At 40.3% G+C, this 144,179-nt stretch overlaps 1 protein-coding gene across 5 annotated transcripts; it reads right to left on the bottom strand.

Annotated features, from left to right (window-relative positions):
* Positions 1-64,861: 64,861 nt before the first annotated feature.
* EMCN (endomucin) lies at positions 64,862-112,549 on the bottom strand. 5 transcript variants are annotated; one of them, XM_070948354.1, is made up of 14 exons: positions 112,364-112,549; positions 96,236-96,268; positions 92,331-92,366; positions 89,548-89,589; positions 85,605-85,682; positions 83,317-83,391; positions 81,074-81,151; positions 79,592-79,642; positions 76,435-76,530; positions 75,004-75,028; positions 71,343-71,404; positions 68,423-68,501; positions 67,916-67,989; positions 64,862-66,705 (listed from the first exon to the last, which is right to left on the bottom strand). In XM_070948354.1, the coding sequence occupies exons 1-13, from the start codon at positions 112,428-112,430 to the stop codon at positions 67,962-67,964; spliced, it is 750 nt and encodes a 249-aa protein (XP_070804455.1). In that variant the 5' UTR covers positions 112,431-112,549; the 3' UTR covers positions 64,862-66,705; positions 67,916-67,961. The 5 variants fall into 5 exon arrangements, with proteins under 5 accessions (XP_070804455.1, XP_070804456.1, XP_070804458.1 ...); XM_070948355.1 differs by having other exon boundaries at positions 67,916-67,986; XM_070948357.1 differs by having other exon boundaries at positions 83,317-83,385.
* Between the last annotated feature and the right edge of the window lie 31,630 nt (positions 112,550-144,179).

The raw sequence follows: 144,179 nt of genomic DNA, 5'->3' as shown, positions 1-144,179 counted from the left end.
CCCATAACCACCCGTGCGGCCGCATTCTGGACCAGTTGGAGCCTCCGAGTGCTCTTCAAGGGGAGCCTCATGTAGAGAGCATTACAATAATCCAGCCGGGAGGTGACAAGGGCGTGAGTGACTGTGCGCAAGGCGTCCCGGTCCAGAAAGGGCTGCAACTGGCGAATCAGGCAAACCTGGTAAAAAGCCCCCCTGGCCACGGCCATCATATGCTCTTCTAAAGACAGCCGTGCATCTAGGAGGACACCCAGATTGCGAGCCCTCTCTGTGGGGGGCAGAGATTCACCCCCAATAGTCAGCGATGGCACCAGCTGACTATATCGGGATGCTGGAAGCCACAGCCACTCAGTCTTGGACGGGTTGAGTCTGAGCCTATTTCTCCCCATCCAGACACGCATGGCCTCCAGGCAGCGAGACATCACATCAACGGCATCGTTGGGGTGGTCTGGGGTGGAGATGTACAGCTGAGTGTCATCAGCGTAACCCAGCGGCTTCACATAAATGTTGAACAGAAGGGGCGAGAGAACCAACCCTTGCGGCACTCCCCATGCGAGGCGCCTCGAGATCGACCTCTGCCCCCCTGCCAACACAAACTGTGAACGGTCGGAGAGAAAAGACTACAATTATGCTCAAGAATGGGAAAATAAAGAGCTATGAAGGAATATTAAGAGACCTGGTATATTTTGAGAAGAAAAGACTGAGTGGGGGATATGACAGCACTATTCAGATGCCTGAGGGAGTTCTGGAAACAGAGGAGTAAAAACCCACTCTCTGTCATCCCACTGTGTAGGATCTGGAAAAATGGTTTTAAATGACGGGGAGGGATATTCTGGTTAAATTTAAAGAAAACCTCCGTACAATAAGACCAGTTTGACAGTGAAACCAGTAACCCAGATACAGGGTTGGCTCCTCTTCACCATCTGTTTTGAAGCAGAAGCTAGATAGTGAGCTATTTGTTAGAAAAGGTTTAATTTGGATCTGACATTAAGCAGAGCTTAAGATTCAATGACAACTCCCCCTTTCCAACATTAAACCAGCCTTTTCTGTGTGAAATGACAACTGTGAAGTATTAATACCACTTTATAATGGCTTGGTAAGGCCAAACTTTGAATCCAGTTTTGGTCACCACAATGTAAAAAAGATGTTGAGACTCTAGAAAGAATGCAGAGAAGAGCAATAAAGATGATTAGGGGACTGTAGGCTAAAACATGAAGAATGGTTGCTGGAATTCGGTGTGTCTACTTTCATGAAAAGAAGGTCTAGGGGTCCTTCTAATAGTGCTTCAATATCTTCAGGGATTGCGACAAAGAAGAGGGAGTCAAGCTATTTTCCAAGGCACCTGAGGGCAGGACAAGAAACAATGGATGGAAACTAATCAAGGAGAAAAGCAACTTAGAACTAAGGAGAAATTTCCTAACAGTTAGACCAATTAAGCATTGGAACAACTTGCCTCCAGAAGTTGTGAATGCTCCAACACTGGAAGTTTTAAAGAAGAGATTGGACAACCATTTGCCTGAAATGGTATAGGGTTTCCTGCCTGAGCAGGGGGTTGGACTAGAAGACCTCCAAGATCCCTTCCAACTCTTCTGTTCTATTCTGTTCTGTTCTGTTCTGTTCTGTTCTGTTCTGTTCTGTTCTGTTCTGTTCTGTTCTGTTCCGTTCCGTTCCGTTCCGTTCCGTTCCGTTCCGTTCCGTTCCACTCCACTCCACTCCACTCCACTCTCTTTGTGACAAGCTTACTTATGGTTAACAATTGTTACTGAATTAGGGCAATTGTTAGTTTCCCATGACACTGATGCATACAGTAATTACTAAGTTTGCACAAAACACTAAACTATGTTCAGCTAATTTAAGACTGGCCTTGTAATATGAACACAGCCATGACATTATGTTTCTAGTGCACCTTCACTTCCCAAATGTTAGATTAAATGAAAAGTCATGTAGATTGTGTCCTCCAAGGATTCATCTGATGATACTTACACAGTCCTCCAAATTCAGTGACCACCAATGCATTTTGTGAAGCAGATTCCATAGTTCAACCTTGCTTTATCAAGATTGCTGGAGTTTTTCTGCCTTGCACCTGTCATTACTCAGTTTCATCAAATGACCCCATCTTCCAACATTACAACTGAGGGGAAAGGTTTTCTATTACCTACATTTCATGTGCTCCTTGGCAACCCTGACATAGGGTGGTATTTTCTTTATTATGCCTGTGTTTTGCTGCTACATTTTAATCCCTTCAAGTGGTTAGAACCTTACATTGCTGAATTGAACTTGGGGAAAATAAAAAACAGGAGAGACAATGTCAGGTCCCATTGATCTCTATAGCGACCTTGCCATTGTGGTGGTGGTGGGAGGATTTGGGACTACTGCTTACATGGGGTTTTCTTTGTTCTTTTTCTTCACTTTGATGTACCTTTGGGATTACATTTTTAGATTAGGTTAACAGAAGGAACCTTATAGGTCATTTAGTTCAACCCCACCCCCTCAGGCAGGAGACCCTACACCATTTCTGACAAATGGCAGTCCAATCTTTTCTTGAACGTCTCAAGTGATGAAGCTCCCACAACTTCCAAAGACAAGCTGTTCCTTAGGTTGATTGTTGTCAATGTCAGAAAGTTCTTCGTCATTTCTAGATTGAATCTCTCCTTGGTCAGTTTCCATCCATTATTCCTTGTCTGGCCTTCAGGTGCTTTGGAAAATAGCTTGACTCCCTCCTCTCTGTGGCAGCCCCTCAAATATTGGAACACTGTTATCATGTCTCCCCTGGTCCTTCTCTTCACTAGACTAGTCATGCCCAGTTCCTATAACTGTTATTCATGTTTTAGTCTCCAGTCCCCTAATCATCCTGGTTGTTCTCCTCTGCACTCTTTCTAGAGTCTCAACATCTTTTTTATAGTGTAGTGACCAAAACTGGATGAATTACTCTAGGTGTGGTCTTACTAGGGCTTTATAGAGTGGTATTAGTACCTCATTTGATCTTGATTGTATCCCTCTCTTAATGCAATTTAGGATTGCATTGGCTTTTTTGGCTGCTGGCTCCTATTAAGCTGGTTGTCCACTAAGACTCCAAGATCCCTCTCACAGTCACTGCTATTAAGCCTGGTTTCACCCAGTTTATATGTGTACTTTTGGTTTTTCTTACCTAAGTGTAGGACTTTACTTTTCTTGACTTTGAATTTCATTTTGTTAGATAGGGCCCAGTGTTCAAGTCTATCAAGATCCATCTACATCTTGAGCCTATCTTCTAGGCTGTTAGCTATTCCTGCCATCTTAGTATCATCTGCAAATTTGGTAAGTTCCCTTTATATTCCCTCATCTAAGTAATTTATTAAGATATTGAAGAGTACTAGGCTTAAAACGGAACCTTGTGGCACCCCACTGCTTACTTCTCTCCATGTAGACTTAGACCCATTAAGGACTAAGTTAATTAAGTTAATTAAGAACTAAGTTAAGGGAAAGAATGTGCCTTGGGCCAACTGTTTTGTCTCACCACTGGAGGAGTGCGATCGTGGTGTCTGGGAACTGCCTATTATCACCTTCTCAACCTGAAGTTCTCACAACATCTTCACACCTTGGGATTGGCTCAAAGATGTACTAGACATGGGGAGGGGCCTCGAACAGAGCGGTTTAACCTAACACTCCAGCGCGCAACATTCAGATTCTGCCTACACTCTCTCTGCTATCACTGTCTTCCAATAAAAGTTCCTTTTGAAATGCTGTTCATTTCAAGAGTTCTTGAGAAGGCTGGTGAGGCAGGACCTTACAGACACTTGGTTAACATGGGAACAAAAGACCACGTGATCCTATATTAAGTAACAAAAAATGGTGGTTTTCTTTACCTAATTACACCAATTATCTGTATACTGTTATAGGCCTATCCCAACCCTATAAATGTTGTGGCCCGCCAGCAGCCTGCGTGGATCGTGGCTGATCCTGACGATGAGGAGGCTGGTGTGGTGTTGCACCAGCAGCCGGCACAGCCGGCGCTCACATCGGACAGCGAGGAGGCTGAAGAGGATGTGGTGCCAGAGGCAGAGACTCAGCCAGGGCCTTCAGAACCTCCAGAAGCTCCTTCAAGTGGAGAGAGCAAAGTGGAGGAGCCTCTTCTCAATGCTCGAGCACGCAGGGCTGCCAAAAGGCAGGAGTGGCTACTCAGGAGGAGGAGGTCTCCTTGAGAGTAAGGCTTGAGGATAATTGGCCACTCCCTTAGCCTATTTAAGTCACATGCCTTTAGTAAGTTTCTTGCTGGAAACAACTTGTAATTATCATCAGAGCATTTTTGGAAAAGTCTTATCATATCTTGTTTTCTGGGCTGGTTGCCAACCTTTGCCCGACTTTGGTTTATTCTTGCTACTTAATAAATTTGATAAGGACCATTGGTGTGTGTCAATATCCTCGGGAATCTGGAGCTGGGGCAGAACAATAAATTATTCTTAACCCTGTCTCCCTGAGAGTGGGGATCTCACCTTCCACCTGCACCTCTCAAGTCCTCTCCTGATTCAACTACCCAATCATTACAAGCTCAAGCCCAAAGTAATCATTTTATATAGTTTGGGTCCCTTCCAACTCTGTTATTTTGTTATTCCTCTTGAAGCTTAAAAAACATACCTTTCATCATGCAGATTTTGCAATTGCCCCTGGCCATCTCAATTGTATTTTTTTCATATCTTCCCTGTAATATCCTTTTTTTCACACGCAGAGAATAGAAAAATGCACACACATTTTTATAAATATATAATGATGTTTGTAGCTTTACATTAGATTCCTTTTCAACAGGGAATGCATCATTTTAATAGCAAGAATGCACTACATCAATGTTGGGGGGGTTGTTTTTATATAATTTTTATTAAGAATTTTAAAGAAAAAATAAATACAAGAAATGATATAAAGTAAAATGAAAAGAGAAAGAACAATGAAAAAGCCAAACGTGTAAAAAGAACTAATAGAAAGAAATAGAAGTTTCTGATTTCCTTTATGGCAAGTATAATTACAAATACAAAATTATCTCTTACTCTATGATTAGAAAAACAGTTTCTCTTTTTTCTAGGATCTATTTTTAATCATCAAAAGTAAGTCATAACTTCATATTTTTTCTGTTTCTCAGAAAAGGCTATTAGTAGCTTCCAGTCAGTAACAAACAGAGACAAGATCTCTTCTCTAATTAAGAAAATCAATTTAGATATCTTTGCAAATTCCATCAGCTTCACCAACTATTCCTTCTTTGCAGGTAATGTCAAATCTATCCACTATTGTGCATATAACAATCTTGCTACAGTTGAGATATTTAAAAATAAGGTTCCACGACTTTTTCCAGATATTTGCCCATTACTTCCAAAAGAAAACCCTCCAATTTCAATTGTATGTTAATCTTTCAAATCTTCTCAAGGAGTTTTTGTGTTTGTATGCAAAATTTCCTGGTGTTTTTTTTTTTTTTTTACATTTTTTGTTTTAAGCTATGCATCACAGCTACGCTTTTTTTGAGACTCACCCACAACTATTGTTTCAGGTTTTAAGCATCTTCTTAAAAATGTATTAGATGAAATATGAATTCAATGTTCTTTTGATTTATATTTTTTAATATTGCTATTATGTAGGAAACAAACACTAGAGGCTTTGTCTCAGATGCCATGATTGGCTTTGGATGCTGTATTAGCTGATATTAGGCCTGAAAACATGTTTATTCCCCCCCCCCCGGCCATATTTTGGTCTCATTGAAATTTCAAATTAAGAAACATTCAATTATTTCTTCTTGCCACTCTGGTTAGAAAATATATGTTTGATCACAACCTGAGCTGTGTTTTGATTCTGAACTTAGCACAGTGATTCTATACTGTGAAATATCAGCACCATCCTATGATGTGTGTTCCTATAGGAATTCATTTTGGAACATGTAACTACAAACACTTATAGCAATCTCAAAAACAAGCTGATTTATATATCATGGAGCAGCTGCCATACCTTGACCCTCACATGATCTTACTGGCAAATAACAACATTTCCAGTAAGAGCAGGTTAACCTGACATTGCAGCCATGTTTTTTTTTTTTTTCACGGATTAATGATAGAGCAAATTAAGGGCAAGCAGTTCGCTGGTAATTTCCCATGTTGATTAGCGTCCCAACTATTTGAAAAGTGATTGGCTGTCTAATGCTTCCTTTTTTCTAAAAATAACATAATATAAATGACATAACCCCTCACACCCTGGACATAAACTGTTTCAACTCCTATCCTCAAAGCGACGCTATAGAGCACTGCACACCAGAAAAACTAGACACAAGAACAGTTTTTTCCCGAACGCCATCACTCTGCTAAACAAATAATTCCCTCAACACTGTGAAACTAGTTACTAAGTCTGCTTTACTATTACTATTAATCTTCTCATCGTTCCTATCACCCATCTCCTTCCACTTATGACTGTATGACTGTAACCTTGTTGGTGGTATCCTTAAGATTTATATTGACTGTTTCCTAATAGGATTTGATTGCTTATTTGTTCCCTATGAGAAGTGTTGTGCCTTGTGATTCTTGACGAACATATCTTTTCTTTTATGTACACTGAGAGCATATGCACCAAGACAAATTCTTTGTGTATCCAATCATATTTGGCCAATAAAGAATTCTATTCTATTCTATTCTATTCTATTCTATTCTATTCTATTCTATTCTATTCTATTCTATTCTATTCTATTCTATATAAATGACATAAATCAAAATAACATAATTTAAAAGTCAAGAAAACAGTGGCTTGATCAGGGTTGGAGCTACCACACATGCAGTGGAAGCAGAGTAGACTCTCCCCCATCCATTTAGTGAACAGAATTGAATTGAAATATTTATTACAGTCAAAGATCAATACAATTAAAAATACTCAAAAAGTTAAAAGTTCTAGAATAAAATAATGACAGATAACAAATAAAATCTAGGTTAAAAATATAACTTGGCATTCTATCTATCAGTTGCATATAAACAAGAATGCAACCTAAGCGATAATAGTATTAGCCCTTAGCCATTAGGAAAATTTATATAAAATGTTTTATAGGTGGCATCTACCACCAGCAAGAATGGCAAAGATGTTTAAAAACATGTCTGCCAAATATTGGAAATGTAATCAGATAACGGGTTCGTATTATCATATGTGGCAGACATGTCCAAAGGCAAAAAACTATTGGACAAAAGTACATACATGGTTAGAAAAAATGATAAAGCAATATTGATTTAAAACCAGAAATATTCTTGTTGGGTATTTTACCAGAACAGTACAATAAAGGGAATGTATATTTAATTTTACATGTGTTAACAGCAGCAAGAATTGTTTTTGCACAACAATGGAAAAATGAAGAGATTCCTACAAGATGAAAGTGTAATAAAAAAAATTAGAATGCACAGAGATGGATAGATTAACATTTAAAATAAAGGAGAAGGAAGAAACAGAATACTTTTTAACATGGGATTCATTTTACCAATGGTTAGTTAACTGAAGATAACCATGTCCAAATGGCTAGAATCTGGAGCCAGAAACAATGCGGCCTCTCTAAATCCGCTTGTTCTTTATATCCTCTACCCTTTATCTCAGGGTTCATTTTGCCTGATTATAGTCCAACTTGAAAATTAAGGATGGAGAAAAGCCTAATTTAACCAGGTTGGACTCCACACATCCATTTAGTGTAGAACCACAGAAATCCAAATTGGCTATAGATGGCAGCAAAACTTCAGAAGTTTCTATTTCTCTTTGCTGCCATCAATCGGTCACTTGAACTTCTGCAGCTGAGAGATGCAGATTGCTCAAAGGTCAGTCAGTGAGTTTTTATGGCTGAAGGTAGATTTGAAGCTTGCTTATCCAGTGCTGGTCCAACACCTTAACCACTACACTGTACTGTGTACATTTTATCAAACTTGCTAGTTTCAGAAATATAAATTTCAATCCCAGAAAGCTTAGAGTGCCTATGCTTGATTGGAAATTTGGGGAATTGAAATTCATATATCTATAGAACACGAAAGTTGGAAAAATCTGCTCTGATTCCTTCATATTATATCTTGGATATAACTTTCACAATGCCCATTAATCTTTGGGGCATGTTTTCAACTTCACAATATATACAAAAAAGGAATTGGGCTCCATCACAGTAATGTGACACTGCTTTCATTAGTCTGATATGCACATTGCTGAATGCTAGATTATCTATTGCTACTCTTAAGAAGTTATATATATTATACAGAATGATTGTCTCTGTTTACCTTTAATTACAGAGTTGGCTGTTGATTGTTCTCAAAGATCTTAAAATAAAATATATTTTTTTCTTATGGGATATGAAACTTCAGCTCTGCAACCTGTAGAAACCTTTTGAACCCATAAATGTACATACTTGTATGCCCACTCCATTAATGGGTATTTCTATATTTAAAATATGGCACCGTGTACAAAAATATAACTACTGTATACAAAGAAGGTATTTAAGGCTGAAACACCCATGCTTTCATTGGATAAATCTGGCCATATGTGCTCGAATATAACTTTCCTAGCTCGTTTTTAACATATGTTTAAACCTTGACTAGGTTGCTTAATATGTTCCTGGAGAAGCTGAAAAAATAACTTCATTTTCCTCCAAATATAGTTCCTGCAATTATACACATCAAATTTAGACTGTGGTTCAATAATACAAAAACTTTATTTTTGAATTCTGGAATGGATAGCTTACTGTAGAACAGAACATTTGTTTGATTAATGGAATTCTCTGGAACAGTTCATTAATAAAAATACTTTAGTATGATAACTGAATATACGGAGTCTCTGACTTACAACAATTAATTTAGTGACTGTTCAAAGTTACAACGGCACTGAAAAAGTGACTTATGGATGTTTTTCACCCTTTCGACCATTGCAACTTTCCCCATGGTCATGTGAACAAAATTCAGATACTTGGCAACTGACTAATATTTATGACGGTTGCAATGTCCCAGGGTCATGTATCATCTTTTATGACCTTCCGACAAGCAAAGTCAATGAGGAAGACAGATTCACTTAACAACTGGGATACTAACTTAACAACTGCAGTGGTTCACTTAGCAGCTGTAGGGAAGAAAGGTCGTAAAATGGGGCTAAACTCAGTTAACAACTGCCTCACTTAGCAACAGAAATTTTGGGCTCAATTGTGGTCATAAGTTGAGGACTACCATATCAAGCCTAGAATATCAAAGTGGATAGCAGCAAACAATCAAATATCACTAGTACTGGATTCAAAATAAATGCTTCTAAGGTTGAGATACCAATGTTTTTTTTTCTAATCTTATCCAGGTGGAATATATCACTGTTTCTCTTTCCTATCTGAAGCTCTGAACAAGCTGGATCTCAGCAGAATGCTGAACTTTAATAAAATTCAGTATAAATGAAGTCAACTTTTCACTATAGACAAGAATGCATTATTGATTTCCTATCTCCTTCGCTGTAGCTCCACTTAAAAAGCCCAAACCAGTCTTTTTAACAAAATAGGGGGGAAATCAGTCATACAAATATTTCTCCTTATCTCTTTGCTTTTGAAACAAATATTTAAAGGATTTGAGAGAGAGGTGGAAAAGGAGAGAGATTACCTTAAAACTCAGAATCCATAAGAAAAATCAGTCCAACAATAAATGTAAATCCAGAATTTGCATTGACAATGTATTTAAAAGCCCATGCAAAATAAAAATATTTTTACATGAAATATAATGTTTATAACAATCATCCAAGCCAAAGGTGAAATCTAGCAGGTCTTGACAGGTTCTGGAGAACCGGTAGCGGATGTTTTGAGCAGTTCGGGGAACTGGTAGCAGAAATTTTGAGTAGTTCGGAGAACTGGCAAATACCACCTCTGACTGGCCCCAGAGTGGGGTGGGAATGAAAATTTTGCAGTATCCTTCCCCTGGAGTGGGGTGGGAATGGAGATTTTGCAGTATCCTTCCCCTGCCACACCCACCAAGCCACGCCCACCAAGCCACACCATGCCCATCAAATCACGCCCACAGAACCGGTAGTAAAAAAAATTGGATTTCACCACTGATCTAAGCCACATAAAAAACCGCAAAGAATAGAATAACACTAACTTGTTGTATGTGCTTGAGATATCACAGCGCAAATAGAAAAGGAGAAAAGCTTACAGTGTAATGACATGATGCTGTTTTCATCCTCACCCCTGCCCTACCTCAAAGCTTCTATGTAGGGTTATAGCCAAAAAGATTATTTCCTGGGTTTGGCATTTCAACTGCTTGGTATGTGAGTTGATTCTATGTGGACACTTGACACTTCAACATACTGCAGGATCCAGAACAGTGAGGATCAGGGGACACATGTGACCTATTAACCTTCCTCTCATGACTGCTAGACCCTGAAAATGGATAAAGCCAAAATTTGTTTTGAGGGTTTAGTTTTATGTTTTGCTCTTTGGGAGTGGTTAAACGAGAGTTTAAGGAGTAAATGGATGCAAATATATGAGACATCCATGGAACCCCTTTAAATGCTCCCCTGAAGAACTTTGGCTTAGCTTGGTGCAACCCCCTAAAGTCGATAGAATTTGCACTCTCCTGATTACAATATACAGAATAGATTACCTTAATGCTTGTGCACATTTGCACAGTGCTAGAAAACCTTGGTCCCAAACTGTAAGAAGATACAATTAAGCTCACAAAAAACAGTAACTTATGAGATAAAATAATTGCATTGGTTTTCCAACAAGCACAGCATCGCCTGATCTGTGCCCTGCACCCTTGTGGTTTTGTGCTCAAAGTCCTAGATGAATATGAACAGACAAGCGTGTTATGTTTCTTAGAGTTGAAACTGTGGTAGACCGTGCTGTTAATGCTAGTGTTAGTAATTCAGTATGTACTTTGTATCCTACATAGCAGCTGGCCATTGAAAAACCTGTGCCTATGTCTGGAAGGTCTGCACTTGACATAATTGTGCAACCTGGACTATTGACCTTATTCGTCTCTTTGAGTCAAAATTCTCAAGAATTTTGCCACCCACTATCTCTGTTATTAGAGCGCTTGGAAGGGAGGAGGTTTCTCAAATTGAAGACAGATCTTTCTTTATTGCTGCAGGAAACAAGGGAGAGATGCTGCAGCTTTTAAATGAGTAATAAATGGAACACCAGATTTACGCTGGATACAGGAAGACATGGGAGTCTGGGTAAACTAGTTCAAAACTATTTATATATTACAAGGTCTGTATCAACGCTGTTCAGTGCTTTTAATTGACTACTAATCTGTCTTTGTGCTTGTGGAGTTACTTTTCACCCCTACCGAGGACATTTTGTGATATTTTATATTGTTGCACACTATCATGGCAGAATGAGTTAGAAGCATGTACATTTTAATAATAATAATAATAATAATAATAATAATAATAATAATAATAGTTATCAAAAATGATATGGTGAAGATCTTGTGGGACTTTCGAATACAGACGGATCGTCATTTGGAACATAACACACCAGGTATCATGGTTGTCAAGGGCTGAAGCATACAGTTAATTGATATTGCTGTACCAGGAGATGCCAGATTTGTAGAAAAAGAACTGCAAAAAATCACAAAATATTGTGACCTGCCCATTGAAACTACACGGTTATGGATGAAACATGTAACAGTGATACCCATTGTCATTGGGGCACTTGGCACCATGTCCAAGAATTTTACAAAACACATCAATAAATTGCAGCTTCCCGCAATAACACCAGCGGAACTGCAAAAAACTGCTACTCAGAACATCATATATTTTAAGAAGATACTTGGTTGATACCTAGGACGCTGGCAGCAACCCGTATCAACCATTAGCACCAGTCAAACATATTTGTGACACAATATTAAATGTTCACTTGACCGAGTTTCATGTTTAATGAATAAAAGAGATAATAATAATAATAGCTTGGTCTTGAATCAGAAACTATGGCATATCTATAGTGTTGATAACGACTCTGTAATATTCACAATGCATAAATATGTTAATTAATGAATTAATATACATCAGTATATTAATGCCAGTTTATACTTGCTAGCACATAATTCCACTCATTATAAAATGCCCTGGTTACTGATAATTTATAGTTTTATTTGTGTTTATGACCATGTGTGAATTGACAAATCAAAGTAGACCAAAATCAGATAACTGAAATCAGAGCAAAAAGGGGAAGTTTTACTGAGAAAGAATTGAATTTACACACCATGTGAAGACTAGAATAACAAAGAATTCAAGGATGATCAACAAAAAACGTTCCCCAAACAACATCTGTTCAAACTGGATGAGACAATGGCACTCTAGTGAAAAGGTACCAACTAGGGAAGCTTTGCTGAAAGAATAAAACACACAACAGATTTTAAAATGACTTTTAGAAGTCCAGAGAGATTGAAAATTAGAGTTAAGATTTAAGGAAATATATTGTATAAAATAATTTGGCTTATTATTGCTAAAAGAAATGAATGATTGTAATGCTACATAATTAATTGATTTTTATTAAAATGTTGGATTGTAATATTTTGAATAGTTGACAATGAAAAATATTTGTGATAATAGTAAGGGAATATAAGGAAATATTAGGAATTATATTATGTTGTGAGATTTTAAATTTAAGGGGTTTAATTTAGAGATGAAAAGGGAAAGATTCAGGGGTGGGTTCTATTTACATTTACTATCGGTTCGCAGCAGAGCCACGCGCAGAAGTGTTTTGATGACATCGGGATCAGTGGGCGGAGCTTCCCGCCAGTTTTACTACCGGTTCTATAGAACCGGTGCGAACCGGGGGCAACCCACCACTGCAAAGATTGAATTTTATTAAGATCAGAGGTTAGAATGAAGGGTAATATTGGTCTACAAAAATTAGAGAGAATAAATACTATGGCAAAAAAGGGAATATATAAATATATATAAATTATATTGGAAAAGACTAAAAATTGTTTACATTTGTGAACTGGCCAATACTCTGTTCAGAAAAAAATACATTGTATGTTTGTTTGTGTAAAAAATAAAAAAAGGTTAAAAAAAAAAAAGTCCAGAGAGATTCAGCTTTCTCTACACTTTCCATTACATCCTAGCAAATCCTTCAGTGCCCTATGGATAGAAAAGCACACTGTAAATACAAATAAGAAATAACAATTTCAAAAAAATGATTTTGGCCACCAGAGACAAGGGCCCAATGGAATAGCGTTTATTCACAGACATCTGTAATGTTAAGGAATGACTAAGCAGAATAATCACGATAATTCATCTACTATGAAGGTCATCCATGTATCAATATGTTAAAGCCAATATGATATTTTTTCATCTGATAATAGTCATATGCTTAGTCATTCATCATAAACTATTATTGAATAACAACTGCTTCATAGTTAATTGTGCTTTCCAATATTTATTGGATCTTCTCATTATTATCTACATGCTGACATCATTTGATCAAATCACTTGCGTTAGCATTGCTATTCTTTCCAATTTACTCAGTGGTGGGATTCAAATCATTTAACAACTGGTTCTCTGCCCTAATGACTGTCTGGGTGGTCATGGCTGGGTGGTCATGTGACTGGGTGGGCATGGCCAACTTGACATCACTTATGTCGAGGAGTACCTCGCCTTGCCCTGCTTGCCTGGCCTCCTGAGCTCTTCTGATCTTTGTCTATTAATTTGTCTACTACTACAGTGTCTGGTTGATTATCTAATGCCTGCCTGTCCTTCTGGATCCGGAACTCCCAGAGATTCTTAGCTCTATTATTCTCCATGATCTTCTGTGGAAACTCCTTGATGGATGGCTAGGGAATTCTGGGAGTTAAAGTCCATACATCTTTCAGCTGAGAGTCACTGATTTACCCCTTGTGTTCTACCTAGTGTGATAAATCCCTGCTTCTATGGATCTGGTGGTTAGTGCCTGTTCATGTGCTGTTATAATCAGTGATCAATGCTGCCTTTTACACCCCTCCCTCAGAGCAGGGTTCTGTAACTAACTTTTTCGGAGATCCACTTGAGACAGGAATGACAGCTGGGAAATAAAAGCTTAATATTTCATCTTCCTAAAAATGATCTGCAGTCAGCCATGATGTCAAAGATCTGCTTATTTTTTATCTTATTGTATATATTTTTTTGATGTTACTCAAAAGACTCAGAACCACCTGACCTGTTTTTAAGGCAAAAAATTATCTATATATTGCCGAGGGAAAATCTTTGAAGATTCCAGAGTATTCTTTCAATAGTCATATGCAAAGCAATTGTAACTTTGTCTGGGTTTAGGGGAAACCTCTATTATGGTGAATGAATTTTATTATTATTTTTATTTTTGAATAACCTCAGCATTTGTTCAGTGGAATGCTCAGCACATTAAAAAAATGAACTTTTAATGTTGGGTTTTGCTGAATAAATATAGTTTGTTGACTAGTATTTTAATAAGGTAAAGTAAAAAAAACTTTGAGGCTGTAATTTCATTCTGTACTTTACTGCACTGAAAAATGTTGGAAGTCCATGCTTTTTTCTTCTTTTCCCCTTACCTTGACCTCTCTCTTTTCCTTTCTTGGGTGTCCTAATCCTAATCCTTTCCCATTTTCCGATCATCTTCATTTTATTTGTATTTTACATTATGATAATTTTAATAAAAAAATTAATTAACCTAGAAAAAGGACTTGCTCAGTGGATCATTGCATGCTTCTGCTTTTCTGCATATAACCCACTACTACAGTTAGTCCTTTGTCTGATCCTAGCTACTATGCTTGCCTAATCAGCATTTGCTTTAATCAGCTGTTCACCAGATTACATAGTCAGATTTGCACAACTTTTGATAACTGGAGGTCGATGGAGCTAAGGATACGGCTTCTTTAATCAACGGGGCACTCAAGACTGTTTGCACTTCAAACATAGCCCCATCTTTACATTCCAGTGTACATTTGTGTTGCAAGCATAGATTTTTACAAGCCAAGCAACTTCTGTGTCCTTGGGTTAAATGTACTGGATTTTCAATCCCTACTAGAGATAAAGTCTTCCATGAAGAGAAATGCATGCAGAGCTCTGGATTTTGTCTCTTGCTTCTACCTTTCTTGAACAATCAGAAGATATTACAAAGTAGATTGTGATGAGAACTGAGTGGAAAAAAAAACTTGCAGCAATCAATACTTAGTAGTCTGGAGGGTGGAAAAGTACGGCCTGTCTCCATTGGTCAATAGGCAGGTGAGAATTCAGCAAGATCTGAAAGAACACAGGCTACCTGTTTTTGCCTTACAACATAGCAATAGCACTCAGACTTATATACCACTTTACAGTGCTTTCAAAGCCCTCTCTAAGCAGTTTACAGAGTCAGCGTATTGCCCCTAACAATCTGGGTCCTCATATTGCCCACCTCGGAAGGATAGAAAGCTGAATGAGCCTTGAGCCTGGTGAGACTCGAACTACTGAACTGCAGGCAGCCGGCAGGCAGCAGAAGTAGCCTGCAGTACTGCATTCTGACCACTGCACCACTGTGGCTCCAAAAGCACAGGTTTTCATAGGCTTTTGGTCTATTGCCACTTTTAAAGGTACCTTTACTAAATATTAAGGAACCTTTTATTAAGGTAGGACAGTTTACTAGTAGTAATAGTGAGCTTCACACCAGTGGTGCAATGTAAAATTTCTTACTAGCGGTTCTGTGGGGTATGTGTAATGTGACTGGGTGGGTGTGGCCAACTTTTTTTTTTTTTACTTTTAAAAGCATTTTTTCTACAACCTTAAGAGGTTGGAGAAAAAAATGGTTTTAAAAGCCTCTGACGATCAGGCAACTCAGCTGGGATCATCAGAGGCTTGTAAAGGCATTTTTTTTCCTACAACCTCTTCGGCTGAAGAGGTTTTTCGGCTTTTTTTTTTTACTTTTAAAAGCATTTTTTCAGCCGAAGAGGTTGTAGAAAAAATGCTTTTAAAAGTTAAAAAAAAAAAAAAGCCTCTGATGATTGCGCAGCTCAGCTGGGCATGTGGGGGGGGGGGGCAGGGATTTTTGCTACTGGTTCTCTGAACCACCCACTGCCATCGCTACTGGATTGGGCGATCCGGTCCGAACTGAGAGCATTTCACCCCTGCTTCACACATTTGACATTGTGGGTTTATTTTAAAATTTTGTTAGTTGCTTTGAGCAATCATTTGAAATGAAAAGCAGGGTATCTGTTAGGTACAGTATAATAAATAATCATAGTAATAATACCCAATAATTATTTTAAGGGCTAGATGGATAGAGGAGCTCAAGCTAGAAAATTACAGTTTCATACAAGTGCCTCTTCCTGGTGAATCATTAAGTTATAAAATGGGAGCTCTTTTTCTCAAGCACTAATGTGACTACAATAATTCAGGATAACCGTTGGGTCTCTCAACAGCTAGCCAAGCGAGAGAAAAGCTTTCGTTTAGGTCAGGCCTTTTGTGTGATATTTTCTACTTTAGCTCTTTGCTTCCTCTAAGCCTCTTGCCTTCCTTTATAATATTTCTTAATTAGGCAGAGCCAAACAATCTATTTATTTGCCTCAATTACTCTAAGTTTTCAGCAGCTGTGCATATTGTAACTCCCTCGGCAAGGATTTCTATGAAACATCCAAATTAACTTCTTCCAGGAAAGAACCAGGCTGAAAAAGGCTGCGGGAGCCTATAGGATACAGAAAATATTGCCTACATGTTTGAAAGCAGAAAGTTTTCTTCGCAAGGAGCTCGGAAGTTTCCATTGGGTGTGATACTGCTGGCAGAGTACAAGGGTTCACTGCTTTGTTCTCTGCAGTGGTTAGCCAATTAATTTTCAGGGCCCATCCGGGGTTTAGGTTACTAATTATTTAATTAATCATGTTATGTTTTGTATTTCAGAAGAAAATCTAATTCACTGGGAGCAATTTCTCAGTCTCAATCAGGGGTGGTATTCACTTACCTTCTGTTGTGACCCAGGCCCAAGTAGGTAGTATTCGACGCAAACAGTTCCAAAACAAACAGACTTTATTATAACAGCTGAGAATTAACTCATTCTCAGCGTAGTCCAAACTAAGTCAAAACAAACTCTTCATAACACACATTCTTCAGTCTAATCACCAACCTTGGTATAATTAGGCAAACTGCCAAAGGCTTCTCTTGGCAAAAGTTCAGAAGCAGAAGACGCCGACCAGAGATAAGTCCAGCAAGACAAGAACAAGTCTATCAATGTTGTTTTCCGACAAAGAGCCCACGAGCCATTGCTGGTTTTTTAAGCCTTATAGGAGGGGCCATTAATCTCTTGGCCCTACTCCTGAGTCGTCCTCTTTGCTGTAGCTGCTCTTGCCTTCTGGAAGCTCTTCTCATATGTGCACTAGGAACAGGCTCCTCTGTTCCTCTGCCTCTCTACTGTCAGCCTCTGGAGGCTCCAGAGTCCACACATCACTCCCCGATGGCCCTGGCTCCATCTCTGCCTCTGATGCAGAGCCCTCATCAGGGCCTTCCCCAGCCTTCAGGACTGGCCCTTGTTTGTCCTCAGCCTCATTGCTGTCCGACTCCGCTGCCAGCTCCGCAGGCTGCTGGCGGACCACAACACCTTCACTACTGGTTCGCAAATGTGAGCGCGCACGCTCTCTCTCTGTCTTTGCTCGCATGCGCCACCTCCACGCATGCGCCACCTCCATGCATGCACCACCTCCATGCATTTGCCACCTCCACGCATGTGCAGAGCCTTCCGTGCATGCACAGAGTGTCAAAAATGGGACATGATGATGTTTGGGTGGGTGGGTGGAGCCTCCCGCAGCCGCTGCTACCAGTTGGCCCGAACCGGATAGAACCGACTGAATACCACCACTGGTCTCAATGTAAAAGAGACCGAAAACTCTCATGAATATTTTTGGGACTATAAGCATTTGCTGGAACCCTCAGACTTATATTTTTAGATGTTCTTTGCAAAGGGCGTTAGGTCCATCAACACCTTTATTATAGAAATACACAATAATAGTAGGAACCTATCAAATGATTAGACAGGTGGCCTCCCTTCCCTGCCCACAAGTGAAGGAGCAGGGTTTATGTAGCAATTTATGAATGGCTTTTGACTTTTGGATAATCCTACCCCCAAATGTAGGAAAACATTTCCAATGTCAGAAGAAAGTTTATTTACATAAGAAAAATATGATTAAAAGTTCATTTAGTATAAAGGAATTAATTTATTAGCCAGTTGTTCATTTCTAAAATGAGAGTCAAATTGGTACACCCATTGGTGCATACCTGTTCAAAAGTAAGACATAATGTCATGACCAAAACAAATTACTTTGCTTTCAAATAAAGACAAAATGGTGCTCTATCTTTATTTTTGCACATAGCAGCTAATTCAACTGGTAGCTAAATCTTCCCTCAGCCCAAGAGGTTGCACCTGGGCAGCGAAGGTCTTTTGGGCATCTTAAATGTAATGGGAATCATGTCACGAAACTGGTGAAATGTCCAATATTCAGATTAAAGCAATACTTTGATTAGGCTGACTAAGTGACTAAAGTGTGCAAACTTTTGAGTGCTGAAGAATGCTTCATGATGCAAAATGGTATTTTAAAAAAAGAAAAGGAAGAAGAAGGGATAGGCAGAAGAGATGAGGAGAAAAAGGGCCTGATATTCAATCTGTGCCTGCATTTACTGCAGTCTTTAATGGTGGGAGCGAATGAGTCATGCTAACCTACACAATTGATCCTGTCGCTTACAAAATAATGTCCAGCTGCACCTGGACTCTCCCAAGGTCTGCTACGATGAAGAAATAAGCAAACATTAACAGTCTTAAAAAGCAGCTGAGGATTGTTTTGGATGGGTGGGTGGGTGGGTGGCAACCTGGCTACCTTGCCTTTTGCCTTCAAAACACAGTTTTCACACTGGAAAAAAAAAGAAAAGAAAGATTAATGTCCATTGCTCAATATAGACAGAACTAACCTGTTGCCGGGCAACCTTGCATTAGAAGTAATGCATGCTGCTTTGTTTGTGACAGGCTAGAGAAAAAAAGGAGTGGGGCAAGGAGGAAATTTATTCTCCGTTTGTTTACCCTGTGGTGTCATTCATTCTGTACCACAATCCCCAAACAGAAGGATACCAGAATTCCTGGGGCCAAAATTGCATGTGAAATGAAGGGACTTAGCGCTTTTGCAGATGCTAAACCTATGCATAAGCCCCAAGAGGATTTTGCTGGCATAATTCAATCCTCCCACATTGTATTAAAATGTTTGTGTTCTTTCTGTAATACATTTTCCAGTATCTTGAGAAAGAAGGGAGCCCTGCAGCAGATGGTCTTGTTATGAAAAGTACTGAGAACAAGAGCTGACATGGAGAAAGCAGACAAATACTGTAGAGCAGGGGTGTCAAATTCACGGCGTCACATTGTTGTCACATGATGTATCGCGACTTTCCCCCTTCACTAAAACAGGGGTGGGTGTGGCCAGCATGTGACACATCTGGCCTGCGGGCCGTGAGTTTGACACCTCTGCTGTAACTAATAGAAGAGAATATTTGTAGCTCCATGTTGAATTGTGGAGTCCTTGGTGCTCTCTGAGCTTGGTTACTGCAGATGTTTAATTACCTAACTAGATACACTGCTGTTACCTAGTTAGGTAATTAAACATCTGTGACAACCAAGATCAGAGAGCACCAAGGACTTCATAATGCTCTATTTTGTGGTTGAATATCTATAGCTCCTAGTTGAACTGTGAAATCCTCTCTGAGCTTGGTTGTTTTCTTGCAGACATTTTATTACCTAATGATGATGATGTTACCTAGTTAGGTAATAAAATGCTGCAAGAAAACAACCAAGCTCAGAGAGGACTCCACAGTTCTATAGGATATCTATATCCAGGGGTGCTATTCAGCAGGTTCTGACAGGTTCTGGAGAACCAATAGTGGAAATTTTGAGTAGTTCAGAGAACTGGCAAAAACCACCTCTGGCTGGCTCCAGAGTGGGATGGGAATAGAGATTTTGCAATATCCTTCCCCCAGGAGTGGGGAGGGAATGGGGATTTTGCAGTACCCTTCCCCTGGAATGGGGTGGGAATGGAGATTTTGTAGTATCCTCCCCTGCCATGTCCACCAAGCCACGCCCACAGAACTGGTAGTAAAAAAAATTGAATTCCACCACTGTCTATATCTATATTTATAGCTCCTGTGGAGCTATAGATCAGTGGTGGGTTGCCCCCAGTTCGGACCGGTTCGCAAGAACCGGTAGTAAAACCGGCGGGTTAGGGTTAGAGACCCTGCCCACTGCTCTGGATGTCGTCAGAAGCAGAAACTTCACACGCGATTCTGTTGAGAATCCGTAGTATATGTAAGTAGAACACACCCCTGCTATAGATCCACAGGCTGTTGAAATGCAGATGACAATTAGATGGCGACAAAGAGGCACAGGAATCTCTATGTCTTTGCTGCCAACTAATGGCCATTTCTTCTAATCCAGATTGGAAACCTTGCACAAGACCCTAGACTAGAGCGAAGCTTCAGACGCAAGTATTCTATATGCAGATCTTAAGGCATTTGTGTTTGATTTGTTAAATTAAAAATAAACCAATCAGCAGAAAAGACATACAAACAGAAAGATATAGATGAGCAGAAGCAAAAGTCTTCAGATTGTAGACTGAAGTATATATTGCAAATTTTTACCTTTTTATATTATAAATCTTTATACTCTTCAAATAGCTGGTATTCAAACTAACTCTTCCTGACAATGTAGCCCAAGGCCTTTTGCCTTATAAATAATGTTTCTTCACTAGGGAATAAGCATGGAAGCAAGGAAAGGCTGTTTGGTGTGAATTTGCTCCATGGTTAAGGATTGTGGCCAAATACGGATTACAGCAGTGGTGGTATTCAACTGGTTCTATCCGGTTCGGGCAAACTGGTAGGGGCGACTGCGGGATGCCCTGCCCACCTGCCTGTATGTCATGATGTCCCATTTTTCCACATTTTCGAGGATCTGCGTATGCACAACACACACATTTGTAAACTGGTAGGGAAGATGAGTGAATAGCACCCCTGGATTACAGGATTTTTTTTCATCTGGCCTAACAGACTTCACCAAGCTTGGTCCGCTTCCTTTTGATCTCCATTTTTCCATGCTGAATAGTTGCAAAGGAAGACAAATCGGGCAAACCGAAGAGTACAGAGAAGGAAGGGCAGTTTAGCGTTTAGCAGAAACATGCCCGAATTATCTTGCATATTGTTCTACCAATTCTCATTCAATTTGACAAAAAAGAAATTGATGTTGAAGTAGCTTTCCAGGAAGACAAGAATTTTGGTAAATTTCTCCTGGGGACAATGAGATGTTTTTGCTCCAATTTAGTGATGAGATGGCCGAAGAGCAAATGAGGAAGTTCTATTTTCATTATGCAGTCATCTTTCCAGCTGTCAGGAACTTCAGGCTTTCTTTAATTCCCAAGTGAAGGCATCATGAAAGCATTCTTCCCATCAGCCTTTTTCAGACTGGGAAGTGTGGACAGCTGGGGACGCTTGAGGGTGATGGGAAAATGTACAACATAAAACAGTATCACCACCAGCAGCCTCATCTCCAACAGGAAAGTAAGCTTTGAAACAAAATCTACCCGAGAGAAATCCAAAATCAATTTCAAGCATCTTGTTAATAAGATAAAGGAATGGAAGCTTTTTAAACTGAGAAACAACGCTGAGAAATTGCAAAGTACTGTAAATTATTAAAGCTGGGCCTGCTTAAAAAGTGATTTGGTCTTTCAGACTTGGCATGAATATGACCTTTTTTAAAAAAAAAATTATTAAAAGACTGATTTTTTTTCAGGCTTCCATACAAATCCTTCTCCTCCCCCAAAAGATGCCATTGATTTAATCTACTTATTAAAGTGAATGGGACTCTTTAAACCAGGGTGTCAAACACAAGGTCTGGGGTCCGGATCCAGCCCATGGGGTACTTAGATCTGGCCCACAAGGCTGCCCTGGAAACAGCGAAGGACCAGCCTGTGATGCCTCTGCCAGCGAAAATGGAGCGCTGTGTTTTCACTGGCAAAGGGTTGTAGGAGGCCGTCTCAGCTGAAAATGGAGCTCGGGAGCCCGTTTTCGTTGGCAGAGTGCTTGAGCCACCACAGGTGCCCCAGACACAAGTGATGTCGAGCTGGCCACGCCCACCCTGGCCATGCCACCCCGGCCATGCGCCCCGGCCATGCACCCCGGCCACACCCCCAGCCATGCCCCTGACCATACACCCTGCCCCCCGAGGTCAAACACAACCCTGATGTGGCCCTCAATGAAATCAAGTTTGACACTCCTGCTTTAAACCATTTGCATCTTTCTTTCGGATTCATGAAAAGTGCTGCCTTGATGACTAGCGGAAAGATAGGACATTCCCTTCCCAAACCACTCCTGCCATATAATTTTTGATGGGTGTACATATCTCGTACATGTCAGATGCCTCAGAGTAATCTTAATGCCTCTTCCCTACAGTTCATTCATTTTCCAATATCTCAGGGGTTGCCACAAAGAAGAAGGAGTCAAACTATTCTCCAAAGCACCTGAGGGTAGAACAAGAAGCAATGGGTGGAAACTAACCAAGGAGAGAAGCAATTTAGAACTAAGGAGAAATTTCCTGACAGTTAGAACAATTAATAAGTGGAACAATTTGTCTCCAGAAGTTGTGAATGCCCCAACACTGGAAATTTTTAAGAAGATGTTGGATAACCATTTGTCTGAAGTGGTGTAGGGTTTCCTGCCTGGGCAGGGGATTGGACTAGAAGACCTCCAAGGTCCCTTCCAACTCTGTTATTCTATTCTATTCTATTCTATTCTATTCTATTCTATTCTATTCTATTCTATTCTATTCTATTCTATTCTATTCTATTCTCCCCAGTTGCTTACAGGTAATCCTTGATTTATGGCCAGCTGCTTAGTGACTGTTCAAAGTTATGATGGCCTTCTCTGTCTGAAGTTCTGAGAGTCATCCACTCCAATTCCATGACCCACATTTTAGATGCTTGGCAACTGGCCTGCCTTTCATGTGATGGCAGTTGATGATGTTTCTGCTGAAAATCAGCATTTCTTTCCAGTTTTAGCAAAACCAGCCCATAGTAAACAATGGATTTGTTCAGGGACCGTGGGCATTGGTTTTATGACTGTGGCATTTACTTAACAATTACTATAAAAAGGTTGTAAAATCAGACTGTTCAGGCAGGTGCTTTACGGCCGTCATAACTTATGACCATAATGGACAGGCTCTAAGTTGAGGAGTACCTGTGTTTGATGGGAGATTATAGTAAAAATGAGGGAAAAGCTGTCTCAAAGGTGCTTTTTCAAGAAGCAACTGGACTTTCTGGTTTTTCTTTGAAGACGTTTCATTTCTCAGCCAATAAGCTTCTTGAGCTCTGGATGAAGCTTCTTGGATGAGAAGTGAAATGTCTTCAAAGAAAAACCAGAAAGCCAATTACCTCTTGACACCTTTGGAACAACCATGACCTGGATGACTGAGAATCTCCATAGACAAAAAAAAGCTGTATTTGTGTGAGAATGTAGTGTCAAAACTAAGCAATCTCTTTCTCCTTGGACAGACTGTGCATACTTTTCCATTGTTTCCATTTGTAGGATTACTGCTACATCTTCTTTTGGGGATTTTGACTCTGCTAGTTCCCCATCCTTATCCTAGTTCCATGTAAAAAGAAAAAAAAAAAACCCAGTGAAATTGCCAAGTAAAATAATTTGGTTGAGATAATTCACTTTAAAATCAAGCATCCCATCCTCCATTTTTTTAAAAATAAAGACCTAGGGTATGTGCATGTGTGTAAGTTGTGAGAAAAATAGTGGGTGGGAATAGAGAGCTGCAATTATGAACTCCTGAATGAGAAGTGATTATAAATCAAATAAATAAATAAAAGCATTCATCCTAAACAAACATTAAAGAAATATATTTGTTTTCTAGACATTATGTTACACATCCTTGATATCAGTCATTCCATATTTCCCTCTTGTTGCAAAAAAAATAAATAAATCATAAAAGAGTTGTAATTTGTTTCAATTTTTCCCCAGGTTATCTTGTTTTTAGAATAACTGCAGAATTGGTTTAATGCAAGATTACCTCAGGATAGATAATCATATACAAGTGGGCCTCGCCTTATGGCCACAATTAAGTCCAAAACTTCTTCTGCTAAATGAGGCAGTTGTTAAATGAGTTTTGCCCCATTTTACAACCTTTCTTACTACAGTTGTTAAGTGAATCACTGCAGTTGTTAAGTTAGTAACACAGTTGTTAAGTTGTTAAGTGAGTCTGGCTTCTCCATTGATGTTTTTTGTCAGAAGATCGCAAAAGTTGATCATGTAAATAAATATGAGTCGGCTGCCAAGCATTTGAATTTTTGGTCGTGTGACCTTGTGGATGTTGCAAAGTTCTTAAATGTGGAAAAACAGATATAAATCACTTTTTTCAGTGCTGTTGTGATTTAGAACGGTCCCTAAACAAACTGTTGTAAGTTGAGGAGTACCTGTAATTATTCTGTTAATATTAATGCCATATATTATATAACTTAACTCAGGTTGTAATTCCCATTGAATTCCCATTAATTACCTTTCTAGATGTGTTGGGATTTCAATTCCCAGAGCTGAAGTGGAGGGCAACCAATTGCTAGAAAGCTGGCTTAACCTCAACAAAGCACCTTAAAGAATGACCCCCAAAGAGTTTATATTCCTGGCTATGAGTCTTGAAATTTGCAACACACCTGGAGATCTTCCAGCAACAGGTTCAGGTCTCTACAAAACCTGTCAGCTCCTCTGCACAGCTTGGATTGATTGGTATCAAATTCTTGTTATCATCTGTTACTGTAGGTTAAAAATATGCCTTGAAACACTGCCTAGCACAGCAAGCAGAAAAGATGTAACCAGATCTGTTTCATACTCTGTCTTCCAAATGCTCAGGAATACATACCTATCACTTATCAGATTCACACAGATGACTTTTTCTGCTGCTGCCACCCTTTCACAAACATGATATATTGAAGCTGCATGAGTTTTCTACCTTTGTTTTCCATTGCCCTTCTTGGATACAAGTGCCTATAAATAAATATAGGAATTCTATTCAAGAGGTGTCCAGTGAATGACATTTAACTTTCCTCCGTTCATTCCAAAATCCAATGCTAGGAAGAAGCTGAGGGAGAGAGAAAGTGAGGAGGAAGTTCTCCACTCTGTACAGAATGCATTTGGAAGTCAGAATGCATTTAACAGTTTCTTTCCATGCAACTTTTTTCCTGGAAATTCTGCAGTCTAAGACATTGCAAAAAAACATAGATAGTATACTTAGGATGGTTACAGTACACAAGAACTCTCTGCAGCTGGATAGAATTCTTTATTGGCCAAGTGTGATTGGACACACAAGGAATTTGTCTTGGTGCATAGGCTCTCGGTGTACATAAAAGATACATTCGTCAAGAATCATAAGGTACAACACTTAATGATAGTCATAGGGTACAAATAAGCAATTAAATCATATTAGCAAACAGTCAATATAAATCGTAAGGATACCAGCAAGAAGGTTACAGTCATACAGTCATAAGTGGGAGGAGATGGGTGATAGGAACGATGAGAAGATTAATAATAATGCAGACTTAGTAACTAGTTTGACAGTGTTGAGTGAATTATTTGTTTAGCAGAGTGATGGATCATGTGTTCTCAGAATATATTTCCATTTCTGAACACAAGAACAGGAGAGGGGAAAAATCTTCTGATTTAGCCAGAAGAGCAATCAAAAGGAAGCATTGGATTTGGCAACTCAGCCTCAGTTGTGCCTTTGTCAGCCCGAGTGGGTGATCAAGCTACAAATATTGGCAACTTTTCTCAAACTGCTTTCAAAAGTACAGATTAGGTCAGATTACTTTTAACATCTCTGGAGGGATGTTATCTTCTTAGTCCGGGGGTGTCAAACTCAAGACTCGTGGCCCGCATCTGGCCCGTGGGGTGCTTAGATCTGGCCCGTGGGGCAGGAAATAAGTGAAAGACTGGCCCGCAGTCAGAGGTGGGTTTCAGCAGGTTCTGACCAGTTCTGGAGAACCGGTAGCGGAAATTTTGAGTAGCTCGGTAGTAAAAATTCTGACTGGCCCCGCCCCCATCTATTCTCTGCCTCCCAAATCCCAGCTGATCGGGAGGAAATGGGGATTTTACAGTATCCTTCCCTTGGAATGGGGTGGGAATGGGGATTTTGCAGTAAGCTTCCCCTGGAGTGGAGTGTCAATGGAGATTTTACAGTATCCTTCCCCTGACACGCCCATCATGCCACACCCACAAACCATGTCATGCCATGCCCACCAAGCCACACCCACAGAACCGGTAGTAAAAAATTTTGAAACCCACCACTGTGTCAGACAGTAAACAAATCTCATTTTTTTAAAAACAAAACAAAACATTTTTTTGTTGGATTGCCAACTGTAAAGGATTGTGCATTGCGTAGACCGGCTTTAAGATATGAGCAGCGGTCTCCAACCTTGGCAACTTTAAGCCTGGCGGCTGGCTGAGGAATTCTGGGAGTTGAAGTCTGCCAGCCTTAAAGTTGCCAAGGTTGGAGACCGCTGGTTTAGACAACTGTGTAGACTCTTATTTGAAGTCTACAGAATGATACAGGTAACAGACACTGCCTGCTGTGCGCTCCCTCTATTTCACTCAAAGATGTGCATGCATTTTTCAGACTGGTTTTCTGTTCAGCCGACGCATTGCCTCTTGTTTCATCTCTGCAAAGTGTGGCAGGCATTAAGCAACTGGCAGCCACCCTGCAGACTCAGCTTTGGTAGGTGGAAGCTGGAAACCTCACAATCCCATCATGAATTTGTATAGGTGATTTTAAGTTGAGAAAAATAATATGCTTAATTGCCAATATTGGAAGTAAGCCAATGCCATTCGGAATCAGAGTTCTAGTTTAATGAACCTGGAAATCAGATCTTCATCTTTTGAGAGTGCAGATCACAATGGCCTTCAACAAGTCTCTTGTTGGCACCAGGCTGAAGAACAGTACATCGTGTTCCAAGCCCAATGGACTAATAAAATGAAACAGAACCTTGAAACAATCTGGATTTGAAGAGAGTGGGGGACTTCAACCCAATGAATTTCCAAGAAAACTCATAAGCTTTTCTACGCAAAAGCTTATGGGGCTGGAGGATATTCTATTCTTAGAAACAGATTATTTATTTTTTTGGATGAAATCCATTCTGGCTTCAGGCCTGGGTAAAGTGAACCAGATTGCTTTGGTTTGCTTTTGTGGGGAATCTGGGCTTGGAACAAGATAAGGGTTGGTATCCCAGATAGTTCTGATAGTTCTGCTGGATATCTCAGAGGCTTTCAATATTATTAGCCATAATTCCTTTTTGAACTACTAGTAAGGGAAGAACTTGAAGATACCATAGAAGCAGTGGTGGGATTCTGTCCGGTTCTGTCCAGATCGCGTGAACCGGGAACGGCGACTGTGGGAGGCTCCGCCCACCCGCCTGGACGTAATGCGCAACTACTGCACATGCGCAGAAGGCCGTATGCATGCGCAGAGGTGGTTCCGGTAGGGAAGGTAAGTGAAACCCCCCTTTGTATAGAAGGTATGACTTTTGCAGACTTTTGCACAATCCTAATGCAGTGCTGGCTAGAAATTCTGGGAACAAAGCTTTCTATTTCGGAGTTTTTTTTCACGATGGAAAGCTGGTCCACAGTATCTGGTCCACAGATACTTGCCCCATGCTGTACAAATATATGAAATTGCTGGGAGAGCTTCCTGGAATTTGAGTTCTGTGTCACTAATACACTGATGACATTCAAGTCTCTCTAATTTCCATCTGCATCCAAGGAAGGGGTTTAATCTAGTAATCATCCCCCGGTGTTGATGAATGGGATAAAGGCAAACATATTGAAACTGAACTCCAGTAACAAAGACATACTTATCAGTTGAAAGACAAGCCTGTGTTGCATGGAAAATGCTCTTTTGAAGGTTTGGGGATCACAGCTTGGATGCTCTCCTAAATTTAGTTATGAGTGTGCATACCAAGGTGGTAATGATGGTGTCAGCCAGAACTGCATCTGTGGAGCTGACATAAGTGTGCCAAGGTCACTAATCCTATAGCTACCAGATTTTGCCATGGGAGGATCTATTTTAGTTTATTAGGGTTTTGGGGGAGCTATGATGTTCATACAACATTGGGTTGCCTTTCAAAGTGTTCAGATCCAAGTTACATGGCGGAGGCCTTCTGACTTGTTTCTGGGTGCAATCCATCATGCTGAGTAAGCCATAAAAAGCTCTATAGAACTAAGGATCAAGGTATTTGAAAGCCATTTTATAATCTGTGGGACTATTTTAGTCCCAAGAATTTTGGATGAGAGCTATTCAAGTTCTTCAGTTGTCCTTTTGCCAGGTGATAGAGATGCTTTGATACTGAAACTTAAATTTGCAACTGAGTTCAGTTTTACTGTTACTGGATAACAGACTTCATATTGTTGTGCTTTAATTAGAAGTTGATTTTTTTAAAGCAATGTTTTGGCAGAAAGCAAGAATTAAATTTAATAAAAATAAATATTGTTGAGTATAAATAGATATTAAGAAGGAATTAAAACAGAAATAAACGAATATAGGGTCTGAAACAAAATGGCTGCTGCAACAACCGGTGCTATTTAAGATGTGAATTTGTTCTCCCATATAAGAGGCAGCGTTTGATTGATCTGAATATATTATCATCACATGGATGATCTTGTAATGCTCCTGAAAGTGAGGCGCAAAATTGTTCAGGCCAAGAGTCACAGGATAATGGTAAACATATTCCAAGAGTTCTTGAAGATAATTATGGGAAGACTGCCTTAGAGAAAGAAGAATCATGGTATATTTTACAGGCAAAACAAAGTGTTTTTCTTTTCTTTTTCTTTTTGAAAAAGTTTTGTATTTTTTCCCCTCATAAACATATCTTAAATGTACAGTTTCTTATCTAACATATATATTTTCTTTTAACTTTCATACTAATACAATCTTCATCCTAAACAATTTAAGTATATTCAGGGTTGCTCTTCTACCATTTCATTCTCCCTTGTTTTACAACAACCCTTCTTCTCCCTCTCTTCTCTTTCCTTTCCCTCCCTTCTTCTATCTACTCTTCTACTTTCTTCTTGCCTCCTCCCCTTCTCCTTCTTTCCTTCCCCCTCCTTTCCCCCACACCTTCCTTCTTCCTCCCTTCTAACCTTCTCTCCTACTCTTGTTTCCCCTCTCTTTCTTCCTCTTCTTTTCACTTTCTTCTTTCCCTCTCTCTCCTTCATCTCTTCTCTCCTCTATCCCTCTACATTCTCTCTCTATTGTTGTATTAATTTTCAATTTAGTATTTTCCAAAGTGGTCTTCGAGCAATCCTGATTTTTTACTTTCTTTTCAACAAAGTGTTTTTCTATTTGAACCAATTCTCCTCTGTAAATTTAGCTGCAAAAACAGAGGGCCCTCAGTTGTCGGGCAAAAGACAGCAGGATTCTAAAGTTACCGCCAGCTGTATATCTGCCACAGTGAATCACTTCAGAGTGGCAGGCAGCCGAGGTTACATTGCCAGTGGGTAAGAGAATCCCTTATCCTATAAAAAGTCAATACTGGCATTTTTAGATTGTGTGGAGCCTTCACTATCAATCTGAGCGCTGCAGCAAATCTTACATTTAAGTCAAACCAAAACTACTATTATAGTACAGGTAAAAGTCTAGAGATTCTCAGTCATGGTTGTCCCAAAGGTGTTTTTTCAGGAGGCAACTGATTTTCTTGTTTTTTCTTTGAAGACATTTTGCTTCTCATCCAAGAAGCTTCTTCAGCTCCGACAGGATAGTGGGGAATGGAAGGATTTATATTCCTTACAGACAGCTGGTCATTTGCATCCTTTTAGAGGATCCAAGTCGTTGAAGCACTTGGAGGCTTATCTGTTTCCTCAGGGTCACCTGAGTGATGCTCCTGGTTCCTGTAGTCTGAGCACTACTCAGGTGACTCTGGGGACACAGATAAAGCTCCAAGTGCTTCAATGACCCCCTAAAAGGATGCAAATGACCAGCTGTCTGTAAGGAATCCTTCCATTCCCCACTATCTTGTCAGAGCTGAAGAAGCTTCTTGGATGAGAAATGAAACGACTTCAAAGAAGAAACAAGAGAGTCCAGTTGCCTCCTGAAAAAGCACCTTTGGGACGATATAGTACAGGTAGTCCTCAACTTACAACAGTTCATTTAGTGACTGTTCAAAGCAAGGGTGAAATTCAACATTTTTCCCTACTGGTTCTGTGGGCATGGCTTGGTGGGCATGGCTTGGTGGGCGTGGCAGGGGAAGGATACTTCAAAATCCCGATTCCCTCTCCACTCCTGGGGGAAGGATATTGCAAAATCTCCATTCCCTCCCCACTCTGGGGCCAGCCAGAGGTGGTATTTGCCAATTCTCTGAACGACTCAAAATTTCCGCTACCGGTTCTGCAGAACCCGTCAGAACCTGCTGGATTTCACCCCTGGTTCAAAGTTACAACAGCACTGAAAAATGTGACTTGTGACTGTTTTTCATAGTTACAGCCTTTGCAGCATCCCCATGTTCATTTGACCAAAATTCAGATGCTTGGCAACTGGTTTATATTTATGACCTTTGCTATGTCGTGTGGTCATGGGATCACCTTTTGTGACCTTCTGACAAGCAAAGTCAATGGAAGAGCCAAACTCATTTAACAACCAGGTTACTAACTAATCAATTACAGTGGATTCATTTAACAACTGGGTAAGAAAATGGGGCAAAAAGTGAACTGTCTCACTTAACAACATACATTTTGCACTCAATTGTGGTCGCAAGTCGAGGACTACCTGTAATCATCCAAGAGATCAAAAGCGAGCATTGTCAAATCTAGAACACCTGAAATATTTTAGTTTTGAGGGATGCCCTGGAAACCCCTGTTTCCAGGGCATCCCTCAAAACTAAAATATTTCTCCATTAAGAATTCAAAGGAAGTAAGCTGATTCTGCCATAAAGTTCAAATAAAAAGCAACCATTGAGGTACTAATCTGGACAGTAAGAACAGTTCTCTAACATTTTCCATAACCAAAGTGATCTGCCACATAGACTAGAAGAGTGCTTTGTCATGAAAGTTCAGGTTTTCAAAACATTATTTCAGTGATGGCTAACCTTTTCCGGACCGAGTGCCCAAAGCGTGCCCGGACCCCCAAAATGTAATGCGTGTGCGGCCTCCTGCACACGGGCCTCCCTGTGCCCCCACCCCTCTGTGCGTGGCCCCCCGCATGTGCCCTGTCCTCTGCATGAGCCCCGTCCCCCGCACATGTGCGGCAGAAATCCAAAGACCAGCTGGTTGCCGGAGGCGTGCACATGCGCAGCAGAGCTTAACTCGGGCGACAGCTTGCGTGCCATCAGAGATGGTGCTGCATGCCATCTCTGACACGTGTGCCATAGGTTTGCCATCACAGCATTATGTTATGTTGTGTTCTTAAATCTTTTTTTTAATTTACATTATTGGGAAGCCTTGCAACCTCAATATTTTTATCCGTAGTCTTTGCAATCTGAATCAGCAGCAACAAGGGTGGGCAATTAGTCAATGCGATATTACAGCAAGAGATATTTTTGCAGCCATCAGAAAATTCTCCCTAATAAAAATTAACTCAAACCGTACTTACAATAAAGCTGTGGGAAAACATCTGGTGCCCCAAACATATCTAACTGAATTCCAATTAGTGACATAGCCTTCTGCATTTAAAATATGAATGCTTCAGTGCAAAAATAGACTCCTGTACCCATGTTGCTTTCTTGGCAGTTACATGGAAGAGGTCTGTCTTTAGGGTTGTGCACAGTTTGACAATGATTGGGAAGATATGCTTCCAAATGCATGAAAGCACAAATGGAGCACATATTTAAAGGAGTCATTTTTTCCCCAGCATTCCACATGACCTGGAAAAAAATGTAGTTGTAATGAGTCAACCCATTAAATGCAGATGCGCTGTCCTTTATGACATTGGCATCTTCTGGAAAGATTTTTCTAAAATGTAAACTTCTTTGGCACCTCCTGTTTGACCTCCATCTAAGAACTACCTCAGTCTAATTTTGCTTATGTAAAGATTAGCTCTGGTTGGGTAGGTGTTACCTGCTATGGACCTGTTATTTGATGTCCCATGGAATAATAATGAGTGTTGAATAGAATCAGGGGTTGGCTGCTGGGGGTTTGCAGGGGTTCGGGAGAATCTCTAGCTAAGATTCTATGCAGTTCGGAGAACCCCCAAATCCCACTCCTGGCTGGCTCCGCCCCACCACCCCACACTGCCGCTCCCAGGACTCCCCAAGCAGCCCATTTTGGATGCAGGTAAATGCAGGGCACGCGCGGAGGCTCGGGGTGGGAGAAAAATGGGCCTACCGGAAGTTCAGGAAGGCCAGAAAAGGCCTCCAGAGCCTGGGGAGGCAGTTTTCGCCCTCCTGGAGGTTCAAGAAAAGCCTCTGGAGCCTGGGGAGGGCAAAAACATCCCCCCTCCGCAGGAGGCCAACTAGGCCATGCCCACGATGGCCACGCCCACCCAACAACCAGGCAGAGAACCCCTTGCTAAAATTTTTGAAGCCCACCCCTGAATAGAATCCAATGCTCAGATTCTTCATAGCCTTTTATGTTTGTGTTTTAACATCATCAGGCCTCTCTTGTTTATTTATCAGTTTGTGTGTCACTTCTCTGTGGCTTATATAAAGGGGATAAAACGGCAAGTAAAAATGACAACAAGTATGAATTCAACCACAAAATTATTCTGTACTCTGTTCCTGGCAATCTAAAAGACCACTGGGGAGAAGATCACATATATCCTACCTCAGAGCCTGGTGAAAAAGCCAGGTTTTTATAGCTTATTGAAAACCCCTCTAGGATCCTTTTCACATTGATTGCATTGCTACTTTAGTGACAATGAAGAAGAGAAGAGGGCAGGAAAAAATAGTTTCCCTCACATTTCTGATGCTTTTTACAAAGGTTTGGAATAAATCATTATATTTTCCAAACCTGGAAGTAAACACTAAGTTTCAGAACTCAAGTTATGGAATATGTCTGACCTCCAACATTAATCTAATCTGAGCTCTCTCATAAACTTATCATGAAAAAATCAAGTATCATTATACTCCAGGGGACTTATTTTATTGCATTGGTATGCCATTTTTCTTCCACAATTCTTCATATTTTATTGTCACAACAGACCTTAGAAGATTGGTCAAACTTTCTGCGCATGCTCCAAGATGGCGGCGACCAAGTGAGCTCCGTTTCGGGGATGGGAAAGTTGCCGGTCGCCAGGGTCTTCAGGAGCCTTCCTGTCCATCTCCGGCTCCAGTCCCAGTGAGGGGAGCATCCGCCCTGCCTGTTGAGGGCTTTTTCGCCCTCCGGAACGTCAGGGCAGGGCTGGACGGCACCGCGGGAGATGGGGCGATGGGCCTGGCTGCGGCAGCTGTTTCCGGTGTCGGAGGGAAGCGGAGGCCAAGGCATCCGGCGGCGTGCGGCGTTTGTACGGCGGCGGCTTGGAAGTGGCCCCCCCTCGCTCCCTATAGCCCTCTGGATCCCTGGGGCGCCCTTTTCCGGCGTTTTCGGGGGCCCCGGTGCGCCTTGGGAGCTTGGGGTGCCTGGTTGCGAGCTGGCGACGACGGCGGCGACGGCGGCGGTGGCAGTGGCTGACATGGACCAGCCGGCCAGAGAAACAGCCTGGCAGCAGGTTGATGGAGGAGAAGCTGACAGCCTCACCCCTAAGACTACCATCTGTGATGACTGTGATTACTGTGATGGGGTGTTTTTAGAACAAAGCTGTGACTGGGGGGTTGTGGAAATTGGGCTGGAGAGACAGGAGGCTGACCATGGTTTGGTTGCTTGGTCGCCTCGGGTGGTCTCTCCTCCCCCCCCTTTCCCCCCAGGTAAGGGTGGGTGTTGACCTTAATGGCCAACCACCCCTAGATTGGGCTTTCCTGTCTCGCTACTCCTACTCTCACCTCAAGGAAGATCTTGTGCCCGTGGGTCTATTATCATCTTATTAATATCTTTATTATTACCATCGTTATTAACATCTACACTTTGGACACTTTGGACCTTTATTATGCTCCACTCATACCCTCGCTGGTTGGAGAGACTGTGCACCATTTGAGAGCTGAGGGATTTTCCACATCCCAACGGAGAGGATAGAACACTGCTCCCGTCAACTTTGTAACGGGACCGGCCATCGTGAGAGGATGGTTGGCCATTAGCCTCTGTTGGAGAAAAAGAACATTGGACCCTCTCCCTGTCGTGAGAGGACAGTGGAGTCCAGCCCTATAAATGGATATTTTGTGACCTTTATGCTCAGTTATCCCTTGGACTATGATAGATTCCCGGACTGGCTTTTCTTTTCCCATCTTTGGCTCGGTTGATGCTCCAAAAAACCGACCTTCTTGCGCTGCGAGACTCCCCCCTCTCACAGGCCTGGCCCTCCACGTTATCGAGGGCCTATCTTGATGACGGGCTTTGGGACCCCGAGAGATGGCATGCAGCAAAGAGGGGGCTGAGGGGTTTTTTAGCTAAATTTTTAAGGAAAATTTTAAGGGGACCCGGGAGGATGGGTGGGAGTTGTAAAAGTGGACCTGGGGGGGTCCAGATAGCGACTGTGCGGGATGAGGGGTTGGTTAGCTGCAGCAGAGGGGTCGTGACAGGAAATTTAACTGGGGGGCAGGGGGACGATAGAAAGGGCTGTGTAATTGAAATCATGAGTGGGAGGGGCAGGTACGACGGGTGCAGGGGGTCATATCAAGTGTCGGGGGTGCGCACGCGTTGTCTCCGAGCGATTGCGCACTCCGGCCCCCAATGCGTGACTCGTGTCCTGGGTTGTGTAGAGCCTCAGGCCCAGGGTCCGCGGCTGATGTTATGTAATGCCAGGTCGGTGGTTAATAAGGCCCCCCTCATCTGTGATCTTATTTCGGAGGGGGGTGCAGACCTGGCAGGTATTACGGAGACCTGGTTGGGCCAAGAGGGGGGGTCCCCCTCATAGAGATGTGCCCGCCAGGTTTCCATGCATTTCATCAGCCAAGGGCCCAGGGGAGGGGTGGGGGAGTGGCGGTGATCATTAGGGAGAGTCTTTGTCCGAGGGAGACCACTGTTCCTCAGATAGCCGGATGTGAGTCCCTTTGTGTGAAGTGGGGCCGTGCGGTGCAGATGGGTTTGCTGACTATGTACCTGGCTCCCTGCCACGTGGCAGCGACCCTGCCCGAGCTACTCGACGTCATTGCCGGGGTGGCGGTTGATACCCCCAGACTTATTGTCATGGGGGATTTCAACCTCCCATCCGCAGGTGAGGCGTCAGAGGTGGCTCGGGAGTTCATGGCTTCCATGACGGCCTTGGACCTGACCCAGTTAGTTCAAGGCCCCACTCACATAGGGGGACACACTCTGGACCTGATTTTTATCTCTGGTCAGTGGTTGAATAATCTTGGTAGAGGGGACCTAGATATTAAACCCTTGTCATGGACAGATCATTCACTCCTTCAACTAGACTTTCCTACCGCTTGCCCCCACCGCAGGGAGACGGAACCGACCAGATGGTTCCGTCCCAGGCGCCTGATGGATCCCGAAAGGTTCCTGACGGAGCTTGGGCCGTTTCCTGAGACTCTAACACATGACTCGACTGAAGAGCTGGTGGCCGCCTGGGAAAGGGCGGCCGCCGGAGCTTTGGATCGCGTCGTGCCTTTGCGGCCTCTGACCCGATGCCGATCTCAATTAGCTCCTTGGTTCTCTGAGGAGCTGAGAGAGATGAAGCGTCGGAAAAGACGCCTAGAGAGCATTTGGAGGACTAGTCAATCCGATTCCGACCGGACACAGGTGAGGTCCTATATCAAGACCTACCTAGTGGCGATAAAAGCGGCAAAATCTAACCATTTTTCCGCTCTTATCGCATCTGCAGAGAACCGCCCAGCCGCCCTGTTTAGGGTGACCCACTCCCTTCTTCGGGGGGGAGTGCGGGAAGATCCCTTGCAGGGTCGTGCTGAGGATTTTGTGCAATTCCTGCATGATAAAGTCGCTCGGATTCGGGATGGCTTGGACTCCGATTGGATGAGTCCACGGGAGGAGACCGGGGCAGGCCTTGAGAATGTTATCTGGGAGGAGTTTGATCCTGTGACTCCCGAGGATGTGGACAGGGTTCTGGGTAAGATTAGTGCCGCCACGTGTTTATTGGACCCGTGTCCCTCCTGGTTGGTACTGGCCTCCCGGGAGGTTACACGAGGCTGGCTCCAGGGGATTATAGGTGCTTCTTTGGGTGAGGGTGCCTTTCCTGCTGCCTTGAAAGAGGCGGTAGTGAGGCCCCTCCTCAAGAAGCCTTCCCTGGACCCGGCTGAATTAGCCAACTATCGTCCAGTCTCCAACCTTCGTTTTGTGGCGAAGGTTGTTGAGAGCGTGGTGGCACGACAACTTCCCCGGCACCTGGATGAAGCTATCTATCTAGACCCGTACCAGTCGGGCTTCAGGCAGGGGTACAGCACAGAAACGGCATTGGTCGCGTTGGTGGATGATCTCTGGAGGGCTCGGGACAGGGGTTGTTCCTCTGTCCTAGTCCTATTAGATCTCTCAGTGGCTTTTGATACCATCGACCATGGTATCATGCTGCAGCGGTTGAGGGGGTTAGGAATAGGGGGCACCGTTTTGCGGTGGTTCTCCTCCTTCCTCTCCGACCGCTCGCAGTTCGTGTTGGCAGGGGGGCAGAGGTCGACCTCAAGGCGTCTCGCATGGGGAGTGCCGCAGGGGTCGGTCCTCTCGCCCCTCCTGTTCAACATTTATGTGAAGCCGCTGGGTGAGATCATCCGTGGTTTTGGAGTGAAGTGTCATCTGTACGCTGACGATACTCAGCTGTACATCTCCACCCCAGACCACCCCAACGATGCCCTTGATGTGATGTCCCGCTGCCTGGAGGCCGTGCGGGCCTGGATGGGGAGGAACAGGCTCAGACTCAACCCCTCCAAGACCGAGTGGCTGTGGCTTCCGGCGCCCCGATATAGTCAGCAGGTGCCATCGCTGACTATTGGGGGTGAATCTTTGCCCCCCACGGAGAGGGCTCGCAATCTGGGTGTCCTCCTGGATGCGCGGCTGTCTTTAGAAGAGCATATGACGGCCGTGGCCAGGGGGGCCTTTTATCAGGTTCGCCTGATTCGCCAGTTGCAGCCCTTTCTGGATTGGGACGCCCTGCGCACGGTCACTCATGCCCTTGTTACTTCCCGGTTGGACTATTGTAATGCTCTCTACATGGGGCTCCCCTTGAAGAGCACTCGGAAGCTCCAACTGGTCCAGAATGCGGCCGCGCGGGTGGTTATGGGCGCAACCCGTTATGCCCATGTGACACCCCTCCTGCGCGAGCTGCACTGGCTCCCGGTGGTCTTCCGGGTGCGATTCAAGGTGTTGGTTACCACCTTTAAAGCGCTCCATGGCATAGGACCCGGGTACCTCCGAGACCGTCTTCTGCCACCAATAGCCTCCCACCGACCAGTTCGTTCCCACAGAGAGGGCCTCCTCAGGGTGCCGTCAGCCAAGTTATGTCGGCTGGCGACGCCCAGGGGGAGGGCCTTCTCTGTGGGAGCCCCAGCCCTGTGGAACGAACTGCCCCCGGAAATTCGTAAGATATCTGACCTCCGGGTGTTTCGCTGCGCATTGAAGACCCTGTTGTTCCGCCAGGCCGGACTATCAATACAATAGTTTTAAATTGGGGTATTTAAATTTATTGGGGTTTTAAATTTGAGCCATTTATTTAATTATTTTAAATTTTATATCATTGTTTTGTTTGTGTTTTTAAATAGGCTGTACACCGCCCTGAGTCCTTCGGGAGAAGGGCGGTATAGAAATAAAATTATTATTATTATTATTATTATTATTAAACTATGGTAGGATCGGTATTATCTGCCTGTATTCCAGGACCTTCTTCATTTTAGACCAGTGGTGGGTTGCTCCTGGTTCTGTCCGGTTCTTGCAAACTGGTAGTAAAAGTGACAGGAGGCTCCGCCCATCTGCCCGGAGGTCATAATGGACAATCTGCGCATGCGCAGAAGCGCGCTCCCGTTGCGAACCAGTAGTAAAGGTAAGTAGAACCCACCCCTGTCTTAGACCAAACGTTGAAATGACTGCTCCACATTTTCTCAGTCGTTTACAAATTACAGCAGAAGTGTGGAAGTTGCTATGCCACAGTTTTCTCTCCTGTTTAAAAAATAACAATAATAAAGATTTAATGGAACACTGTTTCCAGTTTCAAAGCCTCTCTGACACCAACTAGTCTGGGGACAGGATGTTATGCAAATGAATCCTTGCCTACTGTATGTTTCAATTAGCTTCACATTAAACATTAAACCAAATATGGTATATATAATGGTGCAATGAGAACAGGTGCAGTTAATTTTTTATGGGAAGCTGGACTTGTCAGCAATCAGATGCTGTTTGCAGAAGAATGCTATAGATGCTCAGATTGTTTAGTCCAGTGGTGGGATTCAAAATTTTTTTACTACTGGTTTTGTGGGCATGGCTTGGTGGGTGTGGCATGGCTTGGTGGGTGTGGCTTGGTGGGCGTGGCAGGGGAAGGATACTGTAAAATCTCCATTCCCTCCCCACTCCAGTGGAAGGTTACTGCAAAATCCCCATTTCATCCTGATCAACTGGGACTTGGGAGGCAGAGAATAGATGGGGGCGGGGTCAGTCAGAGGTGGTCTTTACCAGTTCTCTGAACTACTCAAAATTTTCACTACTGTGGTACACATACTAACGGCAGCGAGATTGATATTCGCACAAAATTGGAAATGCAGAGAGAACCCACAGGAGGTAGAAATAATTAACAAAATATTGACCTGTGCAGAAATGGACAGGTTAACAATGGAGCTCAAAGATAAAGATGAATCAGAATTCTATGTAACCTGGAATACATTTTATAAATGGCTAGAGAAAAGGAGGAATGTAGGGATAGAGCATCAGGAACAGAGTGAAGGAAAGGGGAGAAAAATAAATAAAATAAAACTAAGAAATATTAGATAGGAATAAATTGGATTTGAATAGATATGAAGGGAATATGTATGTAACTGAAGTGTGATTGAATGTACAAAAAGTATATATGGAACATGCATGATATTATATTGTAATATACATGAAAGAAAAAGTGCTAGAAAAGTATGTACCAGACAAGTTGCACCAAGTCTAATGTTTTTAAATTGTATATTTAATAAAATTAATTCCAAAAAAAATTCCACTACTGGTTCTCCAGAACTGGTCAGAACCTGCTGAATACCACCTCTGGTTTAGTCCAAAAAAATCTCTAACTAACTATATTGATCTTGTTCAATATAACTGTAAAGGGACTTATCTTTAATATAACTATCACAGGAGTGGGTTCTAATTATTTTTACTACCGGTTCTGTGGGCGTGGCTTATTTTGTGGGTGTGGCTTGGAGGTCATGTGTCTAGGTGGGCATGGCTAGCTGGTCAGAGTCATTTCTGGAAGGTCCTCGCACTTATGACCAGTCTTCGCACTTATGACCCGACTCATTTGTTTGCTTTTAACACTGATCATATGTAGGACGGCCCTTTGAAGCCCCGCGGCAAGAGTTTAAACAGGTTTTTTCCCTCTAGTCATCAGCTGGGACTCAGGAGGCAGCAATAGATTGGGGGTGGGACCAAATAAAAGGTAAGAATAACGTGGGTGGGTGGGAGGGCGGGGGGAGGGGGAAAACCGGTTCGGTGACGTCATATCGTCACCACTACCGGCTCGGCGGAACCGGACCAAACCGGGAGGAACCCACCACTGGACTATCAGAGTAATTTTATTTTCAAACCGCAGACTTGAGTTTTAGAATTCCTTAAATTTAATATGGACAGTATCTAAAGATTTTGTTTATCTGCATTCCCTGTCAAAATGTTTGAGCAGTGATGTTTTCTTTTTTTATTTCCATTGGACACTAACTGGTATAAAAATATTTCAAAACTTATATAATCACAAACAGTCCATTCTGAAAACTAGAAAATGAACTCTTAGAACTAACAGAATGTATCAAAATATAGCACTGGATATCTAGTCATTCTGAAACCACTGCAGCTAAAATTATGGGCCTGAATAATGGACATAGAAATTATGATGGATAAGCTAACACATGTTGGCTTATTGCCACATTAAAAATACTGTTAAGAATGGAAGTAATTTTATCAATAGGATTGGCCAGAGCTAGATTTATTTACTGATTTACAAACTTATCTGCTTATTTACACCTATATATGGACTAGTTATCCAAACATTTTGTAGCCCATTAGGCCACGTTTAACCACAAATGCATTGGCAGCTTTAGTATCCTAGACTAACCTAGAACTAAGGAGAAATTTCCTGAGAATGAGAACAACTAACCAGTGGAAAGGTTTGTATTCAGAAGTTGTGGGTGCTCCATCAGTGGAGATTTTCAAGAACAGATTGGGCAGCCATTTGTCTAAAATGGTAGAGTCTCCTGCTTGAGCAGGAAGTTGGACTAGAAGATTAGAAGTTCCTTCTAATTCTGTTATCCTGTTATTCAGAATCCAGTTCTAGAAAAACTGAGGTGTGAAATGTCTTCATCTTGTTTAAGGTTTGAGTCAGTTGTTCATGCTATCATTTTCCCCACCACCTCCTTGCTTCAGCCTGAAGTGTTCTTCTGGGAACTCATTTATAAACTTATCAACAAACTCCATGGAGTGCTTCCCTGCAGTTATCCAAAACTGACGGCTAGCTACCTTGAGCTTCATGGGTCATCCTAGGTCTCCTCTTTCATACCACTTCCTTTTGTACTCAAGGCTGTGATGAATGTATATTTCTTTTTGTTTACTCCAAAGAAATTGAAAAACTTTCCAATTCCAATAACAGTGGGGAACTTCAACAATTATTTTTCCCATCCTTCAGAAAGTTGACCAACTGCATGCCTAGAATAGTTCAGATATCTCAAGAACGGTGGCATAATAATAGATGCTCCTTACCAGTGAATAAGAGAAAGAAGAGCCAATCCTATATAGGACAAAAGGATTTAAAAACAAAAACAAAATAAGGAGCTGGCTGGGTTTGACCATTTGCTATTTGAATCCTTACTCTTCATAAACATGTTGTCTTTGCATTTAAAGATTTTCCAATTTCCTGGAAAAATAATAATACACCAACGGAAGAAAATTTGATTAGAAAAGTTTTGGAGTGCACAGAGATGGACAAGCTCACAAAAGAAATACAAGGAAAGGAGGAAACCATACTACATGGTATGGGAGAAATAGTATGGGAGAAATGCAGGGGTGGGTTCTAATTTTTTTTACTACCGGTTCTGTGGGCGTGGTTTATGTTGTGGGCATGGCTTGATGGTCATGTGACAATTCTTTAGGATTTAGCAGAGGTACTGGTCTACCAGGCTTTTAACTGCTTGCAGAGCTGTACCGGTCTACCCATTTATTTTTGCAGGCACTAGTCTACTCATTTATTTTTGCAGGCACTAGTCTACTCATGTATTTTTGCAGGCACTGGTCTACCCATTTATTTTTGCAGGCCCCGGTCTACTCTTGTATTTTTGCAGGCACTGGTCTACCCGTTTATTTTTGCAGGCACCGGTCTACTCATTTGTTTTTGGAGGCACCGGTCTACCACCAAACTGCCTTTTACTACTGATCAGCTGTAGGGTGGCCCTTTGAAGCCCCGTGGCAAGAGTTTAAACAGTTTTTTTCCTTATAGCCCATCAGCTGGGACTCAGGAGGCAGCAATAGATTGGGGGTGGGGCCAAATAAAAGGTAAGAATAATGCGGGTGGGGAGAAAAACCGGTTTGGTGACGTCATATCGTCACTGCTACCGACTCGGCAGAACTGGGCCAAACCGGGAGGAACCCACCACTGGAGAAATGGTACATGGTATGGGAGAAATGGTATAAATGGTTAGAGGAGAGGTATAAAGGGCAAGGAAAGAATAAATGAGGAAGATATAGGAGTTGAAATGTAGTAACAAACAAGTGGAAATGGAACAGGCGCAGAATGTATGATTGAAATTGAGTACATTGTTATCTTTATGTATATAAATCAATATTAGAATCATATGTCTAAATGGTAAATTGAAATAAGGGAGAAAAATGGATATGTAAGAAATGTTTACTGATGCGAAAATGTTGAAAAGAAGAAAATCGTAAAAATTTCTTTTTTTGTCTTAAAAAAATTGTTTAATAATTTTTTTTAAAAAAAAATTTTCCAATTTCCCATAACAGTGGAGAACATGAACATGTTTTTCTTCCAGCCTTCAGAAAGTTGACAAATTCCATGACTTATTTAATCTGATAGATATAAATAATAACAATAATAAAAACCCTGCAGCATAATACTTACACTGTGTTCCCTCTCATCAGGTCATTCAGGACACTGTCCTTGTGATTAAAGGAACTTGGAACACTCTTCCAAGTGATTGCTCCAACAGATTCTTTGGCATGGCCTCAACCTTTAAACAGGCATAAGACAAACACCGAATCATGAAGTAGTTTTGCCCTGAAGTAATTACAATAATAAAAATAAAATCGTTAGGATTTTGTGGCAGTTGTTGATGTTACTTAGGCATGGCAAAAGAATATCAGATGAAATGCAAATAGACACATATGCTTCAAACGTTTCGCTCCTGTGTTTCTACTATATTGTACTGCTTTTTGTTTTGTTTCTTCTGCATTCCAAAGTTATATAGTTCCCAGAGGTTTTGCTGCCATCAGATTCCAACAAAATATGGATAGAGTGCCCGTCATCACTGTATCATTTAGGAATAATTTAGTATGTTCACAAACTGAAGGGAGTCTCAAGGGAAATAACCGAGATAATAAATGGTTTGTGGAAGGAAAAGCTTATGAAGATTGGTAGAAGGTGATGGGCATGTTCAGCCTGAAGAAGAGAATACTGAAGAACGATAGCATCCTTCAACTGTCTGAAGGGTCATCCTACAGAAAATGGGGAAAAGTGTTCAGAGTTGTTCTAGATGATAGAACAAAACAACAACAACATTGAAATTACATCACAATGAAAAAGATTTTGGTTATACATCATTAAAAATAATAAAATCTCTTAAGTAATGATTTTGAAGGTGGTGGACTTTTCTTTTCTGGAGCCATTGAAACAGACATTGGATACTCTAGTGTGAAAGGTGTTATAATACAGGTAGTCTTTGACTTACAACCATTCATTTAGTGCAGGAGTGGGCAACTCTGGCCCTTTTACAACCTGTGGACTTCAACTCCCAGAATTCCTGAGCCAGCTTGGCTGAAGTTACAATGAAAAAAAAGTGACTTATGACCATTTTTCACATTTATGACCATTGCCACATCCCCATGGTCATGTGATCAAAAATTGGACACTTGGCAACTGGTTCATATTTATGATAGTTTCAGTCTTCTCGGGTCATGTGATCCTCTTTACGCCCTTTGGATAAGCAAAGCCAATGAGGAAGCCAGATTCATTTAACAACCGTGTTACTAACTTAACTGCAGTGATTCATTTAACAACTGTGGCAAGAACGGTTGTAAAATGGAGCAAAACTCACTTAACAACTGTCTCGCTTAACAACAGAAATTTTGGGCTCAATTATGTTCGTAAATTGAGGATTACCTGTAGTGGATTCCGGTACTGGGCAGACTCAATAATCTCCAATATATCTCCCAACTCTATTTCTAAGATTTAAGTATTTAATTGCAACATACCAGTGGTGGGTTGTTCTCGGTTCGGTCTGGTTCTATCGAACCGGTAGTAAAACTGGCGGGAGGCTCCGCCCACCCGCCACGACGTCATTATGGGTGATCTGCGCATGCGCGTGTGTTCCCGTTGCTAACTGGTAGTAACATACTTATTCATGCTTTGGGGGGGGGGAGGGAAGTGTAACTCTATTTACTATATGGCAGACATACACAATTCAATTAATACAGTCTATGGAAAGATATAAACAGAAATGCCTGCATTTATTTCCCAAGGAACTTATGTTCTCCAGAAAGGATTTAGGGTAGAGTGCAGGAGGCTGCAAAGGGAAGGATAACACAGGAAGAGCCTTGATAGTACAGGGGTTTAGTGCACCCTGTTATTAACACAGCTGCCTGCAATTTCTGCTGGTTCGAATCTCTCCAAGGCTCAAGGTTGACTCAGCCTTCCATCCTTTCTAAGGTAGGTGAAATGAGGACCCAGTTTGTGGGGGCAATAAGCTGACTTTGTATAAAATATACAAAAGAATGAAGGCTATTGCTTAAAGCATTGTAAGCCGCCCTGAGTCTCCGGAGAAGGGCGGCATATAAATCAAATTAAAAAAAAAAAAAAAACAGGAAATATCCATTCTGAAAATTATCAACTTTAATATATTTGTAGAAAGTTAGAATGCCAGCCGTACACTTTTGTTGCTACCCCATCCTAGTTTCTTGCCATGGAACAGCAATCTTTCCTTTCTCTTGCCAATTATATCAGGCTTCCAGCTGGCAAAAGAAAACCAGCTGTATCATCATAACAACAAACCATTACTTATAAATCAGCAGCCAAGGCCAGAACTCAAGAAATGCAATCAAAATTTTGCTTCACATGAACAATCAATAGTTCCCCATCACTGAAGTTACTGTGGAGATAAACCATCGTCTGCTCAGCTCCGTATTTTATAACAATCAAGGTACAATTAAGTCCTTTGTAATTAAGGTGTATAAACAATATCATTCCAGAGTTACATGGTTTACTGCTCAAAAGACATTTGGTATGACCAAAACAAAATCAAGATGCTACCACCATAATGCCATTGAAGCTGTATCTTGTTTTTTTTTTAAATGTACATCACATATTGACTTTCCTGACCATATCCTGTTGACACCCTTGTCATAAATTGAAAGAAAGATGCTTAAGAAATATGGAACTTGGTGTTTATGAAATTTGTAGATAATATCTGGCCTCCCACCGGCCAATACGATCCCACAGAGAGGGCCTCCTCAGGGTGCCGTCGGTCAGACAATGTCAGCTGGTGACCCCCCGAGGAAGAGCCTTCTCTGTGGGGGCAACCACCCTCTGGAATGAGCTACCCCCAGGGATACGACTGATCCCGGACCTCTGGACCTTCCGCTGGGCTCTGAAGACTTTTTTATTTCAGCAAGCCGGGCTGGGTTAAAATTTTTTTAATTGCTGAATTTTATGGGTAAGGGGGCTTACCCAAATTGGGGGAAGCCAATTTAAATTTAATTTTGTTTTTATAGTATTTGAATGTTTATATTGTATGTTTTTTTGATTTTGGCTGTTCACTGCCCCGAGTACTTCGGCAGACGGGGCGGTATAAAAATTTAAAAAATAAAATAAAATAAATAAATAAATAAAGTAGGAAATTTAAAATATGATACAGCCTGGAATTTGGGGGAAGGGCTGACATTTTGATTGGCAACTAAATTTATGAAAGGGGAAACTGACATTTTCTTACAGTTTGATCCATTAAATTTAAGATAGTTTTCGGTGTAGTGCTATTATAAAATTAAGAAGTGGGCTATTTCATGTTTCAATTTTTATTTTCATTTTTTTTAGAGTTTATGGGGTAACAACCCTCCTCTCAGGCTTTGCAATATTGCAGTTCCTTCTGATTATTAACAGTTGTGCAATTGTGAGTGAATAACGGCCCTCAGTCTCAACTACTGCTCAACATAAATCACCAAAATGTCACTTGAGAAGTTATAGTATTGGAACTTAGCTGGTCTGGACCATTCACTTTGCAGGTTATGGGAAGATTGTTAAGGATATTGTTGTTGTGTTACCAACCAGCAGAGTGTAGAGCACAGAGAAACATTGCTGAGAGCAATGAATAAGAGATGTGCAAACTGGTTTATCAAAAGTTTACTTTATAGTGAAAAAACAATCTCATAGTCTTTAAAATCAATCCAAGTCTTTGCCAGTTAAATCAGTCCAGTGATACAAAAATCTCTTCTTACCACACAAACAGTAGTTGGTTAGAATAACAAGCTCACTCTGGTTCACAAACCATGATGATAGCAGATCCATCCAACGATGATAGCACAATGATAGCAACTCCACACACTATTGTAGCTTATCATCAACTGAATACGTTAGAGTACCTTTCTTAAATACGTTTACAACTAGTGATTATCTAATTACAGCATAACTCAGCATTACAATGAATCAGTAGGAAAACTTTAAAGTCACACAATACATATTCATATTAAAGTCACAGAACACATATATTGCCTGGACAACTTGTTAGGCTCAAACCATATCCTAACATAGCTCATCTTCCGCTGTCTAAACTCTGAGCTCTCTAGCTGATTTCACAGGCAATTTCTTTGCTTTCCTTTTTCTGATCTGTTACAGAGTCCTTGTGAAAACTGACTAATTTGGCTTGTCTTTCTTATATCAGCAATATACATCAGAGTGTTGCCTTTCATAACCTCCCAGCCTCTGGGTTCAAGCAAGCAATATTCTCCATCCTAGTCGCTGTACTTCCCCCCTCAGTTTCAGCTATTGGGAAAATCGTGCTTGTAAAACTCCAATGTCATAATCACAAATTTCAATAGAAATTTATGCGCAGGGATATATGTAACAGAATAACAGAGTTGGAAGAACCTTGGAAGTCTTCTAGTCCAACCCCTGCTCAAGCAAGAGACCTTATACCATTTCAGACAAATGGCTGTCCAGTCTCTTCTTAAAATCCTCCAGTGATGGAGTACCCACAGCTTCTAGGGTACGGGTGTCAAACTTGCAGTGTCACGTTGCTGTCATGTGACGTATTGCAATGTTTCCCCCTTTGCAGAGCTAGGATGGGCGTGGCCTACACGTGACACATTCGGCCCACAGGCCACCAGTTTGACATCCCTGTTCTAGAGGAAAGCTATTCCAAATGATTAATTGTTCTAAATGTCAGGAAATTACTCCTTGATTGTAGGTTGATTCTCTCCTTGATAAGTTTCTACCCACTGCTTCTTGTCCTGCCTGCAGGTGCTTTATCTACCTAAGTAAAACTTCCTTGGAAATTTCTTCCCCCAAAAAGAAATTGATCCACAACATACTGGAATAATATCAATCAATACGAATAGAGCTGGAAGGGACCTTGGTCTTCTGGTCCGACCCTTTGCTCAAGCAGGAGACCCTATACAATTTAAGACCAGTGGCTGTCCAGTCTTTTCTTAAAAACCTCCAATGATGAAGCACCTACAGCTTCTGTGGGCAAGCTGTTCCACTTGTTAATTGTTCTCACTGTTAGGAAGTTTCTTCTTAATCCCAGGTTTCTTCTCTCCTTGATTAGTTTCCATCCATTGTTTTTTGTCCTGCCCTCTGGTGCTTTGGAAAATAAGTTGACCCCCGCTTCTTTGTGAAAGCCCCTCAAATACTAAAACACTTGTGACCTAGGCTGAGTCATTAAAACACATTAGTAGTCCCAAAAACTTCTTTTATTGCAACAGCTGTGAATTACGTTCATTCACAGCTGAGTCCCAATTAGTTACAAAAAGTCCTTCGGGAGAAGTCCTTCGGGAAAATCACCAACCTTTATATCCCTTGACACTCTGCCAAAGACCTGCTTGGCAAAGCCACATGGATTCCAGAATCAAACAGAATCAAACAGAGATGTCGACTGGGAACAGAATTTGCTTCCTGCAAAGTGCCCACTTGCCTTTGCTTCTCTTTTAAGCCTTATGGGAGGGGCCAATCATCTCCAGGCTTTACTCCCAAGTCGTCCCTTTTGTTTTAATTGTTCGTGTCTTCTGGGAGCTCTGAGCATGCGCGCACTAGGGTCAAGCTCCTCCTGTTCCTCTGCCTCTCAGCTGTCCGACTCTGGAGGCTCTGGAGTCTATGCATCACTCCCAGATGGCCCTGGCCCCATCTCTGTCTCTGACCCAGAGCCCTTGTCTGGGCCTTTTCCAGACGCCAGGACTGGCCCATGTTCCTTCCCAGCCTCCTCACTATTTGACTCCACTGCCAGCTTCTCAGGCTGCTGGCGGACAACAACAAGACTGCTATCATGTCACTCCAAGTCCATATTTTCCTTAGACTAGCCATGCCCAGTTACTGCAACCATTCTTCATATGTTTTAGTCTCCAGGCCTTTAATATAGATATGAGAATCAAGCTTTCTTCAGCCAGAATTCTTTAATCCTTCAAGGAAGGCAAAAGCACATTGCAGCATTGTGTCACAAGCTCCACTCTTTGCAACATGCACATGATGTTGGCAATTACTTGTTTATTAAATTTGTATAACACCCATCTCACTACCAAGCAACATATGCAGAAAATGGGTATGTCTATCCATATTGCATTGGTCACCTTTGATCTCCCTTTCTTGTCTCCTTATCCAATGCTGACAGCAGTGGAACTCTGATTCAGAGTTTTGTAGTCCTCTTTTTTTGAATGGTGGAAATATTGATTGACTCAAGTGGTTCTACCTTTTTCAAGGGTTAGGAAAACCCTGTCATATATATTAACACTATTGCAACTGTCACAATGTGTGGTGGAATTTAGCCTTGTCACATAAGACATTTTGCATTTTGTCACTACCCTGTTTCCCCGAAAATAAGACATCCCCTGATAATAAACCCAATTGGGCTTTTGAGCGCATGCACTAAAATAAGCCTCCCCCTGAAAATAAGCCCTCCCTGAAAATATTTAAACACAGAGCTGGAAATCAGGTAAGACAGCAAGAGGAGCCCCATCTTGCTCCACACGCCCCAAAATAATAAGACCTCCCCAAAAATAAGGCCAAGCGCTTATTTTGGGGTTCAAAAAAAATATAAGACAGGATCTTATTTTCGGGGAAACACGGTAACACTTCAGCTTCAGCTTCAACACATATTTCCCTAGCCCAAACTTGACCTAAATGCTAATGCAAATTGTGGCTTGTAATTGTGTATTACTTCTAAATTCATTATTGCCTAGAAAGAAAGTCTTTTTGGTTTATGTTGTGCGGATATTAAGCACTTAATTTCCAATTTGCTGGCTTTTTGAAGCATTAGCAGAAATTGGAATAAGCTTAATACCATCTTTAAAGAAGTGGGTTTTTTGTTTTTTGTTATGGAATCTGATTGCTTTTTTAAACAGAAGTATAAGACCCAAACAAAGGGACTCATACAAGATGCCCCTGAAGAACATTCTATCTAGCTTAAATGGAAAACAGCCTGTCTTACCTAATAAGATATTGTTCCTGGTTATTAACTATCCTGCTTCAGGGTAACTTGTTCTTTGTTAAACGAGGGAACGAAAGAAACAGTTAAGCAATTACAGGAAGCGGAGGAGAAGAAAGGCATTGTTAGCTTCGTTAGTTGGTGAGAAATAGCTCTGGGAGGACTGGATATTGTTACTTTGGGGGAATGTGGCTTAAAGGTTAGCAATCAACTTGTGAGGCTGTATTTCTCGGCTCAACTTATATCTTTAGTTGCTTTTGTCCACGAAGGACAATAAATGACATACAAGTATAAAAATAGATATACAGAAATATAACAGTATAACAAAACTTTCAATTTTAAAAAATACAAATAAGGAGAAAACGTTGATCTAACTGTTACAGGACATATCCAAAGAGTATGACTGTAGAATATCCATTAAAAAAGCAGCATGGTTAATAAATGCATGGATTAAAAGACATTTAAACAGGTGGATTTTCAAAACTCTATAACAGCTGCAGCTTTAGCAATCAGCCTCACTACTCCAAGGATAAAGTTTCCTTATTTTATACCAGGGGTGACAAATTCACGGCCCGCGGGCCTAATGCGCCACATGCTGGCCATGCCCGCCCCACTCCCATTTTAGTGAAGGGTAAAAAAGTTCCAGTACTTTACGTGACGACGTGTCATCACGAATTTGACACCCCTGTTTTATACAGATACTGAATAATGCCAGCACTAAATAACATCTAATCTAATCAAAGTTGCATACTGCATTATATTGGAAATAGTTTTTACACAGAAATTTTCCTAATAATATTAACATATTAGATAGATAGACAGATAGATAGATAGATAGATAGATAGATAGATAGATAGATAGATAGATAGATAGATATAGATGGTATTAACAATATTTTAAACAGTTTTTAATGTATTTGTTTACTTATCTGATTTATCTAGCCATCCATCTCAAAAGTAAGATGGAGCAACCCAAACAGCATTTCCTAAACTTGGCAAATCAGAACAAAATTACTGCATAGTTTTCACTTGCTTCCAAATTTCATAATGCAGTTCTCTAGAGGTGCATATATATATAAGCATAAATTAGTGGGGGGGGGGAGAGAAAACCTGTGCAGAAAATTGTGCAGATTAAACTATAGAGTATAGTAATATATGTACATTTTAAGTTGAAAAGAAAGTGGAACTTCTGAATTTATTTCTTGCATCTGTCTTTATGCAAAAGGAAAAAATAGCCCAACCTATCAAAAGCAGACAGAATAGGAATACAAGTCAAAATAGGTGAGAAAATGGTAAGAGAACATCTATTCACTCTAGACATGTTCAGATAGCCAGGATGAGATGTATTACATTCCAGGGTTCTGAAGGAACTAGCAGATGTGGTCTCGGAACCACTGAAAAAAAAAATCAACATTCCTGGAGCTATTAAGTAATAGTGCCACTTTATACTGATATATATACTGACTATATATACTGACTATACTATATAGTAAGACCACATTTGGAATACGGTGTCCAGTTCTGATCACCATATTATAAAAGAGATATTAAGGCTCTAGAAAGTGTGCAGAGAAAAGCAACAAAGATGATAAGGGGTCTGGTGTCTAAACTGTATGATGAATGGTTATGGGAAATAAGTATGTCTACTATAATGAAAAGAAGAACTAGGAATAACATGATAGCAGTCTTCTAATATTTGACAGGCTGTCAGAGAAAAAAGGGGTCAATCTATTTTTCTAAAGCACCTGTGGACAGAACAAGGCGTAATGGGTGCAAATTATTAAGGATTAATAATCAAGAATTAAGGAGAAGTTTATAGACAGAACAATTAATCAGGCTTGCGTTGTGGGTGCTCCCTAAACGGGAAGTATTCAAGAAAAGATGGACAATCATTTGTCTGAAATGTTATAGCAGAGGTCTTCAAACTTGGCAGCTTTAAGACTTGTGGACTTCAACTCCCAGAATTCTCCAGCCAGCTGGAGAATTCTGGGAGTTGAAGTCCACAAGTCTTAAAGCTGCCAAGTTTGAAGACCTCTGTGTTATAGGGTCTCCTGCTTGAGCAAGGGGTTGGACTAGATCTCCAAGATCCCTTCCAACCCTGTTATTCTATGTTCTATATTCTAATGCATACATTGAAAGGTATATTTTAGAGATAAATATATTTACTGTGAGAATCAAGCATATCTCAGGGGAAAAAGCAAGACAAAATGTATTACGAGAAGTGCATATGAATTCTGATGCAGATATTTTGCTGCAAAGATGGTGCAGAAAGTAGATGGAATGAATAACTGATTCAGAAGTGTAACAGCTGCAGAAATGGAAATAAATGGATCTGCTGCAATCTTGCCCAATGTTGACAATGCTGCTAGGAGAAATTGAGTATCCCAGGAGGATAAAAATATTAAGATATAATCCTAAACCCAACTCTCACTAAGGGTACAGGGTACCTAGCTTTCTTTGGATTTCACACAGTCAAAGAATCATAGAGTTGTATTGGAACTTGGAGGTCCCCTATTCTGGATAGGAAACCTCATACTATCCCTGACAAATTAGTGTTCCAGGGATGGAACACCCATGGCACCAGGAGGCAAGCTTAATAACTCTAAATGCTATTAGTTTAATTGTTTAAATTTTTACCATTGGTGCCATACATTTCCATTCTGGTGTAGTCATTCTTTGTGTATATAATATAATATCCCTTCCTGCTTGTTGGGTCTCTTTCCTGGGACAAATTATATTGTTCCAATATTATATTCAAATCCCAAGTCACCTCACCAGGTTTCAATAATACCAGCAATGTTATATTTGTTACCCGGTACTAGGGCTTCAAGTTCCCCCTATTTCTTCCCTATACTCTGTCTTTCAATATTACCTTTTTAAAGTTTGCATCTGTATTCCTGAAAACTCCTTTCTGCTTACCACTTCCTTTCTTCTTGTAAGATTTACTGCCTTTGGGCCAGTGGTGAAATTCAATTTTTTTTTACTACCCGTTTTGTGGGGATGGCTTGGTGGGCGTGGTGTGGCTTGGTGGGCATGGTGTGGCTTGTTGGGCGTGGCTTGGTGGGCGTGGCAGGGGAAGGATTTTGCAAAATCTCCATTCCCACCCCACTCTGGGACCAGCCAGAGGTGGTATTTGCAGGTTCTCCAAACTACTCAAAATTTCTGCTACTGGTTCTCCAGAACCTGTCAGAACCTGCTGAATGTCACCGCTGCTTTGGGCTTATAATTTGAATATGGTTCTAGGTATTAGACTCTTCCATCTCCATATTTTAAAGACCTGTATACACCTCTTAGTCTCTCTGTGAGATCCAGTCCATATTTCACCAGAAATTTTTCTAAAGGTGGTGCAGACCATGGTCTAAAGTCCATTTAAAAAAAAAAAACAACCCTTCACTAGTTAATGGTTAATAACTAGAATCCTCCACTCACTTCTTGGGGCATAATTTTTGGTTGGAAATATGAATAAAAATACCACTGGTGCTCTGAACCCTTTCTGCCTAGCTCTTTGTAATCTCTGTATTCTTTTGAGGCTCTTTCTGGCAATATCTTTTATTTCAGCATGAATAGTGATAAGTAAGTTTGATTAGTCCGATCAGCCTTTCTGTCACATCTTGGATCTTCACTTTTGGAAAACAACACAATTCCCTTGATATATCTGCTCTGCAAATTGCCAACTCCAGTCCTCTCGGCAGTGAGTCCCCCCCCAATCTCTCTCCCTTCCCGTCATCGTTATGCATCTCAGTTAGTTCACTGATGAAATCAGGTCACTGATGCAGTGACTTTTATCTGAAAATAATGAGACCACCTCTGTTACAGTTTAATTTATGCAAGCATATAAAAATGTCTCACCAAACAAGATTCTATCTATTTCATAACAAAGGTAGAGTTCTTTAATAACGACAAGACTCAAGGATAATGTCCAACTGAAGAGGAAGAATTAAATGTTTTTTGCAAAAGAAGTCAAAACCTGCCTACTGCACCATCTAGTGTTTAACAACTGCATCTTCAAGATGTATTGATGAAGTTTACAATCTTAATTCATCGGAAGATTTAACTGATAAGTCCTACGTTGTATTTATTTGAAAATACTGGGTTGAGCTAAATTTAGAAGCAAGAGAGGGAAAAATGTTTGGTGCAATTGCACATTATTTTACAAGGCAAGGATACAATGTACAATTCATCTATTATGAACATTAAAATAGATCAGTTGTCTGATGGGTCCAGATGCTTTTCTGAATGTGCCTGAGCAATTTCCTACATCATTTATCAACAGTGTTTGCCAATGCCTTGGCTGATCTGTGGAATATGGAAATGCTGGAATGGCTGACACTCCTCCTCCTAAGAACCCTTCTTATGGAATGGAATCATTATCGAACTATACTAGGATACGACAGTGATGAATCCGATGGGATGTTAACTGCAGCATAAGAGGATAAACTCTTGGAATAAATTAAATCCATGCAGAATAAAATTATTCTGAATCCTCATGTAAAGTCCTACTATTATAGAGTACAGTAGTGGATGTGGGTAGAGTACATGGTTTACTATTGCTTTCAAAATACCCATATAGACATTTCTTATTATACTTTGCACTGCTGGAAATGTTGGAGAGAGGGAACTAGGCCAATCAATGATGTAGTCTATAGTGCAGAGATGGCTAACCTTTTTGCCGTTGTGTGCCAAAAGTGGGGGCAAATGTGTGTAGGGGGGGTCGCACATGTGTGTGCCCGCACCCATAATTCAATGCGCCCCCCGCACATGCACATGCGACCCCCCCGTGCTCCCCCCGCTTTTGGCATGCGATGGCACGGTGAGCCCAGTAGGCCCGTTTTTCGCCCTCCCCAGGCTCCAGAGGCTTTCTTGGAGCCTGGGAAGGGTGAAAACAACCTTCCCCACCCCCCCGGAGGACCTCCGAAGGCCAGAAACAGCCTGTTTCCCAATTTCTGGTGGGCCCGGAAGGCCCAAAAATCAGTTGGCCGGCACGAACATGCGCACTGGAGCTGAGCTAGGGCAACACTCCGTGTGGCAGGCGTGTCATAGGTTCACCATCACAGCTATAGTGGATTACTCCTGGAAAGAATCTGGAAACTGGCACTGTTTCAAGACAAGACAGCTAAGTGTCAATTTGTACAAGGATCATATCATGCCTATACTTGAAGGGCTACACTGGGTTGCCAATTGCTTACAAGGCACAACTGAAATGTTGGAAATATTAAAGTAGATGAGACAATCTAGTTGATCTTGACTGAGCTCAGAAGCTAAGAAGGATTGGCCCTTCTGAGTACTTGGATGGGACGTTGCTTGGAATGTCACAGCTGTTGGCTAGATGGGGAGTTAAGTCCCAGACAAATTGCTTCCATAACGTTGCCAAGAAAACAGAATGGTTGCAATCATAAGGAGTCATGCTTATATTAGGGATGTTTTTTCACATTTATTCACCTTTAAAGCTCTATATGGCCTGGACCTATTTTCTAAGGGTCTGCTTTTCTCTCTCTGCAAACTTTTCTGATTGTTAAGTTCTACAGAAAAGGTTCTTTTGAAAGATGTCTAAGCTATCAGAGGCTTATTTCTCTGGCACATTGCTGAAAGCTTTCATTGCTCTAGATTATGTAGTACAGTTCCTCAGAAGATAGCAATAGCACTTAGACTTATATACCGCTTCACAGTGCTGTACAGCTCTCTCTAAGTGGTTTAAAGAGTCAGCATATTTTCCCTAACAATCTGGGTCCTCATTTTACCCACCTCGGAAGGAGGGTAAACTTACAACTATTCATTTAAGAACCATTTGAAGTTACGACACCAGTGAAAAAGTGACTTATGACCAGTCCTTGCATTTACAATCATCGCAGCACCCCCACACTCAGATGATCAAAATTTGGGCACTTGACAACCAGCAGGTGTTTACAATGGTTGTAGCATCCTGAGGTCATGTGATTGCCCCTTACAAACTTCCCAGTTGACTTTCGACAAACGAAGTCAATGGAGAATATTGGATTCACTATAACAATAATGTGATTCATTAGAACTGCAATGAATCATTTAACAAACATGGTAAAGAGGGTTTAAAAGTAGATGTGACTCACTTAACAACAGAAATTTTGGTTCCAGTTGTGATTGAAAATCAAGGACTACCTGTATTGTATATTATTTGTAATACTTGTTGTTGTTGTTACTTGCAAAGTCGTGTCCGACCCATTGCGACCCAATGGACAACTTTCCTCCAAGCCTTCCTGTCCTCTACCATCCTCTAGAGTCCATTTAAGCTCATACCTACTGCTTCAGTGACTCCATCCAGACACCTCATTCTCTGCCGTCCCATTCTTCTTTTGCCCTCAATTGTTCCCAGCATTAGGCTCTTCTCCAGGGAGTTCTTCCTTCTCATTAAGTGGCCAAAGTATTTCAGTTTCATCTTCAGGATCTGGCCTTCTAAAGAGCAATCAGGGTTGATCTCCTCTAGGACTGACCAGTTTGATCGCCTTGCAATCCAAGGGACTCGAAGGAGTCTTCTCCAGCACCATAGTTCAAAGGCCTCAATTCTTTGACGCTCAGCCTTTCTTATGGTCCAACTTTCACAACCATACATTGCAACTGGGAAAACCATAGCCTTGACTATATACACTTTTGTTGGCAGGGTGATGTGTCTGCTTTTTAGTATGCTGTCTAAATTTGCCATAGCTTTCCTGCCCAGGAGCAAGCGTCTTTTAATTTCTTGGCTCTGGTCCTCATGTGCGGTGATCTTGGAGCCCAGGAAAATAAAATCTGTCACTACCTCCATTTCTTTCCCATCTATTTGGCAGGAATTGAGATTCGTAATACTACTTGTGCCTTTTTCCAGTCTTAGTTGATTTTATTTTAATTTTATTGTTAATGTTAGGCTTATTTCTTCCCCCACTTCTCTCTCCCTCTCTTCCTTCTCTTTCTTCTCCCTAAGGTTTTGTATTATTTGTGAAGCGTCTGGTACCCTGTGACAAATATACTTTAAAGGGGGATGCAAAGTAAATTTATCTAAGCAAACATTTACAGTAACATGTTCTCATAATTTTTATACTTTTTTATTTTAACAGCAATAGTGTAGACTTTAAACAAGGTGACTTTTATCTCCATATCTTGCTCAGTGTGAAGGATTTGAAAACTGTACTCTCCAGTACATAACAATCCTTTTGAGAAAGGTGAATTAATATTTCTGCAGTTCAGGGAACAAGGTGAACAGATGGAAGCAACTGATATTAGGACAGTTAGGAAAAGTACTCAATATTTTTTGGAGGGAATGAAAGGACGTACTATATATGTGTGTGTATATGTGTGTGTGTGTGTATTTTTAAAAGTAGAGATGCCAGGAATTAATTTGAAATGAAGATTTTATTCTGATACTTCTTATTCACATTGCCCTGGAAAATCTGTAATAATGATTAAAACATTTCTGAGCATGTATAGAAGGATCAAAGACTCCTGGGACAATTGGTTTGAGATATTTGTGGATTCCAGAATAGAATTTCTCAAATAAACATGACATTAAATGTCATAGAAATTCTAGATTCCCCAGACTACTGTGAGCATTTATTTATTTGAATCATGCCTTATTATTTTTATAAATAAAAATAGTTATAAATAACTCAAGGCAGTGAGCATATCCAATTCCTTTCCTCTTATTTTTCCACATGACAATTTTGTGAACTGGGTTGGGCTAAGAGAGAGTGGCTGACCCAAAGTCACCCAGGTGGCTTTCCTTAGAATGAGAACTCACATTCTCCCACTTTCTAGCCTGGCTCTCTCAAACCAGCATAGAGACTATATGTGTTGAATGAATAGTAGGTTTCTTCCTTGGGTCTCATGCCATTTATCCATTCAGGAAATTAAAGGTTCAATACCAACATCTTTTCTTCTCTGTAAAAGAGTATTATCTACACTATTGTATTCTAACTAAAAGGAGAACAAAGAGGCTGGAAAGCAGTGGTGGGTTCCTCCCGGTTCGTCCTGGTTCGGCCGAGCCGGTAGCGGTGACGATATGATGTCACTGAACTGGTTCTCTTTGTTCGGGAGCTGGGCCCTCCCACCCTGCCTGCGTTATTCTTACTTTTTATTTGGCCCCGCCCCCAATCTATTCGCTGCCTCCCGAGTCCCAGCTGATGGCTAGAAGGAAAAAAACTGTTTAAACTCTTGCGGCGGGGCTTCAAAGGGCCGCCCTATAGCTGATCAGTGTTAAAAGGCAGTGTGGTGGTAGACCGGGATGCTCGAAAAACAAATGGGTAGACCAGGACATTCCAAGAACAAATGGGTAGACCGGGACGCTTGAAAAACAAATGGGTAGACCAGGATGCTCCAAGAACAAATGGGTAGACCGGTACAGCTCTGCAAGCAGTTAAAAGCCTGGTAGACCAGTACCTCTGCTAAATCCTAAAGAATTGTCACATGACCATCAAACCACGCCCACAAAATAAGCCACGCCCACAGAACCGGTAGTAAAAAATTTTAGAACCTACCCCTGCTGGAAAGAGTCTGAAGAGCTCCAGGATTTCTAAAGGTAAACATACCTTTAAACTCTAGTCTTCAACCAGAGGTGGTATTCAGCCGGTTCTGACGGGTTCTGGAGATCCGGTAGTGGAAATTTTGAGTAATTCGGAGAACCGGCAAATACTACCTCTGACTGGCCCCATCCCCATCTATTCGCTGCCTCCTGAGCCCCAGCTGATCGAGTCCCAGCTGATCAGCTGGGTCTTCTTTTGTTGCCCTGCACAGGAGAATGGAGCTGGAAAGCAGGTTAGTGGGGTGGAGTGGAAATGGAGATTTTACAGTATACTTCCCCTGGAGCAGGGTGGGAATGGAGATTTTGCAGTATCCTTCCCCTGCCATGTCCACCAAGCCACACCCACCAAGCCACGCCATATCCACCAAGCCACGCCCACAGAACCGGTAGTAAAAAAAAAATTGAATCCCACCACTGTCTTCAACCATAGTTCACCCCTGGCATCATCCAAAATTGACAGGAAACCCAGCCTGTGCTACAATTTGAGTTTTGGACTACAGTCATCTTCAGAGTTCCGTTTGGCCCAAGAGCACATTAGATAACTTTTACCAGCTACTCGGCCCTAAAAGGGTTGTTGCAAAGCCAAAATGGAGTGATAGCGATGACTATTCTGTATACGCCTTGTGCATAAGTGGAATATAAAAAGTAACAAATGAAACGAAATGAAACATTTTCCGCAGTTTCAATATTTCCTCAAAATAAAGGCCAGTTGGGAACAATCTCAAATGTCCAATGAAAAACTTAATCAATGCAGAAAAACAACTGCATCAGCATCTGGGGGAGGTGCTTGTATTTACCGGGAAAACAACTTTGTCTACCTCAAAAAGTAGATCTCTGAAAAGGGGACCGGGATCATGTTTCCAGGTTCAGTTCCTACTTCTCAAGGAAGCAATTGGGATCGCTGCATGAAACTAGTCACATTGTAGACAGTATTGAGCTGGATCACCCAATGATTTATGTGAGGCAAACCTTCTTTAATTACCCAATAATTTTCTTTCAAGGTGTATTCCCACCATAATTACTCAATGTGTGGGATGCAATCAACCTGAACCTTCCGCAGTTGTTTCTAAAAAGATGTCAAGAACCTGGAAAACTACAATCAAGGATTATTGTGTTCAATGTTCTTGGTCCACCCCCAAGAACAGATTTCTTTGCAGAAATGAGCAAATCACATTCTTTGCCTCGTAGGTGTTAGATAAAGGCTAGTAATAATAATGCCTTTTGCTGGGAAGGTCACTTTGTTTATGCACATGTACTAGTCACAACCAGATTTGTGTTTTGTGTCTGAACACTGCTGTTCTTACTAACTCAAAACTTTAGAATCTTCCATTGATAAATAGACTTGCTATTATTTGTACCCTACAAAGAACAACCTGACTTCTGCCTCAAAAGAAGGTACATATCTAAAACTTCATCCATTGATTAATTTAAGGGAAACATGTAAAGCAATTCAATTCAATGAAACAAATGACCAACTAGTGCACGGGTGTCAAACTCAATTTCATTGAGGGCCTCATCAGGGTTGTGTTTGACCCTCAGAAGGGCAGTGTGTGTGTGTGGCCAGGGTGGGCATGGCCAGCTCAACATTACTCATGTCGGCGGCACCTGTGGTGGCCAAGTGCTAAGGCAGGACTTCCCTCAGACCCTCCCTCACTGTCATTATAATCTTCTCCCTCCCTCCTTCCTTCCTTCCTTCCTTCCTTCCTTCCTTCCTTCCTTCCTTCCTTCCTTCCTTCTTCCCTCCCTCCTTCCTTCCTTTTCTTCTTTTTCCTTCCCTCTTCATTCTCCTTTCTTCTTCCTTCCCGTCTTTCTTTATTTTTCCTTCCTTGCTCTCTTCCCATCTTTTTCTTTGTCTTTCCTCTTTCCCTTTATCCTTTCCTGTCTCTTCTTGCATGCTCACATGCACAAGGGGAAACATTTCTCCTTTTGTTTTGTTTTTAGTTTGTTTTGCTAGCCCTCTGCCAGAGAAAATGGAGCTCGGGGGGGGGGGCATGTGCAGCCCCCCGGATCCTGTTTCTGCTGGCAGAGGGCTGCAGGACGCCATTGCAGCTGAAAATGGGCCCTGGTGGGGGAGTGCACAGCCCTTCCGAGCTCCATTTTTGCTGGCAGAGGCAGCAGACCAGATCTAAGCACCCATGGGCCTTGAGTTTGACACCCCTGAATTAGTGACTGCACATGTTACTTCTTATATCTGGTTCTAGACCATGAGTGTCCAACCTTGGCAAGTTTAAGATGTGTGGATTTCAACTACCAGAATTCGCCAGCCAGCCATGAAGTCCACAAGCCTTAAAGTTGCCAAGGTTGGACAACCCTGATCTACACTGTTAATAGCAATAGCACTTAGACTTATATACCGCTTCACAGAGCTTTACAGCCCTCTCTAAGCGGTTTACAGAGTCAGCATATGGGCCCAACAATCTGGGTCCTCATTTTACCGACCTTGGAAGGATGGAAGGCTGAGTCAACCTTCAGCCTGGTGAGATTCGAACTGCCAAATTGCAGTCAGCTGGCAGTCAGCAGAAGTAGCCTGCAGTACTGCACTCTAACCACTGCACCACCGTGGCTCATTAAGAGCATTAGTTACTTAGACCTCAGGGCGATTTGTGGCCCTGATGCCTTTTTGTGACCCCAAAATTTCTTTTGATATGATTGCTGAACATAGCTTACAGTTTCCCACATTTTAAGGCAGGAAAAAAAAAGTCCAAAATTAACTGGAAAAATATTACACCGAACTGAATTTATGTAGAATAATGACCTCCAGCCCCTCAATCCAGAAAAAAAAAATTACTCCTGCCAACATGCATACATCATTTCACTCTTTCTCCCCCTGAATTGCTCCACCCACCCCAGCCTGCTTATTTCAATAAAACTTAGGAATCTAAGAGAGCAAATAATCAAGTCAGGCTTGCTCAGGATGACAAGAATAGAGCTAGCATTTGGCTGAGTACGCTATATGGTGGGGCAGAAATCAGTGGTGGAATTCAAATTTTTTTACTACCAGTTCAGTGAGCATGTGCGCGCTGGCCAACTGATTTTCGGGCCTTCTGAGCCTATCAGAAGTAGGGAAACAGGCTGTTCTCTGCCTCCGGAGGACTGGGGGTGGGGGTGGGAGGCCTGTTTTTCTTTCTCACCTGGCTCCAGATCCTCTCTATGCATCTGGGGAGGGCGAAAACAGCCTTTCCCTCTCCCTTGGAGGCCCTCCGGAGGCCTGAAACGGCCCATTTCCCAACTCCCTGTGGGACAGGAAGTGATATTTTTTGCTGTCTCCAGCCTCCAGAGACTCCTAGAGAGTCTCCGGAGGGCCTCCAAGGAGGTGGGGAAGGCTGTTTTCACCCTCCCCAGATACATAGAGAGGATCTGGAGCTAGGTGAAAAAGAAAAACGGGCCTACCAGGCCATCACGTGCCAGGAATGGGGGGGGGGGGGGGTGTTGCACGTGCATGCACAGGGCAGGGTGCATAGAATTATGGGTGTGGGCACACGCACGCGTGAACCTCCCCCGTCCCCCCCCCTCCTGGCACGTGATGGCAAAAAGGTTAGCCATCACTGATCTATAGGATGCAATGACTTTGTGCAGCAACATTATTTATAAATATACATTAGGCCTCATGTTTTATGTCCTGAAAAATAGTAATGTTTAGGTTAACAGTAAAAGCAACATTTGTGTGCTTTTCTGCATAATGTTTTTAACATACAAGGAACTTGGCTGAAAGTTTGTAGATAAAACTATAGGGATAACTTCCAAATAAGTGCAAATGGCCACATTTGCAAATGGCCTTTAAGAACTATCTGTAAGGTACTTGGTAATTACTGAGCCAAAAAGTGATAGAAAGTAAGGAATTTCGAATACAATACATCTTTTTTAATTTAGAAGGCATTCTAAAATCAATAGGCTTAACCTTCTAATAGTGACAAGAGTGTTGAAAACTTAATCAGTGAAGATTTTGAATCCAGATCTATAATTCCACAGTTTGAAGAAGCTTAAAGAAGATAGATAGAAATTGCGATATCCAAAGGTATCTGGTTATTTGTTGATGCTTGATGCTGATTGGAGAATTAGTCTGGCACAACTTTCCCCAAGTGTACATTTGATATGTCTGGAAAAAAGCTAAGTACAATTATGCAATGAAAAGAATATTTTTTCATAGCGCTTGGGTTAGCTAATTTTTTTTTTTGCAGATGAATTAATTATAGCAAAAGAAGGTAAGGATATTTTAAGCATAATGGTTTTTTAATATAAAGAAAATTTTGCAAGAAAGCGATTTAATAACACCAGGATTCAAAGTATCGTATTTAACTAAACCTTTTAATACCTTACTTTGTGAAATACAGGGGAATCCAACACTCCTTGCTTTTAATAATCAAGTTTTTTTTTTAATTTGATTTATATGCCGCCCTTCTCCGGAGACTAAGGGCGGCTTACAACACACTAAGCAATAGCCTTCATTCTTTTGTATATTTATACAAAGTCAGCTTATTGCCCCCACAACTGGGTCCTCAATTTACCTACCTTAGAAAGGATGGAAGGCTGAGTCAACCTTGAGCCTTGGCGAGATTTGAACCTGCAGTAATTGCAGGCAGCTGTTCTTAATAACAGGGTGCTTTAGACCACTGTACTACCAAGTTAAACTAGTAGTGCTTCCATTAGCCTCTTGCCCACAGCTTTCTTTGGGTGATCAACAAAGTCAATTAGATGTTATTATTTTAATTTATTAGTGTTTATTGTATTACATGTCCAACTGCTATATGAGTACATAGTACAGCCCAGAATACATGTAAATTGGGCCAGTTATAAATATCAATAAATAAAATATACATAAATAGACAAATAATTGATGTTAGGCTATAAAGTAGTGATGTTATAAGAAATTATTCATATTGCTTGCTTTTTCCTTTTAATTGTTTCCCTCAATTTTCAGGGACCCATAGCAAACTCTAAAAAAATAGTCTTTCGTAATGGTTGAGCCATGAATATTTAAGTCAGGATTTCCAAGCATAATAAATCCAGATGTGTTGGATTGCAATTATTACAGGCATCATGGCCAAAGGTGTTAGTTGAAGAGTCATCATTTTTCCCAGTCACAAAATGCAGTCTGAAAAGGAAAGTGGAGAAAAAGAAAGAGCTACGATAAATTATATGAGAGAGAGAGAGAGAGGGGGGGGGGGAGGCTTTTTACTGCATTTCTGGCCTATCTCATAGTTTGGATGTACATTTTATTGGCATGATTTATTTCCATATATAGAAGTTTACATATGAACTTAGTTCAACTTTTCTTTTCTTTGTGTCTTCCAAATATGTTGGCTTTATTTGATATAATCCTCTGATGACCACTGTATACTTGCTGGAGATTAGGTTTTAAGTAGAAATCTAAACATCAGAGGATTCTGGGCTGGATAATACAGCTGTGGTATTTTTTAAAATCCCTCTTTTCTTGACAGTATGAAACAGAGACCCAGAGAAATACAGAAACTGTATGTTTAATTGCTGGCCTTGTAATACAGCAGTTAGGATAACAAAGAATGTCAGTATCAATTCAGTCTTTGCTGATAAATAATGTTTTTAAGACTGCAGGCTTTTCAAAGCTATGCTTACCACCTACAGCAATGATTAGTAATAAAGGCAGAAATCACAGAAGAAGCTGGAACAGGGAAAATATTTTTCTGAAATTATTTGAGGCATGAAGTCTAGTCTACTGGTAGCCAGTGGTGAAATCCAAATTTTTTTTACTACCGGTTCTGTGGGCATGGCTTGATGGGCGTGGTGTGGCTTGATGGGCGTGGCTTGGTGGGCATGGCAGGGGAAGGATACTGCAAAATCTCCATTCCCACCCCAGTCCTGAGGGAAGGATATTGCAAAATCTCCATTCCCACCCCATTCTGGGGTCAGCCAGAGGTGGTATTTGCTAGTTCTCCGAACTACTCAAAATTTCCGCTACCGGATCTCCAGAACCTGTCAGAACCAGCTGGATTTCACCCCTGCTGGTGGCCCTCAACTTACATCCATTTGTTTAGTGACCATTCAAACTTACAACTGAAAAAAAGTGATTTATGACCATTGTTCATACACACAATCATTGCAGGATCACCATGGTCACATGATCAAAATTCAGACGCTTGTCAACCGGCCTGTGTTTATGATGATTGTAGTGTTATAAGGTCATGTGATTTCCTTTTGCAGCTTTCTGACAAGCAAAGTCCATGGAGAAGTCAGGTTCACTTATAACTGTGTTACTAATTTAACAACAGAAGTGCTTCACTTAATGACTGTGGCATGAAAGGTTATAAAATTGAGGCAAAACTCATTTAACATTTAATGATCTTACATAGTAACATAAATTTTGGGCTTAAGTGTGTTATAAATTGAGGATTACCTGTTTTACTATAACAGCTGGATTTGGCACCAAGGAAATTCAAGCTCTCTAAATACTTAGGTAAATGTTTTATTCTATTTTGTTTTTATAGTCAATATTTATGTACTGACACCATTCACTCAAATTTTGCTGGCAAAAGTACACAGATTCCTACTCCAATTTCATTTACATTTTTGGAACAGTTTTTAACAATATGATATAATCTCCTCCCCACTCTTTAAATTGTCATCCAGTTTAAGGATGAAAGAATTCTCTCCTTTTGATTTATTCACTGATTCTCTGACTGGATTGTGATCTCAGGATTTCAAAAATTAACAGAAACTGGGAGACGTCCAGAGGAGGAAGATGGAAATTGTGAGAATTCTATAGAACATGAGGAAAAATGGAAGGACTTTGGCATTGACTTTGGTTTGCTCAGAAAAGAGGCAATTAAGAGTAAATATGATAGCTATCTTAACATATTTGAAAGTCTGTCAAGTGGATGTCTGAGGAAATACATTTTCTTTTGCTTCATTCTGAGGCCTGATACAACAGGTTCAAATTATACAAAAAGGGATTTTGGCTAAATATTAAAGCTCTCTGGCAGTACAAGCTGTTTAACTATACCAACTGAAATAGGGAGGATGTGTCCATTCTTCATTAGAGGTTTCAAAGAAAGACTGAACTGCAGTTTAATATCGAATTTCTAGCACCACTAGATTGAATGCAATGACCTTCCAATTATTTAAAACCTGCCACAGCTTTCAGCAACTTGCTTATTTGTGTCTTACCCCTGTTTTAATTAAGTGCAAATGACTCTCTGATAAAATATTGCAGAAAAACACATTTTTTCTTCCTGCCAAATTATAAAATAAAAGTACCCAGAAAAGGAATTTTGACACAATCATTTGTTTATTACATTTCTAGATTGCTACAGCAAACACAGCTTCTGACCATATGCAGGATTTGTTTCTCTTAAAAAGAGAAGACAATTTTCCAGGGAAAAATGCTTGATACAGACTGATGGGGAATGATCTTTAGATCCTTTCTGAACATTGTGCTTATGAAATGTAGTCATGGTAGCAGAAGGTGGTATCATGAATTTCGTTATTCTGAAATTATTATTCCCCCTTTTTGAATGTTTGGAATTTAGGAAAATTAGAAATTTGTAAAAAAAAAAAAAAGTCCCAGAGCTGCCATTTGAAGTAGAAATCCAGTAGATTGAGGAAATCCAGTGCAAAAGATTCCCATGTATTTTATTAAAGAGTGTTAATTATATACATACTATACATTCCTCCTCCTTTCCCTAGGTTCAGGCTGCATTGCAATGATTTTTGCCTTGTAAAAATGTTCTCCCCAACACTGCACAAAAAAGATTGCAGAGCTACATACAGTATAATAGTTTAAAAGACATAGTCATGTTGGCCTATCCGGGGGAAAAAAAACCAGGAATCTACATTATGGTAATAATACTTCTGATATTATCAAATGATGCAGAAGAAGTTGTAGAAATCTGCATCAAGGTAAGATGTTACAAGAAGTAAGAAAACCACCAAAACATATCCTACAATAGTAGCTGAAACTTGGAATATATTGCACCTGCCGCTCGCAAATAGGTTCTGTCGACGCCTCCAATCTTAAGTCCAAATCTGAATTGCAGACCTCATGGAGACAAATTCTGAGCTTTCGAGTGTCTTGCTTCTTCCTCTATTCCTTGGTTTTTGTCACTTTTTGCTTTAGAAAGACTTTTGGAAAACCTAAATGTGGTTGACGTTTTTGTACCAGTTTGGTTAGTCTTAATAAGGAGATTAGTCACTTATGAAATTGAAATAGAATAACAGAGTTGGAAGGGAACTTGGAGGTCTTTTAGTCCAACCCCCTGCTTAGGCAGGAAACCCTTCCTCACTTCAGACAAACGGTTATCCAATCTCTTGTTAAAAACTTCCAGTGTTGGAGCATTCACAACCTCTGGAGGCAAGTTGTTCCACTGATTAATTGTTCTGTCAGGAAATTTCTCCTTAGTTCTAAGTTGCTTCGCTCTTTGATTAGTTTCCACCCATTGCTTCTTGTCCTACCCTCAGGTGCTTTGGAGAATAGCTTGACCCCTTTCTTTGTGGCAGCCCCTGAGATATTGGAACACTGCTATTATGTCACCCCTAGTCCTTCTTTTCATCAGACTAGTCATACCCAGTTCCAGCAACTGTTCTTTATATGTTTTAGCTTCCAGTCCCCTAATCATCTTTGTTGCTCTTCTCTGCATTCTTTCTAGAGTCTCAACATCATGGATACTATAACTTGAATCTTTGCTTTGCATTGAAATGGGAGTGAAGGAATCTATGTATTTACAGAAGGAAAGACTCAAGTTAGTATCTTGTTCTTATTGTAAACAGATATGGCCACAACAAATAATATTTAATATTGTGGTAATTACTGAAAACACATAAAGAATTATATTTACAGGCAGAATATATATTTTATGTACAAAACTACAGAATCAGAATTGGCAAAGGTCCAGTGCATTTTTATATAGTTTTACAATATGCATTTTTTTTCTCTACCTTACTTACATGGAAAGCAATAAATAGTTCTTGTAGAGCAATGGACTGAAAGACAGAAAGAGAGAGAAAAACTACAAAATTCTTTTTAGAGATAAATAGCAGGCATATAGAAAAACAACATGACAACGTGGCAAAATTACAGAGAAATGAAACAAACAGGTTTTTTCAGTGATGCATAAATGCTCTTGATTCACATCAAGTAAATCCAACTTTGTTTGGTGGTTTCTAGAATGAAACAGGAATGCTTCACATCTGAAACGAAGGAAAATTTTGAGGTAGTTTGTAGTACAAGATGATTTTGGCTTTACTACTGTATATCAACTAGGCTGACTTTTAGGGTGCAAAAACTAAAATAATTTGCATTATTAGTCCATAATTTCAAATCTGTTTCAGAATCTTAATTAGCAGACAATTAATTGCTTGGAAAGGTGATACTGTTTCATTTGGGATGAAGGAACATTTAAGAAACCTTACATCTCTCAAATGACAGATTCCCTCAGGCTAATCTTGCAGAGGTCATACATCTACCAAAGGAAACCAAATGGAAGTTTCTAAAAGAAGGATGTAGAAATATCCCTTTTTCCTAATTGTTATTGCCCTCTGTTTGTCTATCCATCTGTGAATCTGTCTGCCTATCCGTCTATCCATCCATCGGTCTATCCATCCGTCCGTCCATCTGTCCATCTGTCTATCCATCTGTCCATCCATCCATCCACCCACCCACCCACCCACCCATCCATCCATCCACCCATCCACCCATCCATCCAGCCACCCACCCACCCACCCACCCACCCATTTCATATCTATATCTATATCTATATCTATATCTATATCTATATCTATATCTATATCTATATCTATATCTATATCTATATCTATATCTATATCTATCTATCTATCTATCTATCTATCTATCTATCTATCTATCTATCTATCTATCTAGATCTATCTATCTATCTATCTATCTATCTATCTATCTATCTATCTATCTATCATCTATCTATCTATCTATCATCTCCCATCCATCCACTCATCTCTTTATTGAGGTCTTTTGAAATGACCCCTCTCCCCAAGTAATCTTATGGAGTTAATGCGAAACTCTTTGTAGTTCACTGTTTTGCATCCTCCCCGCAGAGAACCTCATATTTTCATGTTATATTTCTTTTTCTAAATGACCTTTGCATAATTACAGTAGCCCATCTCCAAGGGTACCCAGATGCTATCCATGACTGACACTGAGAATCTGCTCTGTTTTGGATTTTCTGAACTGCAAGCAGAGTCCTCTAAGGTATTTATCCACTTGTCTTTGCTTTGGGGATGCATAACAATATTTGCTCCAAACCTTTAAGCTACCTACGGAAAAGGTTATCTGCCTATTTTCAACGAAAAGCTATTGACTGCCGCTGAAAAGGAGAAATATTCATTCAGTGTTTAGCAGATAGAAATAAAATCTTGAGCATACACATTTGTTGCCTTGGCATGAGGAGGAATCGTTATGTTGCCGAGTTTTATTCCTTCCCTGGGAAGTCTGCTCTGCTAAGAAAAATGAAAACATGCACAATTTCAGTAAAGGTCCAGAGACAGTCACACGGAAGTTTTCTGCCTTAGCCATAGGCCACTGCAGTCGGTGAAAAAGAACTCAATAAATTATTCTTATTTTTTTTAAAAGGATGGCCTACATATTAATCTAGCAGAGCCACAAGGCACATTAATAGACAACTGAGTAATAAGGACAGGTACTCATTTAAGATTGTAAAGAAAAAACCCTAATTTTTTTTGCTTAAATATAGAAATATTCCACATTGTTACTCAGGAAGAGGCTGGAATAGATCCCACCAGTTTGATGACTCCCAGCCCAGAAGCAACTTAATCCCAACTCTAAGGGAACCCATTGAAACCACTCTTCTAAGCCCATTGGGAAGTGCTGCAGTCTTTAGGCTGCTGTCTGATCACCAATGGGAGTACTCACATTGGTTTGAAGGATTCCAAAGGTAATGACATGCCTAAAGGCAAGTCATAGGAGGAAAGGGTCAAGAAACTGAACATGCCTAGCCCAGAAGGAAAATAAAGATTAATGGGGAACAGCAGTGGTTTAAAATATGCAGGAGATGAAAAACAGAATACAAACATCATGCTAAAATATACTGTATTTTTGGAGTATAAGATGCACCTAGCTTTTGGGGAGGAAAACAAGAAAAAAAAATCTGCCTCTGCCTCCCAGCAGTTTGCCTCCTTGCAGCAAACGGCAAACAGCCTGGTCAGCTTCAGTACAGCCTGATTTAGCATGAGCATCTGATTGGCAATTGATCAGCCTTCCGGAATGCCACCTATCAGATGTTCCAGGCTGCGGGGATCACCACTGCCCATCGCCACCTCCTTGTGCCCCATTTCGGCCTCTGGGCGTCCCATTTTCAGCCTCTGCACATCCCATTTTTGGTCCGTTCCAGGTGGGGGCTGAAAATGGGATGCACGAAGGCCGAAAATGGGGCACGTGGAGGCAGCAATAAGTGGCAGCGGCGATAGGCGGCAATGGTGGCGATGGGTGGTGGTGATCCCCGCAGCCTGGAACAGCTGATAGGCAGTGTTCCGGGAGGCAGTTCCAACCGCCAATCAGCTGCTCGTGCTAAATCAGGCTGTGCTGAAGCTGACCAAGCTGTTTGCTGTTTGCTGCAAGGAGGCAAATTGCTGGGAGGCAGATGCTGAAGGATGGGGGCTGGCGGGTGGACAGGGCTTCAGCAACATTCACTGTATAAGATGCACAGACATTTCCACTCACTTTTTTTTGTGGGGGGAAGTGCGTCTTATACACAGAAAAATATGGTAATTATGCAAAATTTCAAAAACTTTAAAAAACTACTAAGAATCATTGATCTATTGAATCATAATTAGAGAATACAGAATCTACAGTCCACAATAAACTGGATTATTAACAGGGAATGTGGAGGTGGGTTGCAGTTCTTTTTTCTCTTAATATGGGCTTCTAAGATCAACCAAGGGAAAATAGACTGGAAAATAGATTGTGGTTAAGCAACCACTGTATAGTTTAATATATACAGTAGCCTCCCCAGACTGAAGTCCCTCTGCCCCATATCCTGATTTTAACATTTGGACTTCAGAATAATGGTCATTCTACTTTTAAAATTCTGGGAACCAAAGTTAACACCTGAAGAGTTGCTCTTCATCCTGAAGATGACTTTGTCAATTAAATCCAAGTTCTTTTGGACCAAAGAGCAGCTATCTTAATCAATGCAGAAATAATCCTCAACTGTGGTGAAACAATCTTATTTTCCTGTTACATGTCACATCTAATCCCACCAGACTATAATTTTGTTGCCCATCTTTTTTGCATTTCTGTTTCATAAAACAGCTGTTCCCTGGGTACTCAGTTTTGACATCTGAAGGAGGGAGGCTCATTTCCTTCAGAAAAGTTGGATAAAGGTAAATGTGATTACATGTATGAGAGAAAAATCTCAGGGGAGATTTGGAGACTAGAGAATTTTTTTTTTTACTTTTTGAGCTTTTTAAAAACTGAATATTTCACAAGATCAGAAAGGGCAAAGTGGATTTCATGCTTATGGAAATGTGTGAACTGAAAGTGCATTAAAGTTTTGAAAAGCCAACTGCAAAAAGTGTATTAAATATGAATCAAATTAACTAGTGTGAGAGAGAAGAGAAAAAAAATAATGTTCCTAAAGTACCAATGGCTCAGATGTATTCCAAATATAGGATGCGTACAACACGGTTCAGTAGTGGGTTTATTGAGCATTTGCTCAGCAGAAGAAAACTTTATAGTCAGATTGGAAAATTTAGAAGCCTTCTGAGGCCCTGAAGCTCTCTTTTCCATTTATTACTTTTTTAAAAAAACTGCCAATTTTATCTATCTTTTATGCCAAGTTTGAAAACATTATGTCTAAAAACAGTTTGATAATTTCATACCTGTGGTTTTCAAACTGTTTTATCAAATCTAGGTGTTTTTTTTTTTTAAAAAAAAACAGAGTTTATTTATAAGTGAAAAATCTCTAATGACAATATGTGATATAAATGGTTTATAACAGGGGTGTCAAACTCAATTTCATTGAGGGCCACATCAGGGTTGTGTTTGACCTTGTGGGGGTGGGATGGGCATAGCCAGAGTAGGCATGGCCAGGTCAATATAATTCGTGTCAGGGGCACCTGTGGTAACCAAATGCTAAGGCAGGACTTTCCTCAGATCCTCCCTCACTCTCATTATAATCTCATTATAAACGGGGGTGGTCCTTTGCTTTTTCTAGGGTGGGCCTTACATAAGAGGCATAATCATATCCAAAGGGGGAAAAAACGCACAGCCCTAACAATCTGTTAAAATAAAAAGGTCAATCTCAACAATACTGAAGAAGGGTTCTCTAAATAAAAAATGCATGGACAAAATGATACCAAAAAAAGTTGCTTTGGCTGCTTGTTCAGTATTCAGTATTCAGAATACTTATTCAACTATTCTGAACAAGCAGCTAAAGCAACTTTTTTTGGTATCATTTTGTCCATGCATTTTTTATTTAGAGAAGCTTTCTTCAGTGTTGATGAGATTGATCTTATCTTAATAGATTGTTAGGGCTGTGCATTTTTTGAACTTGATTCAACGGATCAATGGATCCTTCTCATTTACATTAAGGATCTGGCTCCTCAAAGCAGTGGCATCTTTTATTCCACACTTGTGAAGAAGCCCAAAACTAATTGGGTTGATTTAATGAATAACAGACATATGCTAGTCTCATACAAGGTTCCAATCTTTTTCAAGCAAGCATAGCCTTTTTTGTAAATACCGGTCTAATAGTCTGTCAAACTCTGGCTGAATGCTTAAAAGCTTGGTCTTAAATTCTCAACCTGACCAGTAATGAATAAGCATGACTTACCTGAGTCTGAAGAAGTTGTCTTAACAGAAATGAGTTTCACATTCTCTTTATCCGATGGGGCTCTGTTGGGAGGTGTTGTATGATTGACAAATGTCTCATGATGGCAAAGGATGCATGATATGGAAGTGGATATAGGATGATACAGGACAGGAGAATTGATAGACTGTTGGCTGGATCTAACATGTAGCTTTTCCTGCCTGGCTCTGCTTCTTCTCTGACACCCTAGGTAGAGGCAGATGTAGGGTCTCCTGCTTGGGCAGGGGGTTGGACTAGATGACCTGCAAGGTCCCTTCCAACTCTGTTAATCTATTTTATCCTCACATTTTGTTTACTCTCATTCTTTTATAGGAGACTGAACTACCAAGGCTGATTTACTTCAACCTTGGTGATGGAATTCAGATAGTTTTCAACTTATGGCTATCCAATTTAATGACTATTCAAAATTATAGCAGTGCTGAAAAAGTTACAGGTCCTTGCACTTGTGACTGTTGTAGTGTCCCTGTCATCAAGATTCGTGTACTTGGCAACTGGCATGTATTCATGACAGTTGCAACGTCACGTAATTGCCATTTACAAACTTACCACGGAGCTTCCAAAAGGCTAAGTCAATGGGGAAAGCCAGATTCACATGAGTTGCTTAATGACCACGGAATAAAGGTCACAAAATCAGGTGTGACTTGCTTAATGTCTGCATCACTTAGCAGCAGAGGTTCCCATCCCAAGTACCCAATTGTGGTTGGGTACTTGGCAAGTAAGCTGAGGACTGTAGCATCCTTTATCATGTCTAACAGCAGTTGGCCAATTCAAAGGATCCAAGCGAGCCAGATGGACACTGAGCTGTGCAAATGGCTTGGCAATTCGGGAGGAACAACAAAGCCACTACCGCTGAGCGGCTGCAATTGCACACTATTGCCCATTGCCCCATTTTGTCTAGAATAAGAAATGCAAGTAAGCCACCATTGGAAAGGGCAATTCCATCAAGGCTTCTTTCAGATTCAAATTTTCACAGATATGATCGATTTGGTCCTTCTCAGCTTCAGTTCAAGTCCAATTCACTGAACACTGGAAATTCTTGTGTATTTTGATGCACATGTGTACTTTTCTTTAATACAAATAATTTTCACAGTGCAAGTCAGACTGTACACTGTTTTCATGAATATGTACATTTGATTGGAGCCTTTTTTCCAATATATTTTTTTAAATACCCTGTTTCCCCGAAAAAAAGACATTACCTGATAATAAGCCCAATCAGGCTTTTGAGCGTGTGCGCTAAAATAAGCCCCCCCTGAAAATAAGCCCTCCCCGAAAATATTTAAATGCATATGCAGCTGGTCCCCGCCATTTCCTCTAGTTAGGATTAGGGAAACAGAGCTGGAAATCAGGTAAGATGGCAAGAGGAGCCCCGTTTTGCTCCACACCCCAAAATAATAAGACCTCCCCAAAAATAAGGCCAAGCGCTTATTTCGGGATTCAAAAAAATATAAGACAGGGTCTTATTTTCGGGGAAACATGGTAATGAGAAATTGTATTAGAAAATTTGATTCTGCATATTGGTTAAAAAAAAGTAAAATTAGGTATGTTTTCATTCAAACATGTATTAAGTTAATTTCTCCCTTTTCCTGCTGGAAAATATAGCTACGTCTTGTTCTCTCTGTCACCTCGCTTGTCCTCCCTGGAGTGAATGTGTCAGGAAATTTGTTTTTTGTTTTTTCTTTGTGGACAACTGATTGGATTTCTGCGTTGGACTGGAAAAACAAAGAACACCTAGCAAAGAATCCTAAACCTGGCTCCTATCCCAGGAATATTTTTTTTTTTTTAGAAAAACCAAATTCCTATTTCCATGGCCAGCATAAAAAGACAGAGAATTACATCTTACTCCCAATGGGAAGTAGGAGAGGAACAGTGACCTGTTCCAACACAGATTTATTGAGAAGAATCGCTTAATTCAGAGAAATGTGACTGAATTTATTTGAAAAGCATTAGATTGCAATCTGAGGAGTTTGGGAAAGCCTTAGCAACTTGCACCTTACTTTCCCCAAATATAAATAATGGCAGTAACAGAACACGGTCGCAATTGCACACTTTCTTTGTCAATATTACATAAAACTGCAGCTCTATATTCTCTAAACTGGAGAGTGCTGGGGAATGGGGATGAAATCCAAACCTAGTTGAAAGCCAAGCCAAGCAAAATATATTCATTACCTCATTTGGAGAATACGGTTTTAAAAGATTGCCTTGAAGGTTTTCCAGAGGTAAATGAATGAGCTCAAAGAGGATTTCAAAAATGATATAATTGTTTTTACAGATGTCAGTTTGGTATGTGGGTCAACAGTAAAGACCCTGCTGAAACTTTCAAAAACAACTACCTGGATTAGTAAATCAACAGTTTAAATTAAAACAATTACACTTAGGTCTGTGCAAATTTGAATTTTTGGATCAGTATCCAAACAAAGAAAGAATAAGCCCAAGTCTGGACAAGATAAGTATTGCTACAGAAATGGAAATGATTTCTAGTGTTCTTAAAGTTCAGAGTGAAATGGTATAATAAATGAGTTCAGATGGTCAGTAAACAAGTTTACAAGCACTAAACATCTTTGGTGAATTACCAAAGAGCAATGCCCTGAGTGACAGGCTGTTTTTAAGACAATGAAAAAAATTGTCTCAACTTCTCTTATCCTGAAATTTTAGAGTCCAAATAATGGTATGGTGGTAACTATAGATAATACCTGTGCTGAGTGCTGAGTCAGTAATATAATTTAGGCAGTTTACTGCTATAACTAAAGTTGTGGAGAGGGATTCCTTGAAAATCTATTTATCTGTGGCTTGAGAAATGGGATAGTTTTTCTGAACTCTTTCAGTGACAAAGTGTGGAGACAAATTCTCCAGTATTTTCTCACAGATGGGGGTGAATACCAACAAAGGGGGCGATAAAATTGTCCCTTCTTATTTATTAAATTTATGTGTCACCCATCTCACTATCCAAAGCAAATCTGGACGACTTCTTTAGCTGCAAATAATAGTAATACTCTGCTCTTTGTATCCTGAAAATCGTAGTTGTCTTATTTACTTATTTACTTGTTTACTTATTTATTTATTTATTTATATCCCACCTTTATTATTTTTACAAATAACTCAAGGTGGTGAACATATCCAAAACTGCTTTCTCTTCCCATTTTCCCCACAACAAATCTGTGAGGTATTATATACACACACAGAATAAAACATTTGGATGAAATTTCACCAAGTTACATTTTCTGAGATGTGTGTGTGTGTGTGTGTGGTGGTGGTGGTGGTAGTTTTAAAAAAGTTTTTAAGGATTGCACCAAGTAGAATAATGACTATGAGTGCAGCTTGGTCACACACTGAGAATCAAAGAATCAAAGTACACATGAGAGAGATTGTAGCTGACTTGAAACTCCACAGAGTATCTGCATGCAAGTTATGTAACCTTAATTCCCACACTCTACCTTTTCATTCTCAAAATTACATTCATCTGGAAGAAATGGGACTTGACTGTTGAAAGATAAACGTCGAAGGCTAGAAGGTCAGGTGAACACAACTCTTTTCAAAACTGGGTTGTTAAAGAAACTGTAACCTAACATGTTTAACGTGTTTTAACATAAATGAGCAAAATGGATTGAAGAAAAGGGAAAAAACTTACTGTTCAGTTCCATTCTCTTGCCTCTCTGGAAGGAATTTAAATTCACATTATCTTTCTAGTCCACCATGATAAGTCACGTCATCTTTCTACATTTCTAGTTCAACATGATATGGCAGAGATCTTTTTTTTTTATGTATCAGGAGTTTTGCCCTTCTTATTATATAGAGACTCTTGAAATACAAAAATTGAGTGTGATCTAAAAACAGTAATAATTTTCAAAGGTTTTATAGATGACTATTCTGAAGCAATTTGAATCTAATTATAATTTATTCCAAGAAGATTTAGAACTGATTCCAATTGATACAGAATTGTTTAATTCTGTAATGCAAAACCAGATGCCCTCATCCTATGTTAATTTTTTTAACAGTTGTTCTTGTAAATGGTATCAGCAACCGAAATCTAATCTGTGAAACACGCAAGACACATAGCAGTCTTTAGTAACAGATGCTATGGTTCAATTTCTATATCTTTATAAGAAAGTTTTTCTAGTAGATTTCTTAAGAGTAGGTTGGATGGGCAATGAGGCTGTCCCCTTAAGAGTTTGTAGGCTAGCAATAGTAATAGTACTTAGACTTATAGACCGCTTTACAGTGCATATTGCCCCCAACAATCTGGCTCCTCATTTTACCCACCTCGGAAGGATGGAAGGCTGAGTCAACCTTGAGCCTAGTGAGATTTGAACTGCCAAATTGCAGGCAGCAGAAGTAGCCTGCAGTACTGCACTCTAACCACTGCATCATCAAGGCTCATGAACTTTAGCTTTAGGGTTCTAGATCTTCTTTCACCTAATCTCAGAAGCACTTTAAGAGAGAGATCAGGTTAGATTTCTAGCAAATAAAAGCTGAGACTACTAGACGTGAAAGGGCTTTTCACCTCATTGAATCCAACTTCCTCCTCTATGTAAGAGTTCAGAGTAAAGGTTCCCCAATAGATTGTTATTTAATATGTCATAAACACATTGTCCTATGTCTTATATTCTGCAACAATTAAGAACAGTTTTTATCTTCCATATTATAATCTCCCAGATATTTAAAGAGTGCTATAATGTAGTCCATTGATCTTCTTTCTCATGGCTAAATATTGTTAGCACCTATAGCTTTAAGCTTATGTTTCCTTGATCATTCTTCTTACCATCTCTGTCTGAACCTGTTCCATGAATGAATTGTATCTTAAAAGCAGTACATGCAGAACTGCCTGTCATACTTGTGATGGGACCCCACCAAAGTAGAACCAAGTAGAAAGAATTATATTTCACACAAAATATGGAAACTATTTTTTTAAAGCAGCCACCAAAGATTGTGGACTCATGTTCAGTTGACATCTAAAATACTTTCTCAAACACTGTAATGCAAAGCCAGATACCCTCATCCTATGTCTGCGTATTTCATTATGTCATATACATTTTAATTTTTTTACAGAATACATACACACCTGGCGTTGTCTTCAAGCACATTCGGTACAAAGCCATTAAAAGGAATACGATGACACTTATTACTATTAGGGCAATGACAACTGGCAAAATTATACCTGTATGTAATGAAAGTATTTATTTTATTTCATACGCTTTACGACACCTGCACATCTTAACAGTAGGTATAAAAATATGACCATCTTTCCCAAGCACCCTTGATACCTTTTCTTTGAGAATTCTTGAAAAACTTAGTTCTAGTACTACCATAAGCCTAGTAATTATGGTAGTACTATATACTACTAGATACTACTACGGTATGGTAGTTTATGGGCTTATGGTAGTTCTAGTACTACCATAAGCCCAAAGCCAGATGGATGACCTTGAGTTAGTCATTGTCTCTCAGCCTTAGGAAGGAAGCAATGCAAACCTGAACTTGTCAATCAGAAAGGTCGGCAGTTCCGCGGTTCGAATCCCTAGTACAGGTCTCCTGCGTGAGCAGGGGGCTGGACTAGATGACCTCCAAGTTCCCTTCTAACTCTGTTACTGTTACTTCTGAAATCTTGCTAAGGAAACTGGAGAGAATATCCAGCACTGACTTGAAGGCATCCTTAAAAATCAATTTGTTATGCTTTCCTTTCTATATTTCAGCATAACCACTAGGTGGCAGGCAAAGAGCTTTAATGAAAGGGAGGGGGGTGGGAAATCTGTTTTCTTGTCCTGCTCAAAAGTCTCTGCAGTAAATAGCAGTATCTTGACTTCCAGAATTTAAGCTCAAGATGGTGTCCGTCCCCCATTAATCAGAAGAATAAATTACAAATGGGAATGTATATCTCTTCCTCAGCATAATTCTAGTTTCTGCAAATAGGTTTAAGGTTCCCTCCCTCTCTCTCTCTCTCTCCCTAGACTTATGACCACAATTAAGCCCAACATTTCTGTTGTTAAGTGAGAAATTTGTTCAGTGAGTTTTGCCCCATTTTACGACCTTTCTTGCCACCGTTGTTAAGTGAACCCCTGCAGTTGATAAGTTCATAACCCGGTTGTTAAGTGAATATGGCCTTCCCATTAACTTTGCTTGTGAGAAGATGACTTTGGGACACAGCAATGATCATAAATAAATATGAACCAGTTGCCAAGCCTCTGAATTCTGATCCCCATGATCATGGGGAAGGCGCAAAAGGTCATAACTGTGAAAAATGGTCGCAAGTCACAGTGCTGACTTTGAATGGTCACTAAATGAACTGTTGTAAGTGGAGGACTACCTGTATGGATTTTAAGTGCCCCATTACTTTCTAGCAGCTGATGTTTTTACTACCAATATATACTAGGATAGAGTTATTGATGAGAACACTAGATCTTAGACAGTAACAGAGTTGGAAGGGATCTTGGAGGTTATCTAGTCCAACCCCCTGTTCACGCAGGAGACCTATACTACCTTGTTTTCCTTGAAACTCTACCCATCTCTCTGACTTTGCTCTTTACTGGCAAAGTTTGGGGGCAACTCTTTACATCCTCTTTTGCAAAGAATTTGTTTATTCAAGATGTTCATCTATCCCTTCATTATGCTGAGTTATATACTACCTGTTTATAAATTATAAGATATTTTATATATGTTTACCCATGTGATTCAGCATATGTACATTTTATATCAAGTAAGATCTCCTTTTCGTATGCTATTTTAGTCTTGCAAAACCTATTTTTCGGGTGATACCTTTCAGCTTAAGAAAAATTGCTGCAAAGTGCAAATCTATAATTCCTATTCGAGTGGTTTAATTGTTATGGAAGGTCTTGAATTTTTTGGGGGGGGGTTGTTTCCCTATGTCTTCCTTTTAAAGAAGAGAATTATAGTAATTCACGCTTTCTGAGTCAGTTTTCTTCATTCTGGTTGCTGCTCTTCAAAAAGGACATTGCAGAGCTAGAGAAGGTTCATAGAGAGCAACTACAATGATGAAAGGTTTCGAGCAGCTTCCTTCGGATAAAAATTGTGATATTTGTAGTTGGGATAAAAGGGACCACTCAGGAAGCTATTTCAATCTTCCCACAATACTGGAAGCAGAGTCACCAAAGGCTGGACCAGTTCATGGAAGTCATGGGGGATCAATGGCGATTAGCCTTGATGGCAGTGTGAATATCTCAAAGGCCATCTACTGGGAAAGTACAGGCTTCTCTGGGCAGTTAGTTGGCCACTGTGGGAACAAATTGCTGGACCAGATGGGCTAACTGAGTAGATGTTTTAATGAGGGTCTGATGCTACTGAAGTATGAAGATGAAAATTCTCAGTCATCCAGGTAAGGTTGTCTGAAGGTTGCGTCATGGCAACTGGATTCATTTTCCTTGTTAGTTTGAGACGTTTTGCTGCTCATCCAAGCAGCTTCATCAATCAAAGAAAGCTAGTTAGGCTGAGAGTTGTTGGAAGGTACCAACTACCCCAGTGGTGGTAGTTGCTCCTGGTTCTGTCTGGTTCTATAGAACCGGTAGTAAAACTGGCGGGAGGCTCATCATTGGTGATCTGCGCATGCGCAGAAGCTTCTGCGCACGTGGAGAAGAGTGCGTGAGAGCGCAAGCAAAGCAAGCGTGCACGCGCAATCCCGCTCGAACCGGTAGTAAAGGTAAGTGGAACCACCCCTGAACTACCCCCTCATTAAGCTCAGGGGATTTCCTCCCCAAAGTGCATTGCAATATCTTGATGAAGATACTGAAGTGAGTATCAAACACGACTACATAGCTGTCTATTTTCTTTTATAGATAATCCCCCCCCCAGATATATCTTATTAAGGAGTTGTGTTTATTATTAATCACATTGCATCACATACCTTTTAAATAAAATCTCAAGCAGATGCTTTACCCTGAATGATAATTTTATAGCTCTTGGGCAAACTTATTCTAATGCTTGCTCTCTTCAAAGATTGGGATGATCCAACTTTTCCTTTATCTGAAAGTATTCTAAAGGCAAAAGCTCAGAGGTGAACATTGTTAATTTTATGCTAATTGCATTCTATTTCTCTTTTGGAGAGTCTAAAGACACTCACAAGTATCTAGCAAGGAAGTGGGCAGGTACATATTTGCTGCAAGGTCTGCAGTCCAGCAAATGGAACAATTTCATTTCAAGCCATAATTTTTGTAAAAAAAGAATTGTTTGTGAAAACTTGAGAGAAGAGACCATGGACCATATTTACTTACCAATGTAAGAAGCATCATCTTGCTTTTCCTGATTAGTTATTCCTGAATTGTCTATGAGAAAAGAAATTGTCACGTTTATTGTTCCCTGTAGGTTTTTTTTTTTTTGTTTTTTGCTTTTAGTGATCAACTAGCAGCTGAATTAATTGTACTTTTCTTGGCTTTCTTAATGTTTCTTTACTGTACACTTCATGTTCCATTTCTGAACCATATGGAAATAATTTTGCATCTCTCCCTTTTGCTAGGGTCTGTGTGCAAAATTTAATAGCAGAAGATAAAATGAGTTTGCCATGTAAGCCTTAATGTTTCAGCCATAGATCTATAGTAATGTGAAAATTGCAGAATGATCAATCAATCGGAATAGAACTGGAAGGAACCTCGGAGGTCTTCTAATGTAACCCCCTCTTCAAGCAGGAGAACCTATATAATTTCAGATAGGTAAGTCCAGTCTTTTCTTAAAAACCCCCAATAATGAAGCCCTTAAAACTTCTGAAGGCAAGCTGTTCCACACTGGTTAATTGTTCTATTAGGAAGTTTCTCCTTAATTCCAGGTTGCTTTTCTCTTTGATTAGTTTCCATCCATTGTTTCTTGTCTTGCCTTGACCTCCCTCTACTTTGTGGCAGCTCCTCAAATACTGGAATACAGCTATCATCTTGAGATAAAGCAGAAACAAATGCAAATTCCTCTTCCTTTAGATAACAAAAATCAAACGCACAGGTATGGACTGAGGAACATAGATTTATCAGTTTATACCAGTGCATTGCTTAGCAACAGCAATCCTGACAGTCAGGCTTGCCCTTGTAACCTCAGGACCATGTGAGTCAGTAAGTGGGATGAGGCAGGAGTTCCAGGCAAGGAGGTAGGAGGTGGGGGTATGATGGGCAGGTGCTATGGAGACTGGTAAATTAGCAGAGATTGTGTGTGGGTCATTGAAGGCCTTGGGGCAGACAGGGGAGACTGCAGGCAGGTGCCGTGGGTGGGCATGCATTATGGAATGTGCATGTCCATCCACGGCACCTGAAAGCTGGCTGAGGAATTCTGGGAGTTGAAGTCTACAAGTCTACAAGTTGCCCAAGTTGAAGACCCCTGCTCTAAAGGAAAGGAAAGCAATTTTATCAGCAACCTATTCACAAAAAACTATTTTACTTGTATGTCTAATGAAGCACATGAACATCAGTGTGTCTGTAAACATACATCAAACAACTTTATTTTTAATAGATCATTTATTTTTATTTTTTAAAAGAAAGTACTATGGACATGTGCAGACCCTGAGTCTGGAATGCTATGGTTACCATACCTGGGCTGCAGAAAAAAAAAATCATACTTAAATTTTTTTGTATATCTAGTGGTCATTCATACTTTTGAAACCCAGATTTGGTAATCTTATAATGGCCTTGATGAATGCCTGTTAGAAAACACAGCAGAGGTAGTTACAGGTTTACACAAAATTGGGCATATTGATATATCAATTTTTCTTCACTTACTTTTAGGTCCAGCTTCAGATCCTTTTTCTAGCCTGACTGTTGTATTTGTCTGGTTATTAGGGCTCTGAGAACGCTGGTCTGTAATGAAGAAGGCCAACGAATGTGTGTTAATCACAAGCAAAACCAAATCTAACTTTGTGTTTCTTTTGAATGGAAGAATTCAGCCGAGTCTCCATCCATACATTATCATGTCCCTTACATGAAGTCAATGCAGAATGGCAGGATAATCCTACAGTATTTTAAAACTAACCAACATAACAAATTTTTATTGCACTTGCAAAAAGCAGAAAGTGGGAAGGTTCTATGAAACAATTAAGGCTTGATTAATTACTGCATTAATCGATTAACTTCATGATTGATTATCGCTATCTTCACTGCATCCATGTTCTCACATTCTTAAGTGTATATTTTACAATTTCCAGGTACACACTCCATGACATTAATAGATGCTGTCACTACCATAAAACTCAGCAGTTTAGACCCATCTCATGGCAATTACTTTAGATGTTCAGTAGGCTGAAGTGAGTGATTACAAAAAGCCTTGGAACTGTTAGATAAAATAAATTATATATAGTCCATTGCAGGGATATCAAACTGGATTTCCTTCGAGGGTCAAATCAGCATTGTAGTTCTCCTCTGTGGGCTGATGGGGGGTGGGGAGATGGGATGGATGCCTCCTGCAGCAACCTGCCGGCCAAAATGGGGCATGGGAGGGCTTGTGAGGCCCCTCCGTGCCCCGTTTTCAGCCTGGACAGCCTCCTGCAGCACTTTGCCAGCCAAAATGGGGCGCCAGGGAGGGGACAGGCAGCCCCTCACACCCTGTTTCGGTTGCCTGTATGGTCCTTTGCTATTTCCAGGCCGGCCTCATGGGCCAGATTTAAGCACTGCATGGGTTGGCCTTGAGTTTGACACCCCTGGTCCAGAGGCTTAGGGTGTAGATGGCTAACAATGCCTTCAGCATAACCAGTGGTGAAATCCAATTTTTTTTACTACTGGTTCTGTGAGCGTGGCTTGGTGGGCGTGGCTTGGTAGGCATGGCAAGGGAAAGATACTGCAAAATCTCCATTCCCACCCCACTCCAGGGGAAGGATACTGCAAAATCCCCATTCCCTTCCCACTCCTGGGGGAAGGATATTGCAAAAATCTCCATTCCCACCCCACTCTGGGGCCAGTCAGAGGTGGTATTTGCCGGTTCTCCGAACTACTCAAAATTTCCACTACCGGTTCTCCGAACTGCTCAAAATTTCCGCTACCGATTCTCCAGAACCTGTCAGAACCTTCTGGATTTCGCCCCTGAGCATAACCTTTCTTTCAAAAATGCTAGCCCTTCAGCAGTTACTAGTTTTCTTATGGAGAACATTCAAATCAGCAATGTTGCTCTCCAATCTGTATTAACGCAACCAGTAGAACCATCTATTTTCAAACACCTTTCACAATCAATCAATCAGTTTAGAGCTCTGTCAAAAGCAATCTGTTCACCCCAAATCTTTTTATACGGGAGGGATAAACCAAGAGAAAGAGAAAAAGAGAGTGGAAAAAAAAGATATATACTATCTTTAAGTTAGAAAATAGTAAAAAGAATGGGTAGCTGATCCCCCCTTTTAGGTCTGCCCCATCAACCTGTGATTTCAAAGGGCTCTCAGTAGAAGCAAGGTTGCCCATTCTTGAATTAAGAGCCAAGTACTGAGAGGATGGAGCCGATCCCTCAAGAGAACTTCTCTAAAACTTCTAGGACTTGCCTTACTGAAAGATGACCTTTACTTTTAAAATAAAAAGGAGTGGGGGCAGCCAGGCCACCCCATAACCGAGTGATGGCAACTATTCTCTGAAAAATATTGATACCCACTTTAATAAAGTTTTCCCCAGCCTGGTACTTTCAGATATATTTGACCACCGCTCCCATTATTTCCCACAAGTATTGCTGCTATAACAAAGCCTTCTGTTAGCTTTCCCTACATGTTGTTCTTTTTCTGTGCTCCATTTTCAGCTCCTTCAGGAGGCAGAGCGCAATAACAATAATATGATTTTTCTGTGAAGAATTCCCACAGCCATCCTGGTTTCCCTTTTGATCAGCAACAATAAAAAAAAAACCATGAGAATACCTGTGCTCAAGTCAATTGAAAGGAGTTGAAACAATAATAAGGTAATACGGAAGAGGCAAATGCGGTAGTCATATAATTGTTTAATAGATCTGTTTTTGAGATGTGATTGAGATTAGGGAATGGGGGTGGGGAGAGCCTCACCTAAAATTGCTGGACCCAAGCTGGATGCTGAAGTCACAGGAATCTTTGTTGATGATTCGGTTGTGCCTGCTGTTACTTTGATAAGATAAATGACAGTGTGTTATCTGCTGTTCTCAAAACATATTTGTCAAAGGAATAATCAGTATACAAGTATGGAAATCAAAGCTCTTTTCACAACATCCTCAGGTCCCAGCAAAACAAATAAAGAAAGGAAGAATAAAGAGATTGACAGGGAGGAGAAAACAGAAAGCTATGATTGGGCTGAGTTAATGAGATCCTAAAATGAAACAAAACAATTGAGAAATAATGATAATGGCAGCGTCCGAAGCAGTATGAAGAGTTGCCTTATTGGTGACTCAGCCTGTAAATATAATAAATAAAAATGAATAAAATAAATATGGACTTCGTGATAGCAAAGATGCTTTGCAGGATAAAAACGATAAAATTAAGCTTAGGTATACTGACTTTTCTTATCTCACACGTTTAATTGTTCTGGTTTGTTCTGGTCTTATCCCTTTCTGTGCTTCAAATAACATTTGCCCACTGAGAATGGAAATAACAGGATGGATAGGCAGGTATGGTCCCAGCCTTTTAAATTGACTTACTCCCTTGAATCATTATAAAATTCAATCACTTTGACCAGAATCTGAATATTAGTTGCTATACTCTCAAAAGGGCCAAGTGCCTTTGAAATATTTGAAGCTGCTTTCTTTGAGTTGATGCTCTTCAGAATGTTGAACATTGACTGTCATGTTGGCTAAGAACTACGGGAAATGAAGTTCAAAAGTTTAAAGAAGACTGTTTTAATAGGTATCACAATGACATCCACTATTTTAAGAAAAAAGGACCTTTTGACATTTTTACTGAAACAGATAATGCAGTGATGTCTTTTCAGAATTTCTTCATGAATGATGACTGTTACAATATTTTAAGATAAATTAAAACCATCTAAAAGCATTATGCAACTCCATAATCAATGTTTCTGTCTTGAGATGAGTTGTTGTTGTTGTTGTTAGTTGCAAAGTCATGTCCAACCCATTGCCACCCCATGGACAACTTTCCTCCAGGCCTTCCTGTCCTCTACCATCCTTTGGAGTCCATGTAAGCTCACGCCTACTGCTTGGGTGACTCCATCCATCCACCTCATTCTCTGTCGCCACCTTCTTCTTTTGCCCTCAATCTTTCCCAGTGTTCTTCTCCAGTGAGTCTTTCCTTCTCATTAAGTGGCCAAAGTATTTCAGTTTCATCTTCAGGATCTGGCCTTCTAAAGAGCAGTCAGGGTTGATCCTCTAGGACTGATTGGTTTGATTGCCTTGCAGTCCAAGGGACTCACAGGAATTTTCTCCAGCACCATAGTTCAAAGGCCTCAATTCTTTGACGCTCAGCCTTCCTTATGGTTCAACTTTCACAACCATACATTGCAACTGGGAAAATCATAGCCTTGACTATACACACTTTTGTTGGCAGGGAGATGTCTCTGCTTTTTAGTATGCTGTCTAAATTTGCCATAGCTTTTCTCCCCAGGAGCAAGCAACTTTTAATTTCTTGGCTGCAGTCCCCATGTGCGGTGATGAGATGAGTTACAGCAATATAAATAATATTGCTGAAAATATCGGGACATTTTTTTTTCTTTTTCTTTGGAAAAGCTCCAGCTTAGATTAGTTGAACCAAGGACCAATTAGCATGCCTGTAATATCACCCTCATATTTCCTGCTTAGCTGCTACTCTAATTTTACAATTTTTTTTTTTTTTTTGTTTTAAAAAATAATTTGTAAAAATAGATGGATGTGCTTGTAAATAAACATACATGTTAAACTTTGGATTTTGCTTATTGTCTCAAAATGTCTGTAACATTTTGTGGATTATTTATGTATAAACTGTCCCATCAAGGTGTTCCTCCCAGTAACGGGAAGGAGAGTGGCATTATATCAGCGCTTATGAGGTTATGGAGCTTTCTTTGTAATTATAACAAGGCAATAACTATTGTAATTGAAATGAATAGAAAAGCTGTTAAATCATCTTCCTAGGGTGCATTTGTTTTGTGATTTTTTTTTCCATACTTTTTTTAAATTTCTGGAACAGGGATGATTTCTTATAAAGAAAAGACATCTCCACGGCAATCTTTCTGCAGCCAGAAATGTTATACATGTTGGATTTAATGCTGTAAGACTGGGTTGTAAAAATCAGGATAACCACTAAATAGATGAAAATTAGTATAAATGATATTGCAGGGTTTTTTTTTTTTAATAAAAAAAGATGTATTGATATGTAAATCTGTCTTCACTTACTTTTAGGTCTGGCTTCAGTGACGGTTTCTAATCTGTCTGTTGCATTTGCCCGGATGTGAGCGGTCTGAGAGCTTTGGTCTGTAATGAAGAAGGCCAATGAATGCATACTCTAGGCCAAGGGTGACAAACCAATGGCCAGTGGGCCAGATGCGTCACATGTTGGCCACGCCCACCCGTTTTAGCAAAGAGGAAAAAAGTCACGATATGTCACATGACAATGTGATACCATGAGTCTGACACCCCTGTTCTAGGCAAATAGCATTGTAAGGCAAGCAACATCTTAAAACTGAAGTAGGCTTAAGCAGAGTGCCATCCATATAAGACCATATCTTTAGCATTAGCCCAGAATATCTCCTAGCAAAATCCATTAGAGACCTCATTTTGGGTTCCTGAAATAAATATTTCAGGTTCTAACACATAAGTAGTGTGTGCACAACACGTTTAAGTCAGTGGTGGGATTCAAATTTTTTTACTACCGGTTCTGTGGGCGTGGCTTTGTGGGCGTGGCATGGCTTGGTGAGTGTGGCTTGGTGGGTGTGGCAGGGGAAGGATACTGTAAAATCTCCATTCCCTCCCCACTCCAGGGGAAGGTTACTGCAAAATCCCCATTTCCTCCCGATCAGCTGGGACTTGGGAGGCAGAGAAGAGATGGGACGGGGCCAGTCAGAGGTGGTATTTACCAGTTCTCCGAACTACTCAAAATTTCCACTACCGGTTCTCCAGAATTGGTCAGAACCTGCTGAAACCCACCTCTTAGTCTAGTCTACTAGACTAAGTAGACTAAGGAGGGAATTTGCTGGTTAAATCCATCCACTGACACAACAGCATTAGAATGAGAAATTTAACTCCAAACAGCCTGGAGTTATTTTAGATTAAGTTGATTGAATAAGGAATAGTTCATTAACACTGTATTTAACTCTTTTTTTAATTTAGAAAAAAGAAGATAGCTAGCCATTAGGCTGTCCTGCTTTTCAGCAGTTGTCTACTTATGGCACATCAGTGTAAATACTTACCAGGGACACTTGAAGACATTTCCAAACCAATCATGTGAATATCACCATACTTTGTTTACTTTAATAAAAATGTGGATTTAGTTGCCCATCAAAATTTTTGAGGTCAGAGCTTTCAAACCTATGTCAATTATTCTGTCAATGGCCCTGTGGCAACTTCTCCAACACTGCAAAAATCGTTAAATGTGGCATTATTATCTGTTTCCATTTCAGAAGTACTGTATTGCAAAAAATAAATTAGAGAGTGCTGCTGTATCATATTCAGAAATGCAAAACTGTTTCCCTTCATTAGAATCAGGAATTTCCTAGGGATTATCCTTCTGCACTTGTAAGCAGGAATGCATAATGAATCATTTTAAGAAGACTAAATAGCACTCAAAGGAAATAATTTGCAAACATAGTTTCCCTATTATTGTTACCCTGTTTTTTTTTTTTTTTACAGCAGATACTTTTCTTTTTTTAAAAAATAGGAAAATATAACTTAAACTAACTCTAAAGGACTGGTGGACTTCTCTCATAGTTTTAGGTGTCTTCCAAAACCTCATCACTCTTTTGGATTTTGAGAAAAGGCTTGTAGGAAGAAAACAGAAAGTGCAGTAGAATAACAAGGGAATACAAAGGGTTTTTTTGTATGACAAAAAGGTTAAGCATTTTTCTCACTGAGAAAAAGATGATGCTAACGATATTTCAGCTGTAATTGTTCTGTGCTCACTTGAACTTGCTGTCATTTTATGAATGGGTGGCATTAATATTTTTGAGATCCTTCAAATGATCCTGAGCACCAGAAAGTTTGAAAATGATTGATATAAAGAAAATAAGAATTGAATGAAAGGGATGAATTACAGTATTAACCACAAGATAGAAATGTTTTTCAGCAGACTATTTTTCATCCTCAAAGCCATAATGGAATGCCTTTCTTAAAAAAAAAAAATACTAAATTTTCCATCAGTTAAGTAACAAATAGCATGCATGTTTTAAAATGCACTTAGACATCTATTTCATGGATTTTCTTAATTTGCAGTGGAAGCCTCTTCATTTAATGGATGTCTTCCCCAAATACCTGTATGCAAACAGAGCTTTGATTGTGCAAGGCTTGGCGGTTTTAAAATAATATCTGGTGTTTTCTTGTTTTTGACTTTGTTTTATGCTAAATTCTGAAATCTGATAAAAAAGTGGGGTACAAAAATGATCCCAGCTAATAAATATTTCATTTCTATCCTGTAAATTACAGTGAAATGTAGGAGAAAAATAATTTAATCTGTTTTTTTTTAAAAAATGCAAAGTAATTCTTAGTAATAGATGAATTGTAACTTTATTATTCTTTACAATTACAACCAAATGAACCTCCCAACCAGAGGTGGGTTCTAAAATTTTTTACTACCGGTTCTGTGGGCGTGGCTTATTTTGTGGGCATGGCTTGATGGTCATGTGACAATTCTTTAGGATTTAGCAGAGGTACTGGTCTACCAGGCTTTTAACTGCTTGCAGAGCTATATTGATCTACCTATTTATTTTTTGCAGGCACTGGTCTACCCATTTATTTTTTGCAGGCACTGGTCTACCCATTTTATTTGGCAGAACCGGTTCGGTGACATCATATCATCACCGCTACCAGCTCGGGAGAACCGGGTCGAACTGGGAGGAACCCACCACTGCTCCCAACCTAAACAATGCTACAAACACTGGGAAAAATGCATAGAACAGTGTGCACGTGAGAAAGAAAACATGTACCCATTAAGAAAATAGCTTCCCATGTTCAGTAGATTCCATATAAAGGTTTGATATGTAAGAGAATTTTCAAAGGTTTGTCAGAGAGTTAAAAAGCACTTACAAACCAAACAAAAGCAATTATTGTTGGCTGCGATTTCATCTTATGGACCAAAGTAGAAAAGTTGTACTTGAAAATGAAAATGTTGTGGAAAACAAAACAGATGCATCTATCTTGAGATGAATATAAAACTGATGAGATTTGTGTCAGAGGCTCCCAAGGAATCCCAAGGGTGCTATTTGTAACTCAATTTAAGAAAGGGATAAATGCTCCTGGAAATCTTTTCTTTCTCTTCTCCATCCAGCATAATGGGGACAGTTCTTTGATATTTCTAGACCAAATCATTTTCTTTTTTTCCAATAGCATTGGCATTATATATGCCCAAGCAATTACTACTAGGAGTTTAAGGCTGCAATCTCATCTGCAGACACAGAGCAACATATAGCTAGTTTTCTGTATAACTGTCTCTGTCCCCAGAGCACTTCCCAAGGTAATGTAATTAATATGAGGGAGGAATTATTATATTTGTGGAAGTAATCATATTAACTGAATTTAATTGCATTTACTGGTTAAATCCATGTAAATTTATTTTTTCTTTTGGTATTTTAGGGAGTGCTCAATCTCAATTGAAGGAGAAATGGAGTTCTCAGTCCAGAATGATATGTACCCTTCCTCTGGATATTTTGTTTTGCTAGGAGTAAATCCAATTCATAAAATCAAAATTAATTTTGAGGAATCATGCATGGGACTAAAGATGCATGGTGGTCCCTGTGGTTAGGACATTGGGTTGGAGGTTAGCAAGCCTGTGTTTGAGATCCCAGTGCTACTGTGAGACTGGGTGAACTCCCGTCCCTTGCTCCAGCTTTTGCTGGGGACATAAAAGGACTCCCCAAATGAGCATCACCTGGACAATGGTGATGCCACCAGCTAATCCTTTCAACCTGGAAGTGCCTCAGTGCTTCTGACATGACTGCCATGTGGTGCATGGGATTTGGGTGTTAACTTACAGCACGCTATTCTAACTTATTTGTAACTCAAGAACACAAGTTTCTTTTTTAAGTAGGTCTCTGCTGTAACATACTGTCCAGAAAATGTTTAGATATGAATTAAGACAGAAATAAAATATTAGAAGTATTCTAAATAATACACAAAGCTAAGACATTACCTTTAATGGTAGTAGTTGCAATTGTGCTCATTGAAGTGGCACCTTTGAAAGAGTAAGACAGAAAATGCACAGTAAGTTGAATGCTTCTTAGATAAAACGATTATATCTTTTTGAAAAAGGTAATACATTATTTTAAATTAAGCATATTTGAAAGCAAGTTTTAAATTTACTATTCTGGGCTTCCGTCTTACAGTCACTGACATTGCCTTTTTGTGCTGTTGTATCAATATGCGAAAGTTCTCTAGCTTCATTATTTTAATACGCACTCTTTTTCCTCTGCTGCAGAACAAATTATTTCCTTTCCTTCAAACGTGGATACTTTTATTGCTCCTTTGAATTACTGTTCTTTTCAGTGCAAAACAGCCTTAGGAGGATGCAGTCCTGAGCAAAGGAGTGGGGTAGGAGGTCTTAAGATTATTCCCACTGCTTATTCCCAGTTCCCCTGCATGATAAAATTCCAGATGGAAGTTAATAAAAGTTAGGCATCAGCCCAGTAAATTTCACTGAATCCAATGGGTTTTTCTGAGAATTGTCACTAAAAATGGCTTGTTCATAGGCTTTGAGTGCCTGATAATGAACAGAAAAATGGTGAGGGGATATCCTATTTCTTCTTTCTGAAAGACAGCAACATTCTGCCCTTTCCATTTGCACATATTTTTTTTTTAATTTGATTTATATGCCGCCCTTCTCCGGAGACTCAGGGCGGCTTACAATGCATTAAGCAATAGCCTTCATACTTTTGTATATGTATACAAAGTCAGCTTATTGCCCCCACAAACTGGGTCCTCATTTCACCTACCTTAGAAAGGATGGAAGGCTGAGTCAACCTTGAGCCTGGTAAGATTCGAACCTGCAGAAATTGCAGGCAGCTGTGTTAATTACAGGGTGCCTTAAACCCCTGTACTACCAAGGCTCTTTTGCCCAGACTACCAGATGGATCTTATCTATCTATCTATCTATCTATCTATCTATCTATCTATCTATCTATCTATCTATCATCTATCTATTATCTATCTATCTATCTATCTATCTATCTATCTATCTATCTATCTATCTATCTATCTATTGGTTTGATTTATATGCCACCCTTTTCCAGAGACTCAGGGCGGCTTACAATGTGTTAAACAATAGCCTTCATACTTTTGTATATACCTGCTTATTAGGGCTTTCAGCCCGCCCTAAGTGGTGTTCTTTTTTATACAAAGTCACCTTATTGCCTCCACAATCCGGGTCCTCATTTTACCTACCTCGGAAGGATGGAAGGCTGAGTCAACCTTGAGCCTGGTGAGATTTGAACTTGCAGTAATTGCAGGCAGCTGGTGCTATTTAATAGCACTTTAGTCTGCTGCGCCACCAAGGCTCTTATTCCAAACCTAGCAGAAGTGTCGGAAGCATGGAGGGCTTTTAAAAAAAATGAAACCTCCTTGTGATGCATATAAAAATGGCAGGCTTTTGATCAGGTGTTGGGGCAGTGGTGGGATTCAATTTTTTTTTACTACCGGTTCTGTGGGTGTGACTTGGTGGGCATGGCATGGCTTGATGGGTGTGGCTTGGTGGGCATGGCAGGGAAAGGCTACTGTAAAATCTCCATTCCCACCCCACTCCAGGGGAAGGATACTGTAAAATCTCCATTTCCTCCTGATCATCTGGGACTCGGGAGGCAGAGAATAGATGGGGGCAGGGCCAGCCGGAGGTGGTATTTGCCGGTTCTCCAAACTACTCAAAATTTCCGCTACCGGTTCTCCAGAACTGGTATAGTACCTCTGTGTTGGGGCCATTTGACATTCTCTTCATGCCACCTTCAGCCTATTACTGTACTTCCCTTTTCCTTTATTCCATGATAGTACCCACTAACTGTGTGGATCTACTATAAAAAAAATATCTTGTAGATATAGGTGTCTTCTACTAAATGAGGTCAGGAAAAAAAATTATAAAATATATGTCTGGTATCGTAAAGCCTATTTATTCTTGCATCCCTACATCAGACTAAAGAACGTAAATTATCATGTCCAAATTATGTTTGGACCCTTTGCTCCCTTGCAGATAGTTATAGTCAGTGGTGGAATTCAAATTTTTTTACTACTGGTTCTGTGGGCGTGGCTTGATGAGTGTAGTGAGGCTTGGTGGGCGTGGCTTGGTGGGCATGGCAGGGGAAGGATACTGCAAAATCTCCATTCCCACCCCTCTCCAGGGGAAGGATACTGCAAAATCCCCATTCCCATCGCACTCCAGGGGAAGGATATTGCAAAATCTCCATTCCCACCCCACTTTGGGGCCAGCCAGAGATGGTATTTGCTGGTTCTCCAAACTACTCAAAATTTCCACTACCGGTTCTCCAGAACCTGTCAGAACCTGCTGAATTTCACCCCTGGTTATAGTTATGAAAACATGGTCCCCACCTCCAAAGTAGAACACTGGACAAGGATGTGGGAAAGCAGAGTTTAAGGATTTTAGCTGTGATCCAATCTTTGCATAAAAGAGAATAATCAACAACAAATTTGAGGCCTGATCGTTCTGATAACATCATTGCCACAGAACAATATTAATTTTTAAAAGATGCTTTCCCTAGCAGCAAATGATTGCCTATCTGTGTTTTGAGCAGAGTGTTAATTTATATTTGAAACAGTATCCAATAACAGAATTTTATAGAAATACAATAAAGAAGCCTTTAATGTAATCAGTGATGGATCAAGACACTGATAAAAACTTTTTAAATATTTTCACTTGCGCAACATGTATAGTTAAATGTAGGATTTCAAGCAGTTGTTTATTCAAGAACTTACTTTTTGCTCCTGAAGTGACATTTATCGTGGGAGACCCTATAGAAAGCATATTCAATATTAAAGATTACAATTTTATAATGTACTTATAAACTGCCAACCAAGTTGAATAAATAGCCTCAATTTAGCATGCTTTTTTAGTATTAACTGTCTTAATCCTGAATAATAGCAATATAATTATATTCAGATTCCAAACTATGACATCATTTGAACAAATAATAATAATATATGGATTTTCAGGAAAACAACACTATTGCTAGATGCAGACTTCAGTAAAGATAACACAGAGTTTTCTAAGAACAATAATATGGTATAAATATAGGAATACCTATATACCTTAAACTGCCTCAAATTGCACGATGGGCAGCAAATGAATTTAATTAATTAAACAAACAAATACATGACTGGAATAAAATATGTGCATCTAAATAACTTAGAACTATTTCTGCTCAAACTAAAGAAATTACCTTAACATTGATCCATTATTAGAAAGTTCCCACGCTGAGTCTCTTGAAATTATATTAAAAAAATCTAATATTGCATATTAATACAGGTGGCTGCATATTGGATAAAGAATTTATAGCAACATAAATATTTTTGTTCTAACAGAAATATCTTCAAATCCCCACATTGACCTATTACATCTGTTTTAAATAGATAAAATAATAAAACATGAAATTTTATTAACCTGTTTATTATTAGCTGGTATTTATTATTGCTAGATTTTTAAAATCATTAGAAAATAGTTCAATAGAAGGTGGTATATATAGTAAATATATATATATATATATATTCTTACTTTTGTAATATATATATAAAACGTAATATATATATGCATATTCTTTCTAGCACATAAAAGCCTACGAAAAAGAAAAAGAAATATATATATATATTCGTCATTTTCAGGCTGGTGTTCTCGGCTTCGTGCGTCTAGGAGCAATGTGTGTTATCGCAGCTGTTTCTTCCTTTTAACTGCCAGTGGGGGTGTGAACTGATTGGGTGGGAGCTTGGCTGTGTTCTGATTGGGTGGAGGTGTGTTCTGATTGGTTGGGGGTTTGGCTGTGCTCTGATTGGATGGGGGTTTGGCTGTGCTCTGATTGGATGGGTGTGTGTTCTGTTTCTACCCCCTCTCACACCACCACCCAGCACAGATCAACTCCGTAGCCAAGACACTCATCTCCAGAACAAAACGCTTAGCTGACGAACAACACCTAAAAACCGAACTACACACTCTCACTAACGTACTAACATCCAATGGATTCCAAAGAAATAAGATCACCAACCTAATCCAAAAAGAAACCCCCACTAAAATCCAAGACAGAGAACAAGAAAACGGCAAAGCCCTCCTCCCATACATAAAAGGCACCACAGACAGAATCAGCAAGATCCTCCACAAACACAACATCAAGACAGCATTCTGCACAAACCGAAAAATATCCACCATCCTAAGAAACCCCAAAGACAAAATTGAATTAGAAAATCAAGGAGTATATGAAATCCCTTGCACCGCCTGCCCCACCACATACATCGGACAAACCAACAGAAGAATAAGTGCACGCATTGAAGAACACAAGAACTCAGTTAGAAAAGAGGAACCAACTTCTTCCCTGGTCCAACACCTCAAAGCCACAGGACATGATATTGACTTTAAAAAGACCAGAACTATTGCCAAAACTGAACACTTTAACAACAGAATAATCAGAGAAGCCATTGAGATAGAAAAACGTCCACACAGCATGAATAAATGAGATGATACCTCCCACCTGCCAGCCATTTGGAAACCCGCCCTTATTGACAAATGAGTCCCTAACACAAAGAATGACACCAGACCCACACTCACGAGAGCCACACAGGATGTAAACACCACACATCCACGCAGAAAGCAGACTCAAACCCACACTGATGATCAAGCATGACCACGGACCAGAAGCCAGACCACAGCTGCATCATTAGCCACTTTAAACCCCTCCAATCCATACATGAAACAGACTGACACCCAACATGAAGAGATGGCACGGCCACAAACACGAAGCCAAACAACAGCAACACAGCTCACCAGCTCAAATCCCCCTGCTACTCAGACTAACCCAAGCACAACCAAGCCCCCACCTAAACAGAACACACACCCAGCCAATCAGAGCACAGCCAACCCCCCATCCAATCAGAGCACAGCCAAACCCCCAACCAATCAGAACACACCTCCACCCAATCAGAACACAGCCAAGCTGCCACCCAATCAGTTCACACCCCCACTGGCAGTAAAAAGGAAGAAACAGCTGCGATAACACACATTGCTCCTAGAAGCACGAAGCCAAGAACACCAGCCTGAAGATGACGAATGAGACTTCGTCGAAACATTGCCAAGACACCTCCAATTTTACGCGGGAGAAAACCCGAATAACCAAAGACCTACACACACACACACACACACACACACACACACACACACAATATATATAGAGGTGGGACAGGTATATAATAAGTCTGTAAGGAAATTAGTGGCATATTACATTCTCCAGATTATTATGACTTTACTGTTCCATCTGGTTCACAAAAACAGCCCAAATTAATACTAACTGATTTCATGAGAAATGTATTTTGTGACTATGTAATTTACAAACCAATTTGCCTATTATGGCAATATTCCATATTTGCTGTACTACCTTCTATTGAATTATTTTCTAATGATTTAAAAAATCTATGTATAATATATATATTATATTATGTATGTATATTTATATACATACATACATACATATATACATACATACATACATACATACATACATACATACATACATACATACATACTGTGAGAATATGCCTGTCAAGTCATTTAGTCAAGTCATAATCTGCTTTGTACTGCTTTGTACTGTACTGGTTTTAAGTTAAAATGTTTAAAATTTTAAAAAATGTTGAAGTGTAAACATAACCTTATTTGCATTTTGCAATGTAAAACATTTCATGACTGCCCATTTAAATTCATAAGGATCATTTGGAATTAATTGGAATGAGATAATTTCCCCAATTTGGTGCTCTCCAATGCACTGGATTTTAACTATGCTGGATGGAGAGCATGGAAACTGTAATATAGACTATAAATTCCATGTTGTCCACTCAGCATAGTTAAAATCCTATGCATTATAGACAGACATTATATAGGGGAATACCTAGAATAGACATTATATAGGGGGAGATAAATGTGAGAAATTAATCTGGTCACAACTGTGCTGACCATCCTGGCTGTTTAGTTTCTTGTAGTAACTAAGTACCAGTTGGCATAGAAGAACTGCTGGATGTCATATCAACAGATTCAGAAGTTTAGCAAACGTGTAAAGAACTCTGCATATAGTAAATACATTACAATGTCAATTCTGGGGAAGGTCTCATCATCCCTGTTAGTGCCTTCTCAGCTTGGAGATGATTCAGATTCTGATGATTCCCCCCCATGAGTTACTAGCTAGACATGAGTTTAATGCTTAGGAAAGGGTTAGAGGTTCTTTAGGTTTAAGGGATGGAGCTAAAAAGGATTTCTTGGCTTTGCCGGATCTTCGAAAATCCTCAGATAGGTGTGGAGCCTGCCTTTTAGGTGTAGCTTTTGCAATGTGCTCTCCAAGGTCCTGAAAGCACTTTGTTGGAAAATTTCCACATGGTTATGTACTAACTCTCAGCCATGCAGAATATTAATGATCAATGTTTTGATGCTCCACAGCTTCAGTTACTAAATTGTCTTGTGTAGTTAGATTCACATAAAGACTGCTTCTCCTCTCCCCCAGTTTTATAGGGGGAGAGTAACTGACTTATTATAGCTTATAATCACTATAAGTAATTCTCCAAAATAAAAAGAGTACAAAGAGATCGCAATTGATGCCATTGTTTTCATGATATGGTTACATGTTTTTGCTTACCAGTAGTTCCTTGAGTACTATTGGATGCGGTAACTGTAGAAGATAAAAAAAAAAAAGTTTGAACCAATTCTGTCACATACCTTGCTACCAATTAAGTAGAAGACACAGGATGAAAACAAAAATTCTGCTGAGCTGTATCTAAATAGTCAGTAATTCTTTTAATGATATAGAACATAATTTTTTAAAAAAACAAGAAACATGCCTAGTCATTTATATCATTAATAAAACAGCTGAAATAATTACAAACTTAATTTCTCCTTTTACCAACCAACCTGCCTTTGATCTTGATTAACCCTGATCCTAATATGACATCAGTCCCATCACCTCTTCAAATACTGTAGTTGTTCAAACGCTTTTAAAATTAGCCAGGTGGATTACATCTCTTTATAATTGCACAGTTACTCTGAGCTATGTGAAGCATTTCCATTTATCTATCAGATGTTCTGCCATTCCGTTTCATTAAAGTCCAGTGCTTCAAAATAACTTCATGGAGTAGCATCATGAGAAGCTGGACCTGATATATCCCCCCTCTTTTTTTACACAACTCTAAAAAGTGAAGGAAACATGTCAAGTGCCTCTCTTGTTTGACATTAACGAGAGTTGAACCTAGTTAATACTTGAAAATTCAGGACTATAGACTAGACTTGAAAGTCCAAATAAACATCTCAGAACAAAGCAATGTCATCTCTACAATCTTGCCAAGAAAATTGCATGGTTGTGTCCAGATAATCACCAGGAACTGAGCTGTATTTGTGGCCATTTTTACTTTCAGTGTGTGTGTGTGTGTGTGTGTGTGTGTGTGTGTGTATAGACAAAATAATATGAATTCTTTTGGTTTGAGCTAAACCTGTTATACTAACAGTAGAAAGATTTTAGTTTCCAAGAAGAGGAATAATTTGTTTGCTCATTGTAAATGCAATACTTTTTAAATAGAAATAAGGAAAAGGGGTGTTTTGTAAGTAGGTACTTATTGCTAACCCTGCATCTGTAAGTAGCAGTAAGTAACATGATTGTACAACTGCAACCAGCTGGGATATATTTTTGAGTTTAGCATTTCCCTCTCAGTAAATATATTTAAATGGCCCTGTGCTTGACATCTTGACTGGGTCAATCTGCTGTGAAAGGCTTAATTATATGACAGATATTATCGTGTGAAAAGCAAATTATAATAGAGAACTCAGGCACAAGAAAAGTCTATTGGCAGTTAAGAAAGATCAGAAAATTTCAGTGCCATGTAAATTGCAATCTTTACTTCAAAATGTGTATTATGACACCAAAGGAGTTGCTTAAGTATCCGGAACAGGCAGAAGTGATTATGCCCCTATAGAAATGCCTTGCTGCTCACAGAATAGATGTTGGGTGGGTGTAGTAGCAAGTTGAATTAATGGGATTTAAGCAGCCAAGTTGAGTGCCTGCTGTGATGGAAGGCCCTTTAAGTGTTTCTCATCCCAGAGTCTTTGTTTATTGTCAATAAATTGAGAGGCAATTCCAATTTGCAATTCAAGCCTTAGATGATTAATCACTCTGATTAACTAATCTGCGCAGCAATCTTATGCACATTTACTGTGAGCTAAATCAGACTGCTTTCACGCCACACTCAAGTGCAGAGGAGTTCTCTAGTTTCTAAAGTTCATCTCATTTATTCATCTGTGTAGATTCTTGTATGTTATCCTATAGATTCTCATGATGTGTGTTTGTGCTAAGAAGCCTGGTTGTTTATTCAGCTAGAGAGGGATGCACTAACAATAGCAATAGAACTTAGACTTATATACCGATTTACAGCCCTCTCTAAGTGGTTTACAGAGTCAGCATATTGCTCGCAACAATCTGGGTCCTCATTTTACCCACCTTAGAAGGATGGAAGGCTGAATCAACCTTGAGCCTGGTGAGATTTAAACTGTCAAATTGCAGTCAGCTGGCAGTCAGCAGAAGTAGCCTGCAGTACTGCACTCTAACCAGTAGGGCATGGAGGCAGAGAACCCACTTGAGTTATCAGAACTGTATCTCTGTGCATTAATCCAGGCCCTTGCTCTGGTTGATCTAAAATCAGAACAATGGGGGAGAGTGTTTGGGTAACAAGGTTAAGCTAGTTATTTTCTACTGGTTTTGCTCTGCTCTAATATGCCTAAACAACAATAGGCATATTGTTCAAGTAAGATGTTGCTCAAGTAAGTTCTTGCTGAAGAACTATTTTAGAGAAAGAATACTGGCCCCTAAATCAACAAACCCAATCTTGACCTACCCACTTAAAATTTCTAGTCATTTTCATAATCTCTTTATGAACAACTGAGCTCAAGTGGATTTCTTCTGCATTTTGAATCAGCATAGATTAAGTTCTAGATTTACCTGCCTGTGAGCCTGTGTTCTCAAGTGAGCCATTACTTTCTTCCCTATGCACACATAATAGTGTAGCTCTAAAATGTAACCTAAAACCATGATTAGAGCTATTGTGAAAAATGCTTGCTTGCAAATATGCCGCCACACTATCTTTCTCCAACATAGGCAGTTGAGGCTATTTAGCAGAAAAAAGAGGACTCACCACCATCTCCCAGGTCTTTTTGCAAAGATGAATGGATGCATCTAATGAAAACATGGATTGGGAATGCATTTTCATGTTTTTTTTTGTGTAGAGCAGGAGCAAGGGAATCTTTACTCCAAGAGCTGAAGAACATGACCCTTTCTGAATCCTATTGGTCAACTGGAGGGAGAACTCATGGCTCAAGGATTGGATCTTTTTGAAGTGTTAGCTCCACTTTATAATGCCTTGGTAAGGCCACACTTGGAATACTGCATTCAGTTTTAGTCACCCTGGTATAAAAAAAAGATGTTGAGACTCTAGAAAAAGTGCAGAGAAGGGCAACAAAGATAATTAGGGGACTGAGGGCTAAAATATATAAAGGACGGTTGCATGAATTGGGTATATCTGATTTAATGAAAAGAAGGACTCGGGATCCTTCTAGCAGTGTTCCAATAACTAAGGAGCTGCAACAAAAAGAGAGGGTCAACTATTCTCCAAAGCACCTAAAGGCAGGACAAGAAGCAATAAATGGAAACTAATCAAGGAGAGAAGCAACCTAGAACTAAGAAGAAATGTCCTAACAGTGAGAACAATTAACCAGTGGAACAGTTTGCCTTCAGACATTGTGGGTGTTGTGGTCCGCCAGCAGCCTGAGGAGCTGGCAGCAGAGTCAGACAGTGAGGAGGCTGGGGAAGAACATGGGCCAGTCCTGGAGTCTGGGGAAGGCCCGGATGAGGGCTCTACGTCAAAGGCAAAGATGGGGCCAGGGCCATCTGGGAGTGATGCACAGATTCCGGAGCCCCAGAGTCGGACAGCAGAGAGGCAGAGGAACAGGAGGAGCCTGTTCCTAGTGCACGCATGTGCAAAACTGCCAGAAGGTACGAGCAGCTAAAGCAAAAGGGATGACTTGGGAGTAAGGCAGAAGATGACTGGCCCCTCCCATAAGGCTTAAAAGAGAAATAAAGGCACTTGGGCCTTATTACAGGAAAGCCACGTTTCTAACTCTGTTTCCAGTTGGCGTCTCGTTTGTTTCTGAACTTCATGGGGCTTTGCCAAGTAAGGCCTTTGGCAGGGTATCAAAGATGATAAAGGTTGGTGATTATCCCGAAGGACTTCTTCCAAAGGACTTGTTTAGCAACTAATTGGAACTCAGCTGGGAATGAACCTAATTCTCAGCTGTTACAATAAAATAGGTTTATTTGGAGCTAATTGTGTCTTGTAATGACTCAGTAAGCCTAGGTTACAACAGTGGGTGCGTCATCACTGGAGATTTTTAAGAAAAGACTGGAAACTACCCAAACAATATAGGGTTTCCTGCTTGAACAGGGGGTTGGATAGAATGCCTCCAAAGTCCCTGCCAACTCTGGATCCTCTCCATCAATTCTTTCAGCAAGAAAGCTAGCATCATTTGCCTATCCACGAATCACTGCATATGCAGCCTACCCTTTCTCCAGATGCTTCTCCTATCATTTTATCCCCACAAGAATCTTGTACAATAGAATGGGACAGTGGTGAAATCCAAATGTTTTTACTACCGGTTCTGTGGGCGTGGCTTGGTGGGCATGGTGTGGCTTGGTGTGCATGGCTTGGTGGGTGTGGCAGGGGAAGGATACTGCAAAATCCCCATTCCCTCATCACTCTGGGGCCAGCCAGAGGTGGTATTTGCCGGTTCTCCGAACTGCTCAAAATTTCCGCTACTGGTTCTCCAGAACCTGTCAGAACCTGCTGGATTTCACCCCTGGAATGGGCTGAGAGGCGATACCTGATCAAAGTCATTACAAGCTCAGAACTCAAACTTGGCTTCATCCGTTTCACACAGTCTCTCTGCTTCAAAGGTAACCTATGCGTCCCCAAATGGAGATACCTTTCTATGGTTGTTGTGATCATGTGGACCTGAGAACGTTTAGAAATTTGGCAAGTACTGTTATCAGCCACAGTCCTTGTATAGATGAGAAAAATCAAAACAGTATTTTTCATTCCAGGCAGAAAAATAAAAACAGCTCTTCTGTGTGACAAATGAGGTCGGGGGTTGTTTTCGTATTATTCAGTCTCACTTTGGTATGTAACTAGCTTGACCTTAACATCTAACTTCTACCAGAAGAATGTGATTAAGCTGTGTACTGCCTGAAGAGGGTCACTGCAAATGGCTCCCATAATGCAATTATTTTTAGAGTTTCCTGTTATCTTTTATATGCTCATGATACCACACCTAAGCTGCTTTGTTCCTGACATGTTCCTGGAAGAAAACAATTATGTTAGATTCACTGAGCAGCATCAAATTCCCACGTGCAGCTTTACAGAGAGAACGTTAATCTTGCTTCTACCCTGGATGTTATTCCACCATGAATAACATATTTTCCCAAACACATGAAAAGATGAAGAAATGGCTGATGACTAAGACGCATCAGTTTATGGTTTTATGTTCTGAAAGGTTATATCATCCCTAAAAATGCTTGAATAATCTTCTCTCCTCCTCCTCCTCCTCCTCCTCCTCCTCCTCCTCCTCCTCCTCCTCCTCCTCCTCCTCCTCCTCCTCCTCCTCTTTCTCCTCCTCCTTCTCCTTCTCCTCCTCCTTCTCCTCCTCCTCCTCCTCCTCCTCCTCTTCCTCTTCCTCTTCCTCCTTCTCCTTCTCCTCCTCCTCTTCCTCCTCCCCCTCCTCCTCCTGTTCTTTGACATTGTCCTCTTTTTGTAACGTGGAAGGCATCTATGAACTAGCTATCCAGGAGGCTTTCTATAGCTAGTGGACAATCTTCTAGAAGACACTTAAGCTTTTTACTGGGTAAGGAGTGGGCAAATGGGAGGGGGGGCAGTTCTTTTTATTTATTTTTTTCTTTAACATTAACCCACTTTTAGGGCTAAAAAATAGTTTAAGCAGACTATTACAATTTGTGAAGACCTGTCTCTGAATGGAAGGAAAGTGACCACCTGCCTCTTCTCTCTCTTGTTCATGGTAGATACTTTGGTTTCCAGATGGGGAAAGAGAGAAAGCAACAGTGCTAGATATTGCAGTCCTTTTTTTTCCACAGTGATTAAAATGAACTGTTGCTCCCTTTATTTCTTTATCAGCGAAATATAAATTTGGTATAAAATGGTTTGTCGTGAATGCGACTGCTTGAGGGCTCCTGGATTGGAGCTGAAAGGTGAAAGGGATGCAGTATGCTCCCTCCCACATGTTGGGGTAGACCAGGTGTCTCGATAGAAAAACAGTTAATCTCTCCCCTGGCTCAGACTGAAGAAGGGAGGAGAACTTGTGGCTCAGAGGTTAATACAACTGCCTAACATGCAGGCAGCCCAAGTTCGAATACAAGTAAGGGTATGGCTAGCTGATGAGAGTTAAATAGCTTGAAATAGGTCTATACTAGTCTCCCTTTATTTCTTTATCAGCGAAATATAAATTATATATATATATATATATATATATATATATATATATATATATATATATATATATATATATATATATATATATAAATCAGTAGTGGTATTCAGCCGGTTCTATCAGGTTCGGGTGAACAGATAGCGGCAGCTGCAGGAGACTCCGCCCACCCACCCAGACATCATCACATCCTGTTTTTGATGCTCTGCGCATGCGTTCACATTTGCGAACCAGTAGCGAATGTATGCAAATACCACCCAATAGATAGATCAATAGATCGATCAATCGATCGATCGATCGATAGATAGATAGATATATCAGAAAATTGTAAGTCAAGAAGGAGATAATATACCAGGAGTATCAAGACCAAGTCTATTATTTAGGAATGAAAGTGACATTTTGTAAAACTTCTCATTCAAATGACATATCACCAAAAGTATAGAGGCACTTACTAGTTAAGCTTGGAAAGAAAAAAAAATGACCAGCAAAAATTCTGGTTATTTAAGTAAGATACTTAAAGTAAAACCTAGTTCTATAGAAAGCTGGGAAATAGCCAGATAATTTGCTTAAGTTTATAAGGTCACTCTCATCTCTAATTTATGAAAAAATATTGGGTCAACACAAATGAGATTAGGGTAATTGTGTGAGCATTTTGGATTACTAGCAGCATGTCTCAAGAACTGGATTTATTTTTAAAGTAGCTTTAGTGTTAGTATATCTTATCCAAATAAGAAGTAGGCTTGCTGCAATAAATTTTAATAGCTGTGGACATAATGTACATGAATAAATATGCACTTGCAAAGAAGACGAAGTTTGAAAATACAAACCTCTTTGCTCAAATATTTATAATCCACTTTGAATTCAGTCCAAATGTATACATTCTTGACCAGTCCAAAAATGAGGCTTGCTTTCAATCCTACCTGTTCACCTGTACCTTCCCCTTTGCAAGATAAGGGAACCTTAATGCATTAATGTCATAATATTGAGCTATTACTACAACAAGTATAAACACATGGATAAGAGAGTCAGGAATGATTAAAATTTCCCTTTAAATACCCTGTTTCACCAAAAATAAGACATCCCCTGATAATAAGCCCAATTGGGCTTTTGAGCGCATGGCAATTAACCAAGCGCTTATTTCAGGGTTCAAAAAAATATAAGACAGGGTCTTATTTTGGGGAAACACGGTATCAAGAGAAGTAAGTTGAGGATGCTTGGTCTACTTTGAGAGTTCTCTTGGTTTCAGCTTAAGATAATAGGGTTACCAACTTTTTATTATCTATTATCTATTATTATTTTATTATTTATTATTATTACCTACACCGCCTACTGTCTGACCTAAGCGTAGTACACAAAATTGTCTGCTACAACATCCTACCTGTCAATGACTACTTCAGCTTCAACCGTAATAATACATGGGCAAACAATAGATACAAACTCAAGGTAAACCGCTCCAAACTCGATTGCAGGAAATACGACTTCAGCAACAGAGTGGTCAATGCCTGGATTGCACTACCTGATTCTGTGGTTACATCCTCAAACCCCCATAACTTTAACCTTAAACTGTCTACCATGGACCTCACTCAGGATTGAAATCCAGCAGGTTCTGACAGGTTCTGGAGAACCGGTAGTGGAAATTTTGAGTAGTTCGGAGAACCGGTAGCAGAAATTTTGAGTAGTTCGAAGAACTGGCAAATACCACCTCTGGCTGGCCCCAGAGTGGGGTGGGAATGGAGATTTTGCAATATCCTTCCCTCAGGAGTGGAGAGGGAATGGAGATTTTGCAGTATCCTTCCTCTGGAGTGGGATGAGAATGGAGATTTTGCAATATCCTTCCCCTGGAGTGGGGTGGGAATGGAGATTTTGCAGTATCCTTTCCCTGCCATGCCCACCAAGCCACGCCCAGCAAACTACACCATGCCCACCAAGCCACAGCCACAGAACCGGTAGAAAAAACAATTGGATTTCACCACTGACCTCACCCCATTACTAAGAAGTCTGTAAGGGGGCATGCATAAGCGCACCAGCGTGCCTTCCGTCCCTGTCCTACTGTTCCCATTTATTTATACTCATTTCCTGTGTTCATATCCATGTTTATACTTATACCTGTTTTCTCATACATGTTTGACAAACTAAATAAAACAAAACAAAACAAAACAAAACAAAACAAAACAAAACAAAATAAAATAAAATAAAATAAAATAAAATAAAATAAAATAAAATAAATTGAGATAAACTCCTGCAATTTCTTGGCAGTGGTACTGCACTGTTGTGGGGATGTTTAACAACCTATGTAAGAGTCATGGAATATCCAGAAGGTCTCTTATTCAAGGAGGAGTCTTTACTCAGATTTCTAAGGTCAACCAGTTTTGGCTGAACAATTGATAACTGCTGAGGCTTGAACAAATTAAATGGTAGTTGTCCTCAAGCAGAGCTCAACTTCTATTTAGTCTTCTAAAGCAATTGTATAAGTTTGAGGTTTCCAGGGGAGATATAACAAACTGTGCAGATGCCTCTGTGAAAGTGGAGACACCCTCTGCAAAGACCAAGGAACTAGTTAGTAGACCAGTTCTTTGGAACCTCTCCAGGTAAGGAGAAGACTGGAGATCACTTACATGCGCTCCAGGTAGCAGTTTCTCACAAGGAGAATACTGGAGCGCAGTTTTCCATGGGTTTGAACCCCAGAAGATGACCGGATCAGTCACCTTGCTTTATAATCATGGCGGAGCCTTTTAAACGATGCAATTTGCAAATCTCATATGAAGGCAGAGGTCTTCAAATTTGGCAGCTATGCTGGCTGGAGAATTCTGGGAGTTGAAATTCACAAGTCTTAAAGCTGCCAAGTTTGAAGACCTATGTATTAAGGAATGTGTAGAAGATGAGGAGAAGAGATGTTGCCTAGTAAACAGATGAGGGCGGAAGGAGTTACTGGTCAGAGGAAGAAACTTAGAAAGGACCCACCCTAACTGATCAGAAGGTTAAAAGTGGCAGCAGGAAGTTTATACCTAGATTTGCAAGATTCTGTTCATATAGCTTTACAATAAAGTAGAATTAGCTCATCTAGTCATGTTTCCTGTCTGGTTTAGTCAGGAAGGCTGACATCAGTCTAGCAAGTCTTTCCATTCTCTTTTCTTTCTCTAAGTTTAGTGTGTATGTATGTACATATCAGTGGTGGGTTGCCTCCCGGTTTGGACCGGTTCGCAAGAACCGGTAGTGAAACCGGTGGGAGGCTCTGCCCACCAACCCTGACGTTATCAGGAATCTTCTGCGCAGATGCAGAAGCGTGCGTGTGGCCCCGTTGCGAACCGGTAGTAAAGGTAAGTACAACCCACTCCTGGTACATATGTATGAATGCATGCATATATATGTGTGTGTGTGTCTGTGTATCTCCTTGCAATTCCTTGGTGAGCCTTCATTTATATGCTAACCCAGAGGTCTTCAAACTTGGCAGCTTTAAGACTTGTGGACTTCAACTCCCAGAGTTGAAGAATTCTGGGAGCTGAAGTCCATAAGTCTTAAAGCTGCCACGTTTGAAGACCTCTGTGCTAACCTGTTCTAATCATATTTGGTCAAGACAAGCGGTGCAAATGATGATATATATCTCCTGGTTTTAATAGCTGTGAGAAGACGGAATTGTAGATCTCAATTGAAACACCTTCTTCAGTACAGCTACTATAAGGAGTGGATCCCTTTTCTTTTTCCCCCTTTTTCACCTGGCCAAGCTAAGCTCTTTCACAGACTTACCAGAAGATAAGAGATTATTTATTTGTTAGACAGAAATAAACGGAGAACTTTTATATCTCCAAGGGTTGCCATTTTGCACCCCTCACCAGTGGTGAAATCCAATTTTTTTTACTACTAGTTCTGTGGGCATGGCTTGGTGGGCATGGTGTGGCTTGATGGGCATGGCTTGGTGGGGATGACAGGGGAAGGATACTGCAAAATCTCCATTCCCATCCCACTCCAGGGGAAGGATACTGCAAAATCCCCATTCCTTCCCCACTCCTGGGGGAAGGATATTGCAAAATCTCCATTCTCACTCTGGGGCCAGCCAGAGATGGTATTTGTTGGTTCTCCAAACTATTCAAAATTTCCGCTACCGGTTCTCCGAACGGCTCAAAATTTCCGCTACCGGTTTTCCAGAACCTGTTAGAACCTGCTGGATTTCACCCCTGCCCCTCATCCTTTAATGTCACTCTTACAATGCACTGCACACATTTTATTTTTGCACAAGAGACGTTTTACCATAATTAATAAAGAAAACAATTAAAACTGAGCAGGAAGTGAAAGCAACGTCACAATATCTTCATCTGAGCACTTCAAAGATAAGATAAATAAGGCTTCCATCACTTGTTAGAGCCTATGCATTAGGACGCTGGAAGGGGAACGCTTCAAAGGAAGGGGAGTGCTCCAGAGAAATTGGCATAGCACTTTTCATCAGCTCCCGAGAGATTTTTAAAAAATCAATTAAAATGTTATTCTGCTGATTTCCACTTATATATAGAAAGTACAATAGCTAAAAAGATCACTAAGTGAAAAAGGAATGAAGCATCACGCTTTCCAATCCCAATCTGTCTTAACCTATAGACCAGACAGGAAACATGAGCAGATGAGCTAATATTACTTCATTGTAAGGCTGCATTAACAGAATCTCACAAGTCTGAAAATAAATTTCTCCCACCATCTACTAGTTAATAACAATTTACTTCCTAAACTTCACCATGAGTATACCTATAATTTGACAAGTCCTACCCCTCATGGTCATTTACTAGGGAGCATCAAAATCTGCAAAATAGCAGGCACAAAAGCATGATCAAAATCCTCCCCTCTTTATACATGCAGTGATGGCACATACTCATGCAAAGGGATTAGAATTTTGATCATGACACCAAGGCCACAATCTTGTAGGTTTTGACAATACTGTGTAAATACTGCTGTCTATAATCATTAGCAGGGGTGAAATTCAAATTTTTTCCCTACTGGTTCTGTGGGCGTGGCTTGGTGGGCGTGGCAGGGGAAGGATATTGCAAAATCTCCATTCTGACCCCACTCTCGGGCCAGCCAGAGGTGATATTTGCCGGTTCTCCAAACTACTCAAAATTTCTGCTACTGATTCTCCAGAACCTGCTGGATTTCACCCTTGATCATTATCCTTCCTTGGTTCTTACTAGGGAGGCAGAATAGATCAGCTAAAGGCATGTGTTCTGGGGGTTAATCCTATTTCCCTTTTCAACTGAAATATGCCAATCTACTTCAATTTCCTTAACTAGTTTAGCTTTCTTATCTGTCCTACAACTGACACTGAAGTAGTATTCTTTTTTTAACCAAAATAAATAAATAAATAAATGGCAGTAGTAGAGTTAATATCAAGACCAAATATTCTTGGTCAAATGCAAGAATAATTTCTAAAACTACAGCTGGGATCTTATAACTGAAAATGATAAGTGAATGTGTGAGAATTTGTTATTTCCCATTACCCCTCCCCCCATTTCTGGGTTCATTGTAGAAAATATTAAAATAACTATACTTGGCAGTGGTGGAATTCAATTTTTTTTACTACTGGTTCTGTGGGCGTGGCTTGGTGGGCGTGGCAGGGGAAGGATACTGCAAAATCCCATTCCCTCCCCACTCCTGGGGGAAGGATATTGCAAAATTTCCATTCCCACTCCACTCTGGGGCCAGCCAGAGGTGGTATTTGCCGGTTCTCCGAACTACCCAAAATTTCCGCTACCGGTTCTCCAGAACCTGTCAGAACCTTATGAATAGTACCCCTGATACTTGGTCTTCTACATTGTTCAAGTATTAACACTTCAGCTAAGTAGCACAAAAGAGAACCTCAGCAGAAACTGTTCTGTGGACTGATTCTCTTATGAATAACATTTAAGAAGTTATAATTTTATTAGAATTCAGAAGCTGGGAATTAAAGGTAAAGAAAAGCATCTGTGCTGATTGAGGAATTGCAGATGCTATGTGTTTGCATGGGAGTGATAATTTTTTTTTTAACTGGATTAAAAGAGTTAAAATTAAAAAAAGAAAAGAAAGAAAATGTCTCTGAGGGAAAAACATTAAGCCTCTGAGGTACAGGAATTTTATTGAGATACTAGGAAGTTTGAGACAGACGTTCGGGGGAAGGGCTAAAAGGATTATGATCATGTGATCAAAGCCCGGCCCCATTTTAATGTCCACTGATGCACATAAAAAGGGAGTGGGACAAATATCTCATAGACATGTCCTCCATTTACGCCCCTGAAACGGAGAACAAATATGTTAAAACTTATTTTATGTCTTTTCCAAAACTAACCATTAAAAAAAATTACTGCTGAAACTGTTTTCAGGAGTGTAGTATTGAGATGTTTTGGCAGCCACAAAATAAGGGAGTCTTGTGAGGTAATATCCATTTATAATCTAACAACACACTAATATATTTAACTAACACACACACACACACACACACACACACACACACACACACACACACAAATCTCCCCCTAGAAGTTCTTGTATTGAGTGGAGTAAAATTCTGGGCAGTTCTATGTTGTTGTTTTTTTAAAAAAAGGACTTAAAAAGTTGGGAGGAGGATATCCTCATGGCGCTTGAAAAGCTGTGCCTTTGCTTTCCATTACTGCCACTTAATGTTGAGAAAGGACTAGCTTAAGGAATTGCTAAAAGGTTCTACTTTTGTGTTCTTTTATGCTCCAAAGCATCCATTTACCTTAAAACCAAAGTGTTGCATAGCAGTCTTAAATGACTACAGTGTAGGCCACATCTCTATGATATCTCTATGACATTTTGCATATGGATATTGATTTTCAAATTTGGTGCTAGCTATATATCTATATGGCTAAATACATTGGCAATGTAATGTTATTTATAAAAATAATGGCTGTAAATTATGTCATGACTTATGTCCATTCATATCAGTAGTGGTTCAAATCCCACTACTGAATTCAAATCTCGTCGCTACCGGTTTGCTTGTGGGCGTGGGCGCGTTCTCGCGTACGCACACTTCTGGGCATGCACAGAGACATCCGGGCAGGTGAGCGGAGCCTCCCACCACCACCGCTACCAGTTCACCCAATTTGGGGCAAACCAGTAGCAACCCACCACTGATTCATATATTGCCAGCGCACCCAGAAAATAGACGAATATACAGTATATACCATGTCTCCCCCAAAACAAGATCTATTCTGAAAATAAGCCCTAGCATGTTTTTTACATGCATCTAATGTAAGCCCTACCTCCAAAATAAGCCCTACTTAATAGCCTGTGCAGCCGGCACCTGCCCATTTCATCTGGTTGCTTGTGCCACGGCCACGAGGTGAGGCGGGGTGGTGGTGGAGCTCCCCCATCCGCCCCACACCATCTTACCACAGGGCCCCTACAGCCAGGCCATCCACGCCCCAACACCTGCCTCACAACAGCAGCATCAACAGCCATGTGCATCAGGAGACCACATGGCTGCCAGCCCATTTCTTCTGCTTGCTCATGGCCACAATGGAGCAGGAGGCCGAGAGGTGTGTTGAAGCTATAGCAATGTGGTGAGGCAGGTGTCAGGGAATGGATGTGGTGACCCTGAGGTAAGCCAGTGCAGGCACACGGGGCAGCTCCACCACCTCATGGCCGTGGCAATGGTGTGTTGCTCAGCCTCCTGCTCCATTGCAGCCACGAGCAAGCAGAAGTGGACTGGCAGCCACATAGGGTACTGCTGGATGTGGCTGCTGGAGCTGCTGCTGCAAGGCGAGGCAAGTGTCGGGGCGTGGGTGGCCTGGTTGCGGGGACCCTGAAGAAAGCTGGTGCAGGGCATATGGAGCAGCTCCACCCCACTGCCTTGTAGCGGTGGCACTGGCATGCCACATGGCCTCTTACCCCACTGTGGGCAAGCAGAAGTGTGCCTCCCGTACATGGAAAAAAATAAGACACCTCCTGAAAATAAGTCACAGTGATTATTTTGGGGCCAAAAGAAAATAAAGACCCGGTCTTATATATATACTCTACAAACTATTTTTTGGCAAAATCAGTTTAATGGCCTAAAATGGTCAATTCCAATTCTAGGATTAAATTGTGTGTATCTACCAGATTGCACATTGTTTTCAATTTCTTTTTATGAGGGTTGTTTAGTGTGTGTATGGGTGCAAACATGGCACAATCTCAACTCTTTCAAAGCACTTCCATCTTTTCCTTCTGTAGCTGCCCTGTGACTCATTGCCTTACTATATACTCACATATTAGATGTCTATAAGACTTTTTATACTCCAGGAGAAAGAATAGGAGACAGAACATCCAACTCAATCCCCTCTATCAATTCATCCTATGTCAATTGCATTTCCCCCTTTTTGAGCATGTATTGTCACTTAGACCATTAAAACCAACCCATTGCTCCAGGTAGGAATCCAAATTAAAGCATGATTATCCAGCCATTATCATATCTAGTGAAGGAGTTTTTAATCTTCTAATTATGTACCGCTAAATTGCTCTTCCTGTTCATAACACTCAACAGGAATCTGTCTTCCTGTAACTTAAATCCTTGATTCTATATCCTGTATTGTCAAGCTACAAAGTTTAGTTAATAACCAATTAAAGGAATATGGGTAGGAATCCAGAGTTCAGAAAAAATAGGTTTATTATATTGAATAAAATGGTATTAATTCATCTGCTCAGTTCGTCCTGAGCAATATATACATGCACCCACACATTTTTACTCATGTGAATACAAATTTTTTATTGTCCCTTGTTCCAAACCCTTTTTATTTTGCTGTTTAAAAGCACATTGGTTATACTACTGGTTATCAATAGTAATGTTTCTCCATTTTAAGTGTGTTTATGCACATGTATATATATCAGACATAGATATATCAAGGAGTTTTAGATCTTAGCATTGCCAAATACAAGAGAATTTTGAGATGCAAACAGAATTTTCAGTGAGAACTCTGTTAATCCCAGTCTCCTCTTTTGCAACAAAAGGCAGTGGTTTTAATTCAGTACCTAGGATTGCATAATTATTTAACCACAAGGGTCCCAATAATTGCTAGCCATGCAGTCAATTGGTCTATTCCAACATCTGTGAAAAGATAAAAGGAAGCTATGCACCAATTTAGAAGGCACCACTAGAATAAACAACAATAAGACCAATTTCTTTCTTGCTAAATGAAATTTCTGGCCTCTGTTTTTTCAGAGCTTTTGAAAAAGGAATAGTACTAGTTGCTTTCTGATTATTGTTTTGAATTACTTTCTTGATAAATGGGCAGCCCTCTAAAGATTGCCACAGAGTGCACCAATGCTAGAATCCATAATAAATATTAAGAAATGAATCTGTAATATCTCCAGTCCCAGTTGCATCATGTTCCCCAAACTGTCACAGATCAGAGTGTTCTACTCTTGCCAGTACATTGCTTTATTCCCCACCTTATTCTTCTTACTAGCATAAAATTAGAAATACAAATAGAAAATGGCCACAGAACAATAGCATATTTCTTTTTCTGGCACTGAGTTCATTAAATACAATGGGACTTGTACTAATGCAATCCAATGCTTGTTTGCTGCAAAGTGAATTCTTGTGGTTAAAGAAGTTTCTTTCCAATTACTGTGCTGGAAAAGCAACCTTCTTCTTTAAATGCAATATTTCTAAGACAAGTAGTTGATTTTTAGCAGGATTGTGATGCTCAGTTCCAGCCAGCCACCCCACTCTACTCTGAATTATCCTGGATTGCAAGGTTGTAAAAGGGAGTTTAAAAGGAGTTTGTGATGTTTGATCACAGGTGGGGAATTCTTCTAAAAATCATTTTGGATGCCTATATGACAATACAAATTTTAATTAATTCACGGCACCTGGGATGATGTTACCGCAGCCACACCAGCAGCAGTCAGATGGTTAGCTTCCTTAGATATCAAATTATAACATTTATTTAAACTAAATTTGTATATCAGTGATTGCAAGACCTCTGTAGTTGCCATCTGCTAAATAAATCATAATAATTCATTAGCCTCAGCTGCTAGTTTTCAATGAGCTAGTCCTCTAGAAAAGTTTACTGATAAGATACCAGAGACAGATCTTTTTACTTTTTAGTTTTAGAAAGAATTATGTGGGGTTTTTTTTCATAGTAGATGTACAGTTTCTGAGACCCAAACAAATGTGACTGCAATCTGGTGACAAAATGGCAACATAACAGGCTGCCCCTTCACTAGCTCCGCTGCTCTGAGAAAGCTGAAAGGGTGGCAAATAAAACTGAGGCCTTACCCTTCTCACAGAAGAAGCCAGACAAAGCCAGGGAAAGGAGGACAGTGCTCCACAGCTTCCCAGCCATCGTTCAAGGTGCTCCAGACCTCTCTTTCCAAAGGTAGCAGCAGCAGCAGCAGCAGGACCAAAGCTCTCTCACCCAACCTGGTTGTAATTAGCCGGTGGGAAAGGTTTGTAGCAGAGAGAAAGAGGGAGTAAGGCCAGCTGTGGAGAGCCACTGCCCATCCTGCTTATTTGGGGGACCTTGATAAAGAACGGGAGGAAATACGACAGCCTCCCTCCGGGAATTCAGCATGGAGGAGATTTATTGTTTCAGCCCGTTCACAGGAACTCCTTCTTCTTTGGCAGGCGTCAGTGTTTTTGTTACTCCGTTATTTTGTTCTTTAGCTGCAGAGGTCAGGAAAGGTTGCTTAAGGGAACGGATCTCCCTCTAGAAGAGGTCACTTTGATAATGTTGAAAATGTATTTTAAAAAGGCATTCGTAACACACCCACTCACACTTAATGATGGCCATGCTTAAAAGCAGAACGAATGCTACTATTACTCTAAGAAATTACACTCTCCAGACGTTTAAAAGAATGTTTGGTGAGGCAGTTCCAATTAGGGAAAGGCTTGCATTGTGCAATTTGGGCTACCATCTTTTCAATTCTACCTTAAGACATGCTGTTTCCAAGAATGATTGAAGCTGAAGTCTACCATTAAGGCAGAATGAGTCAGTTTCCTCAGACAGCGTACCTTGGGAAAAATGGATCCCTCTGCTTCCTGAATTAACAGTGGAATAAAATGCTTGCTTTGTACGTTGAAGATTAAATTTCCATGTCAGCCAACTTCTGAATCTATAATATTTGGGAGTAGAAGAGAGAAGGCTTTTTATACATAACCTAAGACCATGGAGAAAGGGACGCAGTGGCTAAGACGCTGAGCTTGTCGATCAGAAGGTCGGCAGTTCAGTGGTTCGAATCCCTAGTGCCGCGGAACGGGGTGAGCTCCCATTACTTGTCCCAGCTTCTGCCAACCTAGCAGTTCGAAAGCACATAAAAAATGCAAGTAGAAAAATAGGGACCACCTTTGGTGGGAAGGTAACAGTGTTCCGTGTGTCTTTGGCATTTAGTCATGCCGGCCACATGACCACGGAGACGTCTTCAGACAGCGCTGGCTCTTTGGTTTAGAAACAGAGATGAGCACTGCCCCTAGAGCCGGAAACGACTAGCACAAATTGTGACATTCTGTCCTGTTTTTCAGCTGAATGCCCTCCATACTGATAAACTTCAGTTTCAGTTGTGTGGGTTCAGTTTTATCCAGTCTGTTATTAATATCAGATACTGATTTGGTACATAGTTTCTTTGGGTTTAAGTATAAATGTAAAGGGGAGACACATGTGGATATTGTCAAATTAAACAAATAAAAATTAAACTCAGTGAGGATTTTCATGTGAACATACAATACTACTGTATGCATATTAGGGGAGGGAGGAGTTCATCTAAAATAAAATATTGCCCCCTTTGTTTAAAACAGTACCATACTTTAGGATAAATATGAAAGAAGTGAAGCCCAGGGTGGCTGGATTAAAGAAGTTTTTGAAATTTTGGAGAGGTTCATTGTGTAAGTTGGTATTCAGCTTTGTAATGACTTAAGGTACCTATTTAACCCCAAAAATCTGAAACCCATCCGAAATAAGTGCTGGTCTACTCATATCAATGCGTTGCATTAAATCTGGTATATTATCAAAATGACAGTAATTCCACACTTCTAGTTTGTGGAATCCAACTGGTACCAAAGTCTCAACAGGAGCATCTTCCTGTGTCCTTTTCATGGTTTAGAGTTTAGACTATCGACTAGATCAGGGCTGTCAAACTCGCATCGTCATGGCAGCATCATATGACGTATCATGACTTCCCCCACTGTGCTAAACTGGGCATGGGCGTGGCCAGTGCGTGATGCATCCGGCCCGCGGATGTGAGTTTGACAGCCCTGCACTAAATGATAAAAATAGGCTCAGGCCATATATTTATGGCATTAAAGCCATAATATTATACTGGAAATTTAAAGAGGGAGACAAGTTATTCTCCAAAGCACCTGAGGGCAGGACAAGATGCAATGGATGGAAACTAATCAAGGAGAGAAGCAATTTAGAACTAAGAAGAAATTTCCTGACAGTTAGAACAATTAATCAGTGGAACAACTTGCCTCCGGAAGCTGTGAATGCTCCAACACTGGAAGTGTTTAAGAAGATGTTGGATAACCATTTGTGTGAAATGGTATAGGGTTTCCTGTCTGAGCAGGGGATTGGACTAAAAGACCTCCAAGGTCCCACCAGCTCTGTTATTTTATTTTATTCTATTCTATTCTAAATTGAGGCATTTTGTGAGAAACTATCAGACAAAGGCCCCTACTACATGTCAATGAGCTCCACATTGTATTCCAGACTAATTAAAAGGGAAACAATGAAGCAATTTCCTCAACATGTTGCTGTTGCTGTTGTGTTTTTTTTTTTAAAGGAAATATTGATTATATTTTTTTACTGGAAGCAAAATATAAGCCCTATGTAAGCCTTCATTTTCCAAAAGAATGCAAACTCAACTTCTTGTAGCACTAATTACATCTTGATCCAAATTTTATGTTAGGTAAAATCAACAATGAAAATGACAGAAGCTGAAGTTGGATAGGAACAAGTAATCATTCAGTATCTGCCAAAATATATGTTTCAGCCTTTATAATTATGAAATAATTTGTGTAGTAATATTGTAGCATCTGGGCAAAGCAGGTATCCTGAAATTATTATTAACACGATAACCAAGGACAATTAATATTACATGCCATTGGGTATATCAAAGGTGACATGATCAAGGCGATTTTTATAGATCCCTCCGGGCCAGCGCTAGCGCCGCAGCAGTGGCGGAGAAGGTGCATGCCCTTCCTGTTCCTCTGTTGCTGGCCAGAGGTGGGGCTCCACACCACCGCCTCCCAGCCAGAGTGCCATGTTTGTTTGCATGCTGGTTGCCTCCGAGGAAGGAGCTGCGCTCAAGCTCAAGCTCTCTCCAAGGCTCAAGGTTGACTCAGCCTTCCATCCTTTCTAAGATAGGTGAAATGAGGACCCAGTTTGTGGGGGCAATAAGCTGACTTTGTATAAAATATACAAAAGAATGAAGGCTATTGCTTAACGCATTGTAAGCTGCCCTGAGTCTCCGGAGAAGGGCGGCATATAAATCAAATTTAAAAAAAAAAAAAAAAAAGCTGCCTGGGCCCCCACTGCAGAGGGAGAGAGGGAGAAGGAAGGGGGGGATCTCCCCGACAGGATCCAGGTTGGAGTTGCCTTGTTTTGTGTGGATCTCTAATGCTTTGCCTGCCAGCCTCCACTCCCCCTCCACAGCCCAAGTGGTTGAATTCACATGACACGTGAAGCTGGACAGGAGAGCATGGATATAGATAGATAGATAGATAGATAGATAGATAGATAGATAGATAGGTACTGTAGATAGATAGGATGGATGGATGGATGGATGGATGGATGGATGGATGGATGGAGATGATAGGTAGATAGGTAGATAGGTAGATAGGTAGATAGATGGAGGGAGGGAGGGGTGGGTGGGTGGGTGGATGGATGGATGGATGGATGGATGGAGATAATAGATAGATAGATAGATAGATAGATAGATAGATAGATAGATAGATAGATAGATGATAGATAGATAGATAGATACAAGAGCCTGTAGTACAGTGGACTAAAGCACTGTTATTAACAACTGCTGCTTGCAATTACTGCAAGTTCAAATCTCACCAGGCTCAAGGTTGACTCAGCCTTCCATCCTTTCAAAGGTAGGTGAAATGAGGACCCAGATTATGGGGGCAATAAGCTGACTTTGTATAAATATACAAAAGTATGAAGGCTATTGCTTAATGCATTGTAAGCCACCCTGAGTCTCCGGAGAAGGGCGGCATATAAATTAAAGCAAAAAAAAAAAAAAAAAGATAGATAGATAGATAGATAGATAGATAGATAGATACAGTAGATAGATAGATAGATAGATAGATAGATAGATAGATAGATAGATAGATAGACAGACAAATAGATGAGACACACAGAGAGAGATAAAGAGGGAGAGAGGGAAGAAAGAGAGAGGGGGAGGGAGGGAGGGAAAGAGGGAGGGAGGGAAAGAGGAAGGGAAAGAGAAAGGGAGGGAAAAAGAGAGGGGGAGGGAAGGAGAGAAATGATATTACAAAAGTTTTTCTTTTTTATTGTTGCTAAATGTCAAAATTTCAAAAGCAGAAAAAAATGAAGAGGCATAAAAGTGCATTTATCCCGTTTTTCTTAGAACAATTAGCTGAACTCAGCATTGTTTATCATTATTTTAGGTAGTAAAACCTCATTATTCAGGTTAAATTGCCGTGATGGCACTTTGTGATAAATAAGTGGGTTTTGGGTTGCAGTTTGGACAATTGGTCTCTAAAAGATTTGCCATCACTGGACTAGAATAGTTATGAAATGGTGCAGTGCTGGACTTACTTTTAAAAATCTGAAGGGAAAAAAATCTAGTTCAGAGAAAGAAAAATGACATTTTTTTTAAAAAACTGTGTTTAAGCAGCAATCTTTTTATCTACAAGCCAAGTTAGCTGTAGAAGTCATTAGAAACCATGGTAACAGTTGACTCAGTTGCAGAGGAATTCCTGCCTCTGTGAAGTAGCCAAAGAACTGTTGGAGTTAGCATGTAGCAAAGTAAAATACAGGAGCAAAAATGGACAGGAGAGCTCAAGCAACAGAAGGGAAAAAGAAAAACCGCAGCCAAAAATATGTCTGGAGGTCATATTTGATGCAGGGGTGAATACAGAGCGATGATGTACGTTGCTGCCCTTCAACAATGGTTGCTAGCACATTCTAGTGAAGAGTCAATTGGGAAGTATGATTAAATCCAATGAAAGGAAAAGGAACTAGTAAAAGTGAAAGAAAAATTAAGGAATGTTTGCAGATCCACAAATATTATGAGAGCAGATAGATGAAGCTGGGTCAAAGATATGTTCTTCTGCTTACCTTGAGATCTAATAAACTTTAGTTATGAGAAAAAGTTTATAAACTTCTTGAAGGTAATTTCAGTTTGTTACGAGATTTAATATTGGAGACTAATGGTGTGTTTTTCTTTGCTTGAACCAAAACGTAACCTGCTATTTATTGCAAATGTTTGGCCTAAACTTGTGGCTCTGTGGTATCTTATTAATCCACTCTTCAAAAGAGTGCCGATGATGTTTTGGTGTTCCAGGGAGTCTGTCCTGCATGTTTATTAAATTGAGTGTAGACTTCTATATTAGGGAGTAAAACTTACCAGGAACTTACCAGGAAATGTGGCTAGAGTGCCAAAAATGTCTAGGTCAAGTTTCTGTCATAGAATAATGACTGATTAATATCTTAAAAGAAATTACAATTTCCTCATAGTTGCTATTGCTAATTGTGCATTTCAGTTCACATTTTCCTTTATTTTAAATAACATACTAAATTTAGATAATGTTTTGCATTAGCTTTCTAGCTCTGAAATCAGTTTCACCAAATCAGTTTCGTGTTGAACTTGCCAATTTCTTTACCCAAGAAAATAATAATGTTTATTCTTATTCTTATTCTTGATATTTTATAGTTGGGCAGCCATCTTGGCTAAAATGAACTTGGGTATTTTGTGATTCAGAGTCTCTGAGAAATCACTCATTGTTTTAACATTCTGTGTGAATGAAGCAATCTTGTTTCCACGTCACAAACTTATTTGAACCCTGGAATTGTATTGTGTGAACTCAATCAACTCAACTCAACTCAACCAACGGGTTGCAGGAAGTAATGTGCAAAATCTTGCTTTCTGGTAGCATCACAAACCCTTAAAATTGCTGGAACTATTGACTACTTTCCGTAAATACAGTTTTTTGTATCAGTTTTTTTTTTTTGCTTTTGATCCTTTTGTTTTTTGCTGTTTATTTAAATTCTTTAAATTTAAATTCTTTAAATTTTTAAGTTTATGATTAAAATTTTCTTTTGTTTAGAATTGAGGGCAGAATCACCCAGTGTTTTCAAACTTAGAAGTACTTAATGAGCAAATGATTATAAAGAGAGATTTGTCTTTTTCTTTTTCTTTTTTTAAAATTTGATTTATATGTCGCCCTTCTCCGGAGATTCAGGGTGGCTTACAATGCGTTAAGCAATAGCCTTCATATTTTTGTATATTTATATAAAGTCAGCTTATTGCCCCCACAAACTGGGTCCTCAATTTACCTACCTTAGAAAGGATGTAAGGCTGAGTCAACCTTGAGCCTGGTGAGATTTGAATTTACAGTAATTGCAGACAGCTGGTGTTAATCACAATGCTATTAGTCTGCTCACCCACCAGGCCCTTTTAACAATCTCCACCATCCTTCTGGGCAAAATAGCTAATGCTTTTGTCTTCTGGTGCTCAAACTCACAGAAAACTATGGCACTGCAGTCTATTTTCAAGAAACAGCTGTCTGGAACACATGTGAACTATCTCCTGTCCTCTCCTTTTCTGGAAAGGTTCCAAAGGACCAGTCTACTCATTAGAGTAGTCTTCCTTTTGTCTCCCCCCATCTCTTGGACATTTTTGAACTGGAGACAAAGAATTTTTAATTTATTACACATTTTTAACATTTGAGCTGATTCTAGTAATCACCATGGTTCTCTGCACTAGGATACTGGCTACACAGTTTAACCTCAAATATATAATCCTGGGCTAAAATATTTTCAGAGTTAAAAAAAAATATTCTACCAACTCCAACTTTGGCAACTTGGTGAACTGTGTCTTTTTTTTTCTTTGCAGATTTCACCACTTTCCTTGCCAGAATTTTTATTTTCTAATTTATACCAGACATATAAAACAGAATGAAATACATACCATGTCAGGGTGGCAATTAATCCCATTCTGCTTTTGGGTAATTGCACCTTGATTTAGAGAATGGATCATGACCTTTCCTTGAAGTATACTTTAAGAAAATAAACCCGAAGATATATTTTCTAGGAAAAACTCATTTATTTGTTATAAAGAAAATAAAACATCTTACTAGCTAATTAATTACATCTTGGCAAAGCTTTCCTGGCCACCTCTCTTGGCCGGAGAACAAAGAAAGATAGAAGAAAGTGAAGGAATGTGGACATGCGCAGTTAGCTACTGATAAGAACTTGGCAAGCTACGGTAAGTCTGAAAGTTCAAAAATAAGAGCTCATCTGGTAAATACAAAAATGCAGTGACATTCCACCACAGGGAAAGCTATCAATTGTAGCAGTAAAATAACCAGTTGAAAATCAAGTGTTCAAAATGACTTGTTGAAAGCCAATATTTTAAATTACCCATGGAAAGATTGTGGATATAGATCATTTTTCATACATACACATTTCTGGTAATTTATTATAGTGTTGGGCATTTCATAATAATGGTATGTTCCAGCATGCATTCATCTCTTTTTGAGAAATTTTATCTACCGGGGTTAAAAGAACATGGCTTATGGCAAATCAGTATGAATGTTTTGCTTATGAAAACTGGAGATAGAAAAGGTTTAATTACATTAACCTGCAATAGCCACAGCTATTGTGAACTTGGCATCATTTTAAAAAAGAGACAACTACACATATTCTGCAATATGTGACAATTCTTCTTAGTGCATTTTTACCTCCAAGTATCTTCTGATTTGAAAGTTGGATAATTGAATCCATTCAAGTGAATTTAATCACAGTACATTACAGAGCTGAGGACGTTTCTATAATAGCTTCCCTTACAGAGTATGTTAAGCTTATGAGTTCACAAAAGATGGATGAATGCCACAAAGAGAGTTTTAAGGCAGATGAAAAGTTAAGGTGGCAAATAAGTGACTTGATGTTAAATGAATTAACTGAGTCACCTATTCGATTTTCCTGTTGCAATAAATATTTAAAGGAATTGAAATAAACCCCCAATCACTATGTAACTCCATAAATTTATATGGCTACAATTCTATACTTTAATATATTTACATGTTGTGCCTGTCCTTGTTATTTTTTTATTATGCTTATTTATTATTTTATTTATGCATGGAACAAATACTTGCCTGCAAGAAGCTTCATTTTTTTAAAAAATTAACTGCCTCCTTCTATTTTTATTTAATTTCCCTTTTGTTGAATTGTTATTCTACTAGGGCAGGAGTATAAAACCTATTCTCTGGTGTGACAAAAATAAACTCTCCAAAAGTGGCTAGAAATAAAAAGTTGCCTCCAGAAGTTGTTAATACTCCAACATTGGAGGTTTTTAAGATGAGATTGGACAACGATTTGCCTGAAATGGTATAGAGCAGGGATGGCTAAACTTTTTGCCATCGTGTGCCAAAAGTGGGCGGAGCACAGTGGGGTCACATGCACGCGTGCCCACATCCATAATTCTATGTGCCCTGCCCCCCTGTGCTCCCCCCGCTTTTGGCACGCAATGGCACGGTGGGCCTGGTAGGCCCGTTTTTTGCTCTCCCCAGGCTCCAGAGCCTTTCTAGGAGCCTGGGGAGGGCAAAAACAACCTTCCCCACCCCCTCAGAGGCCCTCCGAAGGCTGGAAACAGTGTGTTTCCTGACTTCTGGTGGGCCCAGAAGGCCTGAAAATCAGCTGGCTGGCGCACACGAGCATGCCAAAGCTGAGCTCATGTGCCCAACGATATGGCTCCGCGTGCCACCTGTGGCATCCGTGCAATAGGTTCACCATCGCAGGTATAGAGTTTCCTACTTGAGCAAGAGGTTGGACTAGAATAGAATGTCAAACTCATGGCTCTCAGGCTGGATGTGTCATGCACTGGTCATGTCCACCCCTGGTTTAGCAAAGGGGAAAAAAGTTGTGATTTGTCACGTGATGACACCCCTGGACTAGAAGACTTCCAAGGTTTCTTCCAACTCTGTTATTCTGTTAAGAAGCCCTCTGGAGATTGCACCCATGTGGGATTCATGTAATATAAGAGTCACATTTAAGTTCCTCTATATCCGTGATGGCGAACCTATGGCATGCGGGCCACAGGTGGAATGCAGAACCCTCTCTGTGGGCATGTGAGCTGTCTCCCCAGCTCACCTCCACCACTCATGCATGCATGTCTCCTGCTGGCCAGCTGGTTTTTGGGTTTCTACTGTGCATGCGTGGGGGGGGTACATGCAGGAGACACATATGCATGTATGAGGGCGGGGCGCACATGGTCGTGAACATATGTACGGGTGGGCAGGATGCATGTGGGGATCCTGTGCACATGCGCAGGGGGCAGGGCACATGGGGGGCGCATGCGCATTGCATCATAAGTGGGCGCCAGTGGTGGGTTTCAAAAATTTTTACTACTGGTTCTGTGGGCATGGCTTGGTGGGCGTGGCATGGCATGGCTTGGTGGGCATGGCAGGGGAAGGATACTATAAAATCTCCATTCCCACCCCACTCCAGGGGAAGGTTACTGCAAAATCCCCATTTCCTCTCGATCAGCTGGGACTTGGGAGACAGAGAATAGATGGGGTGGGGCCAGTCAGAATTTTTACTACCGGTTCTCCAAATTACTCAAAATTTCTGCTACCGGTTCTCCAGAACTAGTCAGAACCTGCTGAAACCCACCTCTGGTAGGCGCGCACACTTTTGGCACTCGGTGCCGAAAAGTTTAGCCATCACTGCTCTATATTATGTTAACTGCCTTGAAATCTTGCCCAGAATGAACAAAATTATCAAATAAAGGGGACCCCGATAATAATAATAATAATAATAATAATAATAATAATAATAATAATAATAATCATCATCATCATCATCATCATCATCATCATCATCATCATCATACAAAAAAGTCTGGATAACGTATTGACAAAATGAATCAACAGCAGTTGCTTGGATTAAATATCTTCTCTGCTGTTAAGTAATATTTCATGGGACAACATACATAAAGTATAGAAAACCACAGTAGAAGGAGATTGAGCATTCTTTATTGGTTGTAGTATCTATTATCTGTTAAATGATGGGAAATCATTTGGACAGGTTTTGCAAGACATTGGAACATGTACAAAGCACCTCTCTTTGAATCAATACAGCAGCCTCATCTTTTCCCCTGTTTGTACAGCTGCTCCATAAGCTGTTAATAGTCACTCACTTTCCTTCAAAGCATATGTGGAGACATTCAGGAATAGGTTCCAGAGCAGCTGTGCAAACTTGAAAACAATAAAGAGAGAAGCTGCTGCTTTCCTGATTCAGAGAGAGCAGCTTTCTATGACCTCACACTGTTGCATTGCACCTTCTCATAGGGTTCATACAGCCCTAGTCCATGCATCATCCTCTTTCTAAATATTGCATGCATTTCTCTGAGAATTGCAGCTCCTGTTGCAAGGAAGCTCTTGTTCCCATGGATGATGTAGCTTGGAAACGAAAGTGTTCCAGTGAGTGAGTCATCCATCCATCTCTTGACCAAAAACAGGAAGAATAACACATTCCTTTAAAAGCAGAGGGAGTGGGAATCCCAATGATTATGAGTCTTTGTGTTTCAACTTGATCTCTGGCCAAGTGTCACTGCTTGTGGCTGCTGTGAAAATATGATCTGCTAATCCCGTCTGTCTCTTCTAAACCCTTATTGTTCCCTGCTAGAAAAAAGACCAAAACATCTGCAAACTTCATGCCCGGCCTCGTAAATATTCGATGCATTTTAAGTGCTACTGATCCAGCCTGGTGATGCTGCAGAACTTCAAGCTTAATTAAATAAACTTCCTAATAGATGAGGCAATAGTTAAAACAAATGAGTAGTTACAGAAGTGGTATTCAGCCGGTTCAGACTGATTCAGGCGAACCAGTAGGGGAAATCACAGGTGGGCCTGCCCACCTGCCCACCCGCCCCAGCTCTATGCCGTCCTATTTAGGCATGTTTTAAAGGCTGGGGAAATGCACAGAAGGCACGTGTGTGTCCAAAGCACATGTGTGGAAGGCCGTGCGCATGTGTTCACATTTGCGAACCGGTAGGGAAAGTAAGTGAATACCACTCTTGAGTAGTTAGGACTTGAGCCCAAGTAAACAATTAAACAAGGTCTGCTGAAGGATAATATGCAAGATCCAAAGTCTTGTTTACTAAAGCATTCTGTGTTCTTTACAAATTTGTTCAAATGTCAGAGGAACTTCCAGAAAATGCTACAATATCCTGTTTCTCTTTTTTGTAGAATTGGAATTCAATGCATTTCTAGGTCTAAATATGGAGGTTCTACATAGAAGTAATCAATTAATTTAGCTCCATAAAGTGGGATGTTGCCGCAAAGAAGTAAAGCAGTTTCCTCTCAATCGGAACTATACCTTACCATATACTTTCTTTCCCATTTCCTTTCAGTTTTACCTAGTCTTATCACCTATCATCATAATTGTATATTTATATTATAACATTCTTTCTTTGTTTAATAGAAAATTGGTGATGCTCGGATACCAAATAGAGGAAATATTGGACAACAAAGGAGGAAGAAAGAAGAGAGGAGTAGAGGGTAAGAGGAGAGGGAGCGAGAGAAATGGAAGAAAGGGGAAAGGAGAGGAAGAAAGGATAGGGGAAGAGAGTAGGAGAGAAGGCTAGAAAAGAGAGAAAAGAGGAGAGGAGTGGGGGAAAGGAAGGGGAAGTAGGGAAGAGGAAGGAGAGGAGGAAGAAAGAAAATAGGAGGAGGTAGGGAAGGGAAAGAAAGAAAAAAGAAAGTTTGTTGTAAAATGAACGAAAAGAAAGGGTAGAAGAGCAACCCCAAATGTATTTAAAATGTCTTATTTTCTGTGCTTTCTTTAGAAAAAATATGTATATGTATGATCAATTATAGATAAGAGAATGTATATTTACAATATGTGTATAAGAAATAAAAAAAATTTTTCAAAAAAAAAGGAACTATACTTTACCAATTACAAATAAGTCACATATTTTTTAGAAAGGTAATTTTAGGAAGTACAGCTACTCCTTCTTTAAATTTCCATCTATAAAAAAGAAACAATTCCTGAAATACTGTCAATAACAATAACTATAATAAATCTTGATATTTTAGGCCTTAATTATGATGCCTATGTGAAAATAATGACATATTATTTGCTTCAAAGTTATAAATCTCATCAGATGAGGCATGAATCACAATTTAATTCTGTATGTGTCAATTCAACAGTTAGTCTGACTAAATGTAAGGGGACTTATTCCCATGGAGAATTGTAGTAATGAGATTTTGGCCTAGGTGTGAGAAATTGAGGATCAAATCTTCATATACACCTTTAACCTAGTTATCTTTCAACTGCTATCGATCAAACATATGTTGGGTAGCTGGAAGGAAGGAAGCAGAATAATATGCAGTAATTATTGTCAAACTGTTTTGGGATTCTGGAATCTGTGCTCCCAAAAAAATCTGTAGGTTTTCTTGGAAGCAATGTAGCAAATAAAGTGTAATAAATACCAGATACAAGTGACATCCATAAGAAGTCAAGAAAATGTCAAATGTCAAATGCCAACTCATGTGCTATGATTTCACTCCACAACTGATGTAAATTAAATACCAGTGGTGTCAAACTGGTGGCCTGCGGGTCAGGTGCGTAATGTGCAGGCCATGCCCATGCCAGCTCTGTGAAGGGAAAAAATATTGCGATATGTCACGTGACAGCAATGAGATGCCGCGTGTTTGACAGAATTGGTTTAATGTCAGGGTTCCAAGTAATAGATCCATAGCAAACAAAACTCCAAGGCAGGTAGATTCCTCAAATAGCTTTATTGGAAATATCATATTGGCAATATCTGGTGAAAACTGACTTTGAAGTCTCCTGTGGTTTCCCCCTAATTAAAAGTAAAAGTTTTTCTACTTTCTCAAAACAATCAGTCACATGGTCCAATCACGGTACGGACTGGCAGCCAGGTAGCATTACTCCGCCTTCCTCCAACCAGGTGTGAGAATGTCCTTGGTTCCCAAGAGAAAATATTTTGTTTTGGCTACAGAATCCCCTCATCTCAAATCCCCCCTCCCCATCCCTCAGCTCCAGTGTGGCAATACTGAAGCAATCAAAAATGGCTTCGGTCAGGTACGCTTCAGGGTTGACATCCATGTTATAGACAGTATGTAAATTGTGTCAGCTGCATGATGAAATGATACACATGTCATTTATCATCCTTGTAGATGCGCGTGCTAGTTCTATATTGGTACTATATTTCTCTTTCTAATATTTATCTATTTCTACCAGGAACCCAGCATTGTTTCTAATGGTCTTCAGAACATCATTGCTCCCACATTTGTTTTGACTGAATGATGAGAGACAATTTATTAGCAATAGGAATTTTGACAGGGAGTTGGAAAATCATTAAAAGCTTTTTTTAAAAAAATATTCTCTAATTAATGGCAAAGTTTCTTTCTTCTTTCTTTCAGTGATTAACTTGTATTGGTCTGTCTGCATATGCCACCATTTTGTAAAAGAGAGAAAGGGGGGGGGGGGGTGGGAGAGAGAAACTCAGTGATTTCAGACATCTCAAAGAAAATAAGATCTGAGAACATTGGATAAATATGAATAACAAACTCAGATTTGAGTGGAATGCTGAACAAAATCAAATGTCACAACGATGATGAAATAGCCCAGAAATGAAAGCCGACTGCATTAATTAGGGACAATAGTGTAACTTTCTGGATTTTCTTTGTGATAGAAAAAAAAATGAAACTTTGGCTTTTGACAATTAAGTGGGTAATCGTTGTGGTTAGTATTTGGCATAACTAAGAAGTTGATATTAAAACTCTACTATGTATTTTTCTGCACTGAAAAAAATCGGAAGTCACTGCTTTTTTTAAAATTACTTTTTCCTCTTTCACTCACTAAGTCTGCATTACTATTACTATTAATCTTCTCATCGTTCCTATCACCCATCTCCACCCACTTATGACTGTATAACTGTAACTTGTTGCTTGTATCCTTACGATTTATATTGATTATTTCCTAGTATGATTTGATTGCTTATTTGTACCCTATGACTATCATTAAGTGTTGTACCTTATGATTCTTGACAAATGTATCTTGACTTTTTATGTACACTGAGAGCATATGCACCAGACAAATTTCTTGTGCGTCCAATCACACTTGGCCAATAAAGAATTCTATTCTATTCTATTCTATTCTATTCTATTCTATTCTATTCTATTCTATTCTATTCTATTCTATTCTATTCTATTCTATTCTATTCCATTCCATTCCATTCCACTCCACTCTATTCTATTTGTATTTTATATTAAGAAAAAAACCTACTAAAATATACTGTGCATATTAAAAAAAAGGTGAAATAGCAATTATTTTCAGCTACTATAAAGATGAAAGATATAAAAATAGGGTTTCAGGTCTACCAAAAAATGCTGGAGGGTTTTTCAAAGCTTTTGATTCTGCTCATCAGTTACTAAGTAAAGAACATTGTAAAACATTTATGAAAAGAGACAGGAATGCTCAGGATACAGACCTTCTTCTGATTTACATGTTTTCTTTATCCCCACCAACATTTCTAGTTTCTTGAACATACGGTTGCATAAATTTGTCAGGAGATAGGCATAGATAGAGGTAATATAGGTATGATAGATATAGATATTATGAATTGTGGTGGTGCAGTGGTTAGAATGCAGTACTGCAGGCTACTTCTGCTGACTGCTGGCTGCTGCAATTTGGCAGTTAGGCACTTCAAATCTCACCAGGCTCAAGGTTGACTCAGCCTTCCATCCTTCCGAGGTGGGTAAAATGAGGACCCCAATTGTTGGGGGCAATATGCTATCTCTGTAAACCACTTAGAGAGGGCTATAAAGCACTGTAAAGCAGTCTAAGTGCTATTGCTATATAGATGATATTGATATAGATGATATTGATATAGATGATATTGATATTTAGATATAGATATAAATGATATATAGAGCTAGAGCTAGAGACAGAGACAGAGACAGAGACAGAAATAGATGGATACAAGTTCAAGAGTGGAACTATCATCAGCCATTTCTCTACATGGGTGACATCAAGCTGTATGCCAAGAATGAACAAAACATCAACTTGCTGATCTACCTAACACAAATCTACAGTGGGATATCATTTGGACTGGAAAAGTGTAGCTCGATGGTAGCAATGAGAAGGAACGTAGTTTAAGGCTGATGGGGTGGAGCTACCAGTGGCTCCATAAAAGACATACAGTTGGTGGTGGGATTCAGCTGGTTTGGGCCACTTTGGACAAACCGGTAGTAAAATTGCTGGCCCCTCTCCTCCCTGCCCCTTTCAGGAGTCCCCATGTGCCCCATTTTGACTCCCAGGTAAGTGCAGGGAGGCCTACTAGGCCCAAAATGGGGGGGGGATGCAGCGCACCCCCCCTGTGGGCCATTTTCACTCCCAGGAGGCTTCAGGGAAGCCTCCTAGGCCCAAAACGGGACACAGGGGGATGTGGCATATCCCTTGTGACCTGTTTTCGCTCCCAGGAGGCTGCAGAGGCCTACTAGACCCAAAATGGGGTGCGGGGGTGGGTGGGTGGTGCATCCCCCCACCCATGGCCCATTTTTGCTCCCAGGGTGGTGCAGGAGGCCGAGTGCTGTCTGTCACACCACCTGGCCATGCCCACCATGGCCACACCCACCCAGCCAGTCATTAGGGCAGAGACCAGTTGTTAAATTATTTGAATCCCACTACTACATACAGTATCTACCTTGTATCTGGTAGTCTACAGTCACATGGAACCCATGAGGTGTAGGCCAGGGAGAGAGAAACTTCCAAGTACTACAAAAGATAAGACAGTCCTGAAGAGCCAGGTCAATGGGAATAACAAGTTCAACAAATAATTTTTTCAAATATGATATGATTCTTATTATTATATATGTAATTATCAGGGAATATGGAGCTGGGTGCCATCTACACGCAGTTTACCTATCTCTACTTCACCTTTCATCTTCATCAAGTGCATTCAATTCTTTGAAATCTGTGCTTGTTGACATAAACAGTTGGAGTAAAAGTAGATTGACAGGAGGCTTTTTAGGAAAATGCTTTGTACAAAAGACAGCAGGACTTCTGCACTTTTAACTCTGTTGAAGAAGATGAAACTGAAAGTGGAAGCAAAGAGCTAGACACCATCCTTGTTACTATAACCTAGCTAAAATTTTATGTAAGTTTAGAGAAAGAACTCCCCTTAAAAACACTGTGTCAGGAAGAGAAGGGCATTAAAACCTTTCACTCTTATCTGCTAAAGAGATAGGTCTGGCCCAGGGGTGGGTTTCAGATCCTTTAGCAATGGGTTCGCTGCCCCGTTGCTGGGTGGGCGTGGCCAGGGTGGGCATGGCCTAGTCGACCGCTTCCACCACGGCAGGGGGGGCATTTTTTGCCCTCCCCAGGTTCTGGAGGCTTTCCTCGAGCCTCCAGGAGGGTGAAAACAGCTCCCTCCGGCCTCTGGAGGGCCCGTTTTTTGCCCTCCCAGACTCTCCGCGTGGCCCCTGCACTTACCTGGAATGATGAACGGGCCTCATGGAGATTCCTGGGAGGTGCAGGGAGGGGTGGGAGGAGCGGGGAGGGGTGGGCGTGGCCAACCAGGGGTGGCATTTGGGGGTTTGCCAAACTCCGGCGATCCTTGGCTAGAGGATCGGCTGAACCCTGCCAAACCTCTAGGAGCCCACACCTGGTCTCGCCTCAATGGGCTCTTGGGTTGTGTACTGCTTAAGGGGAGACCTGCTCCTGTTTACCTGGTTTGGCAGGGATAAATGACACCTCCTATTCTTTCTTCTACACATCCTTTATGTGCACGAATCAGGGTGGATTTGATTTAAATCGAGTTGATTTAAATCACAATTTAAATCATGATTTAAATCACTAGTAAAAAGGCTTGATTTAAATCAACTCAATTTAAATCATAATTTTTAAAGAGCAACTGTCATCTCTGCTACTCCTTTGACCCACTGTTGACTCACCGATAGTCCCAGTGTTGCAGAATATACAGCCTCATGCTACATAACTAAGCTCCATTTCATGCTGAATAAACTAAATTATTTATGTATCTTAAATAGAAAACTATCTTAAGATAGATTTTTACCCCAAAAGTTTTTTATTAAAATAAATTCGATAAAAATAAAAAAAATCTGATTTAAATCAAAAAAATCTGATTTTTTTAATTTTTTTTTAAAAAAAATCATTGATTTTTATCCACCCTGGCACGAATGCTCCTCTCTTTTTCCACAGGACAGCCTTTGGATAGTACACAAGGCAAAATTTATTTACAGAGCCACCACAAAACATACAGACTTTCTGTATGGTTAAATCATATATTTAGTGAGGAGTGGGTGGGTTACAGAAACAGGACTGGGGTTGGGCGTCCTTGAGTCTTCAGAGAAAGGCGGCATATAAGTTGAACAAATAAATAAATAAATAAGTTGAAATGTTTCTTCTCCCACAACTATAAAAACTGTAGGTGCCTACATCACGATTGCCTTTCAAGGTCTTCAGTTAACCAGCCCATGTTGTGGTGGTGAAGTCTACACATCCTGAAAAAAGAGTTTGTGTTTCTTGAAAGCTGACCTTTGACCCATGGTACTACATTAGATAAGCCAACAAATTCCTTTTCAGGAAATAACAGTGAAACAGTCAATAAGGGTGTTTAGCTGAAGATACTAGGAACTCTTTGTTCTTTTCAGACACACGAGTGTGTCTGCGTCTGCCTTATCAATGTGTCTGCTTTGTCTCTGTGCAACAGTCTTTAGCCGATCAGCTTTCAATACTAGATGGTATTGTTTTATTTTCTTTTTTCTGCATATTAGGATTTTGGAAAAATCCTTTTCGTTCTTCTCTGGAAAGGGAGCATTTTAGTATCTAAACATATGGAAATTCTCTTGTTTTGAAAGATTTATTTATTTATTTATTTATTTATTTATTTATTTATTTATTTATTTATTTGTCAAACATGTACAAGATAACAAGTGTAAGTATGAACATAAACATAAACAAAGGAAGTAAATACAAATAAATGGGGACAGTAAGACAGGGATGGTAGGCACGCTGGTGCGCTTATGCACGCCTCCTTTACGGACCTCTTAAGAATGGAGTGAGGTCCATGATAAACAGTTTGAAGTTGAAACTGTGACGGTTTGAGGCTGTAACAATGGAATCGGGTTGAGCATTCCAGACGTTGACCACTCTGTTGCTGAAATTGTATTTCCTGCAATCGAGTTTGAAGTGGTTTACCTTGAGTTTGTATCAATTGTTTGCCCGTGTACTATTGTGGTTGAAACTGAAGAAGTCATTGACAGGCAAGACATTGTAGCAGACAATTTTGTGTACTATACTTAAATCGGACCGCAGGCAGCGCAGTTCCAGATTGTCCAAGCCCAAAATTTTAAGCCTGGTGGCATAGGGAATTCTACATAGGAGGAAGAGAGAGTGTAAGAGCACAACAAACAGAACAAATTTTAATTATAGTCGGTGCCAAGCCGTATTTACAGCTCTCCTTTGTTTTCTAAAGTTGCGTTTTCCTTTCCTGTTTTTCTTATGTGAGTTGCTGTATGTGGATTTACATATTTTGCCAGGAAGAAAAAACAATCTATAAGCAGGGTTGCTCTAGAGTTGTGCGGCACCAGCCCTTAAATCTTACCTTTATTCATACTGAATCTCCAGTTGGCAAGGCCAATGGCTCAGCTGTCAAGAGATCCTTGAAAATATAATTCTGATACATTTGGAAGACATCAGGTCATGTGGCCCCGAGGCTTAATGTGCTCTTCTGTGCAAGATTGCTGGCAAGATTGGAAGAGGGCAGAAGTGGGCAAGCCACGAGACAAAGCCGTACTAACATTTGGTAACAAAAATGCCATTTTTCAGCAACAGGAGGGCTGGAAGAAAACTCAGAATGTGTGACAAGGTGTCAATTTGAACCCTTTGCTTCAGTGATGAAATTCAATTTTTTTTTTACTACCAGTTCTGTGGGTGTGGCTTGGTGGGCGTGGTGTGGCTTGGTGGGCATGGCAGGGAAACGATACTGCAAAATCTCCATTCCTTCCCCATCCTGGGGGAAAGATACTGCAAAATCCCCATTCCCACCCCACTCCAGGGGAAGGATACTGCAAAATCTCCATTCCTACCCCACTACAGGGGAAGGATATTGCAAAATCTCCATTTCCACCTCACTCTGGGGCCAGCCAGAGGTGGTATTTACTGGTTCTCCGAACTACTCAAAATTTCTGCTACCAGTTCTCCAGATCCTGTCAGAACCTGCTGAATTTCACCCCTGCTTGTGGCCTTTAATGTGTTTTTTTCCAAGTTTCCCAATATTTAGGACATTGTAGAACACGTACATCTCACTAGACAAGAAGGGTGACGTGCAAATCACCAAACAAACAAACAAATAAATAAATATGAACTGCGATGAATAACTAAATGGACAGTAAACAATAACTTTTGTTTCGATGTTTGCCTAGGAAGGATATTTTTGGCAACACACATTGCCATTGGCTGAAGGACCATTTCCTGATAATGCAATTGAGTGTTTAATACTGAGTCATGGGCGAATAAAAGAATTGATCAAACAGGGGATGTCCATTGAAGCAGATGGTTCTGAGAATTTAGATTTCTCCTAGCCCATTGTGCCAATTTTTAACATTGTAATGATGATTTTAATTTGTATTTAATTTGCATTACAGAGATTATTTTAATGCAAGTTCTTTAGAGATTTACCATCAGGCTTCCTGAAAATTTCCTCTTCTTTTTTTTTTACTTCTGAAAACATGGATTTTCTTTAACTTCCTAATATTTTAGAATCTCGTCATTTAGGGAAATAAGGCATATTTTTTTAATATTTTGGAACCTAATCTGCTGCAGGCAAGGGGGCACCAACTGAATAACAATTTGGGCATTCTGTTATCAGTTAGCAAGAGAGTCTAGGAGGTCATGGATATCCCCCCACCCCTTGATTCCAAACCTTGGAGGAATGCAAACAGAATCTTGGCTGCCTTCAAAATGGTCTGGAGGGACTGAGTTTGAGAAATTCTGTTTTTGAAGATAAAATCCTATCCTGCTGCTGGTATCTGAATGCCTGACCTTGTAAGCTTCAGTCCTTTTCACAACATTTAAATGTTAAGACAAGTGCCATGAGTATATTGGTATTAAGCAATTCTTATTGAAAGATTTGTTTCAAGTGAAACATATGGGTCTTCTTTAATGTGCAAGCATTGAAAGCCAAGGTAACGTAAGAGCAGCTGTGTGTCTATTCCCAAAGGCACAAAAATCAAAAGGATATCCAGTATTATAGACAAAAAGTATAGAGCTGTTCTGAGTTTCCTTCCATAGGTGGCACGGAGATGGAAGCAATAATGGGGTGAATCAGTGGTGGGATTCAAATTTTTTTACTACTGGTTCTGTAGGCGTGGCTTGGTAGATGTGGCATGGCTTGGTGGGTGTGGCTTGGTGGGTGTAGCAGGGGAAGGATACTGTAAAATGTTCATTCCCTCTCCACTCCAGAGGAAGATTACTGCAAAATCCCCATTTCCTCCCGATCAGCTGGGACTCGGGAGGCAGAGAATAGATCGGGCGGGGCCAGTCAGAGGTAGTATTTACCGGTTCTCCGAACTATTCAAAATTTCTGCTATCAGTTCTCCAGAACTGGTCAGAACCTGCTGAATACCACCTCTGGGGTGGATGGGAATAAGGAAAAATGGGGGGGGGGGAGTATTATTGGCTTTTTCAAGAACAAACTGAAGGCTGCCTATTTTATCAACTTCCTACTCTCTACTCTCATTCATTAGAAAGTACAATTGCAGTAAAAATACAAAGGGAAGAATACAATAGTGGTTCTTCTATTGAGACAGTAAACACCCCACTCTAGAATGCCTGCCCTTGGGGAAGTTATAATTGCCTAAGCCAGTTAGGAAAATGGTTTGATCCGAGGTGGCGCAATGGTTAGAGTGCAGCACTGCAGGCTACTTCAGCTGACTGCTAGCTGCAGTTCGGCAGTTCAAATCTCACTGGCTCAAGGTTGACTCAGCCTTCCATCCTTCCGAGGTCGATAAAATGAGGACTCAGATTGTTGGGGGCAATATGCTGACTCTGTAAACTGCTTAGAGGGGGCTGTAAAAGCACTATAAGTCTAAGTGCTATTGCTGCTATCCTCCCCCCCCACTTCCTGAGCTCTGTAGGTTCCATGCCACTGGCTTGGCCAAACTTTGCTTATATGTCTTCAGCTAGTTATTCAGGAAGCTGAGATAGAGCGTTCTTAGTAGGTTAGGATCTGAATCTTCATATGATTATATATATCAAAAAGGCACAAGAAAAGTTTCCCCCTGTCCAGTGATGTTTGACTCTAGGGGTTGGTGCTCATCTCCATTTCTTACTGCCAGTGTTATCCAAAGACATGTAATGTATTATGGTACATTATGTGTAATTTAATATAAATGTATAATATAAATGTAATGTATTATGGTCATGTAACTGGCATGACTAAGTGCCAAAGGCACACAGAACACTATTACGTTCTCACTAGAATGGTACCTTTTTATCTACTCGCATTTGCATGCTTTTGAACTGCTGGGTGGGCAACAGTTGAGGTAACTAATGGAAGTTCACCCCATCACGCAGTGGTTGGGTCTCAAACCCGGGCTATCAGCTTTCCATCTGACAAGCTCACCATCTTTAACCATTGAGCCATTGTCCCCCTATACATATAAATATAACCTTTTAAATCAACTTTCCTACCAAAATATTTGGAAATAAATAAGATAATGAAATAGCCATATGGAGAATGAATGAAACTGGGAGAAAACAGCATTGCTTCAGTTCAAAGGCAGAATAAAACCATAAGGTCCTGTTTAAGGTTAAAAGGTAACGGCGACACAATCAGCTGCATCCTTCATGATAAGTATAACATGCAATTTGACCTTCAGACACAATATTTCCTGTGGGACTTTAGGACAACCTGCATATTTTACTTTAAATTGTGTCACATTGTTCTTATGAGGGAAGCTGAATGATACCCAGATTTCCTCAGAGCAGGGTCCCCAACCATTGGAATCCAGTCAGTATGTCTGATATTTTGAAATGCTTTTGAGTGCTTAAAAAATAAATGATTGACATATCATGGCTATTGCGAATCACACACCCCTTTTAAGGAATGGTGAATTAATGAAGTTGCTTCCAGTCACCCCAAATACTATCAACATTCAGCTTTTTGTTACACTTACAAAAAAAATTTCTTAATTTTACTGTGCCTTGTTTGTGTTGTGTATCTGTATCGTATGCAGCCCACATGAAATGCAAGAATAATCTGTAAAATAAGAATGGAGGTCAAAGCTGGTCCTTTGCAAGTTCCTTGAATACTGTGTTTAAAATTAGGATAAATTTGAAAAGTTTTAAAAATTAGAGTAGGCAGTCAGCATGGTAGGCAGAAAGAATTTCAGCCTAAAGACATAAGCATCTTTTTTTTTTACTTTATTTGGTTTTTGATTTAAAGTGCTTAACATACACAATTAACCAAGCAATCTTTAATCATAAAACTAAAACAAATAAAAAATTGGAAAAGAGACAATCCCTAACAAACTAAAAATATGAATTTTGTCACTATATGCGATATCCATAGGTGCATGAGAATTTCAAATAAAGGAAAATAATAAGTTGGTAGAATCTAAAAAGAGAGGAAACGGTAACAATTGTAATTGAGGGTATCCAAAGGAAACTATTAAAATACAGAAGAAAAATCTAGAGAGAATACGAGAACTCCAGTCTGAAAAGGTTTAACTCAGAGAATAACCAACAAGAATAAAATCAATCAAGTGAAAGAAGACCAAGAGAAGTAAATTTTAAAAGTTCTGAATAGCTTCAGTTAGAATTATGATTACAGATTAACAGACTTGGGAGGGACCTTGTAGATTATCTAGTCCAACCCCCCCACCCAAGTAGGAGACCCTATACCATTTCTGACAAATGGCAATCCAATCTCTTCTTGGGAGCCTCGAGTGGTGAAGCTCCCACAACTTCCAAAGGCAAAGCTGTTCCATTGGTTGATTGTTCTCACTGTCAGAAAATTTCTCCTTATTTCCAGGTTAAATCTCTCCTTGTTCAGTTTCCATCCATTATTCCTTGTCTGGCCTTCAGGTGCTTTGGAAATTAGCTTAAACCCCTCCTCTCTATGGCAGCCCCTCAAATATTGAAAGACTGCTATCATGTCTACCCTGGTCCTTCTCTTCACTAGACTGGCCATACCCAGTTCCTGTAACCGTTCTTCATATGTTTTAGTCTCCAGTCCCCTAATCATCCTGGTTGCTCTTCTCTGCACTTTTTCTAGAGTCTCAACATCTTTTTTATAGTGTGGTGACCAAAACTGGATGCAGTACTCTTATATGATAATCATAACGAACTGAATAATATTTAATTGAGAAAATATTACTGACAAACACCGGAAAGAACAGAAGGATTATCCGTCTTGGAAAAAGTATCCAAGGCTAAAAAAAAGTAGAGAGTCAGAAAACTAAAATGAAACTGGGGAAAGAGAAAATAATAAGTTGCACAAATACTTTAAGACAAAACATGAAGGGAAAAATGACAATGATATACAGTGGCATTTCTGTCAGAAACTTCATTTGCTTTAGGAAATTTCATAGAACTCCCTCTATGAGAATTTCTAAGAATTTCTTTGAAGTCTTTGAAAGAAATATTTTTCAAAATTCTATTCCTTAGTTTGACAAAGAGAACTGGTAGGAAAAGAAACATTTGACACTGTTAGGATCTAAACTCCCTTTGGATGCTGGTTTTTTAAGGGTCTCTGAAGTTTGATTCTGAGTCTGTCTTGGGAGAGTTTTGTCAGCCTCCTTATCGGCCCTTCAAAAGTTTTGTGAAAAGTGCCAGCTTCAACTTTCATTTTGGTCAGGAAGCTGCCAGATTATGACTGGCTTTTAATGATGATTTGTTTCTCTCTACAGGAATCCCATTCCCCATAACTGAAATTTCAAAGAGAGAAAAATGTAAGCTTTAAAAAAATATTGTAATTCAAGTGAGAATATGATATAATAGAAATGAAATAACAGTAGCTGTTGTAATAGCTTCCTTTAAATTGGTTGTGTAGACTTCTATATAACAGTCAGTGGTGCTATTCAGTTGCTTCTATCTGGTTCGGGGCGAACTGGTAGCGACGGCTGTGGGAGGCTCCGCCCATCCACTTGGGCATCATCATGTCTCGTTTTTTATGCTCTGTGCATACACAGAAGGTCCAGTGGATGCGTGGAGGTGGTGCGTGCGCTCCCATTTGCGAACTGGTAGCGAAGGTAAGTGAATACCACTCTTGATAACAGTAGTAATAATAGTATAGTAATAATAGCAGGGACATTTATTTTTAAATCAGCCATGCTTCTAATAGCAATGGACTATTAAAATATTAAATATTAAAATATTGATACATTTATTCAGTGTTTTGAGTTTATGATTTCTCACCACTGGAGTCTTGGACAGAAATAAATGAGTGAGAAGCCATCTCTTTAGTCGGAAAATCAAATGTAACAGGAATGGAACTCAGTAACTGTCGTTTTGGTTTAATTTCTAAACTCAGGATGAGACACAGGAAAAGTACTAGGGAAAGATTTTTTTACATTCCATAGAAAATTCTGAGGTTGAATTCTGTATGTTATACGGACCTTGTCAATCAAATTCTGAATAAGAATGTTATCTGACAACTTAAAGAAAATCAGAGTTGGGCATCATGTAGCCATCCAAATTTTGGTGGACTGCAGCAGTGGTGAAATCCAATTTTTTTTACTGCCAGTTCTGTGGGCGTGGCTTGGTGGGCATGGCAGGGAAAAGATACTGCAAAATCTCCATTCCCACCCCACTCCAGGAGAAGGATATTGCAAAACCTCCATTCCCACTCCACTCTAGGACCAGCCAGAGGTGGTATTTGCCAGTTCTCCGAAATACTCAAAATTTCCGCTACCAGTACTCCAGAACCTGTCAGAACCTGCTGGATTTCACCCCTGGACTGCAGCTCCCATAATCTCTCACTACTGGGATTATGATGGGTAAGGGGCACAGGAGTTAGGCATCAACCAGATTGGAATTATTATATGTTCAGTTTAGCTGTTTAGTGTTCTGCCTTGGAAGAAAACTAAAACTATTAACAATTTGTTTGCATTGTTGTTTGTATTGTGAATAAGTCCTGAGAATATAATGCTTTAGGAAAGCTGCGTTATTCTTGTATTTAGAAAATGCTACTCATTTTTTGGTTGAAATATAGCAAAGAATTGGCTGTTGATTGGCCATTCATTTCTTATTTAGCCTTTAGAAATTATGCTTCTAGCATGGTTTAAGATCACAAACTAAAAGTAGGTAGAACAATCTGCTGGTGTTGGTGTGGTAATCAAAATTCTGAAATGTGTGGAGAAGAGAGAAGCTTTGAGCTCTATCTATGTAGGTGGTAGAAGGAAAAGTTGAACTTTTGAAAAGGCTTTAAAAGAGCTCAGAAATTGTGTGGCTTTTCTTTAGAAAAGACAAGTCTATTTTAAATGTGAGCATAGGCTGAAAAACTATCTCCATCATATTCACTGTGTATATTCATAAAGAAATTAAGAATAATAGAGAATGTTGTATGGCCTGCATTTTTAAACTTGTCAACTTAATTAACAAGATTCCTGTAGGCATATGTAAATGATAATATATTTATTCTTCAAATTGCTCACTTTCTTAACTCTTGCAGAGCAAGCCTTAATTCAGAAATGGATTGCTTTTATCTTATTTTGCACTTACTATGATAATGCCCTGTTTAGATATGAAAATTCTCTCATTCATTGAAATGTATAGACGGGTGCCTGAATATATGCCCTGTATCTTTTTCCTTTTTAGATTTCCTCTAGTTTTTCTTTTTTCTTTTTCTTCTTTATAATATGCATTATTTATTTTTCTCTCCTACTTTTTTATTCAATCAATAAAAGCAAAAAAAAAAGTAATATTTATATCTGGGGTATGTCAGTTAAATAAACAAATATGGGTTATGGTTTGTTTAATCATTTTATAATCATTCAATCAAGTCTGACAAAATTATTCAATATCAATATGGAAACCAATATCACTCCTCTCTCAAATTTTAGCAATTTAGCACCCAGAATGCTTATAGAACCCTGATACATTGCTATAAACGTATGTGTGTGTGTGTGTGTGTGTGTGTGTGTGTGTGAGAGAGAGAGAGAGAGAGAGAGAGAGAGAGAGAGAGATGCTACAAAAGTCATAAAATTGAATTGCAAAATTACTTTTTCATCACTGTCATAACTATTTAGTAAATAGTTACTAAACAAGGCAGCTGCTAAAAGTGAACTATCTGTATTAAATTTTGAAAGCAACTCAGAGATTACTTGAACGCACAGCTGTAATAAATTTAATGAAATAAAAAAGCCAAAATAAATAAAACTGTTTTGTAGCATGGGAGCTTCTAACATTTTATTTGGTTGGAGTAAGCTTAGGGATCAGAGAACTTTGTTGATATTCACAGATCCCACTGCCTAGTTCTACAGCACATCAAAAGAAAAGCAAACATTGTAATGGAGATATCTTTTAAAACTAGGCCAGTCTAACCAACTACAGTGAAAAGGACATTGATGCAGTTAGGAGATGAAGATGGATAAAAAGAGAAGCTGTAGGGGTTCCTAGCCCTTTACCATATGTCATCACAGTTTGTAAGTTTATGTTGTGACCTAGGCCCAAGTAGTTATTACCAGACACAATCAGTCCTAAACAAACATATTTTATTAGAACAGCTGAGAATTACTTCATTCTCAGCTTAGTCCAAATTAATTCCAAAACAAATCCTTCATAAACATTCCTTCGGCCTTATCACAAAGCTTTGTCTTTGTTGGCACCCTGCCAAGGGCTTTTCTTGGCAAAACCCCACAAAGTTCAGAAGCAAGAGACACCGACAAGAAACAAATGTAGCAACGTTGCTTTCCTACAAAGATCCCAAGAGCCGTTGCTGCTCTTTTAAGCCTTCTGGGAGGGGCCAATCATCTCCTGGTCTTACTCCTGAGTCATCCTTTTTGCTTTAGCTGCTCTTGCCTTCTGGCAGCTCTTCGCATGCGTGCGCTAGGAACAGGCTCCTCCTATTCCTCTGCCTCTCTGCTGTCCGCCTCCGGAGTCTGTGCATCACTCCCAGATGGCCTGGCCCCATCTCTGCCTCCTATGCAGAGCCCTCGTCTGGGCCTTCCCCTGACTCCAGGACTGGCCTATTATCCTCCCCCAGCCTCCTCACTATCCGCAAGCTGCTGGCGGATCACAACAGTTTATTTATTTGTTAGATTTATGTCTCCTTTTTTGTTCAACAATTCCAGGCATATATAGCCCGCCCTAGGACTATTGTTTGATGGATAAAAGCCTCTTCAACTTCAAAGAACACAGAATCTGGCTGAAACCGGTGAGCTGTTTCACTAGCTGTATGCTTGATTTAATGGATATTTAAAATTACAATGACACTGAAAAAAGGGGCTTATGACCATTTTGTAGTGTCTCCATGGCCATCTGATCAAAATTCAGGTACTTAGCAACTGACATGTATTTATCACAGTTTGCACTGTTCCGGGGTTATGTGATCAGTATTTGTAACCTTCCCAGGCAGCTTTCAACAATGGGGGAAGTCAGATTCACTTAATAGCTGTGTGATTCATTTAACAATTGCAGTTATTTGCTTAACCATCATGATAAAAAGGTCATAAAATGGAGCAAAACTCACTTAACAACTGACTTGCTCAGCAAAGGAAGTTTTGGGGTGAATTATGGTTGTAAGTCGAAGATTACCTGTAATTAGTTAGTCCAACCTCACACTTCTTATATCTTGTTCTCATGTTTATCACATAGAAATCTTGGGTCAGGACCAGGGGTGGGTTCCACTTACCTTTACTACTGGTTTACAGCGGGATCATGCACGCGCACTTGCTTCGGTCACTCGTGCTATTGTGGTCCCCCAGCAGCCTGCGGAGCTGGCAGCGGAGGCAGACAGTGAGGAGACTGAGGAAGAACATGGGCCAGTCCTGGAGGCTGGGGACGGCCCAGATGAGGGCTCTGCGTCGGAGGCAGAGATGGGGCCAGGGCCATCTGGGAGTGATGTGTGGACCCCAGAGCCTCCAGAGGCTGACAGCAGAGAGGCAGAGGAACAGGAATAGCCTGTTCCTAGTGCACGCATGAGAAGAGCTGCCAGAAGGCAAGAGCAGCTAAAGCAAAAAGGACGACTCAGGAGTAAGGCCAAGAGATAATTGGCCCCTCCCATAAAGCATATAAGACCAGCAACGGCTCTTAGGCTCTTTGTCGGAAAACAACATTGATAGATTTATTTCTTGTCTTGCTGCATTTATTTCTTGTCGGCGTCTTCTGCTTCTGAACTTTTGCCAAGAAAAGCCTTTGGCAGGTTGCCTAATTAGACCAAGGTTGGTGATAAGGCTGAAGAATTGTGTTATGAAGAATTTGTTTTGAATTAGTTTGGACTATGCTGAGAATGAGTTAATTCTCAGCTGTTCTAATAAAGTCTGTTTGTTTCGAACTGACTGCATCTGATAATATCTACTTGGTCCTGGGTCACAACACGCGCACACACTCTTCTGGACATGCACAGAAGCTTCTGTGCATGCGCAGATCATCCATGTTGACATCGTGGTGGGTGGGTGGAGCCTCCCACCAGTTTTACTTCTGGTTCTATAGAACCGGACAGAACCGGGAGCAACCCACCCCTGGTGAGGACCTCACTTTTACCAAACTTGTAAATGATGAACTGGAGAGGATTGTTTATGATTTCAGGAAACTGCTTTTCCAGCTCTACTTGTAGATGATCAGAAATGAAGCTGATGCTCACTTCATGCGAAGCATTTGATCCACCCTGCTACATGTCTCACAAAAGTCTTTGTGGTTGTCTTGTTCCTTACAGTACAGTTTGTTGCACTTTTCTTTACTGTGCTTCTCTTCAAGCAAAAGATGACATGGGACTTTTGTTTGATGGATAAAAGCCTCTTCAACTTCAAAGAACACAGAATCTGGATAAAACCGGTGAGCTGTTTCACTAGCTGTATGCAGAGTAGGGGGTATTATGGCTGAAAATTACAAGGTTGACTAATGACTTGCCAGTGCAAATGACTCACCAGAATGATGCTGATCGAATGAATAAGCAACAAGGGAATACCTCCTTACCTTTTTGCCATGCTGCACAAAGTAATTTGACTGGTTTAACTGCAGACTGATAAAAGGATTATATATATATATATATATATATATATATATATATATATATATATATATATATATATATATATATATATATATATAAAACATCGTCACTAAAACAAAATTATCTTTTATACAAAATAGAAACTGGATCTGAAAGAAAGAATCCCATCCAGATTCTAAGATCTATTATGAGATGCTTTCAGAATCAAACAACAGTACATTTCAAAGCCATCAGTGTAATTCAGTTTTTATTAAGGATCTTGATTTACAATGGTAAAAACTAATAGAAACTAAACTTAAAGAAAAAAGAATAGCAAGAAGGAATAAAATGTGCAAGGAAAAAAGAAAAAGAATGAAAAAGAGAAAAAGAATATGACAAGGAAAAGAACTGCACTTTTTAACAGTAACAGAGTTGGAAGGGATCTTGGAGGTCATCTAGTCCGACCCCCTCTCACGCAGGAGACCTGTACTAGGGATTCAAATCGCTGAACTGCTGATCTTTCTGATCAACAAGCTCAATGTCTTAGCCACTGAGCCACCTAGTCAGGCTTATACATAAAGAAGTGAATTTCAACATTGATTACAACAAGTATAGACAAATTTAGTAACTCTTCACCCCCCATAAAGTTATAGACACATATCTCTTGGTGCTACATCTCATCCCTTATCTGCAGGCAGTCGTTGACTTACAACTGATCCTTGTACAACCATTCAAAGTTACAATGGCTTTGGAAAGGGTGCTTTTGGCCATAATCTATCCCTAGAATCAGACATCATTATTGACATGGTTGATATTGTACTAATTTCTACTAATTTCTGGCTCCATTCTTCAGAGATATTTAAATATTAAATATCCTTTAATATTTCTAATGTTATGCATTGTGCTGTTTTTAAGTCTTAGTCCACACTGGCTTGTATTTCTTTTTCCTTCCATTCAGAATCTTTAGTCCCCTCTAGTGTCCAGTTTCTAAAATCATAAAGTTATTTATCTTTGCCATGAAACAAGGCAGCCAAAATAACTGGTTACCGTGAGCAGTTATTTGTTTTTTATAGTTAGTTCCTATGTGAGATCGTGCCCATGGAGGAGGAGCTGGTGGGATGCATCAAAGTGAATTGGCAGTTTCCCAGGAAAGAGAGAAAACATTCCAGAAAGAGGGCCCGGACAAGAGGCATTACATCCTGTAGCTGGTTAGGAGACAGAGGAAGAAAGTTAGAAAAGCCACTCTCTAGAATCTCCCAGGATATAATCATCAGGGTAAAAATATTAAGGGTTTAGTCTGGCAAGATTCTGTCTCTTGTGTGTAAACTAATAAAGAACTGAACTCTGGTTGAATTATCTTTCGTTGTCCTTGGACTTAGCCTGACAATTCTAAAAACTTATAGTAAAAGTCAGTATCCCAAATTTAACTAGACCTTTAATCCGTTTGTAATTTTTTCAATCAAATCCTTATTCATGACTGTTTTTCACACTTAAAGACTGTTGCAGCATTCCCATGGTCACATGATCAAAATTCGGACTATTGGCAACTGGCATGTGTTTAGGATGGTTGTCCCAGGGTCATATGATCACCTTTTGCTGACAAGCAAAGCCAAGGAGAAGCCAGATTCACTTAGCAACTATGTTATTTTAACTTAACTGCAGTGATCCACTTGACAACTGTGGCGAGAAAGGTCATAAAATGGGACAAAACACACTCAACAACTGTCTTGCTTAGGAACAGAAATGTTGAGCTCAATTGTGGTCGACCTCAAGATGCCTCATATGTGGGGTGCCTCAGGGGTCGGTTCTCTTGCCCCTATTGTTCAACATCTATGTGAAGCCGCTGGGTGAGATCATCCGTGGCGTCGGGGTGAAGTACCACCAGTACGCTGATGACACCCAGCTGTACATCTCCACCCCGGGCCACCCCAATGATGCCCTTGAAGTGATGTCCCAGTGCCTGGAGGCTGTGCAGATCTGGATGGGGAGGAACATGGTCAGGCTCAACCCATCCAAGACTGAGTGGATGTGGTTTCCGGCATCCTGATATAGTCAGTTGACACCATCACTGACTATTGGGGGTGAGTCTTTGGCCCCCACAGAGAGGGCTCGCAATTTGGGTGTCCTCCTGGATACACAGCTGTCCTTGGAGGAACATCTGACGGATGTAGCCAGGGGAACTTTTTATCAGGTTCGCCTGATCCACCAGTTGCGGCCCTTCCTAGATCGGGATTCTTTGTGCACAGTCACTCATGCCCTCGTCACCTCTCACCTGGACTACGGAAATGCTCTCTACATGGGGCTCCCCTTGAAGAACACCCGGAGGCTCCAACTGGTCCAGAATGCGGCCGCGCGGGTAGTTACGGGAACCGCATGGCACTCCCACATAACACCTCTCCTGTGTGAGCTGCACTGGCTTCCAGTGGTCTTCCAGTGTTGGTTATCACCTTTAAAGCGCTCCATGGCATAGGACCTGGATATCTTTGAGACCGCCTGCTGCTACCAATGGCCTCCCACCGACCTGTGCGCTCCCACAGAGAGGGCCTCCTCAGGGTGCCATCGGCCAAGCAATGTAGACTGGTGGCCCCCAGGGGGAGGGCCTTTTCTGTGGGGGCACCTGCCCTCTGGAATCAGCTGCCTCCAGAGATACGAAGAATCCAAGACATCGGTGCCTTCCGCCGTGCCCTTAAGACCTTTCT

The sequence above is a fragment of the Pituophis catenifer genome, unplaced genomic scaffold (assembly GCF_029215685.1).
Source record: "Pituophis catenifer annectens isolate HBS135680 unplaced genomic scaffold, rPitCat1.0.hap2 SCAF_8, whole genome shotgun sequence".
Taxonomy (NCBI): domain Eukaryota; kingdom Metazoa; phylum Chordata; class Lepidosauria; order Squamata; family Colubridae; genus Pituophis; species Pituophis catenifer.
This window is presented reverse-complemented; position numbering and strand designations above follow the sequence as displayed.

Bases quoted from the DNA above. Each gene is read 5' to 3' on its own strand.
- EMCN (XM_070948354.1), bottom strand. From the start codon at position 112,430: ATGGCTGGGAAGCTGTGGAGCACTGTCCTCCTTTCCCTGGCTTTGTCT. The intron at 75,029-76,434 runs GTGTGTATGTAT...AATTCCTTCCAG, and splicing joins GTGCTTGAAGACAACGCCAG to AGAGGCAAGAGAATGGAACT. The intron at 71,405-75,003 runs GTAAGTTTTTTC...ACCTCCCAACAG, and splicing joins CAAGAGAATGGAACTGAACA to AGCCCCATCGGATAAAGAGA.